The following is a 126201-nucleotide window of genomic DNA, read 5'->3' as shown; positions in this document are numbered from 1 at the left end:
GCTTCAAAGCCCTTTGAGTCAGTACAGGGTTGCGGTTTAAAAATCCAAATATCACCAAAATCACTCTTGAAATTGCAATCTACAGATCACAATTTTACCTTACCACTGAAAAAAGTGCCTTTAAGACAGCTATGTTGGGAGCTAGTCATTCATAGGCAAGCTGTCTGTCCTAAAGAAAAAAACAGTCTTGTGGGGGCCAAATTTTGAAGAACAAGAGAGTAAAGAGGACTGAGGACATTAATTATTCTAATGTTACATCAGAGTTACAGAAAATGAACTCATGAAAATATCAGTTTTTCCCCTCTTCCATGCAGAAAGACAGCCAATTCAAAGAAATGCAAAATGCCAAGGGAGGTAGAGACTCCTGCCACATACTTACACAGCTATAAGTATTTCAGTGGTTAGGCACTAAGCTCACTAAAATCTGTCTCAGACATTTTCATCTTCAAAGTCCTGGTGTTCACCAGCCTAGGAGTGCTGTGATGTTAGAAGTTTGTAGGTCATGGTGAGGCTGTATTTCATCTCCCAACAAAGCTCTTCAGGTTACAGCCACAGGAATTTGTCAGACCTTTGGGCCTCTACACTGGAACCATGTGCCTAAACGTGAAGTTTCCACATTCGTTTGTACATCCTGTTGTAGAGACAATGGAAGATTCACAGGAACAGGGCTGGAAATCACCCTGCAGCACATCTGTGAAGCCCAGCAATGCCAGCACAACAGAATAATCATGAGAGCCATTCAGTGAAAAGGAGATCAAAGCACACTGTCTTCCCAGCAGCTGTGAAAAAGTACTTGCTTACATGATCTTGGGCAGACCAAACAGCCACTGTGAAACAAGAAAAAAGTGTTCAGCAAACTCTCCATATATTATTCAGCTTTATAATAAAGCAAGATTCATTCCCCTCATCTTTTCTGAGAGAGAAAATCCTACACTGACAGCCCTGCCCACCCCTTGGTACTGAATTGTGTTAGCCAGGTTTTGAATAACTCAAAGCAACAAAGAAAGTTAGATCAGGCCCTGAATCCTTACCTGAAAGACCAGGAGAATATAATAGGAGCAAGTGAGGTCTGCTTATCCCCAAGAGCATACTGGGGAGGGTCTGGGACCTTCTAGCAAGGGGAAGAAGTACTGATGGATGAGAGAAATTCCCCTTGCTGGGAGTTGTCTTGGACATGCCAACAAAACAACGTCTCACTTGGAAAGATCATGTTTCTCAGATTGTGCAGCCACTACTTCAAAGTGGGATTTTTTGGTGAGTCCTGATGTTGGGGGTAAGGTAAGAATGCCTCCCTTGGTGTGAACTCCTGTTTCATTCTCTAAATGATTGTGGTGGGACAAGGCTTCCCACTTGGGCTTGCAATACTTCCCTACAAGCTATATCTTTTTCTTCACAGGTCAGGTTTGTTCTTTAGCTGCATTTAATGTTTCTTGAATAGTTCATCTTAGAAATGTGTTCCTACAAGTGTGAGATGAAAGGAATTTAGCTTAAATGCACCAAGATGAACTATTCAATTTTAAACTATTTAAAATCCTCACAGACTGCTTCTAGACTTAATTCCTCCCAGGTCTGTCCTCCTTGCCTAAATACTATTCTGTTGCTTATGCAATGTTGAGTTAGAGGGATTTATTGCTATTTTTTTTAGAAGTCCTTTTTAAACCATGGAAATTTATCCTCATAATCCTGTTTCCAGTTTGACAAAAAAGTTTAATTAACAACAGAAACTGCAGCACAAAGCCAAGCAAAACAAATCCTTGAGCTCAGAGACATCATTTTACCGTAAGGAATTCAGGAAAGAAAGCAGCTTATGACCATAATCAAGCAGTCAAAGCAGCAGTTTAACTCACACAGCCAAAAGGCTGAGACAGCCTAGTTCCTGTGCTGTGAAGGCTTCAGCTATCTTTATTAAAGTCTTATTGGTGTAGTAATATATAACAGGCTATGATTTTTAGTGGCCTCACTATATTAAGTCTGATTTTGTCAGCACAAGGTTTGTCCATGGTGGGGTCTTTCTGGAGAAGGGTACTACTTTGTACACTCTCAGATAGGTTTTATTTTTTCAGTATGTATAGAGATTGCAACCAGTTACGCCTTAGACAATTCAGAGAGCACTTAATTACATGCTGTAAAACAGTAAGCACAATGTGGATGCTTAAAAAACATTAAATTGTTTGTGGACCAGGTTCTTTGACTAAGCCAACCTGTTACCACACAAGATGTCACCAGTGCCTTCTACACAAGTCCAAACACTGCTAAGCTAGCCCAGTGGTTTGTGTCTGAATTTGGTAGTCCAGATTCAACCTTCAAACTATCTGGCCATTTCAGAAGTAACTCAAAATTATCTTTAAGTTTATTCTAATGTAAGAATATTCTTTTTAGGGGCAGCTCAGCTACTAGCTTCTAGTCATTTTAAGAGAATTTAGAAATCTGTGTTAATTCATGGTCATGAAAGACTCTTCTCTTATTTTGTTTTATCTCTTTAAACACTTTATTGCAAGCTTTGGATGTCTCCTCTGGAGCTCTACTATCATTTCCCCCCGCCAGCATTTTCAAAAGGAACTGAAATAAAAGATTAAACGTAAGCATGATTAAGAATCTCAAATGACACTTAGAGAGTGACTGAAGAAAAAAGTAAAAATATGTAAAGAGGAAGGGTCAAAAGTCCAGTGCACATATTGTTCAGCTGCAGCTGTTGCTTATGATATGAGATGAAACTCAGTAAAGTCCCATCTTGGGCATCCGGAGGTTTTGCACCTGCAGTTAAGATGTAGCACTGGCTTCTGCAAATGCTGATGGCATGTAAGAATGTCAGCCACATGAGCTGCAAAGCTATGCAAGTCCCGAGTGTACATCAAAATACCTGTTCGCTTGCTCCCAGGATGGCACTTTGTACAGCCTGAACAGAAGGATCCCAGCACTACTTTCAAGACCCCTTGTGCAACAGAGCCACAGCTGCATTCTGAAGCCCCGTCTGCAATTACACCAGTTCCTCCCCTCCAAAAGCTCCAACACATAGAAGAGAGAAGAACTAGAGGTCCCTGATGTAGGCCCAGGACCTTGGGACAGCACAGCAATAGCCACAGGCACATCACCATGGGGACACAGGCAACACTCTCAGCAGATTCTCATGACTCACCAAGGCTTTCTGTAGCCCTTTCTTTCCAGGAATTCCTTAAGGCCTGTGTGCTGTGAAGCTGTTTGATTTCCATGTCCTGAATTAATTTCCACAGCAGATTGAAGTAAAACAGTAAAATTGCATTTTTATGTATGGGTTCCACTTGCCTGAAGAAACCATGCAGTGTATATCTGTCCAGCTCTCACGAAAACTTATCAACCAATAAATATGTTAGTGCTAACAGCTCTAACTAGCTCAGATTCCATTTTTTCTTTTCAAAGAAATGAGGTTGCTTTGTGAATATGAACTCATTTTTAACAAATTATAACCTATGATCTGATGTCCTGTGCTACACAGAGTTATTTCCCCCAACAGCTTTGGTAAGGAAGACAGGACAAGTTTTTCTTCGTTATCTGAGTAAGCACACCTAATCTCAATCTGCACATTATTCCCAGAAGGAGCTGGACAAAATGAGGCAGATGATCATTCAACTGTAAACTTGGCCTTTACTTTTAGGCAACATTAACAAAACCATAACCTTTGTCTTTGTGTTCTTCTGAGCTCAGCTGTTGCCAGGCAAATCTGTTCTGCAAAACTTACTCCTCCTTGGTCTTACTGGCAACGTTTCTTCATTAAACAGGAGTGACTCTTGTCATTCAGCTCACCAGTCTGTTGCCTGTGGTATGATTTTAGTCATCTACAACTCCTCGGTTTTATATTTGGAAGGATTGCCTTCTAGAGCATGAACAACGTCTTCCAGTCTTACTGTGTAGTAAGCGTGAAGATGGAGGGTTTTTTTATAAAGAGGAAACTAAACCCACATCCAAGTAAACCCAGCAGTTGAAGGAGAACCTGCCTGCTCTTCGAATTCCTCCTAATAACACCTTGTACGAGAGCTGAATCCAGCACCTCTGTCAAGATAGTTACTCAGGAAAATAAAACCAGGATAAAAACACCCTAAAATGTTGAGGTGCCAATTGCATGTGATCGCATTTTATCCACATATGATACCAAAAGTATTAAAGGAACTACATTTACAACAGTTACTTCAACTAAATCTTGATTTGTGCTTATTTGCCAACTAGAGCTGTTGTGCCCATATAGGTGCCATGAAGTCACAGTCTAATCCAAGTGAATCAGCCTGTTTGAACCATCTCAGCTGGGAAAACATGACGTGTTCCACATCTATGTGGCTGTCAGGTACAATACAGTGCCCAGAGACATTCCCATCAGAAAATAACCTGTCATAGCTATGTCACAAAAGAATGACATCACTTTTTTTACATTCACTGTACCTTTTTAGACAGGTTCTTTGCATTCCTGAGGCTACTGATTGTTGCCTCTGTAGCTTTTAATGGTTCATCCACTTTCTGTTTTCTCCTGTTTTCTCCACATTTTGGGGTCAAGATACCATGCTCCACGTCTGATCTTCTCCCATTTTGGGGGGGAAGGAACCTAAAAAAACCACTGTAGCAGTGTTCTTTCATCATGTTGGCATTTGTCTCTCATGCCATAGGCAGTATAGACACTGCTGCAGAACCTGAACACCATCTCTGAAGGGTCTACCAGGGATGATCTTGTACCCTACAACTGTACAGTATAAAGGTGATGGCTGATGAGAATGACCAGCTAGCAATTTCCCCCCATTTTTCTCCACAAAGGCAAACAGTATTAAGAGTTACTTCTGGGAATTGGTACCCTCAAGTCACCTGACTTTTTTTTTAAACTGTTCTTTGTGAGAACCTGGAAAGGAAGTCTGAGCTTCATACTTTGGGTGTCAGAGGCTGAATAAATGTTTTTTCTATTTCAAAATTGAGTTTATGAACATGGAAAAAACCTAGCTACAGGGTTGGAGAAATGCAAACTTGCAGTTAAGCCAGAACTGGCCCAACTTCAACCTCTTACCTATAACTGTTCAGCAAATATTTTCCCTAAAACTCTCCTCCAGTTTTGACCTGAACTGTATATGGCCTTTGATTATGTATTCAATGATTAAAAGAAAATACAGCAAGAAAAGCAGATAATGGGAAAGTCACTGCCCTATGCTTCACCTTCTTCGAGTTCTTGACACCCCCCACCAGTCCCCCTGCTCTCCTACGTCAGTGCCACAGATACTCTCAGGACTGAGGACTTCTTGAAGCTCCAACTGTAACATCTCACAAACCACATGTTGAGATGGGTCAGAAATGTCCTTCACCTAATCCGAAGCTCACACAGTATTCAACCATATTTTGTTTATTTCACTGGTTTTGGGTATAGGCAAAACCACTGAAAATCTATACATTTTGACCAGCAAAAAGACTGTATGGTTGAGCCCTAAATAATACTTTTAGGTGTCATTCCCCTATATTACTGCTCTACTGCGTGTAAAAAGTAGCTATTATTAAACATTTCCTTTTTCAACTTCACCGTGGATCCTTAAGATACAATTATAGAGAACTATCAAGTGTTCTCTGGGAAAAACAGGCTCCTTTTTAATCTCCAGTGGGCATTCCCTTCCCAAACCATACAAAACCAATTAGACTTCTGCAAATGTAAACATAGGCTGTTTTACCTTAACCTGGCAGGGCAGGCTCCTTAGGTGATGAGAACTCCTGACAGCTAACTGGGGAGGTGAGATCTCCTGGGGATCTCCTGGCTCTTTGACAGCTCTGCTTCCACACTGTTGAATTTCACAGCATGGAAAGATGAAGGGACAGTGGCCTCCCTTTCACAGCTGGTGTTGAGCAAGCTCATGAGGGCATCTTCATCAATACTGCAGTTCCCTCCTCCCTGGAACAACCACCCCAGGACATTCTCAGAGTGGGGAAGAAAGCAACATCTCATTACTAGTATTTTCTTCCATTCACATTTCTCTGCACACACACACACACCCCACCCCCAATCTATAGGACTATTAAACTCAGCATCACAGTTTCATCTGATCTACAGGTATGCTTGTCTTAGCATCATCACAGTTATGAGACAAGAATGAAGTCAGTTTGGAACCAACACATGAATCAGTGTATTAATTTCAGATAAAAATGGACTGCTCCAAGGTGAGGCAGTTAAATAGTAATTTGGACATGAGTGGCTTCCCTGGAAAAAAAGCCCCAAGATTTTCTGAAGCAAACTTACCTAACAGTATTTTTGTTTAATGATACTTACTCCTTGCTTTACTTTTTAATGGGCTGAGCCCTATTAGTCACAACAGGATATCAGAGCTGAGTCAAACAAGTAATTTTGATTTTGACTTGGGCTCTCAGATTCAAACATCCAGAGCCACATTTTTACTTCTTATGTCCAAAGACATTTTGCCTCAATTAAGTAGGTTTCTAGAATCAAAGGGGGCAGGTGGTGGCAGTTCTGGTTTACTTACCAAAGACATAACCCAGTCACAAAAATGCTTGTTACTTGCTTTATGTGTTCATCCAGGGAAACAAAGGCAGTCAGTGTGCCTTCCTTTTCTCTTGCTGCTACCTTCTTGGAAAGCCGTGTACATATGGTTTTGCCTCGAGACTCCTTGCCACTGCAGATATTAATGCAAGACAATCTGAAACACCCTTTGATTGACTGCAGTGACAGCTGTCACCACACAGTCAGTATTAGACAACAGCCTAAAGCTGCATCCTATGTTTGCACATATGCCTTTGGATCACTGGTGGTGCAGTTCACCACCAGACACAGCATGATTTTTGCAAGGAATAGCTTTAGCAATTTGATCCAGTTGTGAAGACCACCTTCACAAACAAAAGAAAGGGCTGCAGCTGCTATATCAAACAGCACAGCCCCAAGGTTTGGATGCAAGGCTTGAAATAACCTGCCACCTTCAAAATAGAAAACCCTAAAAAATTGAAGTTCAGAGCCTTATGTGCCCATCACTATGCCCTTCTGTCATTATTAGAAGTGCAGAGGGAAGAATAAAGTGACACTGTTTATTTTGCCTTAGCTAATTCAGCCTGTAAAACTAACCACCAGTGCAGTGATCTCCTTATGTTTTTGTATCACTCAGAACTAATCCTGACTGGTCTCTGAACAGGTAGTAGGATATCTATTAATTTACCACTATCATCGAGGAAGGCAAAGGAACCTATCTTTTAATGGAAACTACTCCCATGACAAATTGAGGTAAATTTTAATTTTAATTCTTAAATTCCTTTTCCCACTAATCTCACAGAGAAGGGGGCATTCAGAGCTATTTGTGTTGCTGTCTCCATCTTGTCCTGTACTCACTGTAGTCGTGTCTTGGAAGCTGTTACTTTGCTTTGTGTGTCCTCCATATGATCCAGCACCTCCTGAAAGGGTTGGTTCTCCTGTTCATAGTCATTGTAGCCAGCCTTGCTCTTCAAAAGCATTTCAGGATTCAGGACACCTGAAACTTCTCTCAAGAGCTGCAAGCCAAGCAAAGACAGCCTGTGTTCAAAAATAATCCCACTGGAGGAAGCCTGCTTGGGAGCTGTGCAAAGCACTGCCCAACATGAAAATCTCCTCAGGTCTAATGGCAATTAAGGCAGCTCATGATGCAGAAGCCTCAATTTATAGACCTTTTTCAAAAATCTCTCAAGTATTCACTGCAGCTCAGGCTGCTTGCTAGATCTGTGAATCACGCTGAAATTCTAGTCCCTGCCATCTTCAATGGCAATCTGCTGTACCCCATGGGAAGTTTTCCTTCTGCTGCTATTAAGTTTCCTTCCTTTCAGTAAATCCCTTGTTTCATGATTCCATTGCGCCAGTAACAGCAGCCTGGAATCAGGGAGAGCCTGCTGTTGCCTGATCTCACAGACCAGAGACCCAATTCCTTCTTCTGAATTCTAAGGCTTCTCCCAGTGGACCCATCCATTATCATATTGCATCCAAGCCTTAGTTGAGTATATCCCCTCAGACAAGGCTAAACAATACTAAGGACCTTCACCCAGGGGTCTCCACCTTCCATGTCATGAAGCCTGTTCCCTTCCAAATGTCTCCCACTTCTCCCCTGTTCCTTTTGAGACATACTAGATTCAAAAAGCTTAATTTTGCCACTGTATTTGGTCACTGTCCTCCATCTGTAACATCCAAACAAGCATATTCCAGAAGATCCCCGCTGCACAAGAGACAAGAACCTGCTAGGTTTTGCTTGCATGAAGCAGAGAATATTAAAGAACTGCAGACTGTGAAAAGAGCGATGATTCTAGAAACAGACTGAGAAATAAAGTTAATGCTATCCTGGGCATATTCCTAAGTTATCAATTTTGATTAGATTTGCTTCCTGCTCTATGTCTATTTGTATCAAGGCCTGTCGATAGTTTAGCAGATAATAAGTTTTCTGTAATATGTTGATAGCAGGCACTAGATTCCTCGATTAGCCCATCTGTAATACTGTTTCACAATTAACTTGCTGACAATTTGGACCTACTGTCTAAATCTAAGTTATCTTTCATATCTCTTCTTGGTTTTACTTTGGAAAGAAACACAAGTTGCTGTAGGTTTTTTTCAGTTGACAATAGTAGCTGCATGCTAGGTTAGTTTGCTGCTCTCCAGAGAAAGTGTTTAACCAGGATTATAAAATCATTACTTTTGGGGAGATACTTTTTTCCAAGTGCGGGTAGAGCACAAAGGGATGCTGGTTCAGACAGCACTCTATCTGTGCAACGTAATCCCTCCTGGCTTGCTGCAGCCGGCTGAGCTTGGAAAGACAGACCTATGTTTTGAAACACTTCTTCCTTTTCTTCCATGGAACTGTGGGTGAAGATTTCAGCATGCTCTTTTGAAGGGTAATTGAGACAGGCCACTTTCTGCCATACACAATCATGTTATCAGATGAAGGAGGAAAGCCATCTCTGAAGTCATCTAGACCTTTTTTCAGGAATATCCAGCGCTGACCATTAAGTGAGTCCGAGAACCTCAGTCTATTTTCTCGAAAGTCCTTACAAGACATTTTCTCCCTTCTGTAAGTAAATTATATTAAGAAGAGCCTAAAGGCTGTATTCTAATGAAAGAAACTGAGGTACATTTAGAGAACAAGTGGATATTCAACTCCAAGTATGTTTACCCACACTGGCCAGCAGTTTGCTGCTACTCGGGTTTTGAGAAAAGTTTATAAAACACTGACTTAAACTGTATGAAGAACATGCAAAAACCAGCATTTCCAGTTCACAGAAAATCCTGGGATTTCAAAAATTTATATTTAAGTAAAAAATTGGTAATGTTATAGAGCTTCTGTTTCAAGACATTGATTTTATACGTATGTATATTGCTTCAATAACAAAAATATTTTAAAGCTGTATGTTCAAGATAGGCAGCATTCCTCACAAATCTCTCATTTCAGTTGACCACAACTTTTCCAGCTTTCAGCCACTCCACATTTCATTGGTGGCCTACCTAATTAGTTTAATGTTTCAAGCAAAATAGATTTGGCAGTTTCAGAGAATGATTTACAAGTTGGTGGCTGAACCAACCATTTTCCAGAGCTTGCAGAAACAGTGTCCAACCTGCTGTTTCCAAGGTGGTTCAGGTTGTTGCAGGGGACACTAGTAGGAGGGTGGCCATGGCAGCCTGGAGCAGGCAAACTGGAATAAGAGACCCTCTGACTGTTTTCTGGAAAGGTCAGAGGCTGAATTAACTCCTGGGTGGTAGAGATTTGTATCTCCAAACACTATCTGAGGAACTTTACAAGTACAGTGGCAGAGTGATTTAGTTACAAAACTCATTTAAATCCTCTTAAATCTCTTAAATCTGTAGAGATTAAATACAGGACAAGAAAGTAGTGATTTAATACTTACTGTCTTCACCAGAACAACACTGACTATGCTATGGGAAGGTAAAGACTCTGCTACAAAGCTCATGGCAAAACACAAGACAGGCATCACTAAACCCCTCCCATCCTGCATTTTGCACATACCAGGTATTGATGGAGAAATGCATGTGTTGACCCTACATTATTTTTAATATTTCATGTTCAATATACTCTCACCCTAGTTTGCTCTGTTTCAATTATTCTTTGGATGCTAGCAGGGCATTTCTTTTTTTCTGTCAAATCTTTCAGCAGCTGGGAAGTGTGCCTATTTTCAGCAAATACTGACGTGCTGCTACAAAGCCATGCACAAGCTAGTTTAGATTCCTCTCTAGCAATGCAAAGCCAGATCCAGAGATTTTTCAACTACACAGCACGGGTGGGTAGTTCACAGATGCTCCAGGTCCAAGTTCTAAGCAGACCCTCAAACTCCTGCTGCAGAAAATGCCACCAGTCACCTCTGCAGGAGCAGCAAGGCCTAGGAAGAACAGTGCTTGCACGGCTATTGCACCCTCTTTGCCTTTTCCTCTGTGCTTATTTACATCAAAGCAGCACCGCCCCAGACACTGTGGAGACATCTGGTCAAGGCTTTATCTCTTTACATACAAACATGAGCTAACACTCAGTCCTAATGACCACTACAGCCCTGACAATATCTTGGTCTTCGATGTATCTCCTGGGGCATATACAGGTTCTGCATACACAGCGCAAGTTCCTGGGTGCCCAGGTGAACTCTAGGGCTCCTTATCTGCAAGGCTTAAATCCCCAGTCTTCTAATTTTTTTAAATTATTTTACAGTCACAAATACCTTTTACTGAGCAGACTTCCACTTTGAATATCCCCTACAAAACTTCTAGCAGCTGTCTGACTTGAGACAGACACCAAACTCAGTTTTCTGTTGCTTCACCTCAGCCTGCTCACATTCTGATTACTCACTCTTGACTTGCTCCCACATCCACAGAACTCACTTCTTCCACCTAGATTTCATGATTGAAGTTGTACATGGTATTATCAGGTCAGACTGCTTACCATGTTCGTGGTTAGTTTCTTTTTTAGCTCTATTGGCTTAAAAGGCACTTTTAAGTGGCAACAGACTGCTATTTTAATTGCTAGTTTCAGTGCCTTAGCAATATAGTCCTTGCTTGCTGAAGCATAACAAAACTGAATAGCCTAAGAAGTTTGCTTTAGATATGATTAATGTACTTGTAATATCAAATACTGCAATATCAATACTGGCAATATTTCACATTTTATACAGAGTTACTCAGGAATTGCTTAATCCAGAAACAAAATATTTTCTAATAAGGTATTATTAAGAACTATAAGTATGTACCTGATACTTTACAGCTGATAGGGGAAAAATAACGTCTTATTCCGCATTAACTGATGTATAGAAAGTTACCTCCATGACACTGCAAAAAACCTTCCAGGGAATATGTAAAATCTGCAAGAAAACCTGCAGCAGTTAACACGTCAGCAAGTGTCACTCCAGACAGGGAAGGCGCTAGTTTTAATTCCCTACTGGCATAATAAACTAGGCATGTTTGCACTTGGTTGTTGTGGAAACCAGATTCACAACTCACTATCTGTCTAGAGCAAACGCTTTATCCACACATAGAAACATGCAGAGAACTCTTGGGGACTGCAGAGAAAAATATTGGAAATAAAGCAAAATTTTATTTTGCTACAACATATCTTTTCAATACCAGAACTTATTCATGACTGAAGAATCAAAGTCTTTGCTGCTGCTGGAAGATGTTGCAACACACTGTTCAACGTGCCTTTACTAAGTGTTCTTCAATATTACTCTCAAAGAAAAATAGAAGCAAATTCCCTTTTTCTGTTGGGGGCCCCAGAGCTGGACACAGGACTGCATGTGGGGTCTCATGAGAACGAAGCAGAGGGGGAGAACTCCCTCCCTTGACCTACTGGCCACATTTCTCTTGATGCAGTCCAGGACACAGTTGGCTTTCTGGGCTGTGAGCACACATTGCTGACTCATAGTCACTTTTCCATCCACCAATACCCCCAAGTCCTTCTCAGGGCTGCTCTCAATGCACTCATGGTCCAGCCTGTATTTGTGCTGGGATTGCCCTGACCCATGTGCAGCACCTTGCACTTGGCCCTGTTGAACTTCATGAGGTTTGCACAGGCCCACCTCTCCAGCCTGTCCAGGGCCCTCTGGATGGCATCCTTTCCTTCCAACATGTTGGCCACACCACACAGCTTGGTGTGCTTTTCTTCTTTTCCATTTGTTGCAGTCCAGAAGTGCTCTTTGCAAATCCATCAAAGGGCTCACAGGCTCTGCTCCTTGCAAAAGCAATTATAGAGCTTCAGAGCTTGTTTAAAGCAAAAGCACCAGAACAAACATTTATTGAATTGATAACCACTGATTAGGTAACCTGGTAATGTAAAGAGAATCTAGGTCTGGGCAAAACAGAACCAATAGCTGCTCATTTCCAAATTTCCAACCTATAATCTTATGAAATGTTACTCCATCTGTGAACACTGAAACCACATATGCTGCTTAATGCATTAGAGAACTTAGCAAGAAGTAATTTACAGAAAAACATCTTGGTGCCCTGACAGAGACCTAGGTGACATCTTTCCTTCTTTGCTTTTATTTTTAATAGGATCTAATTTTCTGATTTACAACAAAACCAGAGAACACTAAATCTGAAGTGTTTTATTTTGGCTTTTATAGATCCTTAACCTATATATGAACTATACACAAAAAAGAAAACTTAAAAAAATTAATGCAGGAAAAGTTTTTATAGTAAGTTCTTAAAATACTCTTTTCTATACTTAAAGTTCAAAAAAAAACCCCAAAACACAAGCTTGTTCTCTATAATCCCAACGACTACAGTCATGCTTAAGAGCTTTGTATAAAAATAAAGTCTTTTTTAAAGCAGCTCTTTACCTTGTATTAAGTATAAGTCACAAAACACTTTAGCTCATCCTCAAAGAGAAAAGCTAAATCTTAATAAATACATATATAGCTCAAAAAAACATACAAAATGGAGTAAAGAGTTTATCTTTTAACCTTCTAATACCGCTAAGTACTTCTTTTAACAGAAATCCATATCTACAATGTTAATTAAGTAATCATACTCACAATAAATATGTATGCTTCATACTATGCTCCACCAAAAACCAACTTGCATATTTTTACCTCTAAGAAACAATTAATTTCACTGTCCACCTACCCCCTCCTCCAACAAGAAGAAATAGGTTTTCTCCCCTGTGAATTTAAGCATTCCTAACTTGATTAGCTCATGGAAATCAGACCAATGAGTGTGCAGGAGGGAAAGGGCTTAGGATATAAATGCTCACACTGGGATTTTTGCTATGTGGGTGTAGGATTGGTTGGAGGTTTTTTTAAAAGTAATTAAGAAAATTTTTAGTTTTATTTCAAGATGAACAAATGTTGTAAATTTGTGGGTGTGTTTTGTTTACTGTAAATCAAGACAAGTATATGTCATTAAGGCTTTTTCTTATTGTAGATTAACTGAAAGGAAGCATTAAGTCTTATAATAATTAAACTTTTCTGTTTACAAAACCAAAAAGTGTTCTTCTAAAGGATGTAGAGGTTTTTCTTTTTTCATTAAACATTATAAAATGTGCTCTGTCTTACATTAACTGTTTAATAATAAATGTTCCTTAATATGAAAAGCAGTTGAGCTGTGAATACTAACTTTTCAAACAAGCTGCTTTACAGTTATGGTAAGGCTATGTATTTTCAGCTAAAATATTACTGACTTCTCTTTTTTTATTTTCTCTAGCTCCATACAGGAACTATTGCCTTTATAAAACTAAATGCTATAATGCTGTTTCTATAGAGGTATTAAAAAAATTTAATAGTTTTTTCTGACTGTTTTAAAATAATCTGAACAAAGACAGTTTCCTATGTAGTTACTTCCAAGATGATTGCTCCTCTACTAAAAGTGTTTTATTTTAGTAAATCAGTGACTTTATTGTGTGTTACAGTGGGTTAGTATTAAGTTAGTTTGTTTTTCTGCTTGTTAATTTAAAAATCAGCTCTGTAGTTCTAGTTTCTTTTCACAGAAACTTGATCCATGATGACAGCAATTCAGGATGCTGAGATGAGGTTTTATCACCAAAAGTGCAGGATCAAGTGAGTTAACTGGTCTGTTCACTTAAATGCTATACTGAAGTCTTTAATAGAGCAAAGGTGCCTGAAAGCAGAAGCTAGGTATGTTAAGATGCTATATAAGGAGTTAATTAATAAATGCTGAGTATATGAAACATTAAAGTATCTTCTTGGATACCAGAAAGTTTGCTTTTGTCCTAGTGAGTTAATAACAACCCACACAAGTTCTGCTGTTATCTTTGCAGTTGTTTCAGACTCAAATTGAGGCAAAACCAAATTTACTGGTAACTATGTAGGCATGTAAGGGATGATGTATTCTTTATGCTCTAATTGGCATAATTGCAGTACAGCATAACCTACTGACCTGGCTTAGACTATCCCTTTTCAAAACAGCTGTGTCAAAATATTTGTGAAGAAGAGCAGATGACAGAAACCAGATTTATTTCCCTTATCCTCTAGAGGATTAAGCTTGTTAATCCTCTCTGGATGTTGCTGGAGAGGGACCTCCACATGTGGCAGCAATAGGCAATCCTGTAAAGGAAGGTATGGAAAGTGTTCATAGAGAGCTTGCTGGCAACTTGATAGTTAAGCTCCTACTGACTGCTACCACTGGCAGCATCCAGCCCTTCAGGATTAGACTTTGCGCTAGCAAGTGTCTGTACTTGATGTAAGTGGAAAATGTGTGAATTCCCTTCTAAATGGACATTCAAAAGAAGGCATTAAACTTCTATTATGTGGTTTTTTGCACCAGAACTTTGAGTGAGTCACCAGAAGAGATATTAGACTACCATTTACAGGTGTATGGTGTCCCTGCTAGCACATTACCACACCAGCTCTGCACAGCTTCCTGACTAAACTCTGAGACTACTTTATTTCTAGTACTAAGACTCTCCTGGTACCTCCAGCATCAGTGGTGCCTAACAGCTGGAGTGTGCTTTGGCAGGCACTGCACATGGATGTGCTTCCCACACAGAATCCCAAGAGGTTTAACGGTTTCAGGAAAGCCGGAGCTAACCTGAACCAGTAGCTTCAGGTTGCCACTGGCAACCTCTTAGCAGATATGTGCTTAGGTGGTTATAGCTGGCTGTGATCTTTCTGTCATCATGATGAAAAGCATTTTAGTGAGGAAAATCTTGGCTCGTTTTAAATGGGAAGTAATATTAATTATTTTGGACCCCTAACAATGCCATATTTCATCCTTAATTTTAATTTGATAGTCCATATCTGTCTGTATATAATAATCATTGGATAGAAGTTATCAAATAATTAGTAATAAAATATATAAAATAATGTCTAATTTTGTTCTACAGTGTAAATAAGTAGTTACCTGAAGGAAATAAAATAAACTATGCAATTTAAGAGCTAAGCTTTCTATTGCCTTGTATTAAAGGTAGAGTAACAAAAAACACTGAATAGAAATCTTTTTTGACCTTGTTGAGGCTTCATATTCAATGCTGACCATATTTGAGATGTATTGTGAAATAATTTCCCTGAAAAGAGGAGGGGGAGGGCAGTATCTCTTCTAAGGAGCTTTAGATACTGTTCTCCCTTACCCTGCGTCATAAGGGCCTGAGGAAAATAACCTGAATCTGTCAATGAAATAGTGAACAGCTGAGGAGGGAGGAAGAGTTCTAAGTGTGAGCTATTGGCATTCAATGCCTGAGTCACTCTGCACAGCTCTGCTCTCTACCAGAACAGGCCATGTAAATCAGTCCCTAAGCAGTATGGGAAGTGAAACATAAGCCTGGTGGTTTGGCATTTTTAGAACTGTTTTGGTTTGCATGGGGTTTTTTTATGACAAGTGAGCAGCTTCATTGAAAAGGGAATCCATGAGATCACGTATCTACTAGGTCTGTGAAGACCCTACTCTGGCTGGCAGTACATTACCTCAGATGAGTAAGTATGGAATAGGGGGAAATGCTTGGAGTATAAATATGCTGGGAAATATCTCCAGAGATTCTTTTTTCTGGCTTTGGGAGGTGTTCAAGAATATAGGAAACTTTTTTGATCATCATAAATGAAATATTTGTTCTTGTGTTCTGCTCCATGCTTGTGATTTTTCACTGTAATTCAAGGTAAGAGAAGAGAATTTAGTGTAGTTGTAGCACTGATTAAGGCTGATTTGTATTTGCTTATGATGCTGTACAGAGCTGTTAAAGTTTGGTTGAAGAAAGACCCATAAATAAAGAATTAACACTTCACTACTGGGTCTAAAGCTGTGGTTTCATGTAACAATTCCTAGGGCAGGAAATCAGGTTAATGAGGTCCTTACTTCCTTACCCCCATTTCTGGGCTGTTACTAGTTGCTCACCCCATTTTTTCCCAGTGGGAATAAAGAATTGGTGGTTAGCAAAAATGTAAACTGACCTTTAGGTTAGAAGAACGATTGTGGATAAATGAGGCAACATTACGAAACACTGTGTTGCCAGTGTGAGGAGCAGCAGGTTGGAACACCACCTGCCAAGTGCCTGGTGAGCGTGTGAGCAGTGAATAGACAGAATCTGAGGTCAGTAGGATGTAGAAGTGGAAATAAAAACTATGTAAACACTTTGTAATAAATTGGGAGCTCGCATACAGTGTAGCAGCATTTGTTCTAGCAATGGTCCCCCTTCAACACACTTGAGTGAGTTTGTCATTATTCAGCATGTTGCCCCGGTCCCGGCTGGTCTGAGACCTGCAAGTGGTGCACCGTGTGAGCTGTACAGGACATTGAAGATGACAGCGGTGTGCATGTATGCCAAAGAGGAATGTGATGTCCAGCCTACAGTATTCATACATCTGGTAAGCACCAGACAACAGTGCCTGGCTGCGTGAAGCTGCTGGTATGTGGCTCTTCTTTTTCTCTTGAATCATCTGGTAAATACTAGACAGATTCACCTGGCTGTGGGAAGATGCCAGCATAAGGTGTCATTTTTTTTCTCTTAAATCATGGGCTCTGGGCTTTCCAAGGAACAAAAGCTATATATGCAAGCTTTAAAGCAGCTATTGAAGGCTGCCCAATGTTCAGTAACGGACGATCAACTGCATGAGTTATTGCACTGTATATTGAGGTATTGTATGTGGTTCCTGGCAGACAGAAGTTTTGATTTAGCATTATGGTGATAGGTCAGACAGGAGTTTAAAACTAAAAAAGAGCTGGAGTTTGTAGTTCCTACTTCTGTCTTGTTCACACAGTGATTGATCTACATGGCTTTACAACTGCTAGCGGGAGACATAGTAGAACCAGTCTGTACCCCGTCCCAACAGGAGAAAGAAGTAACTCCCAGTGCTCTCCAGGAGAAACAAGCAGTGGTGGAAAGGGTAAAGATAAAGAATTAGAATCTCAACCCTCACATTTTCCATCTCCCCCACCTGAGGCATTCCTGGTAGAGATTCAGGGGAAAGGGTCTAGTCTAGAAACATGTTTTAGGGAGGCATTAAATAGGGACCCTGTGGTGTTTCCAGTAATCTTAAGATTCAACCAGCAGCTGCAACATAACTCCCTGTCATGCCCAGTTTTTAAAGAACTACAGAAAAGCACCAGTAAGAATAGGCTTCAAAGCCCATTTACAACAGGTATATTGGAAGCAATCTCTCATGGGTATCAGTTGGTCCCATGGGAGTGGCTAGCACTTACAAAAATGGTATTAATGCCAGCACAGTATTCCATCTGGAAAACTGAGTATGCAGATCTCTGTACTCTGCAAACCATGGAAAATTTGACTGACAGTACACTGATAGGCTATGAAATGCTGGTTGGAGGAGGGCAGTGTATGGACCCCCACGTTTAAGCCCGGCAAGATGAGCGCTTGTGTACCCAGGCCTCCTGAGCTGCTCTAAGAGCATGGAAAAAGGTACCTGATGAAGAATACAGAATGGGTTCCTTTGCGACCATCTGACAAATGTCTCAGGAGTCATATGGTCAATTTGTAGATCGTTTACAGGCGGTGATTGTGTTTACAGTGGCGCTTGCACCACTCGGGGGAAAAACCCAGGAGCTTGGGGGTATATCCGAATATATATCTGAAAGCTTGTCATTATGTGGGTACCCAGAGCCACAAGGCACAGCTCCTGGCCACAGCCTTACCGGTAGTGCAAGGACGACATCAAGCGGCACCCGGGGAACTTGCTTCTGATATGGAAAGCCTGAGCGTTTTAAAAAAGATTGTGAACAAGGAAACGAACAAAACCCATACCTTCTAGACCTTGTCCCATGTGTCGGAAAGGATTTCACTGGGCTAAGCAATGTCGGTGAAAATTTGAGAAGAATAGCATGACTCTTTCGGGAAACGGGAGGAGGGGCGCCGAGGCCCGGTGCCCCAACAAATGCCTGGGCCTGGGGGAACAACCCCCAAGCAGTCCATAGCCAGGCCCAAGGGTTCACCAGCTCTGTGCAGCAACAGCTGGCAGCGCAGGGTTGGACCTCCTCATTACCACAGAATTGATCCTTAAAGAGCCAGACATAACCTATCTGGCTTCAGCTGGAGTCTATGGGCCAGTACGCTCAGGAATAGTAGGTTTAGTTTTGGGCTGATCCAGCATGTCCATGCAAGGACTGAGAGTAATTCCCAGGGTAATTGGTGCAGACTGTCAGGGTGAGATAAAAGTAATGTTGCAGACATCAGGGTTTCATGTACTTTCCCAGGAACAAAAATAGCTCAGCTTGTGATATTGCTGTATTGGGTGCCCCAGGCAGCTTTAGCTCAAAGGAGTAGTGCTGAATTGGGTAGTGCGGAAGTTAAAGACATTCTATGGGCCACTGCAGTTCAGACAAATAAACCCACTGTGGCAATAAAAATTCAGGGCAGAACTTTTGAAGGTCTTATAGACACAGGAGCAGATGTTTCTATTATCACACAATGTGACTGGCCATCGGATTGGGAACAGCAAAATGTCCTGCTATTGGTTACTGGCATAGGTGGCACATCTGCCCCACAACCAAGCAAGAGGGTCTTGCCTAGTGAGGGTCTGGATGGACAGAAAGGATGGAGAGAAGCTGTATATAATGGATTGTCCCTCGAATCTAGGAGGAGGGGAGATTTGTTAGAACAATGGAATGTAGCCATTCAGACCCAGCCTTTTGGCAAGGGGTCACGATCATGATCCCTGCCTACAACTGACTTGGAAAGTACAAAAGGTGATGTGGGTTGATCAGTGGTCCCTAAAAGGGGAGAAATTACAACATTCCCAATGCTTAGTTCAAGAACAGCTAGAAGCAGGACACATTGAACCCTCTAATAGCCCATGGAATACACCTATTTTTGTAATACTGAAAAAAGAGATGAAAGCGACAGTGTTTATAGAAGATGCTGACACTGTGATGCTGCATCCTTTGTCTGTCACCATAAGAAATAAACTGATTAAGGCTGCCCCACTGGCATATAAAAATGTAATCATGAGTCTTTTGATTAATGAGATGGGAAATCCCCTTTGTAATGTGATAGAAAAAAATACAGCAGCTGTGTGACCTTGGAGAGTGGGGCCCCTGAGGGAGTGCAGGGAATCAAGACTCAAGACATCCCTAAAGGCAGTGAGAACAGGATTTCTCACAAGGAAATGTTTACAGCTTTGTTAAAAGATGTCATGTCTTGTGAAAAAATTGATGCTGTTCCAACTGACAAGCTGTGGCAAATATATACACAGAGAGGCTGACTAAACCTAGCAAGACTGTGCAGAGTTCTAAAACTAAGGATCCAGAGGCAACTCAGCCTATGGTGCCCCTTCTTGAACCTTAACGGGACCCTCCATCTGCTCACGGAGGGCCCCCTGAGTGGATCGATGGTTCCAGGGGTGAAAGAGGATTGGTCCCCATTTTCTGACTTGTACCCTTTGCAGGAGGCAAGGGAGGTGAATCAATATTATGATCGGCACAAATAAATTAATAGCCACCTCCAGGGCTGTCAGTGTGGAAGGATCAATGACCCCCTGTGGAGCTTAAAATTATTTTTGGTTTTTGGAACAATTGGTCGCTGCAAACTGTAAATGCCTTAATTGACACTGGAGCAGAGGCCTCCTTAATATATGGGAATTCCAGGAAATTTAAAGGACAACCTATAATTATTACAGTTTTGGAAGGAAAACAAATTGAAGCTGTAATAAACACAAATAGAAATGAAAATAGGAAACCTCCAAAAATGATTGTATTCAGTCAGGATTGTCCCCATTCATGAATATATAATAGATATAGGCATTCTAAAAGGACTAACTTTAAAGCTTTCTGATGGTCAGTATCAATTTGGAGTTAAACCTTGTATTAGTGCCAGACCTGTAACAGCTTGTAGAGTAAAAATGCCTCCTGTGCAGATTCCAGCTGCAACTGAGTTAGTCACAATGAAGCAATATAGAATTCTGGGAGGACATGAAGAGGTATCACAGACAATTAAAGATTTATTAGATGTAGGAGTTTTAAAGCCAACCACCACAGCTTGGAACATTCCAAAACGGCCTGTCAATATAAGTGATGGATCCTGGAGAATGACGGTGGATTTTCGAGATGGAAGGTTGCAGACTTGTGCATGTTACCAAGAGGGTTCCATGCAGAGAACTGAATTACAAGCAGCCATCCTAGCCCTGCAAATGCTTCTGAAGAGGGAAATAAATATGGCCACCGTCTCAGCGTACGTAGTTAAGGTTGTACAGCGACAGAGATGGCGTTAGTAAAAGAAATTGATGATAGGAAACTGTTGTCTATATTTTTAGTCTTGCAAGCGTTGATTGACAAGCGTCAGCACCCTCTGTTTATCACCATTTTCGATCACACGTTGATTTGCCTGGATTGCTGACAGAAGGGAATGCCCAGGCAGATGCGGTTATAGCAGCCACTCTAGCCTTTCAAAAAGCTCAGGCTTCTCATGATTTTTTTCCAAAATGCACAAAGCCTACAGAAGACATTTGACCTGACTAAATCACAGGCTTTGGATATCATCCGAGCTTGCCTAGACTGCTGGCAAGCAGTACCCCCCTGTCAATGCAATGAATCCCAGAGACCGGGAAGCCAATGAAATTCAACAAACAGAGGGCAAACATCGCTTGGTCACTTATGGTGGGTTCACATAATGGTTGATACATTTTCTGGGATAATACATGCCACTGCAGCCTCTGGGGAAAAGGCCATACACATATGGAGTCATTGGTTGAGCTGTTTTGTGAACATGGGGGTGCCAAAAGAAATGAAACCCGATAATGATCCTGGCTACACAGCTCAAAATACAGCTATTTTTTCAGCAATGGGAGATTCGGCATAAGACGGGTATTCTATGTAACCCCATGGGACAGGTAATAGTCAAATGTGCACAGGCTACACTAAAAGCCCTGATTTTAAAACAAAGGATGGGGAATTCTCTGCATACACCATATAATCAGCAAGCAATGGCTTTAAATACTCTTAATTTTTTGAACATAAATCATTTTGCCCTGATGGCAGCAGAACATCATTTTAGCACGATGGACTCTATAGCTAAACCGCAGGTCTTGTATAAGGATCCCTAAGGAGACCCAACCTGGAGAGGGCCAGCAGATCTGCTGGTGTGGGGGTATGCTTGTGTTTTGTCACCCACAGATTCTCAGTGGATACTGGCAAGACAAGTCAAGCCATATCATGAACTGGAAGGATCAACCCTTCAACCAATACCCCAGATCTTTCAACTGATGGAGCAGGAATTGGTGCACAGGGTACGTTCCCCTAGGAACCCAATGACTGCAGCTATCGCTTGGGGAAGTCTAAAACAACAGAAAGCAGAAGACATGATGGCATGGGTAGGAGCAATGCCAACATCGGAAAATACCTTTCTTGCTTATTGGCCCTTATTTCAACCAACTCGGTGGTAAGTATAAGCTGGTGGGTTTGGTTTGTTTTGTTTTTCTGGGAGCAGCTGGTCACATATACTGGGCACATGTTATCAACCCACCATTTTTGCCCTGGTAAGTTGGTGGGATCCCGATGTACCAGTAGCCAGTACTGATACACAGTGGACTGGAGGGTCTTGACTTCCTCCTCGAGACGCAGAGAATCAGTCACATTGTTTGAATGTTGCCAATATAACATTGTATGCAGATGCCCCCTCTGTGTCTGTCAGGAGGAGGGGGTGCATGTGTACCACTGCAAGCCACAACAGCGCCTGTATTTTAGAAAAATGAAGGGTCATAGTGACATCACAATCATACAAATGGTGGGGACTGTAGGACATGGAAATATAACAGCTAACCCACTCCAGAATGTCCCCACCTGCCATAGCAGAGAGTTTAGTGAAGATGCGATTAGGCCCCAATAGGCTCCCTGCCATTTGAATATAGGACGTATTTTAAATGTTAGTATGCATGATGTTGCAATTGAGGATTGGGGGTCTCAAGGATTTTTTGGTAGCAATGGCAGTCATGGTGACATAAATGGGGTATCACACGCAGCATTTAGTGGATGGCTGGGGGACTGTCAGGACCCTTATTGCGAGCCTGGTGGAGTGACCACTATAGCCCTTGGCATGACACGCCGTGGAGGTTGGGATTACCCTTTATCAAGCAGTCTCACTGGCATGAGAACTATATGCTGAACCAAACAAGTTTTAGCCTTAGTAATAGCAGCCCAATTTATTGTGAGGTCACTGTCTGTACAACTTACCCTTATATTTTGTTGGCTGGAAAAGAGGCACAAATAAGCAATAGTAGTGGCTGATATCAGATCATTGGCTAATTTAGATGTCTATCTATGGCCAATGTATCTAGCTATAATCTTACAGTAATTTTTCCTTTGAAATGTAGATCTGAATTACGGCTCCCAGTCAATCTTACTCACCCTTGGGAGGGTGACTCTGTCTCAAGAGCTTAACTGAGACAATCCAACAAGTTATGGCAAAATGACAAAAGTGATTCATTTGATGGCTGATAGCCTTTATTATCTCGGCTATTATAATTGCAGCCACAGCAGTGGTAGCCTCTATGGCCCTTGTACATTCTGTTCAAATAGCCCATACAGCAGCACAGGTTACAAATAACATTACCAAAGGATTGATCATGTAGCCAGTATTGACAAGCAAATACTCAATCAGAGGCATTGGAGGCTGTTCTGACTTGGATCAGGGATAAGCAGAAGGCACTGTCTATGCGTTATGTTGTTGCATTGATTGGGAACACGGGAGCAATCTCTGTGTTACCCTACTAAAGTATGACACGGGTAATGGCACAACATGGGAGCTAGTTAAGATGCATTTACAAGGAGCCTTTTCTAGCCATCTGCAACAACATGTTACTGAACTACATCATTTGTTACAGCATGAATTGGTTGAGATTCAGAAGTTGACACATGATAACATCATGAGAGAGGCAAAAGTTTGTCCTGGCTCAGTCCTAGGCGTTGTTCTGCAGTTCTGAACCTACAAATGTGGGTTTTGGCAGGCCTAGGATGTTTAATTTGTTTTACAGGGTTTGCCATCCTGCGACATGTATGAGGCTCACAGTGCAGAAGGCTGAACTGCAACCAATTGCAAGGATTGCCACAGAAACGAAGCTACAAAACAAAGAAGGGGGAGATGTAGGAATAAAGAATTGGTGGTTAGCAAAAATGTAAAGTGACCTTTAGGTTTGAAGAATGACTGTGGATAAATGAGGCAACATTATGGAACACCATGTTGCAAATGTGAGAAGCAGTAGGTTGGAACACCACTTGCTGAGCGTGTGAGCAGTAAACGGACAAAATCTGAAGGTCAGTAGGATGTAGAAGTGGAAATAAAACTATGTAAACACTTTGTAATAAATTGAGAGCTTGCATACAGTGTGTCAGAATTTGCTTTAGGCAATTCTCCCCCTTCAACACACTTGAGTGAGTTTTTCATGATTCAGCGTGTTGCCCTGATCCCAACTGCTCTGAGACTGGCACTTTCCCCATATATAACTTGATCACTTTGCCAGTCTGTGAGTGTAAGTAGAAGCAATTTTTTCTGCGAGAAGACACAGGAATACAGAGCTGATGGTAGGATGAGATTTTTTAAAAAAAAATAGTTTATCTGACAAAGGAGGTATAATTTTAAACCATAACTTATGTTTAAATGAAGTACTGTATTTGTCATGTTATTTCCTGCATGCATCTAGGCACTTGGTGAAAAAGCAGGGCACCTGCCTCTTCAGTCATGAATATGGAAAAAGGTCCAACTTGTTACAGAATTGGAGCCCCAAGGCTCCATATCAAATCACTGATATGCTGAATATGACCTGCCAGTACTTAGCACAGGACTTTCTTTGTTCATTTTAGTGCAAAAATGAAGTGAAACAGCATAGAAAAGATGCATTTGAACACCAATTCTAGGCAAATAAAAGCCTTACTGAAGGCTTTCTTCATAAACAGGTAATGTTTTTCTAAGCTATTTTCTTACTAGTGAAGGGGTCAAACAAATTAATTTCTTACAACTATTAAGCCTCAACTGTGATGCATGAAACCTTTGCTTGTGTTTTGCTTTGTTTGTTTCAAAACTTTGCTTGAGTTTTGCGTCATTTGTTTCTCAAGGACTCCCGACTCCTTAACTATTTCCCTAGGCCTCTTTGTTTAGGCAAGATTAAAACGCTCATTAGGCTCCCTACATAAATCACTGATAGTAGACTCAAGGCCTTCAATGGACACTTGGGCAACTCCTGCAATGGGAAAACTAAGATAAAGGGGACTTAAAGGGATACAGAGACCCTATTATAGGGAGGATGATTTTGCTGATTGAGGAAGAAGGCACCTGGACTGTACTTCACAGCACATGCTCTGGAAAGAAGGTCAACTAGCGAACACCGTGAAGAAAATTATTTACTTCTTCCCTCAACCACCGAAGACCCTCACTCTATTTTTACTAGTCATGCTTGGACTATGTAAATGAATTCTGGGAACTCATTATCATAAGACACCCCTTTCCAGGAAATGTAATGAATATGTGTGATTTGTGTGTATGTAAACTGATGTCCTTTGCTAATTCTTGGGAGCCCTTATAGTGGAGAATCCCCAGAGCAACCCCAGCACTGCTAATAAAGAATACCTGCTTAACGGTAAAAACTTTACTGTTGAGTCAATTTCTTTGTTTCACTAGTCTTGCACTCACCTGAAAAGTTCACTTTGTCTTTATGTCCTGAAGATCTACCCTGGACTGCAAGAGGCTTGGGTACTCCAAGCTGGGAATCATAGTATGAGTGCAAACCTACCCAGGCCGTGGACATGTCCAGGGCCCTGGATGCAGCACTGGGAGTGGATGGACCATGCTTCATGGTCCTTGTGCACACTGCTCATGGTTCCCTAAGTCCAAAGACTTCAATGTTTTAAAGTGCTGGGGTGAGGAACCAGTGCTGATGGTGTTCTTTGCCTCGCATGCTCAGGTCTTGGCAGCTGGTCTATAATGTGTGTTTGTGGCCCCTGTCACAAGCAACATAAGTGGTAAGGGCCAGGTGCAATTTGTTGGCAGTGTTGCCACATTGCTGGCAGCACTTAACTGAATTACAATATATGATGCAGAGAGAGTGAGGGCAGGGTCACCGTGAAGGAGTGACATGATGCAAGTGAGGGGGGAAAATCAATCGGAAAGCCGCAGAGGAGGAAGCTATGTTCACTAAACTGTTGAACTTTGACAGAGTTGCCCAAAGCCTTTGGCAGTAAGGGTTGCTAAGGAGAAGCTGCTTTTCTGGCTCCTTTCCCTGCGTGATGAACGTCCTTGTCACAGAAGTTTGTCCCTTGGCGGCGCCGGGCGGGGCGGGGCGGGCCAAGATGGGGGCGCGGGGCGGGGCGGGCCGGGCCAAGATGGCGGCGCCCAGCTGGTAGCTCGCGTGTTCCAGGAGGAGGTGGCGGTCGGTCGCTTGCTGGCGTGAGTGCGGTCGTGCCGGGTTCGGCTCGGGGCCGTCATGTCGGGCCGCCAAGGAAACAAGCTGCCCAGTAACCTGCCCCAGCTGCAGAACCTCATCAAGCGGGATCCAACCTCCTACACCGAAGAGGTACGGAGCCGGGGGCCCGGAGCGGGAGGCAGCAGGGGGCCGTACCGGGGTGCGGGGGGGGAGCTGAGGAGTGCTTGGGGTAGCTGGGGGGGGGTCAGGCGTTGCCGGTCCCGCTCAGCAACCGCCCTGTGTGTGCTCAGTTCCTCCAGCAGTACCACCACTACCAGTCCCATGTGGAGATTTTCACCTTCCAACCGGACAAGCCCAGTAAGGAACTGGCTGAACTGGTGATGTTCCTGGCACAGGTAAGCCTCTGCCCTTCTGACGGGTGGCTTGGGCGCCGGCCTTGACCCCTTCGCCAGCCACAGAGTCTTTGCCCTGAGCACAGTGGCCACGGCAGATTGTGTTTCACCTCGTTTTGCTGTTAGAGCCTTGACGGAGTTGCTGACGAGTTGCTCATTGACTACGATTTCTGCAGCAGTTTTTTCTGTTTCCAGCAACACGAGGGGGTGGGGTTTTTTGACCATTAGTATAATTTTTTTAAAGGATTTTTTATTTGCACCGTACCTCTTAACATCCGGACATTGACTTTTGTATATATTATATTATTGCAAAACGTTTATAGTTTTATTGCTTTTTTACCATATCAACACACCTTCCTGGGGTGATGAGATAAGCCAAGGTTTCTGCTAGAGAGTTCAGCTGGGTCTGTCTCTGCCCAGGTTGCCCACTGCTACCCAGAACACATGGCCAGCTTTCCTCAGCAGCTGAAGGAGCTGCTCTCCTACCACCACACGGTCCTGGATGCTGACCTGCGCATGGTAAGACCTAAACCAAAAGGTGTTTTGGGCAGACCATGTCTTGTGGTTAAAATAGGCTCTTTACATGTGAGATTAGTTTACAGTTTGCTTTTTAGTATTTTAATAATGATGGAAACTGAAGAGTATTATTGGAATTTTGGTTCTGATTCCCTGTTTCTCTTACAGACGTTCTGCAAGGCTTTGATCTTGTTGAGAAACAAGAATCTAATAAATCCAACAAGTTTGCTGGAGCTCTTCTTTCAACTGCTGCGGTGTCATGATAAGCTCTTACGAAAAGTAAATCATGCTTACAAGAAACAGTCTTGATTTTCAGTGGGTTTTGACCAACTTGTCAGAAGTAATGAAGCGCTGGCAGGCAGCTGTTCTCCTTTCCTTGATAACAAAATAAGAAAGTTTAAAGTAGCTCTGCTTTTTCAGCGATTGACAGTGCCAGAGGCAAGATTTGCTCTGTATGTTTGATTAGTAATGAAGCATTCGACTGTAAAACATGCTGTAGTAGGCTGTAGGCCTGTCCTGTATGGCCTGAGCAGCTCAAATGTATCTGTGGGTGAAAACCATAAACATATCATTGTAGGAGAAGGCCTTACTGAATTCTTTGTGAAAACTTCTGAGTAAAACAACTAAAACCAAACCAGCTGCTAGTTAAAGCTGTATTTCAGGTTTTCTGCTGTAAAAGTGGAAATCTTTGTTTTCTGCCACCAGGATTACTAAATAGGCCATCAGGACATGCCTGAATGAAGCAGGAGTGGATTTTTTTAAAGCAGTACTTGATGCTGTTAATTTTTCTGCTGTACTGTAAATTAAGCATGCTTTTCAAATGCATGAAAATAAAGCGTATGTGAGACTTTACAGGATAACTTCTTGTTTTTCCAACTGTAACTTAAAAGAGAAAATAATATTCTTAGTGGTGATCAGTTTGGTCTCATTTTAGTATTTAGAGGCTTTGGGGGAATACTAATGTGTCTGCATTGTTCTCTGTATAACTTGCATAGCTTACTCCCTGTTATATCTCAATTTACAGACTTTGTATACTCACATCGTGTCGGACATCAAGAATGTCAATGCTAAACACAAAAACAATAAAGTGAACACAGTAAGTATTTTAGCTTTCAGATATACTTCGATTTAACCTCTTGATACTGTGAAAGACTTCTTTCTAATAAGACATGTTTACAAACTTTTTTCTTAGACCCTGCAGAACTTCATGTACACTATGTTGAGAGACAGCAATCCCACTGCTGCCAAGATATCACTGGATGTGATGATTGAACTTTACAGGAGGAATATTTGGTAGGTCTGGCAGGCTTGTATTTGATTTCCCATTAATTGTGGGGCAGCCATCCTGACATCACTTGTGGCCTGTAGTGCAAAATATAATGCAGAGGGCAGAGATTTAAATATATTTATCTTATTTGTGTTCCAGTGGGACTATGTTTTTGCGGAATGGAATTTAGCTGGGAAGAAATACTGTCTTGTGTGAAGTCTCAGAGTTATTTAGGTTGAATGTTTGATGTTTGAGTTGAAGGTGGTATGTAAGTAGTGTGTGTTGCATTCAAAACCAAAACTGTGTGCAGCTCGCTTTTTTCAGCCTTTACATAAAAGCTGCTAGTATTAGCATACAACTTGTGAGGTACAGTGGAAAGAGGAATTTTGTTTTTTTCTTCTTAAATCTGTAAGGTCATTCTAGATGACTGATCTAAGGGGTGCTTTGAGTGGGTTTTTTTGTGAAGCTATTGTATAGCTCCTGTTTTTAGCAGATAGCAGCTTGAAAAATTGTTGCCTAGATAAGCATTGAAAGGAGTAAAAGCACCCTGAGGACCTTCAGTTGCTGTCTTGTACCTAATACGTTGCTCAATCTTCATGCTGTGTTACAAAGTGCTAGAGCAGGTGTTACCCAGTGGTAAATTGCATGAGAAGATGGTAGTATCTTCACTACCTCTTGCTTTTTTAACTGTAAAATCAGGCAAAAGACTTGTAATCACTCCAGTTTATAACTCCTTTGCTCTTCTTGGTTCTTGAACAGAAATGAACTGTACAAATGCAGCCAAGTGATATTGTTGGTGGGCAGTGTGCCTGCTGCTTCTTAGGTTATCTGCAACATAGACTAGTGGCAGAGCACTAATGGGGCAGTTCTTGCTTTTCTTACTCAGGAGTTCATGGTGATGTCAGCATGAGTTAAGCTGGAGTGTGAATGGCAACATTACTCTTTCAATGTATTGCAGGGAAACCACAGCTGGCAGACAGGATGTGTATTTGGGTGTAAAGAGTTTTCATGTGTAGCATTCAAGGAATTATTGTCTATTCCATGGCAAAAATAAAAAGTCACAACAGCTTTGTTAAGAATATTTTGTGTGTGTAGTAGTGGGTTGAGAACTATTTCCCTAAAAACAGGGACTGCTGAAAAAAATTAGTGTTGCTAAAAGGAAAAGACTTTTGCAGTTTTAAAAAACACGTTTCTAAGTATGTGAGACTTGGTTATTTCTTACTACAAAAATTATTTTCTGTAGCTTTATTTCTTAGAAACTTATTTTTAGAGCATACTTTATCTCAGAACTCTCCAGCTGCTTTTCTAATACTCATTAGAATTGAGCGTGGATTTTTTTTTTTTTTTAGCAAGCAGAGGTTTGGTGGTTGTTTTTTACTGGCGGAAAAAAGTGGTAACGTGTCCTCCATTACTGGAGCTTATTCTTTGTATCCCTTTAGTCACAGTGTGACCTAGATGGAATGTAAGTGTGTCTGATGATTTAGATTAAGCTACTGCTATATTAGGAGAATAAAAGAAAATTACAGGAACTTCTTTGCAAATCTACTTGGAGCATTGAGAGATTTGATTCTAATGAAGTTTCCTGCTTGTTAGGAGTCACATTTCATGAGACTTAATTTTCTGAGAATAACTTGAAATTGCCGAACTTTAGAGAGTGATGTTTTGTTCTATTCCAGGAATGATGCCAAAACAGTAAATGTCATCACAACTGCCTGCTTTTCAAAAGTGACAAAGGTGAGAACAAAAATCACTTGATGAAACTGGATGTAACCTAGGCTTCCTCTTTCCTGTGGCTGCAGCTTATTATTTTGTAATTGTTAACAAGCCTCACTGATGACTTGGTTTTTGCATGTTTTATTTTCAAAATACCACTTGTGTTGTGGGAGGAGGCAGCATTTGATTCTTAAGTACAGAGCAGTGGAATTAGAAGCTTATGTTAAAGTGAAGGCTGATGTGGGGAGGGTAGGTGTACTTTCCACTGTTACTCAGAAGAGACTGTCAGAATATCATCTCCTTAGCAGCACTGTAAGGCTTTCATTTGTTAACTGTGAAGAGAGCAGCTATCCTGTCTGGGGCTTGAGTAAATCTTGGGCCTTCTGTCATGTATCAGTTCTGCAGCACTGGAGGTTGAAAAACTTGTGTTATGATTTGAGATTGGGCTTTCATAGTGTAAGAACTTAAAGCTGTTCCATTCAATAAAAAACAGCCAACCAAAACTAACAAAAAAACCTTACCAGTAAACCCCTGTAAATTACTAAAAGTTCGGAGTTCTGAGCACTGTCTGAGGTATCAGCTGTGCAGGAGCTCCTGATAATGTTGGCATGGAGCAATGAGTTTGAAATTGCTTTGCAGAATGATAGGAAGAGAATTTGAATTGTTAAGCTTGTTCCATGCATTGTGGAAGCCCAGGTGCTTTTTGACTCTGTGTGCTTCTGACTGTTGAGAATGTGCAGCAAAATTTGACTGTGTCTAAAACACTTCATGGCTTTCAGGCCATGACTTGTTCTGCTTTCTGTTCCTATCTATGCCTGTAAAAAATTGGGATAGTCTTTGCATACCTCCGATGTGGGTGTAGGACTGTTGGAAATACTGTTGTCAGTTTGTCCTGCCCAGCATAAACTTACTTTGTTTTTTAGGTACTAGTTGCTAGTTTGAAGTTCTTTCTTGGAAGAGATGAAGATGAGAAACAAGACAGTGACTCAGAATCTGAGGTGGGTGTTGTGATTAAATCTTCTGTGTTCTTCAAGGTCTAATACATCTATCATTCTGTTGAGCTTGGCTCTGCCAATCTGTCTGATTCTGTGTTACTTAGTTTTCCCTCTTCCTTCCTCCATATGTTTGTTTTTTCCCAAAAGTTCAGTGTTTTTGACAGCTGGCCCCAACTGAGACAGCAGGATGCATTTGCTGTCTGTCTAAAGACTGATGCCAAGAGTTCCTTTGCTTTCCTCCTCCTGTGAAGGAACCAACTCACTTCGAAAACCTAAGCAGGAGTTGGTCAGTCTGGTTTGTGAAGACATGAATTGCTAGATATGTAATGTGGAGTTGTGGGAAGAGGGTTTCACCTGGTGTATTGGAAGTTGGTTTAATTTTTTAGCTGTCTGGTTTGTCTTCAGTTTTCTCTTTTGTGCTCCACTTCCCATTTATGTACAAATGAGCATAGTTAAGCTACTTTGAGAAGGCTGATAACCTACCAGGATTTCAGTCTAGAACCTCCTAATACAGAGTATCATTATTTGTCTGTGACTACTCTCTAATTAACTGCCTGTAAAAACTACTGTGGTGATGTGCTGTAAAGTGTCAGTAGACTCTCTTATGTGTACGTATGTATCTAGTTTTGTGGAATTGGGATTTTAAATGCTAGTATCGCTCTACGGTGAAATTTAGGAGGAAAGAGAGTTTTCAAATAAAGTACATGATCCTGAAAAATATTGATGCTTTTTGTTTCTCTGATTCCCATTTGAAGTCTGATGTCACCTGAGTCTTGTTATCCTTGCATTTTTTCTCAAGGACGATGTTCCCACAGCCCGAGATCTGATGGTGCGTTATGCAACCAACAAGAAAACCACCAAGCGCAAGAAGAAACTGGAAAAAGCGATGAAGGTTCTCAAGGTGGGGAGGGTTGCATTTGACTTGCCAGGATTTTAGCTTAATCCTTCAAATGCAGAAATCTTGTTGCTCTGTTGGTTTAGCTACCTTTTGTCATGTCTTCTGTGTGAAGGTCCTGAAGTGTTGTAGCATCCACTGGCCAGGCATATGCTGTGTTTGCCTGGAAGAGAGCTGTTTTGAAACAGCCTAAGTTACACTTTGTGTGGTCCCCTACTTTAAAGCATGTGCTGTCTTTTTAATGCAGCTCCAGTTGCCTCTTAAGTCAGGTATCAGAAAATCCTGTGCAGTTGAAAAGAGTAATAGTTGTTAAAATTAAATCGCCTCTTTTTGAAGAGAAGAATGGTAAATAGCTGCTTTTAATAGCAGCCTGAAACTGAAGCACATGCAGCTTTTTTGTGGAAAGAAAAAAATGTCTCCCTCACTCATTTTGTGTCATACAGAAACAGAAGAAGAAGAACAAGCCAGAGGTGTTCAATTTTTCTGCTATTCACTTGATTCATGATCCCCAAGGTAAGCACACATCACATTTAGTCTTTTTTCAAGTTACGTGTTAATCTGGACACTGAAGCTTAGACACAACTCTGCAAGGAGAATGAGTGTCAAGTAGATACAAATGTGACAACATTTGTCACATCAACTTGTAGTGTACTTTATCCTGGAGTTTCATAGCACTTCAGAAAAGTGAGATCAGCCCTGTTGTGCTTGTCATAGTGGAACACTTGTAGGTAGTCAGACAAGGAAGGAGCAATATTATCTGCTTCAGGTTCCTACAGATCAGGATGTGGCTCTCCTTCTTGCACATGAGGGCCATGCTTTGGTGAACAGGGAGTAGTTTATCTAATATGGTTTCTTTGGCTTACCCCTTCAAAAATGGATTTCTAATACTAGTCTGATTATTTTTATTTCCTGTTTGTTCAATATAACTCGACTTGGTCTTAGTTTGATCTAGTGAACCTCTGGGGATTTTGTTTTTCAGATGAACCCAAAATATATGTAAAAAACCCTAGCTTTAATACTGACCCTGTGCTGCTTGTGTTGTGGAACTTTTACTGGTTTTCTTCTCTGCTGAACCTGTGCACAGCTTTAGACCTAGGCAGAATTAAAATAACCCACTGGGAGAAATGCTCTGGTCACCTTTAATTTCTTCTGTGCAAGGGCACTGGGGCTTATAAGAACCCAAACCAAATTAACTGCCTTTGTAATGCTATCTGAGTTCTGCATTGTGCGGTTGATGTATACCACAAATCTATTGCTGCTTCTTCTAGACTTTGCAGAAAAACTGCTGAAGCAGCTGGAAAACTGTAAGGAACGATTTGAAGTGAAGATGATGCTCATGGACCTAATATCTAGGCTAGTTGGAATACACGAGGTACATACTCTGATAATTTTATAACGGTCTAATGGTAGCCAGCCTGGTTTGGGTGATGACATGCCTTGTGTCTCTGGAAAAATTAGGTTTAATTTTTCTATATGTTGAAAATTGTGTATGTGTGGTGAAGTAGCTGCTGGTGTGCCTCATGGATGGTGTAGTAGTGTGGACTTGTGTGGAACTTAGTGAGCTCTGCTAGAGAAGGCTGTTGGTCTGGAATAGCTGAGCTGTCTCCTAGGAGAACATGTTTTTTTCAAGACCTGTGTGCTCCTGGGAGGTCCTTCAAAGGAGAAGGGCTTTTCGAAGGAGTCCAGCTATTGCTCATGAACAGTGCTCTCTGAGGTACAGCCAAAGTGTGATGAAAATTACTGGAATTTCTTTCTGTTTTGGGAGAGAAGATTGTGTCCCCAAGGCAAAGGTCAGTGGCACATTGTAGGATTGCACAGCAGAGTGCCCTAATTTGAATTCTGGATTTCACAAAGTTTGGGGTTGAGCTTTGTATTTCCTTTGTCCAAGTAATTTCCTGATCTCCACACTTATCAAACTCAAGACAGGACAATGTGTCAAGCAATACAAGCCAAGGCATTTGAGAGCACGCTGTAGAGAATAGATTGGTTTACAGCATATCAGCCTATGAATGTGATCTCAAGTTAGAAGACAGTAAGCTAATCTGTTACTTCTTTCCTGCAGCTTTTTCTTTTTAATTTCTACCCCTTTGTTCAGAGATTCCTACAGCCCCATCAGAGAGGTAAGTAGCTACTAGTAGATAACATTGCTGGTCTGTCATGTCACACCTACAGTCAGTTTTTAAAAGTGCTGCTATAAAAGAATAAGTAGCAGTAACTTTAGTAGGAAGTAGGATTAGTCCAGAGAGTGTGGATGAAGGGGGTGAAAGGCCATGACTGCCAGAAGTGCAAAGTGCTTTGGATGCTTTTGGAAGCTCTGTGTGCACTCGGTGCTCCTTACCTGAGCATTTGAGAAACGCCAGCGATGGAATAAAATTAATCTACAGAGTCCCTAGTTCATTGCAAATCCTGACTGGTTGAGTACAGCAGGACTGCCTTTCGTTGCATTGTTTTACTGGTGTTTCACTGTAGTTGTTGAGCATTTTTTATCATCTTAGCTGGTTATTAAGGGCCTGCACTGCTGCTGGGGTGGAGACCAGACAAGTTCCTGATGCCTGATGGGAGAGAAGAAAACAGTTGTCCCAAATACATTCAGACCAAAATGGCTTTGAGACTTAGACTGAGCAACTTGTTGGGTTAGCTGTTCCAGTGGATGTGTTTACTGGCCAGAGTAAACTGCAGCAATATACTTGGCATCTTCTTTCCACTTTTCTTATCTTCCAGAAGTGACAAAGATTCTTCTGTTTGCTGCACAGGCTTCACACCAGCTAGTACCACCTGAGGTCAGTACGCCACCTATATTCGGTGATCTTAAAAATGAATAGCAGGCCAGTGTGGAAATAAAACTGAGTGCATTTGTCAGGAGGGGGGAAAGAGAATCTGGTCACACCCTTTGTCTTTAAAAGCTTATGGTAATTTTGGCTACTTCTGCAAGTTCCAAGGGATTGTTTTTTGTAAAAGGGGGAAAAAACCAAACCAATGTCTGATGTCTTAATATCTGCAAGAGAATTTGTATCTAGAGAATATTTGCAGGCTATAGTGACAAGTCCTGAGCTCGGCCTTTCTATGAAAAGGGCTCTGTTAATAATGTGTAATAATTTTCACAATTTTATTAAATATGCGTTAAATTGAACCTTTTTTTCTTATTTTCAGATTATCCAGTCAGTGTTAATGACCATTGCCAACAACTTTGTCACTGACAAGAATTCTGGGGAGGTCATGACTGTAGGGTGGGTACAGAATCTTACAAAATCTGTAAAACTCTCTCTGAATGTGAAAAAATACTTTTCTTTTTAAACCACCTGCAACTGTTATTCATAGTACGCATTCAAGAACCTGCTTGAATAAAAACAAGTTAGGACAGTACCTCAGCATAAACTTTCCTTATTTTTGTTGGCAGTGCTTTAAATTCCCTAGAATGATGGGTTTCTGTGCTTAGTGCTGTGACTTAACTTTTCTAGATTTCATGATGATGTGTGGGGTTTTTTGCTGTCTTGTTTGGTCTTGTATTTTTCTTCCTTCCTGGATATTGTTATTTCTACTTTGAGGGCAGACCTCTTGTCTGTGAATTAATATATTTGTATATACTCAGTGAATGGCTACCATCATAGTTCAGGACTCTTTAATTTTGATGTTTTGTGGATGAAATTTCACTACTGGCAACAAATTTAAATGTTGCTCTTAGTGAAATTGTAATGTACTTTCTTTGACTAGTCATGAGAGGTATTTGTGAAAGTTCTGGTGTAAATGGAGTAGAGCATGATCAGTAAATGTAGGAGAGGAGTGTCTAGATTTTTTTTTTTTTTTTTTCCCTTGGCTTGATGACTGTTTGACTGCTTTTCCAGTATGCCTGAACCCAGACTTCAGTTGCAGAATCCTGAGGCCTAGGATCAGACAAAATAATAGCTGGAGAGCAGAGTATGGGCTAAAGATGGAGGGCTTTAGAGAACCCTTGTGCAAGGAGAGGTCCTTGTGATGTTCTCCTCTCTTGCTATACTAAATGTTGTATGAATTCTGTATGAGGTTCTTCAAGTTCCAGGTAATTAACTTTATTATTGGGCCAGTGGGAGTCTCTCCCAGCTGCGGTGTTCAGAAAATAATTCACTTCCAATTTTTTTAGAATCAATGCAATAAAAGAAATCACTGCAAGATGTCCGTTAGCGATGACTGAAGATCTGCTTCAAGACCTAGTTCAGTACAAGACTCATAAAAATAAAAGTAAGTATATTACATGGATATGACTTCTAAATCTTTTTTTTTGTCCTCTATTGTTATAGCCTTCATAATAATGACGCCTTAATTGCTTTTGTGTAGGCTGAGAGGTATAATTTTCAATATCTGTTGCATTTATCTGTATTTTGAGTGCATATATGTAGGAGACAAAACAGTCAAGGGTTGTTATGGCAGGGGAAATTGTAGACAAAACTAAAGAAGACAAAGTGCTTGCTAATAAAGATTTAGCCCTAAGGAAGAGCTGGGTCCTGCATCAGAGCAATAACTTCAGAAGAACCATGAGCAGGCTGTAAATACTGATTATCTGAGTGGGCTTTCAGTTTGCTCAGCATTCTGCTTTTCTGGACTTTTTCTTTTTTTTTTTTTGGTAGATGTGATGATGTCTGCAAGAACTCTGATACACCTTTTCCGCTCTCTGAATCCAGAGATGCTGCAGAAGAAATTCAGGGTAGGTGTTGGTTTATGTGCATTGCATTCACAGTAAACGTATGCTCACGTGCTCAAAAATGGTAACTGGTCTTATAGCCTCTTGAGAATGAGGTGCAATCATGCTTGCATTCTTCCCCTGCCTGCTCCCTTGCTGCCTTTTGATGTGGTGTGCTCTTATTTAAAGATTTCTTTAGTTCCAGTTTACCAAACATTGACAGGAGGATTGTGCTAGAGGACCTTGACTATCTTGATCTTTTCTTATTTCATCAGGCAGCATTTATCTTTTCCACCCACAAATCTTTATTTTTTCCTCTCACCCAGATTTCTTCATGGACTTGTGGGCATTGAAATAGAAGACTGCTTAACATGTTTTTTCTTAACTTATAGGGTAAGCCTACTGAGGCCTCATTGGAAGCCAGGATTCATGAATATGGAGAACTGGATGCCAAAGATTATATTCCAGGAGCAGAAGTACTGGATGTTGAGAGTCAAAAGGAAAAGGAAGGAACCCAAGAGGAAGGTTGGCCTTTTTTTTTTTTTTTTTTACCACTTCTATTTTGAGCATCACTGTCACTAAGATTTTTATTTGCATATAAAACTTTCTGTCTGTGTGTTTCATTTGCTGCTGTCACATGCTGCATGGCTCGCACATGTCTGTATTTGTCCATTACGAAGCACTGATGTTATTCTCAAGTAAGTGCAATTTATCCCGTGACGTTTGTTACCGTGTGTTGCTTGGTATGATAGACACCGAGGGATGGAAAAGCAGAGGGACAGACATTGTATAGCTATGAAACTTCCTGTGTACAGCTAATCCTAAAGACAAGGTTTTGTTGCATATTATAAAACGCTAAAATAGTACTTTGAAATAGCATTTGGCTTTTTAAATTCACTTCCTGTGTGTTCCACGCAACTTGGAACCTCTGCCTGAATCAGGAAAAAAAAGTTTGAAAGTCAAGCCAGAACAGTTTGGCAAATCAAGCCTGAGGCCATTGGAGATACTGCGTGGAGGTGTACAGGAGGAATAAACACCTAATTTGTCATGTGTCTTAAGCATGTGAATGCAGTGATTAGTATTAACAATCTTCTTTGGTTTCTGAAGCTGGTAACTTTAGCATTTCAGTTTGACCAACAGTGAAGAAGAGCAGTGCACATACTGCAGAAAGTAACAGCTGTAATTGCATTGCTTTCTTCCTTGGTTTAGATGGCAGAGAGCGGGGAACACCATTACTACACAGTGTTACAAGGACTAGCATCTGTAAACTACTGTGTTTCTTCCGAGACTGTCCCAAATTGTTTTGAGGATCTTTAACTTCAGATGAGAGTTAAGCTTTGCAAAGCGTAGCATTATGGTACAGCTTGCTGTCATGCTGGCTTGTTGCAAGCTGCTTTGTGTATTTCCTATGGTTGGCCTGGTTTTGAGTGAATGAGGTGAACATAAATGCATCTCCTGTAGAGGCTCTGATCACCATTTTTCCAGGTTTGTTGAAAGCTCATAATAAATAAATGTGTTAAGGTGACTGCAGCTCACAGTAATGACAAAACACACCAGCTGTTTTAAGCAGCCTTTCGAAGGGGAGGTCTGTGTGCATTTTGAAAAATCTCACACTGCCATATGCAGTTATCACTATAAAAATCGGTGTCATAACTGAATGTGCATGTGATGTGGGTGTCCTGAGAAAGCAAAGCTGACGTTTTTTGCACAGCTCTGAATCAGTTGCAAGCCAGATAGAATTTGGTAGCTCAACTTGCCAGTGGGAAAGCATCAGAGCTGCTGGTCTGTTCAACTGTGGAAGTCTTCTAAAAATCATTAGCAAATAGCGATCAGATATATGAAGTATCTCATGCCTTTGTAATGTCTGTGTAGTTCTAAGGCTGGGATGCTGAGACCCTTTAGCTTGCCTGTTTGGTAAGCATGTCCATGGGCATAAATGGTAATACAAGGCAGTGAGAGCTTGCAATCCAGTCTTAAGTAATTTCAAACTCAAGTTAGCTGACTGTATTAACAGCTCTGTGCACTTCTTCCCCAAGCAGATGGATGGGAAAGCGCTAGTCTGAGTGGGGAAGATGATAATGAAGATGGAGAATGGATTGATGTGCATCACTCCTCAGATGAGGAGCAACAAGAAATAGTGAGTTCTAAGTGTCTTCTCCCCAAATATAAATGAGTCTTTTTAATAGCAGACCGGATTCTCTTGCTCTGTACCTTGTCGTGACTGCTCATAAATAACTATACAGGGCTGCAAAGTTCCTTGACCGAGATCAGCGATGTTGGAGGACTATTTAGCACCTGTGCTGAAGTATGCTCGTTGTTAGGGTGAGGGGGAGAGATGGGGAATTCTGTCCCAGTGCTAAATTCTTTAAAGCTGTGATATTTACACGAGTGCTTTTATTCACTCTGAAATAAGGAGTGGATGTACTTTGTTATTCTAATGCTATGTGCTGGATAAGACTATGAAGAATCCTAACAACTGGCTGCTGGATTTCACAAAAGTATTGCCCCTACATAGGTATTTGAGAGGCAAGCTGAATCATGATTCTTTTGTACTTCTTTTCAAAAGGCAGAAAAGGTGAAAAGTATGCCCATAGAGGAACGAAAAGCCAAAGCTGCAGCAGTCAGTACAAGCAGGCTGCTAACTCAAGAAGAATTCCACAAAATACGTCTTGCCCAGCTTTCCAAAGAACTTAATTCTGCACCTGGCAAATCTGCAAAGAGGAAAAATATTGAAATAGATGATGAAGAGGAGGAGAGCAGGTAGGATATGGACTACTGATGAGTGCTTTCTTTTCCCTATAATGTGATGATACAGTTTTTAACTGCAGCAGGGCACAGAGCTCTGCTGTTGGTCAGTACCCCCTGGTGACAGGTGGCAAACAGCCTGGAATGGATCCTGGCCTGGGGGATTTGTTTATATCTGGGAGAAAAGACAAGAGGGGCTGATGGGAACTATGAGACTGTTTTGCTTGTTCAGACCAATAGGGATCTGGGGGTGTTTTGCAGCAGTAGTTGCATGGTTATTATCTCCAAAGTTTCTTAAACTTTGTGGATGAAGCAGGACTTGAAAAGCAGTAATGAGAGACTTGTAAGGGTTGTTCCAAGCATGAGGATTAGCCTGAGAGAACAAGAAGTGCCTGTGTGAAAGCTTATAGAAAGGCAGTGGCGTAAGAAATGGGTGAGAGACAAAGGGTCAAGAGGGCATCTTGGTTTTTTTGCCAGATGATGTTTTGTGTATGATGACCTTTTGTTGGATTTTGGTGTGTATAGGGGAGAGTTGCTTTCACTCAGAGATATTGAACATCTGCATAAGAAGCCTAAATCAGACAAGGAGACCAGACTGGCAACTGCAATGGTGAGGATCTGGGCTATTTAATATCCTCTTTCTTTCTAGATTTGGGTTTATGTTTTTGTCTCCTACAGAAGGAGGAGGTGGTGGGGTTGCATCTGTAAGATGAGTACCCAGCTGTCATCTGAGTTTCGAGAAATGTATTTTTGCTGTTGCATCTTGACTGTAACAGCCTCTTGCTGGTTACAGGTGACAGTGAAAATGAGGACACACCCAGTTTTCACTGTGACTTAAGAAACAGAGCCAGCATGGTAGAATGCATGCAACATACATAGAAAGTCACAGTGAAACTGCAGTTATTGTCACTGCCATAGAACCTGTCACCTTAGCAGCCAATGTTAACTGTAGGGAAAGGAAAATGACACCCTCTTATTATATTATGTTATCTATTATAGGCTGGAAAAACAGACAGAAAAGAATTTGTGAAAAAGAAAACAAGAATTAACCCATTTGCCAGCTCTTCCAACAAAGAAAAGAAAAAGCACAAGAACTTCATGATGATGAGATATAGCCATAGTGTCCGGACGAAAAATAAGCGGTCTTTCAGGGAGAAACAGGTAATGTTTAATGATGAAAATAGATGGGACAGTCTGAGCAGTAAACTTACAATGTGGGTGAAGTGCTGTGTATCCTGTGCCTTAAGTCATCGTTGTTTCCTTTGATGGTTTAATTGCTGGAAAAGACTGTGGGCTAGGTGGCTTCCCTTGAATCCTGCCCCAGAGAAGATATATTGGAGGCTGTGGTGAAGAAGAATGCTTTTGTCAGCCTTTCCTCTTTAACATGCATTGAGGACCAAGCTGTGTTGCAAAGTCATGTGTAGGTTAAAAGGCAATGATAATGTGGTTTGTTTTCCTTTATATAAATGAAAGCAGATTGTATTAGAACCCTGACTATAATCCTGTGATAGAAGAAATGTTTCCCTGATGTGGAGGACTTGTTTTTCAGGACAAGCTTTTAGTGTGTTTCTTCACTCTAAATTCCTTTGTTGACCTTTCTCCTGTTACTGTCATATTATGGACTTGTCTGTCCTGGCCTTGAGGTCATTAATAGTTTGTCACAAATGTACTCAAAGAACAGACATAAATGCTGTTTATTACCTATTTGAAACTACTTAGAAAAAATATCACTTCAGTTTAGCCTGCCACTGTAATTTCACAATACGCTGTTCTTAGCCGTGAAGCCCCTGCCCACTTCTGCTTCCTCAGCTATAAGCTTGGCCACAGCCCTTGTGAAACGGTATACGAGCCACAAACATGTATTTGGCAGTCCTCTTACTGTGTGTTCCCGCAGGCGTCCATGCCAAGGGTAGCTGAAGGGATATCTAGAAGGCAAGGCAGAAACTTAAGGGGATGACCTTCCTGCTGAAGGTCTTGGGCAGGGAGCCTGCGTAGCTCCCCCAGATGACTGAGGTTAGGTGAGCTGGCAAGAGTGGGGTGTGGAGAGGGAGCTCCCCTGCTCCTGTGATGCACCTCAGCTGGGGAGAGCCTGAACTGTGTGTGGTAGCTGTTGCCAGAACATTGGTGGAGGTGTATTGCTTTGCTCTGCTGTGTTTCACCTTGGCGCAGGGTAAGTCTGTGCTAACAACAAGAATCTGCCTTAAAATCCTTTTATCTAACCTGGCAGATGGCCAGTTGAGGGTTTTACAGGGTGTTATAAAATTGAACTCGTTTGAACACGTTCCAAGAAAACTTCTAGAATAATCCAGTTATGCAGTGGTCTTGTTTCTGTGTGGTGTTAGCTTCTGTGTTTTCTTGCTAGGTTCTGTCTTGTGCTAGTGTGCATTCAGATGCTTCTTTTACAAACTCTCCTTTGTGAGTTGTTTCCAGGATCGTATCGTTAGAATAATGTGTAGTCGTCTCCAATATGTTGCCTTAAAAGCAGCAAGACCAAAACTGTTTATAGTCTCAAGTGTTTCTGTTAAACAGGAAGACTTGGACTAATATATTCTGTAGTCTTTTTAATTGCCATCATTCTGCCTCACCTCAAATAAGGCTGATTACATTAACCCAGCTCTCAAAACACACAAAAAATGTTACAAATCAACAATTCAGGCACTTTTAGGAAACTGCTGTTTACAGTGAGTCTTACACTTGGCTCACTTTCTAAAAAGCCATCTTGAATGGTTTCAGTCCTTACTCCTGAATAATGTTTTGAGTTTAAGTGTAACAGCTAAATAGTGAAAGAGGAATTTTTTTCATACTTTTTTTTCATGGAAGTTAGGACACAGCATCACTTCTGTGGACAGTAATTTGAAAATAATTGTTAAAAGAAGGTTGGAGTACTGTAGTTGTAGGCTACTGCATTCTGCTGCCCTCACTGGTAGATTAAAATGGACTGTTGTCTATAGTCCAGAGCTAGATCCCCTTACCAATTAAAACATGCCTGAAATACACACCAAAATCTCTTTAGAGTGATATGGCACTTGTAAAAATTCTAGCATCCCTCCTTCCCCCCTTTGAAAAGAAGCTTTTTAATACTCTCTCAAAAAACGCCATTTAATCCTATTTACCTCTCAGCTGGACTGAGGTTTTTTTGGTTTCTTCTAATTGAATATGAGTCAGTGGAAGAACAGATCACGTCACTCTTAATCTTTTTCATTGTATAGGATTTGCTAATGGTGTACTGAAACATTTTGATTTTTTTTTTTGAAGCCCAGCTCTTTAATTGTACTATCGAGTTTAGCTAAATAACCACAGGGTTTCTGCCACTGTAGTTGTTAGTGTTGGCCAGTTTTAGCTGATAAGCTATTAGTGTTTTTCTCTGAGGCTGAAGAAATTGAAGAGGGTTGTTGATGTAGTAGTGATGTTGTCTCCTTACTTAATGTTCTCCTTACCTGAATATTCCACTCCTTTTTTCATATTTAGCTGGCTCTTCGAGATGCACTTCTGAAAAAGAGAAAACGACTGCTGAAATAACGAAACATGAATGGAGAGGAGTACTTAATCACCCTCGAAGACATAGCCCTAGAAATGCTTATTTCCACACACACCCCCTGCTACCCCAAAGGAAAGAAGAGACTGAAATGCCTTACGGATTTATCTCTGTTCGGTTCAGGATTACAAATTGGATGTGTCCAAGCTGTAGGATATAGTTATCTATAGGACAGATGGAAGAGGCCTTAATCCTTGCACAATTTTGATTTTTTTAAAGCATTCTGAGGAAGCAATTATCTTTTCTTGAATATAGTTTGCTTACAGCTGGTTTTGTATGTGTAAGTATTAAAACACACAATGTTATTGTAAAAATATTTTACTTGAAGTCATTCATGACTAGGTAGTTGAAAAGAAAAAGAATATTCTGGCTCAGTCTATAAAGTATGTGTATACCGTGTATGTCCCTGTATTACAGATGTGATTTTACAGACTAAGCCATTTTCCAAGCAGTTGTTTTTTACCTGTTTAATAATAATAAAACCAAATCCTTGTAATACAGGTAAGTTCAAGTGAACAGTTAAGGGGAACAACAGTTTCATTATGTTTTATGAGGAGAATAATAAAATTAGTATATGGGAGATGGTTTTCATGTTGCCATTTAAATAGAAACGTAGCATCACATGCAGGAGAACTAACAAATCTTATTTTTCCATATTGGTGTATCTTGTGGTAGGACTTGCTGGTGTCTGATTTTTGAAGTATACATGAGAATAACATAGATCTTTTATGTCAAAGGTTAAACTCTTGCTTCAGCCTTGACTGTGCTGGGACCTAAATTAATGGGTTCTTTGTGTCTTCCCCAGTCATCTCTTCTAATGGAATCTTGAGGGAGTTACTTATACTACCTTTTGTCAAATTCTGTTTGAAGTGGATTTTTGTGTGGGGCAGAAGCAGGTGCCACATGCACAACATAATGAAGAAGGGTTTGGTGGGATGGCCTTTTTTCTTCTTATGAAATAACGTTAATGTTTACATCCCACATTGGGATTCATTCAACTTAGATATGTTGAATACACAATTTTATTCACTTATTATGTCTTGTTTATGTATTGTTTGTTTTATTGTTAAATGTTGCTTCATGAAGAAAAAAAAAAGTTTATAGAGACTTGAGGGTGATAGAGAAGAAAAAAGCAGAAACTTTCCATAACTTTTATTATATTCAAATTCAATGCTCCTGCTGAGGGAAACACGGGGATTGCTGCTTGGGCATGATGCGCTGACCTGGCACCGTGGAGGGTGCGGAGCTGGGAGGGTGCGTGGATGCAGAGGAGCTGTGGTGGCATGGAGGCGCGGTGGGGGTCTGAGGCTGAAGAGAGCACACTAAGCTGGGGGAGGACATGGGCTGTACAGTACATGCTGTGTTAAACCCTTTTTTCCCTCTTTCCTTTTTTTCCTTTTACAACTGAGCCCAGTTGTTCTTCATGTGCATGTGTCCAGAAACTCATGACTTCTGAGGCTGAAAGGGAGAGGCAAATGTTTTTTTGTTGTCTTAGACAAGTGTTTCATCTTCTCTCTTCCTTTGGCCCTCTTGTCCCCTTGTGGTCCAGCCCTGCCGCGTTGCTGCCACGTGTGTGGGCTGTCTCCTCTCCTCTACTATTAGAAATGTGAGAGTAGTGAACGGCCTTGTCTAAATGGTTTGAGGAACGGAAGCACAGAGGAAATGAAACGCGGATGTTAACCCCTTTTCTGTTTCCACCCCTCTGTCCCTCACCTCCTCCCCTTGCCGGGCCGGGCCTGTGGGTGCGCTCAGCGGCTGTCACCGGGGGAGGGGGGCGGGAAGGGGACGGACGCGGCTCTCCCTGAGGGGCCGCGACGCGGTTCCCGGGGGGCAGGGTGGCAGGCGGCCGTTACGCCCCGGGGCGGGCAGTCCCCGCCCGAAGCGCGCTGGGCCGCCGCCGTGGGCCGGCCCTGGCCGGCGGGGGCGGCTGCGGCGAGGGCTGGGGCCGGTCTGACCAGCGGCATGGCGCGGGGGTCCCGGCTGGGGGGGCTGCTGGTGCTGCTGTGCGGGGCGGTAGCGGCGGTAGCGGCGGCCCCGGCTCCCCGCGCGGCGGCCCCACTGCTGTGTAACGTGAGCCTGGACAGCCCCCCCGAGGACCGGTGGCTGCCGGTGCTGCGGCACTTCGATCCCGCCTTCCTGCGCGCCGCCGTCGCACGGGTCATCGAGTGAGTGTGGGGCGGCGGTGGGACCGGCAGCGCCCTCCGGGGGGTTGCACGGGCCGGGGGTGCAGGGAGCGCCGCCGGCCCCTCAGGCTCCCCGGGGGAGCGGCGCGAGGGGCAGCCCCGGGCCCGCCGCTCCTGCCGCGGCCGTGCCGGCAGCGGGACGGCGCCAGGGCCCCCGGGCCCGCTTCTCCCTCCCCCGCCCCAGCGCCGTGGAGCCCTTGTCGTCCCTTCGCCAGACCCGCTGCTGCGGGCCTGATCGGAGAGGGCAAAGTGTGGCGCGGCTGCTGAAGTTGCCAGAACTCAAAAATCAAGGGGGTTTTTTTGAGCGTTAACCCCGGTCCTGCTGCGTCTTGTGTACGCATAGGAACCTGCTAGAGGACGGACCGGGGAGATCCTTGGTGGGAATAAACAAATCTCCCCAGCAGGGAGCCTGCGCTGGCTCTTTTGCTCGGGTTGTGCAGGCTCCTCTGGGGACGTGGAGAAGCCGACGGGGCTGGGTGCGGGACGGGATGCGGGGATGTCAGATACAGTAAGGGCGGGCAGCATCAGCCGGGACGGGCTGATCAGGGAACTGGCAGGCTCCTTGGGTGTCTCGTTGCTAAGTGTAAATTGCAAACCTTTTCGTCCCTTTTTCAGCTAATGCCTTCAGTATATTTTGCAGTGAAAGCGTACCAAAATGGGTCCACGAAGTTATTCGGCCAATAGCAGCAGAATTGGAGTTATTTATGCCGCAGCCCTTCGCGGGGGAAATTTTGGGACTGTGTAGAGCACTGGGAGTAAGCCTTGGAGATGGAGTCCTGCTTAACTTTGCCTACGAATCTACCGCGTAAGTGTCTGGTACTTACAGAATCCAGTTCGGCGTGGGGGAACACACAAAAAGGCGGGTGAAGACATGCGGCAGATGATTTGCACTGTTCGTTCTTGTACTGTTGCGTACATTTAGCTGGAAGGTTTCATTCTTATTAGGCTGTTTGTGTTCTGAATTGAATGAGAAACACAGAGCAGTATTTTTATATGTTAATGAAGGTAATGTGTAACTGTAATGTTTTTGTGTATGTATATCTCTATGAAAGTATGAAAATCATTTCTGCTAATAAGGAAGGGCCATCCATTCAAAGTATTTGCATTCATTTATCTTCAAAGATCATGTAATGTACTCTTATTTAAACTGTTGTATTTCCCTAAAAGGAAACTAGAAAAATTAGTTGCAATCTAATTATTTTAACGATTCATCTGAGATGAAGTTGCTTCCAAACCATTTCCTGGATGAACATTCATAATGGTTGTATAATGTAATTTTTTTGATTTGCACAACGGAAAATGGATGTAGCACCTTTATGACAGTAAACAGAACCTCAGTGGAAAAAATACGTAGTTTCATTGCCTTTTTTTTTGCCCTAGAAGCATGTACAGGAGAATAATAAACTCTTGATGTTGTCAGTGAGGATCTTAAAAATATTTCTCCATATAGGCTGTACTAAAAACCAGGTGCATACAGCCACTTGTATGCATTTTGATTATTATTTTTCTTAATGTGGGGTATTCAGTTAAAGGGATCTTTTAAAATAAGGATTAATACTGAATAAGATAATAATTAAACGTTAGCCTTCGTAGTATTTCACAGAGGACACTTATCATTCTGAGACCTGGTAAGGGCCATGAAATTTTAAGTTTCTCAACTTGTGATGATACTCAAGAAAAAAACAGGAACAAACTACTTGTCTGCAAAATTTTTTACCTTTACAGTTTTGAGAGACAGTGCTGTGCATCACTGGAAACTCGTAACTCCAGAGAAAATAAATTCTTAATTCCCTGCTAATTCAATATACTTCATTAAAAAAGCCTGTTTCCACGGAACTGAAACTGCTATTAAAAAAGGCATTTCAGCCCACTTCCCTAGTTCCAGAGAAAAGATCAGACTATTACTGAAATGACTGACACCTGAACAATAACTGATGGGTTTTTTTCAGTTTGAAAGGACTTCTGAACTTTTTATCTAGTTGTGATTAAAAATATTTTACTCTGGACCCCATTTATAATCTGTGATTGTCTAAATGAAATCCATAAAGTTTAATACTGATACTCTGGGGACATTTTAAATGTCAGCTATTCATCTCCATTTAGAGAAGAAGTAAAATGAAGTAATGAAATTTTTCTCAAGTGGAAATGCTCCTTCCTACATGTTCTGTAATATCTGACCTGAATTGGACAGTAGTGTGGCTTTTGACTTTCTGAGCCAGGTGGGACTTGATAAGTGTTGTAGAGTTTTGTGTGTTAGACTCTGTGGGAAAGAATTTCCCCTTATTGCTATCGTGCGTAAGTTATGACATTGTAGTGTTGTGTGGTTATGTAGAGCTTCAGCCAAACCATTCTGTCCCTGTTTTTTTACAGTGTGAAATTAAAACCTGTAAGAAGTTTCATCACAAAGTATAGGATGAGACTACTCCCTCGGGTTGGGAAGCATTAAGTGTTAATGATGTAAACTCCTGTTTGTATGCTTACATGTGCTTACAATACTTTGCAGAAGATAAACTCAGTAACTCCTTCTGAAATGCTGAGCTAGTTCAACTGTAATATTGGAAGTGTTGTCAGCTTTTTCTTAAATCGTTTTTTCTCCTTTTTGTTTTGGAAGGTTCTGTACTAGTATCGTTGCTCAGGATGAGAAAGGAAACATTTACCATGGTCGGAACCTGGATTACGATTTTGTCGATATATTAAGCAAGATTACAATTGATGTGCGGTTTATAAAGGGTGGGCAGGTATGATCTGTGCTTGACATGGCTGGGTGGTATTCCGTGAAGGAACAGGGTACGGTTGTACAGGTGCATAGGCAGTGGGATTTCATGTAGGACTATGATTCCCATCCCAGGTTTACTGGATTATTTGAGCACCACAGTCACTCTCTCTAGGAGTGTGGGATGAATGCTGGTTTTGCTTTCTGGACATCCAGATTGTGGTGATAAACTGGAACAAAGAGAACAGCATAATCCACTATCTCAAGGTCATGGTTTGGAAGGAGATGTTGAAAGAAAGAAGTGTCAAGATACTAAAAAAGAAAATAGAGAATATAGAAAAGAGATCCATTTTAACAGGGACTGATTCTACAGCTTTTTTTCTAAGGCCTGTTAATTTTTGTGACCATAGTGTGTGTTTGAGATTAAAAATTCCAAAAATGAGCTGGTTGCTAGTGCAGTCTTCATTAGTGTAATTTTTTTTTTTTTTCCCCCATATTCATTAGTCCATTTTGCAAATGGTGAACTTTCTGTTTGTTTCTTGCTTGGCTACTCACTAACTTGAACAAAACTTTCGTAGCAGTCATGTAACAAATGCAGTGTATTTTTATATTAATTTTTATAAATTTTTAGAAATATAAACAAATAGAATATTTAGGTATATAAATATAAGAATATTTAGAAATATAAATTTTGTAGATTTTTTTATAAAAGTAAATTTTTATAATTTACTTTGCAAATTGTACTTCAAGGTAAAGTGTTTTATAGCAGCTTCTGTATGAAAGTCACAGAAGAAAGTACAGGATGCTGCTTCAGAATGTTGCCTATATTTTAAGTAGTGTTCTGTCCCAGAATGCTAAAATACTGTATGTTTCCTGGTTTCAGATAGCATATCAAGGTACCACGTTTCTTGGTTACGTAGGCTTATGGACTGGACAAAGTCCACACAAGTTCACAATCTCTGGTGACGAACGAGGTAAAATAATAAATCTGTCTTCCACACTTGATGTTATGTATGCTATTTTAGTTGATTGCTGCCTCCTCTGACCCTTCTCTCCTGGTCCCCTAGAGGGAAAAAAAGGATTAAAGTTGCCAGGGAGGAGCTGAAATTGAATGACTTCTCTGGCCCTCAGGGAGTGAAAGCACACATGCTGCCAGTTTTTGGCTGTGCATAGGAGAGAGGTATTTGTCAGCACAGTGTCATCTGAGCTTGAAAAGCATCAGAGGAGACAGAGAATGTTGGGGAACGCCATAAAAGACGAATGTGGTCTGTTCAAGAGACACTTGGAGATGTCAGAGTAGGGGCTGAGAGGAAAAGATGCAATCCTGTATAGCAAATAAATGGCTGCTTTCCTAGCTCCCTGTCCCTTCCTCTGTATTCCATATTTCTCTGTCCCTGTAAGGCAGCTTTAAAGAGAGGATGGGAGGAGAACTGTAAGACTGAGAGATCTAGGGGAAAGGTAGCAGGGCTTGAGAGAATGCATGAAAGTACTGGAAAGGCAGCTGAGCAGAGATCCAGTAGTGAAGTTGAGAGATGTTACTACTGAGAACTAAAACTGGCCAACAGAAGGGCTTGTCACAGTCAGGAAGGCAGAGGAAAGGTCACTGCCTTTGCCATCAGCACTTCAGTTTCACAGATGTTGATGTCCAACTCAGGGCTTGGGTTGGCCTCGTCCATCCCTTCTGCCCCCCCCTTCCCTTCTCTCTTCTTCTCTTCCACCCCTTCTCTCTTCTTCTCTTCCACCCCTTCTCTCTTCTTCTCTTCCACCCCTTCTCTCTTCTTCTCTTCCACCCCTTCTCTCTTCTTCTCTTCCACCCCTTCTCTCTTCTTCTCTTCCACCCCTTCTCTCTTCTTCTCTTCCACCCCTTCTCTCTTCTTCTCTTCCACCCCTTCTCTCTTCTTCTCTTCCACCCCTTCTCTCTTCTTCTCTTCCACCCCTTCTCTCTTTTCTAGCAGCAGACTTTTTTTGCTGTTACTAGCTCTTTGTTAGAACTTAAACCAATGTAGTCTGAGTTAGAACCAACATCTAAAATAAATATTTATTTTTCACTTAGGCTTGTGGTAAGCATTTTTTCTTTTTAATCTTTTAATTAGACAGTCTTCTATTGTCAGAATTTTTTTAGATGTTATTCAGACACTATTCACTGTATACATTATATACATACTCATTATCTCTGAGCAGGGATTCGGCTATGGAGCACATCCACCTTTTGATTCCTGTTTCCTTTGTTAATACTGCCTTGTTGCATTTGCTTGATTCTTTTCATAGTTTACACTCTATTTTTTTAAGAGCCTGCTTCTGATGCTAGTGTAGTTATTTAATCCTTTCAAAACTGGAGCATCCTGGGCTGATACTGAGAGATGCAAACAGCTTTGGGTTCATGTTAACATCAGCTTGGAAATAGTCTTAAGTGTATAGAGTATGCAAAAGGCTTGATTTAGAAAGTCTTGCAGACCAAAGTCCTGTGTCTGCGGAAAGGCACAATTTGGGGACAAAATACAGTGCCGTCCTGTTCTCCCTGCTGTTTCTCAGCAGTGTGCTTCAACCTTTGGTGTAAGGATCATCTGAGACTACAGTGAGGTGGTTTAGCTGGTGCACAAACCCATTCTGTTCTGATTCTGATAGAGGAATCAAGTGCTGAAAACTTCTGTGTGTGATGGGCCTCTCTTGTCCATCAGGAGTTGATGTGCTGTCATCCACCCATGTGCCTCAACTTCACTTTTTAACTCCAGACAACAGTAACTCCCTCAGCACATGCTGCACTCCTGGAAGTCAGCTGTTGCTGGCTGCTTGCTGCTTTATCTGTCACTCTGCAACTGAACTAAAAATGTAGGGAAAGGAGCATGGGAACTATAGCTGGAAAGGGGAATGACTTCAAAATTAGGGTGAAGGTCTATCAGTTGACAAGCATATTGTTTCTGCTGGCTTTTTCTGGTTTTGGCATATGAATAATTTTAAACTTGACCTTTTGGTTTTTTTAGTTCTCATATTTTCTCCAGTAATACAGAAACACTATCCCTACCTCTTTTTTTCAGCTGCTTCATGATATCTGTGTAATTCTTCCTGTTGTTAGAATATTTCAGTAAGATGAATAATGAGGTGATTAATGCTAATATTTGAGCTGACAGTTGTAGACTGGTATATTGTATGAATATACCTGCAGTCCTTTTGGAAATATGTGTTACAAAGTGCTAGTCCCTGTTACAGTCACCTTTGACTCTTCGTTGCTTAATATTCATCTGTGAATAAAACACTTTAAAAACTGACTATCTTGCAAGTTATCAACACTGAAAGGAATGTGATAGATTTTGACTGAAATTATTAGCATTGGCAAGTTCTGAGAGACACTGTAGATTCTTTGTACAGTGCTGAACACTGTCTTTATTGTCCACTGTACCTCAGATTCCCTGCCTTTTTTATGGCATCCTTTTATGGCATTGTTCACAGGAATATTGTACCTTTCAGAAGACACCAAAAAGCTAAGATAATGATCACTCCTGTCATTACAGGTCTGAGATCCTTTCTGGAAAGCAGCGGTGCTAACCCAGCTGCTGTGGTTGAATTTCAGTTGTGATTACGTTGTTTGTTTATATTTCACCTGTACTTTCACCTGGATGTTAGGTTCTTTTATTAGCCCTTCCCCTGGAATGTTGACATCTTATGCTGATAGGTAGCTGCCCTGTTTCACTGGGGGTTTAGGTTTCTGTGGTACTTGAATATCCAACTGCAATGGTACAGAGAGCTGAGCATTTGAAAGACAGATACTGTAAAATGAGGGTTTGCCAGGCTGTGTTAGCCTGGGCAGCACATCCTGCATATTTTACATATAGAGATCAGTAAAGTAATACAGCAGAAAAGGAGCACTATCAGCATTCACTGTTCTAAACAGTGTTGATAAGCTCAAGATGGTACAGAGGCTCCATCTGCTTTCAGGTGCTGTGTGCTTTGTCAGTTTGGTATAAGCTGCCTAAATTTGATGTTTTTATGGTAGTGGTATAGTTAGAGAATGAAAGAATTTATTGTACCACTCCTGTAATGTAGTAAAGGGAAAGATTGCAGAGCTAGAGATGGGAGATGGAGAAGAAAGGAAGGCAGGAAGATAGATTTCACAGAGTGTACATAATGTGCATATGTAATTTATTTTTTAATTTTTTTTTTCTCCAGCAGGTGGTAGATGGTGGGAAAATGCAATAGCTGCTTTTTTGACTCGGAATTACCCTGTCAGCTGGCTTGTCCGAGATGTAAGTGCACTGAATTATTTTCTCATATCTCACAGTCATGTCATGTGTACTTACAAATTCCTAGTAAATTGGATGTTCCAACTTTTAGTTTCACAGAAAATTCAATAAATTAATAAGTAAATGCATTTCGTAAGAGGAGATAGGTATTGTCTCTCTCATACACATCACTGATTATTTGGAGACAATTGCTATCCTTCAGGGGCGCAATCTCTAATCAGTGCCAAAAGTCTTTGAGAAGCTGTGCAAAGGCTTCCTTCCTAGGGACTATTTCAGCTAGCTGTGATTTGTAGTTTAACAGATTGAGGCAGCTGCACTCTTAGACGGTTAGTATCTGACCCAGTGGTTATTTTACACTACGTTTGATATGTTACCATATTAAAAATGGAGAGCTCACTGCTGAGTGGAAGGAGTTAGACTGGTATTTTGTATAGCACATTGTAGGAATACTGTGTTAGGGTCCTACTAAGATAAAACAGGTCTGCTGCTTCTCAGGTTCTTGAAATACAGTAAGCATGAATTATATGGTTTGTAGGTAAGCTCCCTGCAGAACTGGAATGTCTGCTGGACTTTGTTGTTCATGTTTTTTGAGTTTGAGATGTGACTTGAGGCTGTGACTCGAAACTGCTAGCTGCAGTGTTGCTGTCAGAAATAATTAATTATTTTCCAGGATCTTCCCCATCTTTCTGAACAATTCTGTGTGATGCATGTTCTCCATATTTGTTTTTAGTTCCCACACAGCATTTATTTTTAAAGATGTACTTCAGTAGGTTGTGGCCCTACACCTGAAAATAGTAGCTTCACTGGCTGCGGTGACTTGCCAGTTTATGCTAAATTAGTCACCTGGTTATGGCAGGAGAAGCAATGCCTCTGCCTTATCATTGTTATCTAAATCTTCTTAAATCATTGGCAAAACCAAGACTTGGAGTAGGTATTTTCCCCCCTTTCATCCACTTTCACATATCCCATTGTTCACTCCCATTGGATAGACTTTGCTGAGGATTGAATTTCTACAGTATGGACATGCCTCTGTCTTTTGAAGGGCAGGTTTTTCAGCTTTTTTTGCTTTTCACCGTATACATATGTGTGTGTATATGTACTGTTTTCTTTGAATATTTGCAAAGCTGGCTTTAATGAGTTCTTTTACTAGTCATATGCATTTCATGTTCATATGCTGGTCAGTTTGGAAAACTATTTTCAGAGAAATATTTTCAAGTGGCGCTTTAGAGTCAATTGCCATTTTCAAAAAAGCTGGAACTTTTTCTTCTTTCTGAGATGTTCCAGTGTTTGTTTTTGTGCTTGGACGTGCTCTGTGATCTTTGTTTCACTGTGATCTCCTTTTTGCATTAGACCCTGAGCAGAGCAGAGGACTTTCAGTCAGCTGTTCTCAGACTAGCTGGCATTCCCATCATTGCTGAAGTTTACTATATTGTAGGAGGTGTATCGCCCAAAGAAGGCATGGTCATAACAAGGAATAGAAGAGGGCCAGCAGATCTCTGGCCTCTCGATCCTTTAGAGGGAGCGTAAGTAGAAAAAATGGTTTATTTTGTTTTTTCATATTCTCTCCTGAGTGATAGGTAGGGTTGCTCACGCAACTTTCAGAGAGATCCAGGGCATCTCTTACGAATGCTTACAGCTGGACAGGGAAAGCTTGAAAGCCTCTGAAATGAACCCCAGTTTCTTCTCTTTGAGAAGGAATCACACTGTTTTGTCAGGTTGAGGCAGTCCAGAGGGTTGGGGGTGGAAAAAGCATCTGTATGTGTTGATTTATTTCTTTTTTTTAGACAGATTCCAAAGGAGCCAAGACTTGAGGGCTTTTCTTGTCTGTCTGCCAAGTCTTGCACCAGTAGATTCAGTAATTCTCAACTTAATTTTTGCCCAGTATGGAGAAGGGTTGAAGGCTCAAAAATAACTGTTCCTATTAATTTTGTGAGATCAGCAGGTTAATATATGAAGGAGATCCTAAATAGTTGTCCTTCAGTGAAAAACGGCACTTAATGGGTACAGTCAGCCAGTAAATATTGGCTTGGCCTGTTGGCTCTGTGTACTCCAAACTGAATGCAGCAGGCTGCATTGTACGCATACCCATAATCTTTGCTGTAATCATCTCATTGAAGGTCTGATCCTGCATTTATTGTAGTCAGTAGTAGTTTTGTCACTGAACCAACAGGAGTTCAGAGATCACTCCGTTTTCATTTGTGTTCAGTAGTTTATGGTAAAGGCTGCTATGGATATCAACATGGGTCCCTTGGACTTGCAAGAGACACAGGAAAGAGGCTTTTGAGGGAGGTTTTTTGTCGTTTTGGCGATACAGAGATACTGATTCTTGGCCTGTATTAATTACCTACTGATTTGCATTTTGTTTGCTTTTATTTCTGTGTTGTGCCATAGGTGGTTTCGTGTGGAAACAAACTATGACCACTGGACCACCCCTCCTCCTTTTGACGATCGAAGGTAAATTTAAGCTAAAAAAAATAAATCGAAGGTAAATTTTGGAGCTTTGTGGTGAGGTAACAATTCTATTTTGAAAAATCTTAGAGACTTGTGTGTTTTATTCTCTGAGCAGGTGTTAGCTCATTGACTGGGCAGTTGGTTCAGTTTCTGTAATGCCACTCAAAAGGGAACAGATAAAATAAGAAGCGATATTCATATATGCCGGAGGATAGTCTGTGTGGCATTGGATGGCATAAAAGATGAGAAATTGCAAGGATAACATGTACCAAGAATTTCTTTATAAAGCAAAGTTTAGTAACAGTTAAAGGATTTGGATTCACAGTGAAAAAGTGTTTGATGGCACTAGGAAGGTGCTCACAGACATCATACGATCTTTAGGCTTTGTAGTTTGCAGAAAGCTGTTGTCAGATTCCCTGCTGGTCTGTACTCAGTGGTGCAATAATAGAATAGCTTCAGCATTGTGAGACTAGGTTCAGTCATGCAGAACTCTGGATTATTTTAGGCCAAAGCAAGCATTTCCATGTAAAGACATCCAGTGAGAAACTTTTCACATTGGTGCTTTATAGCCTTCAGAACACTAAAGTGTGTTTAATGATGCTGCATTGTTTTCCTGCAGAACTCCAGCCATCAAAGCTCTCAATGCTACTGGACAGCAGAACATCAATTTTGATACTCTCTTTAAGGTATTTAAATTCTGCATTTTGACTTGGACTTAAAGTTCTTTTTCAAAGCAGAAGTGCAGTCGCATTTTTGTCAGGGATTTAAAAGCTGTGCAAGGAAGACATGGTGAAAAAGGTGACCTGCACAACCATCTCTGGAGAGTTTAAGACTAAGTTTGTTTGTTGAAATGTTTCTGAACTCCCTTGCATAGGCATTTTGCCAGACCAAGTGGAAAGTGCAAGAGGTGAATCCCATCATCATCATTTTTGTGCAGTTACTTATTTCAAGCACAATTATAAATATTACAGCAGGTAGATAAAGTGTTAGACATGAGTGATATTTACCAGTTAGTTCTGAGAACTTAAGTGTTGTGTATTTCCAAGGGCTTTTTAAAAACACTTTTGTAAAATGTTCTGATGGTTTTTAAAAAAAAAAAAAAACAACAAAACAGCAAGAGAAATCCTTGATTTTGCATTATTCCTTTTCATAACTTCATCCTACTGCTGTTTCTAAATAGGCTTTTAACTCCCTCTTCATTTACCAAAATGACAACTCTTCAAACTTTCTGTACAGGTGTTGTCAGTGAAGCCAGTCTTAAACAAGTAAGTATTAGATTCAGAGGTGTTAATGAGTGCCTCCTGCTATGCCTCGGGCCACTTAAAAGTTAATCAAAAACTTCCTTAGGATCTTCCTATGCCTCTGTCTTGAGTATCTTGTGGTTTCCCAGTTTAGATTTCTGCTTGTGCACATGGCACTCTGTTTTCACTTCCACAGCACTCTTCCTCTTTGTCTGCCACTCTAGCCAAGAAACTACACTTTGTTAGGCTCAGTCTGATAATGGGAAGTTCCGTTGTAGTAGTGAAACAAATGACTGCTTAGAGGAGCAGCTGGACTTTCTGCCAAGTCATTTGTGCCTTTTACTTCTGGAACCTTCGGGTTTGTGTTAACACTGAAAATGGCTTTCTCTGGAGTTTCTGATGTAGTTCTGCTTGATGTGTAAAAAGGAAAAAAAAAAAAAAGTAAATGGGGACATAGCCTTTAGGTACAATTTACTAGATTTTTTTAAGAGAGATTTATTTCAGTATACCATTGTTGTTCTGCATTGTTCCACAAATTGCACCTGTGTTTTGTTTTATTTTTAAATGGAGCTCAGTATATTCTCTGGATCAGTCATTTGTATTAGAAGGTTAATACCAGGACTTTCTCTCCTCTGTCTTAAAAATGTGAGAAAATTTGGGAAGAAGAAGATGATATCTGTCACGGCTAAGATCAGCAATACTAATTGTTTAATACAGTGATCAAATGAATGTTGAAGTACAGTTCCTTTGCTATACTAAGTTGCGGAAAAAAATACTAAGAATTTGTGTCAGCAGCCTTTATTTTTATCATTCTCTTTCCCACTTTTTCTTACCCTTCAGTACCTAAGCAGAATGTTTGTTTCCACTAAAATTTGATCTGCTGCTTTGCTAGTTCTATAAATTACTCTTGCTTTTGGAATGTCACTCACTCACTCTTTTCCTCTTTCCCTGCCAGTAACACAGTGTATACCACAGTGATGAGTGCTGCACTTCCAGATAAGTACCAGACATGGATCAGAACTGTGAAGTGAAGAGGTGTAAGTAGCATGCTGGTACTCCTAGATACTTGTACTTAAATAAAAATTTCAGCTGAAGAGTCATTGAGGGACAAAGCACTGCTGTGGCAGTCGAGTGACCTAGTCTGAATTCCTGATTCTCCCCTTGGTTTGCTTATCAACCTTGGGTAAACACCTTCCCTTGTTGTTTTAGAGATAAAGTATTGACTTTCTTTGCAAAACTCTTGGAGGTTATTTTAGGAGAAGTGCTTTATCAGAGAGGAAGGGGTGGATGGTGTTGTGACCTAAAGGTAGAAGTTCCTTCTGTGAGCATTTTAGCTATTACTTCTATTATTCCCCACTACACTTGCATATCTCCAGGTGTTGACTATGAGAGGAAACCTGGCCAGAGTGAACTGAATCCCAGCGGGAGGGGTTGCTGCACTTGGCACCAAGAAAGATCAAGCTTAATTTGGAACAGCCACTCACAGGCAACCGAACATTAGCATCCTTTGAAGGTTTTGTCCTGTGAACTTGCAGAAAAAGTCAAAATGCTTGAACTCACAAGGTGCCTCACATGGTAGCTTTAATGTGTTCAGGGAAAGATGTTTATTTCTATTCCAGGAAAGGTTGTGTGGTCTTGTAAAGAGCACAAGAAGCTATATTCCAGTTTGAATAGGTTTTTCAACTCTTACGATACTATATTTGTAGCAGTTACATCGGACATTTGATTTTAGCAAGAGTAGTTCCTTTTGTTTAGAGATTCTGAAGAGTTTGTTTCTTAGTTCTATACAAACCTGTGCTTTCTTATTTATCTGTCTTTTTATTTCAACAGACAAAATGAGTGGAAGGCTGCTTTCCAAGACTGGCGTGTGCTTTTAAAATCACTCTCGCAAGCCCTACGGTTGTTTTGGCTTATTAACTATGTGAACCATTCAGGAAATAATGACTTGTTGATTCTTCGAAGTGTTGCAGATGACACTGTTAAATTAACTGTAATGGAAGTTTGATTGATTTTATTGTAATCACATTGATGTTCTAGCAGATGTTGATGGCTAAAAATTGCTTTTACTGTTTTTGGTAAGAATTGTGCAACTTGAATGTACTCATGTGCTGACTAATAAAATCATATATTTTGCATGGCCTGTAGGTCTGAATACAATTAAATAAAAATATGCAGCTGATCACTTGATTTATGAAGACCTGTGCCGTTATTCCTAGTGTCATCATGCTTTTCCCTGATCTGTGAGGGGCTCGTGATCATAAGCCTAACAGGGTCAGATGTTGTGCCCAGAGAGAAGTGGTCTGGGGCAGCAGGCAGGCCAGAGCTCTGCAGAACCCTGTTGTAATGGCAGAACAGGGTCACTCCAGGTCCTGGTACTGTTTAAGCCTTTGTTGAACTGACATCCTGTCCTGAGATGCTCTGTGGGACCTTCTGCAACACAGAAATTACTGGGTCAGTGCAGAGGCATGTGAATTTCCATAGTGTGAATTCCACTGCAGGCAGTCTCCCCTTCAGCTGTGGTTCTCTGGTGCAGAGACTCTTCAGCTGTTTTTAGTAGGCTTGTGACAGGTGATTGAGAGTATAGAATAAATAGTTCACTTGGAAAGTACCTACAATGCTCTCCTAATCCAACTGCCTAACCACTTCAGGACTGATCAAAAGTTGCCCCGTGTTGCTAAGGGCATTGTGCAAACGCCTCTTAAACACTGCCCGGGCTCGGGGCATCAACCACCTCTCCTGGAAGCCTATTCCAGGGTTTGACCACTGCATGCATAGGTGTAGGCTATGGTGCTTTATTCATCAGAAATCGGGCTGGTTTAGGAGGTGTGACAATACAGGCTTTTTTCCCCCCAATAAATAAGAGAAACTTGTGATGGAACAGCAGTGAGGTTAGAAAAGGGATGGTTTTATATATTTGAAAGTTGCCTTCAATAGAAAGTTTACAACTAAGTTCTATAGTGCAGAGGATTTTGTTTATTTGTTTGTCGGGTTGTGCTGTGACTGCATATTGAATTCAGGCCCTTCTTGGGAGCACTCCAAATACAGAAAGGATACAGAAATACAGAAGGATTGAAAGAGTCAAGACCAGTGGATACCTTCATATAAAGCTTCGAGGTCCCATTATTCACTGGACAAAATTCCTGCTACTGCCAGTGAGAATTTTATGTGAGAGAAGAAGGTGTGATCAGAGCGTTAGGCCAGAGCACCACTTCTAGCTACGTGCAGTGTTGCCTGCAGTATCTGTGCACTGGTTATGCAAACTGTTCCTGAGAGAGCCTTCTGGAGATGTTGGCCGTTTATCTCCTTGTGCTGAGTCTGACGGAGTGTCATAACCTGCTTATTTGCATCCTCTGCCTGGATAAATGTGCTGCAAGCTTTGCTTTGACCCGGTTTGGACAATAATGTTAGCAGTTGTATGCCAGAACAATAAATTTGAAAAATTGAGAGTTCCTGGAGGTAGATGTAAATAACAGTGGTCACGATATCTTTGAGATTTCAGAATGATATTGCTTTAATTCACAGAGCAGATGCTGACTCCTGATCTCAGCAGGTTTTCTTCATGTAACAGCTGCCCACAAGTAAAGACAAAAGCATCTTTACAGGTGTAACTTTGCATAGCTTTCTTGATCTCAGCAGTGTTAGGCTGATTATATTTTGGCAGGGATGTGCCCAGATTCTCAGAGGTACCTAAATTTAATCAAATGTGTTTGTTTCAATATGTACAAACAGATCTGAAGCGTATAAATATTTAGTAGCTATGAATATTCAGGAAAAAATTGTCTGCTCTTGTTCTGTTTGTGTCTCATCGTTTGTTCAGAATTTGCTCAGGTGCAGCCCCAGAGCAGATTATGGAAATGTGGGGGGGTTTGGGGATTTGAAGAAGTCTAATTTATTTTGGTTTTTTCTTTTACATTATTTTCTTAACCGTTTATAAAAGAACAGACATCCTGATTGCTGACAAAGCCTTTATGCCAACTTGAATACTTTTTTGCTAACCAAAAGGATGCATAACTTTCTGGTCTTAGTTTACTGACTATCTAAAAATATAAACACTAAGAAAGTGGTAAATGATGCATCTTACAAACTAGATGATTTAACCTGTGAAATGCATTGAGCTGCTTTTGTGTAAGAATTGAAATTTGATAAAAATGCAGAGGGACGAGGATTGTTAATACTTAAAAAATAAAACCATCATAACAATGTTGGAAACATTAAAATGGAGCACTGGTTAGTTTTGAACAGCTTGGGTGTTTTGTGTGATCTTGTTTGTTTTTTTAAAACAGGATTATATGTAGTTACTTGAATTGCTTGCTGAAGCATCCTTCTGTTGGAGATTTCACCTGCTTTGTGTGTTCACTTTTTAGAGACTGAGAAGTAAAACAGCTTTTCTGCTTTCTCAAGCTTGGTCAGATTCATGACTTAGAATTGTTAAGTAATTAGATAGAACTAAGACATTATCCCTGCTTCTTCCATCCTTTTGTTTCTGTAGTAGTGATTCCTAGCTACAAAACAGAGAAGATTTTTCAGCCCAACATAGGGAATGGGTGAAACCTTTAATTCTTTTTCCTCCAGAAATTTGAAGTTAGCAAAAGGCAACGTGAAACTGTGTAAGAGCTGACTCATAAAAGAGTCCCAACATACTGTATTTCTTGTTCATAATCCTCTTCAGTAATCCTAATCCATTTCAGATCTGTAGCCTTTCTTAAGCATCACGTGGTAGAGGATTCTTAAGGCTGCTCAAAAGAACTGTGCAGTAAATAAATTGAAGGGTCTGCACTTGTTGCAGAACAGGACACACACTCTATACTGCAGGTGCTGAAAGACATGGCCCTTTCTGCTGTGTGCCCAAGGGAACAGCTTACTTGATTCTTTAGATTCGGAGGAGGAGTTTCTGAATCTGTAATCAAATCACTTCAGAGATTATTGATCACTTTGCTACTGAATAGAAACAAAAATTTTAAAAGTGGAGATCTTTTATTGTGTTTATCTTAATAAATCCCTAAGTTAGAAATTGGTGGCAAGGTAAGTTACATTTTTCTTTTTATTTCTCTGTAATAATAATTTGTGTTCAGAAGTAGTTACTCAGCACCCATAGTTTGAGGTGAAACATCCTTTTTATATGTCAAGATGAACAAAACTGCAGTTGGGAGTTTTTTATCTGAAATTCTCCTTTTTGGAACTGCAGTAACTGGTGCAGAGGTTGATGCATGTGTAAAATAGAAACCACCACCTCGTTTCCAGCTATGAGACTTGCCAAGTCTGATGTACACGTGGGATGTACACATAGGTATTTAGGAGGGCACGGCAGGATCATCACTTTCCCTAGTGCTAGCTAGCATTTTTATCCTTTGGTAAAGTACTATATTTTTTTCTAATTAATCTGTAGCTCTTAAACTGTTGCTGTTTTTCCTTCTAGCAGAATGTAAAATTTCAGTTTTCCTCTGACATGTGTTTTTTTCCTAGTAAACTTTCAGTAAGCCTGGTGTATCCTCTGATTGCCTTCCATATTCTGCTCATTTCTTCTTTCTGTTGTTCAAATGTCTACAAAATTGTCAAGTTAGTGAGAATTCAGTTGTACATGTGATAGGTGAAGTGTGTAATCTTTCCTAGGAGCCCTGTTGCTTTGGAGTTGGTTTCGTGTTAGCTTTGGTGTTTCTTGCAGGAATCCTTTGATTCAAGTGGGTGGAGCACCAAATTTGTACAGATCTATAATGTGGACAAACTCAGTGATGTGATTGAGTGTGTAGGATTTGATTCAAAATGCTGTCACTTGCTTTTTTATGATAAGCCAGGAATGTTACCTAGGCTTTTGTTGTTTTGGGGTGATTGACACAAATGGATTTGTGCGAGTTTTCCTTTAATAAGTTTTATGTGATATTGCAGGGTAGTATTAAATGAATCATCAGCTTGTATTTTAAGCATTGCAGAAACAAGTATACCATCCTTTGGCTTGGGAGGTTTATGTGGAGTGTGGCTGTTTCTCCTGCCTTTAGAATACTAACTTGGGTGAACAGGGAACATTCATCTTTCTACATGTCTGTGGTCTTCTGCTGAGGCACTGAACTTTGTTGTTCCATTAGTTGTCTATGCCCATGTGTGGCTCTTAAGTCCATGCTTTTTCTTGGTGGTGGTTTAGTTTGGCCCTGCTGTAGGTCCATGCAGCGGGTTCTATCACCTTGCTTTACTTAGCATGCATGTTTGCTAGCAGATGCTCCTTGCAGTGGCACGTACCAGGGGAGAGCCTCAGGTGAATGTACTGCAGCTTCTCAGAAGGCATGAGGAAAGCCTGTTTCAGAGGTCTTCTAGCTGTACCAGAGAAAATGTAAACATCTCTGCAGGAGGGGCATGGAGGGTAGAGCAAGATGAGAAAGGATTGTCAGTAGCTGGCTGTTTCTAGCAGCATCATTTTGTCTCACCTGGTTGTTTAATACAGCTTCAATATTTAAGGTGATACCACGGTTCATTGTCCATCAAGTCTTCCAGGCTGTGTCTTTATGAGACTCTGTTCCTTTTCTTTTTCTCAGGTACAGGATTTTAGGAAGGGGAGGGGTGCATATCACTGTTGGGTGGATGAGGAAGGATCAGGGGCGCTGAGAAGTTGAACTGGCTCTATTTCTTCCTCGCTCCACCCACCCTTGAAATAGGTTTGATTCCATTGGGGTCTCTGGCTTACTGCTGTGCACTCCTTTCCTCAGGCTGTGGACTTCAGAAAAATCTCAGTAACAAAGTGAAAAAGTTCGCAGCTCCGGGAACTGCTTGGGAAAGACTTGTTGACAAGACTGTTCACGATAAGATAAACAGGTAGGTGCCATCGCCTGTACTTGCTTTCTGCACGTGCTCCTAGGGCACACTAATACTGGACCATCCCTTGGAATGCATGACCAAAATTTACATTTGAAGTAGGGCTGTTCAAATAACAAATGCTTGTTTGTTTTGCAGGGAAGGAGGGAAATAAGGAAAAGTTTTATTCTGTGTCTCCAAAGGTGTTCTCAAATCCAAGGTCACATTTTATCAGAACAGATAGGCAGTACCCCTGAATGCAGCCTAAGCAAGCAAAGTACCCAACTCTGTACTTATGCACTTGCTTCAAATTTGTCCTCCGTTTCTTAAAAGTGACCTGGAAGTGTTGTAGTTCCTGAAAAAGGATTTTTTTTTCTTCACGTTTGCATTTTTAAGGGTATCCTTAAAGTCACTCACCTCTTCCAAAAACCCGAAGCATCCATTTTCCTTTCAAGTTGGTACTGTCAGGTTCCTGAGCAGCACTGAAGGTACAGCTAGGCATGCAGGGTGTGCTGACCACCAGGGTGGAGGAACAGCTGTCTACACTAACCACGTTTCAGGGTAGCTGGTGTCATTTCATCATGACACCATTTCATCTGAATGGAACCTGCCTCGCACTGTTTTGGACTGCCCTGCCAGGTTATACCAGAATGCAGTCAGTGAGGATGATTATTTCTAAAGCAAGCTCCTGATACAGAGCAAATAATTTGCATCACTGCTTCTCTGGATAGCTGACACTTGCTGAAATCTTCAGATCTATGTCTTTGAAGAGACGTTTTTGTTTGGGTAGCCAGATGGGAGTTATAAGTCTATACTCAGAAATTCTGAGCTTGAAAATTTGTTTTTCCTGAAATGGGATTTGCCTTGTACAGGAGGTTACAAATAAGAGCCTTAAATGCTGGGGATTCTGATTTTTGTGTGCAGTTGTCCATTTGAGTAGTAAATAATCAGAAAAGGTGTCAGAGAACCTTCATTATTTATGCACAAAGGCCATAAAGCACTGTATGTAGTTGGGCATAATTCAGCCATGATTTCAGGTCATTTTTGACACTGATATGAAATAATGTTAGAATAAAACTACAGTAACTGGTATTTTGTTGAGAGCATTGCTATGTGTCCTCCTGTTGCATCACCCAGTTATTGTGAAGATGCCATTGTGCAATTTGGCATCCTGGGCAAGGTAGAGCATTTCAACATTTCATCTGCCTTAGAAACTTTCCATGCTCAAATGTTGCTTAGCACAGCTCATCTTCCTGAGCAAACACTGCACATATGCATCTTATACAACATTGGAAGTGTTCCTTGAATTAGTGTTTGTGCAGATCTGTAGCTATTTTGAGAGGAAAGATGTGGGTTAGGTGGAAAGAAACTGAAAGAAGCAAAAGGATTGCGGGAAGTGGAAAAAGGAGAAAGGCTTTTCCCTCTGCTGGGGACAAATGACTCTGTAGTCACACTGTCCTGACCCTTCAAAATCCTTTGAGCTGTGGTTTCCTGCTAGCACCAGGCTTAACATTTTACAGGTGTTCATTTCCTTCCCTCCCTTTCTCAGCTTTCTCCTCCCCCATTTCCAGGTTAGAATAAAAATCTGTGCAATTTTTATGCAATACAGCCTGGGACTGCTTTGGCAGTAGTACACGATTGGGTTTTTCTTCCAGAGAAAATATGTCTGACCGTGAATGATGTTCTGGTTGTCCTCAAAGTGGGAGATTTCAGTATTTGACCTAACCTTGAAACAGGATCCATTTGCTCTGACCAAAGCTTTCCCTAGCAGTGAAGTTAGAATTCTAAGTCTGTCTGTCTTGTCCTTTTATACTGGCCAGGATCTGAGCAAGTGATGGCATAATATGCTCCCACACTCAAGCAGATCCACGAGGTGAACGAAAGTAGTGTTTAACAAAGCTGATTATTTTCTTATGATAGCTAATTGTTATTTTAGACTTATCTCCCTTCTAGCTGTGGTACTGCAAATAGATTTAAATACCATTTGTGTGTTCATCCCTCATAATAAGAGTTATCCTTCACAGATGGCTATATGCATATACTGGTTGTTAATGAAGCACTTTAATGACTTTTATGGTTCCTGAACTTTTTTTTTTTTCTATACAGTGTACGAATGCCTCCCACATGGAGTCATGTGTAGTATTTTAGCACTTCTATCCATGTGCTTCAGCTGTGCATGAGGAAAGGGGTGAGGTAGCTCTCAGAGCTCAATCAAGATTATTTTATTGTAGCATCTGAAATGAAGGTTCAGGTCAAAGACTGCTGTATTGCCAAGAGTTTAGGAGCCTAAAATTAGGCATATGAAGCATTGTGAGAGTACATGAATTCCTGATTTATACATCTACTGAACAATTGCAACAGCTAGATAGGCAATCTGTTATTTTAATACAATTAGGAAAGGTGCTGAAATTTTTCCTAATTATATAGCTGACTTCAAATTTGAAGCAGCAAGACAGAAACCCTTACCTCAGATTGTCTAGAAGACAACAAAATAGCTTGAAAAACCTGGTAGTGGAAGGTGTACTTGGGCAGAAGACAGGCCATTTGCTCATTTATCTTAGTAAGTGTTAATATATTTGATTGTAGGTTCTTGGCACTGTGGGACATGTTGCAGCTGTTTTGCTTCTGACCAAATGGTCTTTCCTGCATCTCCTTCATGGTTTTGGTGATACTGGGCCAGTCTGCAACGTTCTAGAAGCACTGGTTGGAGAACATGGGATCTAGTAGTTCTGTAAATCCCACCAACTACAAGTACTCCCTGCAGAAGTCTGAAAATGGTGAGTGATTCTTTGAAAAGTAATCTTTTCCTGCCTGCTCCTGCACATGCTGTTGGAAGGTTGCAGAGGATGTGTTTCTTTTCTGAGATACCTGGTTTTCGTGATAGTATTGAGGCGAGGTTGTATCTCCCAGTATCCTGTGACGTGTCTCAGCTGTCAGGCAGAAGACCAACAGGCTTGAGAAAACAACAGCTATTTAGACCAGGATTAGATTAAAATCAATCAAAACCTGACCACAAATGAAGCAGCAAAAAGCAATTTTGTTAGAATCCAATGGATTCATCAATTGCTGGTTTATGTGTGTGTTATCATGTGCTGACAGTGAGATAGATGGTATCACCCTGCTGCTTCTAGTGGGCTCTGTTTTTAAAGACTATATTTGTGGCAAAGGACTGATAAAGCAGAAACATTAGCATAGCCAAAATAAATCTGGTTCTAAAGAAGGTAAGATGGTGTGGCTAAGAAAAGCTGAAAAGCATAAAGTATGCTTTTTTCTAATTACATCAGAGCAATGCTCTTAAATCTCTGCTAATAATCTAGACTTGTTTATGGCTCTTGAAGCTGTAATGATTTATTGTTATGAAACCCTCTGTATGACAATCTTCTGGGCCTATGCTTAGGCCTGCTGTTGGACCTAAGGGAGTTTATGAGTGAGACTTTACCATAAGGAAGTGTAAAAAAAGTAAACAGATTACTTGCTTTGCTGTTTGAATCATGCAGTCATCATCATTGGCAGAACAGGTGTATGGTGCAAACTGTTTGCAAGTGCTTTGAAAAGAAAAACAGTGATTGCATTTAGAAATTAAGAAAGCGGGGATACAGTTGTGACTCGGTCTTTTTTGTCTGTAATTTTTCTTTGTTGAAAAACTCCACCTTTTACTTAAGTAAGTTAGACTTGTCTATTGGCTATGGCACCAGAGAACCATGGACCTTCCCAACAAGTTCAGGGCTATGTTATGATAATGGTCTATAGCAAAGTATAACATAAAACTAGTTACTTGAAACTCTGCACTAGATCTGATACCTCATCAACAGTTTCCCATGGCAGTAAAATCTCTCTGAATTTCTTGCATCTGGTTCTTAAAATCCTTCAGATCTGGTCATTTGCAATATGTGGAGCTGCTTAGGATTTTCCACCCAAGTATAAGGTACCAGGTGTTGTCCTGTCCCACTTGTACAAGACCCAGAGGCTGTTCCCGATGGAAAGCATAGCCAGCAGAGCTCTGTGAAGCTGGGCCTGCACTTGAGGGAAGAAGGGGAAAGGGAACCCGGGAGAGGGTGCAGACTCCCTCCTGTAGAATGATGTGTGAACTGTACTGCTAACATGAACAGGCATAGTTCAGTTTGAGTGCTGCCACTTTGGCAAGATTTCAGTAGCTTATACTATAAAATATGATTCAGTTTGCTGCTTGGATTCTCATAAAATGTTGGTAAATCTCTTTCTCTTCCTTTTTTATTATTTTTTTCTAAACTAGTACAAACACTGCCAGATGAAACTCACCCAGGTAAGCTGGTAAATTAGAATACCTGGCTTTTTCAGGTGCAGAGTCAGTCTCTGTAAAACCAGCATAAAAAAACAATGGCTTGCCCATCTGGACCTTAAAACGCTGTGGGTGGTGGTATATCTGCTCACCATGCGCTTGATAATGAGTCTTTCATAGATTTTATTTTTCATGTTTTAAAGGATCTAGTTTTCATCAGTGTATGTGGAATGACAACTATGAATTTCTGCTCGGGATTCAGTTGAAATACACCTGACTCTTACCGCAGTAATTGGACATTTAGCCACTGTTAGGGAAATGCTTTAGAAATTGTTTATATTAGAGAGTGAATGCGACTGTGATTCTGATTACATGGCAGCCAAATTACTGTACAGGGAGTAAGGCAGCTAGTGTTGCGTCTGTTATAAACGAGGCTTGAAGAAGTAGCATCAGGAGCACCAAACTGCAGGAATAAAAGTCAGCCTTTTTTATTTTTTCATAGCCCAGTACATCAGTAAGTATTTTCTCAGCAAGATGTAAGGCTCAAGCAAAGAATACCTAAGTTATTCTTGAATTAAGGCTAGCAAAGTCTTACCTTCTTGCCCACGACTTCACTGTGACTCAGTTCTCCAGCTGCACAACAGCAATAGCTCTTCCGTTTTTGTGCTCTGCACAGGCTGTAACAGTAACATAATTTAGAAGGATTATTATTTTCAATACATAAGCCATCAGGATATCTTATTTAGGTAAAGGTCAGTGTTTACTGCTGAAGTACATGCAGGGTGGTTTATGTTCTATAATTAATGCAAGCTAATTGAATTAATGTGATCTCTTTGTCTCTTGCCAGCACTTAGCAGCCTTTGGGTAGGGATTGGGGGATTGCCTTCTTTTCAGTAAAGTTCTTCCACCCCTCACCCCCATTGCTCTCCCTGCTTTGGTGAACACACCGTGCCCTCTCACAAAGAGATGCCAAGGGAATACAAGCGTTTGCAGCAGGGCTAGCTGTGCAACTCTGTCATCTCCATTTGATTTTGGGACCAACCTGTAGATAGAGCAGTTATCCCTCTCTCAGCTAAAGATGACACAGAGAAGCATTGTTAGAAAATGTTTTAAATGCTGGGCTCTAGGGAATGAACAGTGTTGCAGGAATGAACAGGAAGGGACACAGAGCGTAATCGAAAGAGAAATGCCAAGTAGCAGAGCTGTTTGGCAAGGTGCTGTAAAGTAACCAGGAGGTCCAGATGTGGTCAAGACCCGCTAAGGAGGATGGAAGAGTTTCTAAAGGTACATAAAGTTCTGTGGCACAACTTGAAAAAGGAAATGGGAAACTGTACCAGTGTACTTCACTTTAAATATGCACACCGTCTGAACTATTTGTTTAATGAAAAACACTGAAATCAGGGAAATGCAGAGGAATGGTTATGTTTTAAAGACTAGGGCAAATAGCCATCATTTGGAGGGGAGAGCCTGGTGCCTGTGTTGGCTGAGGATTGAACCATGACCCTGGAAATTCCCGGCATTTCATTCCTTCTGTGTCATTAAGTGGCGAAAGATGTGTCTCCCTCTTTTCACTGTGAATGCTAATTTTGTCTTTATTTTATTCCAAGGTAATGCTATGTTAACATTTATGCTAGAATAGATCCCTTCTGAAGTTTGTCCAGAACTGCAAAAGCTGACATATTTGTCTTAAAGGAAGGCAGACAGACCCCATATTTTTAAGTATCTGGAAAGGGACTTGGTGTCTTGTTTTCTCCTCAACGCTTTCTGTGGCCTCAGTCCAACCTTTGGTTTCCTGAAGCCCCAGTACCTAGACTGTAAGATGGACATGAAAATGATCAAGGTAGATAGGAAGGGAGGATGTTGTCTTTTAACACTGAAGAATGTGTTTGGATCTTTAAGCGCTAATAAACTGTTGTTAATGCTGGTGCTGAGGAACCAGCAATGATGGTAAGAATTACATTAGAGGTGTCTGGTCAGGCAGGGCCAGATCAACCTCTTGCAATATGGTGAAAAGAAGCAGGTGTTTTGTTATGCTTAATATTTAGGCATCAGAACACTTTTCCTGAAAACAGTCCTGAAAAACAAAGGTCCCTCTTCAATTTCCAGTGTCAGGAAAGGAGTGGTAGCAGGGTACCTCAGCTGCAGCCACTGCAGCTCAGCAGGTTGGCTCTGTTTTTGTCTCTAGCTTTCAAGGCAGCTGTCTTAATCCAACAGTGGTATCGGCGCTACGTTGCTCGGCTGGAAATGCGCCGACGTTGCACCTGGAGAATCTTTCAATCCATTGAATATGCTTGTGAGCAGGATCAGATCAAGGTAAGGTGCCAAGAGTATGTAGGAAAATACATAGGAGGGTGGTTTCTGTGCCACAGACTCCCATGTTTCTGGCTACTCGCTGGTTTCCTGCCACTTTTTAGCCTATTATTTCCTGCCTGCTTATGTCTGATGAAAACCCAAGTAATAAGTCTTGAAAGAAAGTCCTAAGGACCATTTAACATTGCTTATCCTGAGTCTGAACACAATAGGCAAGCCTAGTTGATTTGTTATAATTTAACTTTGATTAATATTCTGTCATATGGTTGCCTTGATATCGGGCAGGGAGAGGGAGGGACTATAGGTCTACTTCTGTCTGTACAGCTGAAGGTAATGCTACTTTTTTGACTTCATCACAAAGTATTCAAAACTAGAATTGGTATAGTATGATTTGTTGCACATACCAGAGTATAGGAGAAGGGCATGGATAATGCTTCCAGAAAGAAGATCATGTTAAGTTGCCACTCTCCAGAATTTCATTCCAGGGTGAATGATGATGGCTTGCTCTCTTGTTGCAGCTTCACAACTTCTTCAGTTACCTCATGGACCACTTCACGCCAAGCAGCAGTAAAGAGAGTAAGTTTCTATGCGTTGTTTGTAGGTGTGGCACCAGCAGCTCAGAAGGTTGCATCCTGTATTGAATTGCTGCCCAGTGCTGGCCCTTCAGGAGGGCAAAAGGCGGCCAAAAGACTCTAAAGAACGATGGCATCAGGAATTTGGATAGGGATTGAACTGTCTGGAGACTGTCAGAGCTGTACAAGGGATGTGGGGCAATTCCTGCTCCTTAGGAGCTGGAAAGGGAAATAAAATCTCAGTATTTTTTCTAATAGCAGTATTAGAAAGCTGCCTTTTTTCAGTGATCCCTTTGCAGAGTCCATTTCTGAAGCAAGAGAATCTACCTTGAGGGTATCTATTTTATTTATAGTCTCTCAATTATAGAATTATAGCGGGGGGGGGGAAGTGCTGTGGGACCCAATAGAGTATCTTCCTGAATCTGCAGAGAGCATTATATGTTATTTCTTAGTGCTGGGAACTTGCTAATGAGCTTAGCTCTGAAACCTGATAGTAGTAAGTGAAAATTAACTATTTGCATTGCTGACCATAACCTGGTAAAGTCCTTGCTCCTTCCTTTCAAACTGCCATCCTTTTTCTCAAAACCAGCCCATGTAATTTACAGCAAAGCTCTGTTGAGGAAGACTTTTTTTCAGTGTCTGTATAAAACAGGACAATAATGTCCTGTTCCTTGAGTTAGGCTCTGAGATGTTACAGCAATAAAAAAAATGTGTATTTCTACAATTTTTGTGCCACACTGAGAGTGTAGGTGCAAGCTTGGAAAAAACGGTGGGATGTAGGAGATGGTTCCTTATTATACAGTTTGCTTTTGCATGTCATTGAAAATAAGATTTCAATTAGCCATGGCAACCACTGTCCAGCTGGCTCTACCAGAGTTTTACAGAAACTACCGTAGCTGCCAACACTGACTGACACACAGCCTGACACACTGCCAACACTGCCTGACACACAGAACACAGGCAGCCTTTTCCCCACTGCAAATTCTGTAGCGGTGTCAAACTAGGAGCTAGGCTCTGCCACTGTCATTGCTCATGAGCTCTAGCTGAACCAAACAGCTTCCCTTTAGCAAATTACTAGAACGGTATATTGTGCCAACTTAACTTTTTCTTGTCTTTCTCTTTTTAAAACAAACCAAACAAACGGACCAACCTGCCATCCAGGAGATTTTATCAGTCGCATGTTCTTAAGTGGGGAAAGCTTCAAAGAGGCAGAGCTGGAAAAATACTGTGACTATGAATCCATGGAGGTGCCAGACTCCTACACTGGACCCCGTCTCTCTTTCCCACTCCTTCCTGACCATGCAACTGCCTTGCTGGAAGCTTTTAAACAGAAACAAGTAAGGATCCCAAAAGGAACCACGCTTTCCCCTTCTCTACACAGGGGTGTAGGACAGATAAAACTGAAAACTTTTCATGTGTGCCAATATTAATCTGAATTTCATTTTAAAAGGAAAAAAATCCACACCACTTCATGTTGCAACAAAAAATGACAGTGTTTCAGTTCCTCAATTTCTAAAAACATCTAGGATGGCCCAGATGGAAACAGCTGATTAAGGTCATGGTTTGTATCACACAACTTTGACTCATATTTAAAATGTAAAATGTGAAATTTGTGATGAGAGAGTCCAGTTCCAGTTCAGCAGCATTAACAAGACAAGTCCTTGTACAATTGCAGTGTTCTGCTGCCATCCCTCAGTCAAGGTGCTGAACTGCAAAACAGGCCCAAACATCCCTTCTCCAAACAAAATGACTTCTAAAACAAAGGTCTCTAGTGTCTTGACTATTAAATGCCTACATCCTGGCTTTGAGAGAACCTATTTCTGTAGGACACATTGCAGCTCAGGGGTCTGGCTTAATGTGGAGAAGGCTAAGAAAGATCTCGAGGAGCAGCTTTTTACCTGCGATACTGGGCTGGAATTTCTGCTGCTCTGTGAGGTGGTGTTGCCTCGCAGATACAGCCTTGGCCACGGGGTGCTAGGGCTTTGGGGTTCTCTTGCCAGCCCTGTCAGTGCTGAGGCTGGGCTGCTTTGAGTGAGTCTCTTCTGTCCTGGTGTTTCCCAGTATTTGTAAGCCTGTAGGTCAGCACCGAGTGCCATCCCAGTTTCTGCCACTCAGAATATCGTCGTAGGTCCTTGGGGCCTTTGCAGACAGAGCTGCCTTGCTGCTCAGAAGTCACGGATTTCCTGCTCTAATCCCTTCGCTTTCTCCTAGTAGCAGCTCCACGCTCGCTATGTCTTAAACCTTCTGCACGAGACCAGGAAGCACCTCAAGCAGTTGCCAAACATCAGTCATGTCTCCACCTGCTACAGCGAGGAGGTCACTGTGTGCGGTACGTCTGGATGGGAGGACACTGCACAGTCTCTGGGGCAGAATGCTCATGTGGAAGGGGTGGGTGGGAAAGACATAAAATGGTACCCTAAGTATAATGCTCTCCACTGTAGTGAATGTGGAACACAAACACAGTCTGTAAGCAAAATGCATGTTGCATTGAGAGGCAACTGGAGCTGTCTAAAATATCTGGGTTTATTCTATGATGCTGTATGTGAGCTGCTGTGAAGACTAATGTGGAGACTGGAGGGAGCATATCTGTATCGTGGCCTTATTTCTGCTTCCTCTGCAACGGGATGGGGGTGTTGAGGGAAGGCCTTTGCATCCTGTCAACTAAATTTAAAAGAGGTGAAGCTTTTCACCATTATTTTCCTACTGTAGCTCCAATGTTTAAACTTTGAGATATTTCTGAAAAATATGTACTTAGTACAGAATTCTGAGTGCAGTCAGCTTCTGAAAAACAAACCTCTCTCTCCAATATCATGTTAAATGAGAAATTAATTTGATTATTGTTTTGTATGCAAATCTTTCTCCCATGTAATGATCAAAGTCAAACGGTTTCTTGTGCCATGTTGTGTCATCATAAGAGATAAATGAACACAGCTTCTGAATCAGAGTCTTCACAGAAGTTGGGGTAGGCTTTTTGCTGTCCTTCTCAGGTTTCAGCTCAAGCCTTTATATCATGGCCTTTTCCTTCAGGCACATTTGCCTCAGTGTAAGTAAACTCCTACCTTGAACTTGGCAAAATATTTCACTGGTCATTAATTTATAGAAGAGATACTTCATAGGAAGTTATTTATTGGTGTCTTTTAATGCTAAAGGTAAACATACTGTGCCTTGTCTTTCTGTGCCTGTTAGGAGACTTGCACGGCCAGCTGGATGACTTGTTCCTCATATTTTATAAGGTAGGCACTGTATTTGGAGATGGAGGCTGGGCAGGCCTTGGGGTGGAATCCAACAGGAGAATGAAACCAGAAATTTTCAACTCAAAACAAAGGTGCCAGCTATTCTGGCTTGCTGATTTTTAGTATATAAGGCTGGGCCCATTTGCAGTGACTTTGGCAGCCTCACCTATGGGTGGACGCACCACGTAGGATTTCCCACTTGCCGGGACAGGCTCTCCAAACCCTCGCTGTAACCAGGGCTGCCCAGCCACTGCGGGTCTGGATGATGGTAAAGTATGCAAATGGTGATGTTTCTTTCTTAATCACTATTCTCTCTCTCAGGTAGTAGTGATCTGATGCATTACCCTGTATTTTCCTGTTTGTTGCTTTAGGTGCACTATTCTGCCTTTTCTTACTGCATGTCTTCTGTATTACACTGTAACATTATTTGGTTATCACCAGTAAATTATGCCTACTCTTTTCACTCTGGTGTCTGAGTTTAATTGGTATCGTTAATCAGCAAAACAACCAGGCATTGTGATAGGTATCGCGTGGGTCATGCTGAGAAGTGTTTGCAAAACTGGGCACTTCATGTGCACTTCTCCAGGTCAATTGGATCAATTTTAAATGGCTTCACAAAGCAGCAGCTTACTCCCTTGCTGACTCTGAAATCTGATATACATGTACATTTGGGAAGTGCCAGTGGACGTTTTTGTAAGTGATGATACCAATGGCAACCCTTCCTGACTGCCAGCTTTCACTTTTCAGTGCATTTGCCATTGGGAGCCTACAGGATAAAAATAGTCATGATCCATTGTATAGGGTGATCTGGGACAGGAGTGAGAGAATGTGCATCTGGTATGGGGGGAGGTATATGGAGGTCATGGGGAGGCCTCTCTTGTAATATCTGCTGGTTCCTTGCTTTTGCAGAATGGCCTTCCTTCCCCTTCCAAGTCCTATGTGTTCAACGGGGACTTCGTAGACAGAGGCAAACAGTCCCTTGAGATCCTCATTGTCCTCTTTACCTTCCTCTTGATCTATCCAAAGGAGGTTCATCTCAATCGTGGGAACCATGAGGACCACATGGTCAACTTACGGTACGGGCTCTGTGTGGGGATGATTGCAATGTCAGGGGCGTGGCTGCGAAATCCCACTGAACTTCCTTTCTCCTGTTCCTTTAGCTATGGTTTTGCCAAGGAAGTAATGCAGAAATACAAGGTAGGCATACATTTGTGTCTCCTTTACCATTAAGACGTGGACTTTGAAGGCTGATGCTTCATCTTTTCCTCTCTGACCTGCCCTCCTAGGTGCATGGGAAGAAAATCCTGAAGATGATTCAGAATGTGTTCTGCTGGCTGCCCCTGGCCACCCTGATTGATCAGAAAGTCCTCATTATACATGGGGGCATCTCTGACACCACTGACCTGGACATGCTTCAGAAAATTCAAAGGAACAAAGTAGGTTTTGTTTCCTAGATACTACAAGACAAGTGTTGCTGATTTGTGGTGAGAAGCTTATTCATATCAACTTGGCTGTTGACAGGACAAATATATAGGATGGTCTAGACAAACTGTGTTTGGAGTGGGTCCTTTGGTTTAATTGTGTGTGTGCAGGAGGTGTGAAGAGATGTTGGCTTCTGGAACATATAAGGATTGTAGCCAGGGAAGTGGTGGGTAAAGGCATGGCTAGATGGGCTGGTGCTGACTGTAAAAGCAGTGATGATGAGACTTTGTCCCAGAGTTCCTTAGCCTGCTTTTTCCCCCTAGATTTTCAGAAGGATTTTTGAGGTCATTTAACCTGTCTCTGCCTCACTTTCTAATTGAGAAATACTACTTCCCTTCTCCAATTGTAATGGCAAGCACTTGCATCAGTCATGAGCCCTTCCCTCATTCTGCCACCTACTTCCCATTGCAGATTAAATCCATGTAAACTACCTTTTGTGAAATGTCCGAGCAGCATAAAGTCAGTGGAGAAGAGATAGATCTATAGTCAGGATGGATGTGGGGTCCCAGCTGTAAACCAAGAATGGCACATCTGAGAAGATGGCACTAGTAATCTCCCCAGTTAATCAGCATTTGATGGCAGCAAAGAGAATTGAGGCTCAGAGGCTTGGGTCACTTGAGTCTAGCAGTGGAAGATGTTAGAGCTGGAGATGTAGGTTTCCAAGTCGTGTGACCAGTTCTCTTTTCTCTCTTATCATTTATTACTCTCTTTCAGTTTATTTCTGTATTAAGAGAGAAGAAAAGAAAGGAGTCGAATAAAGATGTGGAAATACAGGAAATAAACGGGGAGAGCAAAGTAGAGACTGAGTCATCAGAGAGTGAGTCAGACCTCAGTTTATCCTCGCAATCCCGGCCGGCTCCCAGCATAACCAACAGGCTGGAGTTTTCCAAGTGGCTCCGGCAGACGGTGCAGGAGCAAATCGAGTGGTGCCGCCAGCTGGTGGACAGCGAGTCGGAGACAGAGGAGCCCACCTATTCCAGCATGGTCTCCTTGACCGAACTGGATACCCAGTGCTGGACTCACCAGGAAGAGTGGAAGCAGGTGAGTAGTCAAAGTGGGGCCCTGAGCTCGGTGGGCTGTGGGTGTCTCCTGCAGGTTTGTTCTGTTACAAGGAATCTCAGTACAAAATATGTATGTCAGCGCACAGACCTCTGCAGAGATTTTTGCTGTTTCATATAATGCAGTTAAGGAGCAACTCAGTGTTGAAGTGGCAGCAGGCAAGCTATGGGGTTTGTGCAATTTTGTACCTACTGCTCTGTACCCTGAAACAGCCTGGCGTTGATCATTCAGCAGTAAGTGGGGAGGAAGGGCTGTACTGAGCGCATGTGATCTCTGCTGCTTGGGGACGTTTCGTTAGGTACCTGTGCTACCTCCAGCCCATCCTGTGGCATGGTCCCCTAGCAACTGAAGAGCTGTGCACGAGTCACGTAGAACGTAAGCTGTGTGCAAGACTGGCACTAACTGCTGTTCTGCTGGAGCCTTTCTCCTGTCCTTACAAGGCAGCATCTTCACTGGGCTTTTGGCTTTCTGTGCTCAAGGCTCTGTCCCAGTATTCATCCATTATTGTATAAATAGAACTGCTGCTCAGGCATAGAGTGGGGCAACAGGTTTTCTTGATTCACTGCAGGGGAGAGAAATAATAGACAAGAGTGATTGTAGAGTCCAGCGGTCATATCACTTACTGTGTATGTGGGGTATCTGAAGCCAGCTTTGTAGGTAATGAATGAGCATGTCATTCGCTGATGAGTGAGTCGTGATCTTGGCTACTAAGAGCAGACTGAATTGGTGGTTTTAGCTGGGCTGTACTGCGAGTAGATTGCTAGGTGGGTCAGAGCCTGGGAACCTGGGTTTCTGTTTATGTTAGACCAGTCTGTCTGTAAGCCCCTTCTGTGTGCTCTAGAACCACCGTTACTTACTTCACATTATATATGACATCCCAGCATTGCACACCTTATCAGCATAAAGCTATATATTGAGGTCAGGGTTAAAGAGATTAAACTTTAATCCAAATAGTGGTTACTGAGTCAGCACTTACTTACATTTCTGAAAGCTGTGGAATGTCCTGGCTAGAGAGCAAAGAAGTTTAATACTAAGCTGGCTCATGGCCTCAGGATCTGCTGGATGTTCTTGCCCTGGGACCAGTGTTGCAGGATGGAGGACAGGCAAGGCTCTTTGAAATCTCAGAGGCAGCAAAGGGAAATCTTGTATCAGGCCTGATTTATGGACACCCTCTTCCCCCAGGCACTTTGGGTGTACCTGTAGCTCCAGGCGAATACTACTGTCACCTCTCGGGTGGACCAGGTCTGTGACAGTCCTGTGGAGCAGTATGGTGGTTCAGCTAAGATGCAGGAAACTTCTCTGTTCCCCTGTGCTATGGTAATAGCAGCAGCCCAGGGAGGGATTCAGAGAGCTCTGTTTGCTTAGTAAACTTTGATGGGTGGTATCTGCTGGGTACACTTTATTCAGTGAACTTTTTCAATCTTTTCAGGTTTTAGACATTCTCTGGAGTGACCCCATGCCTCAGGAAGGCTGCAGAGTAAATACAGTGAGAGGTGGTGGCTGCTACTTCGGGCCTGATGTGACAGACAAGATCCTTGAAAAGTACAACTTGCAGTTCCTCATCCGCTCCCATGAGTGCAAGCAAGAGGGCTACGAGTTCTGTCACAACCGCAAGGTCAGTGAGGGGTACAGCATGAAGGCTACTTGAGTCTCCATCCACCTAGGGCAGGGTTTCTGTGGTGGCTTGTCTCAGCTCCCCATTTCTTCCAGTGGGGCTTTGTTACTTATATCCAAAATTGTTGAACAGCCTTACTGCAAGTTACTGAAGTGTGTTCCCAGCTGAGGTCTTAGGTCAGGACAGTCTGGAGCCACCTACTCTGTTGGGGTCATCTGTTGTGCAGGCAAAGCACATCCTTGTATGTGGTAGCTGAGAAAAGCCCTGAATCCATTTGTGCCTTCACCCCTGCTTAATGCAGCTGTTTCTGAAGATGATCTGCAAAAGGATGTTGCTAACCTGCTGCAGAAGCGTTTTGCTCTCAGAAGGGTTCAGGGTCACTTCAGTGACTTCAACAGGGCACTTTTGACTCCGCTCACTGGAGTGGAGAGTGGAAGTTTGTCAGGAGAGTACAGTGAAATCACAGAAACCCTGCATGTGGCCAGATCGACATGAGATCAAGGAACTCACACTTTAAGGCTTCCAGGCCAGCTGCCACCTCGCTCTTCCTTTTCCACATCAAACAGGGTGCTTTCTCAGTCTGTTGACTCCATATGGGATCGGTTGTGTTGTTTTCACTGATCCATGTATATATAACACAGGCTGTATGTACTGACTGTAAATGCCTCTCTCTTTTTGGGGTTAGGTGCTGACCATATTTTCAGCCTCAAACTACTATGAGATTGGCAGCAACAGAGGAGCCTACGTGAAACTGGGACCAGACCTCGTCCCCCATTTTGTGCAGTACCAAGCAAGCAAGACAGCCCACACTCTCACTATGACCCAAAGGCAAGGCTTTCCAATTGCTCTGTATTCACCAGGTCAAAATTCCAAATAGGAAAAATTTGGAAGCTTTGAGAAAGTTTGACTCTGGAGCTGAACTTTCACAGCTTGATTTACTAAATAATAGCACTAGAGGAGGATTCAAGCTTTGTGCAGAAATCACTGAGGGAGGGTCAGGGGTTGAGGAGGAAGCGTTACAAGATCAGAAGGGGACTCTTTTTTTACAGACTGCTGATTTTCCAGCTTCTCCTTTCAATGTCAAGTTTTAACTGTGGACCCTTTCTGCTTTGCTACTTCACAAACTGATGCAGGGATTCACTGCATCAACTGTGGAGACCTGTGCTCCAGGCATGCAGTGCCTTGTCATGTGCACCGAGATGCAGCTGCAGCTGTGCAGAGCAGTTATGTGAGGGTCTGGACAATCCATGGACAGGCCAGAGTACTGGGCTTGTGCTTCGTGGCAAGTCCTTAACGTGCTTCTCTCTTTTCTGCATCCTCCAGAATCAGCAGAGTAGAGGAGTCAGCCTTTCGAGCCTTGCGGGAAAAGCTCTTTGCTCACACTTCAGCCCTCATCAGTGCGTTCAAGGCCTACGATAAGGACAACACGGGTAAATCTGAGCCTAGGGACACTCAGGTTAATTCCCTGGTAGGACAGGACCGAAGCAGCCGAATGTGTGGCTGGTTGGGAGACTCCTCACTGGTAGTTGCCAGCAACTGTCCCAGGGAGAGGCTGTGTCAGACCTTTCTAGAGCACTGGTCCTGTCTGCTGTTTCTCTGTGGCTCTGTTGGGAACCTGTTAATGCCTCAGAGTGGCAGTAGAATGGGGGGCTGTCAGGGAAGCAAGAGGTGATTAGCCTAATGTGTAGCCATTTAGGCTTGGTACTAGGAGAACCCTTTGGAAGAGGAGTATCAGTGAAGCGCTGGAAAAGACAACCTGGACCATGTTTGTCATCTCGCTTGGGAAGGGCTGGGTGGTCTCCAGAGCCCTGTCATCCCTGGAGTCTAAAATCACTGGGAAGAGGAAAGCGAAGGATGTCCTCCACAGCAGCTGCTGCTGTCAGAGCCTTAAGGAAGGAGCCAAAAGTTGATAACTCTCTGGCTGACAGGAGTGCTCTGCTGGTGCAGCGACCAAGACCTGTTGCTGAGATCTGTCCGTGTGTGGTCTGGGGAAGAAAAGGGACACAGCGGTTGGCAGGACTGCTGTCTTGTGGGTAGAACTGCTTTCTTGCTTTCTTCCCTGGTAGCAAAATTATTCACCAAAGTCCAGTTCAGCTGTTACAGCAGCTGCTACAGCAGCTGTTAAAACTAGAGGCTTTTCTATGTTCCTGGGTTGCTGAGGAAGTACTAATGCAGTTGCATAGGCCACAATCTGCAGGGTGACCCTGGCTGCAGCCCACAGATTTATAATGAAATATCCAAAGTTACTGTCTTCCCATTGTTCAGATGTTTGCAGACCTATGGCCCCGATTTGCTACAATGATCAAAAGCTGGCTGGGGAGAGCAGCAAGTGCGCTTGTGCCTGCAGTGGCTGATGTCTGTACAGCCACGTAGGGCTTTTCCCTCTACCAAAGCCCTCAAGTGTGCCATGGAGAAGTAATGCCATGCTGTCAGCACCATGGTAGGCTGGGCATGCACATACCCTGGGCTTTTTACTTTGCCTTCATGTGCTTTCAGCTGCCCATCTCTCAGAGGTCTCCATGGCTCTCCCTTTTCCTTACAGGAAAGATTTCACTGAACAACTGGGCAATGGCAGTGGAGTCAGTCTTGCACCTGGGATTGCCCTGGCGAATGCTGAGACCACAGCTGGTGCGCAGCACAGCCGATGGCATGCTGGAATACAAGTCCTGGCTCGACGACTTGGCCATGGAGCAGCGAAGCCAAGAGGTAAGGACTCAACCCCTTCCATCAAAGCATGATGCAAAGCAGCTCACCAGATCCCCCACATGTGGAACCGAGTATGGTATCAGAGTGGATGGTTCCTGTGCAATCCAAAATCATGCTGAAGTCAATGGAAAAGCTTGCATGAATTCACATAGCCCAGAGGCATTAATTCCACTGTAGAAATAGATGATGTACATGAAATCAAAACCTAGAGGTAGTTTTGGATGCAGGCTGTTGAATACACAAACTATATTCCATTCTCAGAGTTCCTTAATTACACCCAGAAAAAACAACTCTGCAAGGGTTAAAAAGCATAGCTTAAGTCACTGTCTTCTCTGTTAGCCCAGAAAAGCTCTGTTTGGAAGCAACAGGTTGCTGATGTGCTATAAGGCAGAGCTGCACAGAGGGTCCAGTCACCACAAACCTGTTTCACAGGGCACACAGGATGCAAAGTGCATTGCTGGCAAACTCTGGAGAGCAGCAAACATTTTCATTTATGGGAAGGTCTGCAGTAACTGCTTAGAGAAAGCAGAGAGCTGTCAGAAGGGTAGAAGGAGTGTGATCATGTTGTCTTTCAGCACATCCAGTCGAGCTTGCTGGAAGTCATTTATCGAAACAGATCCAACTTGGAGACCATATTCAGGATCATAGACAGAGATCATTCAGGTAAGGCGGCTGCTGGTCACAGCATTGTATTCCATTCTACTTCTGGGCTCCCTTTAGTGTGTACAAAGGCATTTTTATTTAATGGGTCACAGCTTGCATTCTTCTCCCTCAAAAGCTTCTGAAATGTCATTAAACAGTTCCACAAACATGGTGTATTTTGAAGGTCTGTGTGCAGTCCAGGTAGAGAAATAGTAATTGTTCTAGAGTTCAGCAGAACAAAAACTGTGAAGAGAGCAATGACAGTAATGATGCAGTGTACTTGGGATCTTGAGTGTTACCTGCTTTCAAGCAGTTATCTCTGTCAAATTACTTTGGGAAAGAGAAAATAAAATAGTCTTTGCCTTCTTTTTGTTCTCCCAGATTGTATTGTGTCTCTTTGCTGCTTTAAGTTGTATTTTAGCCAGCATTTTCCCTGCTAGGAGATTTAGTTGCAGCATATGAATTGTAGATTATGAGCAATTTCCCTCCTTCCTTTAGGGTATGCAGGCAGCAAGGGTGGGATGAGAGATCAGACCTGAGCAGGGGTCCCTCCTTGCATGCTGAGCGGGGACTGACTGACAGCAGTGCCTGTGGTGACCTTGCGCTGAGGTGGCTGTGCCTTCCCTCTCCACAGGTCTCATCTCATTTGAGGAATTCCGCCAAACCTGGAAGCTGTTCAGCACCCACATGAACATTGAACTCACAGATGATGGCATCAACGACTTAGTTCGCAGCATTGATTTCAATAAGGATGGAAACATCGACTTCAACGAGTTCCTAGAAGCCTTCCGCCTTGTCAAACAGTCTCAGTAGTGAGAACCTGGTGAGGGTTGCCATGTCCAATGCCTTGACTGTCTGCGAAGCCAGGGGGACCGCTGCCTCCCTTACCGCAGAGCGTGCCTGCAGATGTGAAGCAGGAAAAGGGAAGGCAGGTACCTGTAGCACTTATTGGTTGAAAACAGTGACCGCTGTAGCCAACAACTCCGATCCATTTAGGAAAGGTAACAGGTAAAATAGGTAAGCTGCATTTCAATTCTGGCCCTTTTTTAAAAGGAGCTGTTTTAAGTAGACATTCCTGCTCAAAAAGAAGATTCAATTTAGTTTATCTTGTCAATGCATGTGATGAAATGTTGCAGGTCTATTCAAGTGTAGTAAAATGGAAGTAAAGGTATTTCTTGTAGGCAGTGTTTTAACTCAGAAGCAACTGCTAGAGCAGAGCCTTCCTTTTAATAAAGTTTTTTCTAGATTACTGGTTCTGGGCTGTTCATGCCTTCTCTAGTTTGTCTACTTGGTTAGCAGCAGTGCTTTCAGAGCTAATACCTATTTCCCCTCTGTTGTTCCTTTGCTGTGGTAAGTTTGATGCTACTAGATATGTGCAGTGGAGCAACACTTCAAAAAATCCAATCTCAAACATGTGAAACTGTCCTAGCGGGGGGCTTTAAGAGATCTATTGAGACTGGTTCTTTTTCAAAGGCCCAGGTAGTAGATCAAGTAGTCCCCTGCTAGAGTGCCTGTGCTGCATGTGCAAGATATTTTCAAAGCATGGTACAACTGCAGCTTAAAAAAAAAATCTCAAACACACAGCACAGGCACTTGAGCAGGGACAGAGTGGTAGAAGACTTCACTTAGACTGCTACCATGGCCCTTGAAAAAGAGAATTCTAGCCTTATTCCAATTCTTAGAGTCTCTGCTGGAGCCTGTATTGCACATTTGAGATATATTATTAGTGGAACCATGCTCCCAAAAAGAAACTAATCCTTTTCCCGCTTCATTAGCGCTCTACATATACTTTTTTCAACTGTAATAGAACTGTCCTTGCAAAACTACTCTCTCAACTACACAATACAGTCTCAAGCATACTGAGGCATTATTTCTATTTTTTTATATTTCAAATTTAATGAATGGATTTTTTTTTTCAGCTAATTAACAAAATGATTCTGTCTCTCCTGTGTTTGAGTTTTCTGCTGTATAAACTCCTACTGCAGAGAATAATGTATTTTTCATTCAGTTATTTTCAGTGTCTTTTGTAATGAGAAAAAAAAAAAAAGGCAACTTAGGGAAAAAAACCAAAAGCTGCCTCTCCCCTGCATGTAGTAGCCACCTGCTCTGCAGGAACTGGTACCAGGTAGGATCTAAGGGAGGTGACCTTGTATTTTAGTTTGGGGGCTGAAGCTGTCAAGCAGCTCTGTGGCATCAGGTTGGACAGCCTGTTACCTGCAGTGCCTGGAGGAGAGCAAAGTGCAGGAGCCCGGAGTTGGTAGTAGTTTCACTGCTTTGCTGATGTAGCCGAGAAAGAGCCAACACCATGCACAAGTTATTACAAAGTCAGACTGAATTTATTACTCTCCGGCAATTAAAAAAAAAAAAAAAAGGCAGAAGACAACGTCTAGACATTCTGGACATTCTGTTGCTATTTAAGGGGCAGCAAAGTTTTGTATAATTCACATATGTAAAGTGACGAAAAACATAACCTTCAGATCCTCACAGTCCAACAGAAGGACAGAAACTGGAAACACCGATTTCCTGGAGCTTGCCCCAGTAAACTACAGGTATTGCAGAGACTGACATAGTTACAGCAACATACATATCTGTAATAGTTTAAATTACCTGTTTACATAATGTTACTTGATTGTTTTGACAATATCATGGAAGCAGGCTAAGCTTTCCACAAACCAAATCACAAGTGGAACAATTCCCTCAGCATTGCATTTCTAGAACAATGCCATTGTAAAAAAAGAAAAAAAAAGAAAACAATGTACAATAGTACATATAGTTTTATAGTAAACCAGTATCTGAACAGATTCAGTTTTCCTTCTTTTATTAAAGCATATACAGCTTTATAAAATATAAACCTTCCAAAGGTCAAGTTCAAAAGCTTAGAAGAGGCTTTAATAATTGTAAAGATAACAGCCAAAATACCATTGCTCCAAGATACAGGTTTTATTTTACCTCAACAGTTTTAGCCTTGGAAGGTGAATCATGAATTCGAGTAATGTGTTCTGTGTAAGCTCAGCAGCATCCACCATGTCAACTGAAGACTCCTCCTCTGATGGGAATGCTCTCATTCAGCCCATGTTCTATAAGTTTGATGTCCTCCAAGTCATCCTTTATAATGCTAATTAGGTGACTCAGGCCTTCCTGCTGCTGCTTCAGATGCTGCAGATGATAGTTTAAAAACCAGCATGAGCATAGTTCAACTTCACAGATTTTAAGTAACAGTTCTCAAAGGTGCCATGGCTGGCAGCCTTGGCACACTGAAAAGCCTGGTATAAATTCTCTGGAAGAAGGAAAACCAGCATTTTCTGCACTAATAGCCTAACTGCATAGAGTGGTTTTGTACAGTACCCTGATGCACTATGACTTCCTGAAACTATTGCAAAACCATGACATTCTAGATACATCTCCCAAGGTAGTGCGTAGCTGGCCTAAATTACGAAGTTCAAAGAGTTTCTCAGGATTCTACCCCATAATACTTACTTGCTTGATTTCCCTTAAGAGATCTGCATCTATGTAGTAGCGCTCTTCAGCTCGCACTGCTCCAAAGTGGTTTTGCATCCTGATTTGGGACATGAGCTCATTCAGTCTGCCCTGGGGAGAGAAGCAGGCTTAAATCAAAACACAACTCCTTCACATATGTCAGAGCTCCAGCATGTATCACTCCTTGAGTCATGGGCAGGAAACATTGCCACTCATTCCAGTTTAAAATTTTTTTTTGGAAGACACTGCAAAGGGCAAGCAACTCCAATCCTTCCAAGAACTCAACAACACTTAAGTACCTATCAGACACACAACAAAGAGCATGATGCTACAACCTAGTAACACTGCTGGACTTCTCTTCTGAAAGCTTTCCACAATAAATATATATGCACAGTTTGGAAAACTTACATTCCTTTGTGAGGAAAAAAAAGAGTTGTTAGCAAAGTTCTATTAACTACTCACCTTGAACTGAGTAGGTGCGTTAAGTTCACACTGAATTGTATCTAGTTGTACACGAAGCTGCTCTTCGTCTGCTTGAATGGCGTAACCACTTTTCCTTTGGATCTCCTGCTTTATTAACACCTACAAAAGAAGCCTTTGAGGTTCATTAGAGAACACTTTGCCCATCTCTTTCCCTACCAGCCCATCCAAATCTCTTTTTGCCCTTCCTCCAGCATGTCTCACATCAGATTTGTTCTGTCATTTAGTCTGTTGCTCCAAGACCTCAGGACAGTCCCACAGCTTCTGAGTAAGTCAGAGAGCAGGTTCCCAAAGTAGTAAGACATGCAGCACACCTGAAGCTTCCCCTGACAGCTCTGCCTGTTACTTAAATCAGTATCATTTAGATGAAGTCAGAATTTTATTTTCAACATTGACCATGCAGAAGATTGCACAGGTCATCCTGCCCCCTCTCCGTTTGCCTTCTGGCACTAGACTCTGTGTCAGAACAAGTTAGTTACTTAAGACTATCCATGTTACCTGTAACGTTCTGTGAGAAAGCGCCATCAGTTTCCTTTTGTACTGTGCAATTTTTGCCATAGTTGTTGTTTGGTTTTTCTGCAGCTCACTGATATCTTCTGATATTATCTGCAGAGGAGATGGAGTCAGTTGGAATTCTTAAGTTTCTGGCAACAGAACACATTAGTCCTGATTTGAAACCTGGAGGTTCAGAACAATACTCAGTCCAGCAACTTAAGAGTCCTTGCCAGAAATGCCTTCAGAAAGCTTTTTGCTAGACCTCTACTCTTCTGGTTTCTATTTATTTTCATATGCAACTGGGAAGGCATCAGAAAACTGGGTGCCCAAATTAGAGCCCATGCCAGTGCAACTTAATTCAGCTGGTTTGAATTAGCCTATAACAACACAGCAAGCCTGAACCTTGAAAAAAACAAAGCCAAAATGCACTGCTCGGTTTTTGGCCAAAAGATATAATTAAGGAATATATTAAGAAACAGTGATAAAGAGTCACAGCCCCATGCACATGGTTCCAGTTTCAGTTTTCAACACACAGGAGACACAGGGGGAAGCTTATTTAATAGCACATCTATTGTCAACAGCAAGCAGTCATGATAATGGTGAGAAACCTTACATCTAATCGAGTTTGATGCTGTTTGGTCATCTGGTCTTGGACCTTTAACCTTCTCAACAGTTCCTTGAAACCCACCATTGGCACAGGAATAAGCCTACAAGAACAGAATTAATTCTTACAACACATTTTTATATTAGACATAGGGTATGGATTAATAATTACAAATATAATCTAATATAAAGTTACATATAATCTTGGCCTATCCTAAATTAAGGTAATACATAAATATATCTTGTTTTGCTAAATCCTGGAGTTCTCACTATTCCTGACCACCTGTTCCTTTTTCATAAAGAAATCAGCCTAAATTATGTGTAACCACTGGAGTGTACAAGGGTACATCGCTTTCAGCTGCAGGAATAATGAGAAGAAAAAAAAAAGGAATGGTCGCAAACAAATAAGTCACAAAAACTAGTCCATAAAATGGAGGACAATACAACTCAAACTAATGCAGTAAGGCTCACTCTTTATCCTCATAACCCTTAAGTGCTTAAATGGGTAAAGGAATTAAACAGGCATTTCTAGTAATCCTCACTGCTTCAAATGAGATCAACACTTGACAAAGTTATTCTGTACTAAGTTTCTTACAAGTTACCTGAAGGGTACAACACAATATTGTATATTTCTCCCCTTTCCAAGTTTTTTTGTAATACTTGGACAGACTATGAGACTTACTTGTCAGGATCAGGATTATCAACTTTGGCTTGTTCCCATATAATAGGATCAACACCTTAAAAAAACCAACCAAACAAGTTTTAGTAGGGATAGATATCACATTACAGATGTTCAGCAGGAAAAATGTAAGGAAATACACAAACACTATAAACTATGCTAACCTGAATGACTGTTATACAAATTCTGGTTAATTAAACAAGGGTATTTCTTAAAAAGTCTTGATCCTGGACTGTGGCCATAAATTCGACCCAAAAGGCTGTCAAGCACTTCTACTGGTTGGAAAGCATGGGAAAGGAACAACACATCGGTGATCAAACTGGACAATCCATACTTCAAGGGGAAAAATTCCTACAGTTTCCACTGTGTGCTACACTTGGGTCATCAATCCTCATCAAGTTGCTTCTTGTATTAAAAACAAATATTAAAAAATCAGTAATTAAGTGATCAAAGTACCAAACCAGTTAGCAAAATAATCCCAGTAGGAATTACCATGGTTCCTAACAGGATTTGCCTAAGGATATTATCTGTTGACAGAACAGTTGCTTGTTCTGTCATGAACTGCTTCACCAGGTAATTACATAAAATAAAAGCAGTCTAATTGTAGGTGTATATCATCACGATGCAAGCTACTGCATTCTCCAAACCTCATTGCAAATCAGATCAGTGTATTAAATGCACATACTGAGGCATGCAAGGGAAAAAAAAAAAAAACAAACCACACTACAACACTGACAGGGAAGCAGTTGATTTTCTGGCCATAGAAAGACATGCCAAAAAACCCCCAACATGCTGGTAATTTAACAATTTCAGGCCAGCTTAAAGAGGAGGCAAGAACAGTCAGCTACCATAACATTCTTCACTGCACATCACTCCAGGTCATTCCTCATAAAACCTATTGTCTTCATATCAAAACTCATCTCTCAGGGTGTGACCACTTCTCTGGAGCTCAGCAGTAGGGTCTCTTGCACATCACATCTTGCTGCTTGATTAGCCTACAAACTTAGCTTCCTTCTCAAGAACTAACAAGCTGTGCCCACCCATCGTTACAGAGGCCCTATGACACACCTCCAGTATTAAAGAAAGCCAATCTGCTTGCGCACAGAGCAATTACTTCTCCCCAGCGCTGTAGCAGTTAGAAAACACTGCTGTTTGCCTCTGATTCTTTTGCAATACAGGTACCATAACCTTTGCTGTGTTTTTAAACACTGGTCTTACTGAACATGCTGCGTGCTATCTGCTGGGAACTACAGGCCGCTTTCCCTGGACCCACTGCAGAGAGTACATTGCGAGTACTACATGGGATACTGTACAGACATAGAGAATAAGCTACAATTAGCCACTGAAATGGCATGAACAGCACTTAAACTCTAAAGCTCTAAAACAAAGCTGTATACATACTGTCTGTGGCCAAATATACAGGCTAAGCGACCCCTCTGAAAACTAGGAAGTAAATATAGGACATGATTATTCTGATATGTAACTTCTTTTTAATTGGACAAGTTGAAGTGATTTATGATGGCTAAATCCTTTAACATGGTGTTGTGTGGTGTATTACTGATAATTAAGAACAGTCTTGGTAGACTATATGGCACTTCAGTGGGAAAACCAGCTGCAATTAAAACCACCACTTCAGTATGTCAGGGCACCTTAGAAACTCCTGTAGTTTGAAAAGGTGTTTTCCAGCAGGCTGACACCTGTATTTTTCCCAGAGACCCAAAAAAGCCCCAGCAGAGGCCCAACCGTGCCCCAGCAGAGCCCCAGACCCCATACCAGCAGGAGGGTTCTGCAGGAGCTGTTTGACTTGTGCCGGGGAAAGCTCTGTTCTGGCCATGGAGAGGCTGACCCCCAGCTGCTGCAGGGATGATTTTATGTTGGCTTGTTCAAAGTGGGCATAGAGGGTCGTTGCAGGAACTCTCCTCGAAGTGCCGTTGGGCGAGCGCTCAACAACATAAATGATCACTTCTGTCCTGAGCAAGGCAAAATGCGTACTGTCAGAACAAGGTCAGCAGCGTATAGAAACTAACACAGTAAAGAACAACCCTAAATCTAAGTTACGGCTTCTCCCAGCTGACTGCAAACTTCCTTTAGCTAACTGAGATAGAAAGAACCAGTAAATGCAGGGTTTAATGCAGCAAGGCAGAAAGAGAAAAGCTGTAAGTACCCTACAAAATTACATTCTTCTCCCCTAAGCACCAACCCTTTATAACATGCAATACCGGATAAAAAGGCAAAACTACATAAAGTTCACATACTGGTCATCTGGCATCGTTTTAACACCTTCTACGTTGACAGTGAGGGTCTGGTTTCCTCCTAGAATTTTATGTAGTGATTCTACAAGCTGCTGCTGCTGGCTTCGAATATCTATTTCTTTTCTATTAAAGACCAAGACCACAAGGCCATCTTCATCTTTGTTGTTGGGCATTAAACTGTAACCCACAGCCTGCAAATGAACAAACAAAAACTGCAGATACATCACTTAGCAAAAGCATACCTACATGGCATGAAGGGGAGGGGTTAAACCCCTCAATTTTTAGAGCAACGGGTTCAAAATTTAAGTTACAACATATTCAGAGATGCAGAAACATAAAATAAATCCCCCTTTAAAATGTTCTCTCACAAGGCCACCAGTAGAGTAGCTTTTGAAACAGTTCAAATTTTTACAAAAAGTTCCTAAGTATCCATTCCCCATCTTAAAAACCTATGGCTTGGGAGATGCCAACTCAGCAGGGTATCTATGCTACTTCAGAGCTGATCTCCATCAGAAACATTTTACAAATTTACACTTTTTCTAAGCTGCAAAAGGTACCAGAAGACCAGACTTCAATACAGAAAAATTACTACTGAAAACCAGTTACTGACATAACTTCACTGAAAGAGAAGCCAATCATCAATCTCCATGGATTTCTTAGCATTTTCCTACTGTAGATCCAGACAGTTTGCCTGGCAGTACAAGTCAAAACACGGACATGGAATATTTCTACTAGACAAGACATACATCCAGTAAGGTTCTCACAAAAGAATCTGGGACAACCTGTTTTCCTTGTGTTAGCAAGTGTCATGGGTTTTTTTTGTAAAACTGCTTACAAAGTTTAATGTTATCTTTATCCTTGCTGTGATAAAACTGTAGTAGGGTTAGATGTTTAGTTCAATGTTGTAATCTAATATAAGAACACTTGCTGCCATCTGCGCTAAGTAACAGTGTGCTTTCCCCATTTCAATAAAACCCCCTTTCAGCTCCAGTGTAAACTCCACATGACTTGTAAGAAAGACCTAAACTGTTAACTCGTTAAAAGCAAAAGCAGAGCGGGTAGTTTTCATGTCATTTTGCCTATGAACTGTTGCACCCATTTATCACTGGTGACATGTTGGACAGTGGGTGCTTTTTAAGGCCCTGACACTGAATGAATGTGGTTGGGTGACTTGCGCCTTTCCCCTTCTTCAAGTTCAGCTGAATTGTGAAATGAGTTGGGGATGTGCCCAAGAGCCTGGTCTTTGTCAGCAGAGGGAAATCCCCTGCGACGGTGAGTCTCGCAGAATCATCCCTCTTCAGCTGGGCTGTCCTGTCATGAAGCACAACAGTGACAGCTAAGGAAGAATTGGGTTTTAAGAACATGCCTTTGACAGTTGTGAAAGAAGCTCACACTGTGGGGAAAGGCTTGCCAGTACATGGAAGACTAAATCTCATTACGTGCAAAGTACTACTAAGACCACAAATAGACGTCTCCTCTGTTATTTCTGTTTTAAATAAATCAATCAATAAATCTTTCACAATTTCTTTATGTAATTAACTATTTTCAAACTGTAACAGATTTTTTACCTTGTTTTGGTCCTTCAAATGTATCACATACCTTAGAAGCACACTTTTCTTGGTTAAGAGCTGCATGCTTCTCATTTGTTCTAGAGCTGGAACTGTGTACAAGTGGATTCCTTGAACACTTTTGAAACTCTTCAGGTAATGCGTTATTCTTACCAGATGCCGATGCTTACAGAGGCAATAAACCAAACTAGTTTATGACGCTTTACTGTGATACCTGTGTTATTAACTTCACTATTTTTCTTAGGTATCCACCATTGCCAGCATGCATCCAGCTTTTCAGTATTTTGCTGAAGGTACGTGAATTCATAATGGCGTTGGTAATACTCCAGTCACAGGGACAAAAGAAAACCTAGCATGTGGCACTGTAACTTGAAAGGAAACTCTAATATAACTGATTTTGCATCACATATCTTACACTCTGCAATTTTTCAAAGCCCAGAAAACTCTAAAGCTGTTTCAGGCAACAATTTACAAGAAAGCCTTCAGATGCATTATCAACAAATAGGTACCACCTCAGAATGTAATGCAATAGATGCCAAATATTTGTTATGCGGGCACTGAGTTGCTGCAAAGATTTTATAAAAGTGTCACAATGTGCATAATCAAAACTAGTCTTAATTAGCTATTAACCTACATTTAGGTTAGAAAGTTTGCACTTCAAAGAATCAGCCTGGGAAAGGAGGGTATGACCATGCCTGACCCAAATCCACTTTCAAGTCCAAAGCTTAGCAATAAAGTCAGCAAGTGCGAGATTTGCGGATGATGAATACATATCCTTTGTTGACATGAGAAGCAAGATCTGGAACTGCTGATGGTATAATACAAGGAATGGAGTCAGCTTTAGCACTGGCTAGGATAAAAGAAGAAGAAAGCTGAAGGCTGTTGTACTTAAAATGGTACATATGGGCCAGGTTCACAGAGGGTTTTTCTAACGTTGGCAAAGCAAGGAAGAGAGACCCTGAAGTTCTTATTCCAGACGTTACAGTTTCTTTCAGATGCAAAGGTTATTTAAAACAGTTTCTCTAATATTGTACCCTAAGCAAATACACATTAAAATTAATTTTCAGAGATCTGCTCCAACCACACACACACTAATCTGAATGCTTTCATATGAAAATATTGTTTCATGACCCACATCTGCACTCACTATCTAGTACCTCAACAACACCCAGATTTCCAGCATCTATATAGATTTTTAAACCTTTTAATTAGCATGCATCAGAACTGTGTAATTTACCTGGAAAAATACTGTTTCAGAATACTCTTAACAGTAACAAAAAACTAATTTAACACTCATGAGACACTCAAGACACTCAGCAAGGAGAATAACTGCTTCAGAGCTGTTTGTGGGCAGCTGAACAATTCCATACCTTAAACCTGCAAAAGGGGTTTTCCTGTGTGAACTCCACTGGGGCGATGTTATTGTTGAAATAACCTTTGCCTGTTCCCCAGAAGGCCTGAAGCTGGTTCCATTTTGCCAAAATAGCATCTCTCTCATCTCCTAAGAGTGTCGGAGCTGAGAGGGCACTGGCTGTATTGATGAGCTGGTTCGACTGGGCAGGTGTCTGAGCAGGCTGGCTGAACAAGCCGCTTCCTAATGCTGTGTTGGATGAAGAAAAACAAATTAACTCCTTTACCAACCAAGACAGACTTGCTTGCTAACACAGACCATCTGTCTATCATTGGTACCATGTCTTTTCACATTCTGAGAAGTAAAATAAATGCGCAGAATAAATAAATCAGTATTGGGTAATTTTTTTTTAAAGTGTCTTTTTACACTCAATCCTCATCAGCAACAGAAGTTCCTGAATGTGAATTAGAAGAAAAGATTTTTTTTCTTTAAATGAGATGTCTATATTCATCCGTGACATCATCTGGCACTTTCAATGCCTAAATCTGAAGGGCAGATTTGTTGTTACAAATTCAATGGACTCAAGGGCCTGCAGCTGGTCATTATCCAACTCACATTTAAACTAAATTCAAACCCAATTCAAGGGTTTTCCTCCCCTTTCTAGTGATGCCCTGACTGGCAACATCAACTCTGTAACTACTCTTTCTACCACTGCCAAACCAAAGGGAACTCAGGGATGAAGTTCAGAACCTTGCTTGAGCTCCACTTCAAGAACATGGCAAGGGCTGCAAATGTAGGCATTTCAAAAGCTAAATTTTTTAGAAGTCTCCATCCATGAGGAGATAAGTGTAACAGCCTCCTTTTATGATATCCTTCTGACCCAATACTCGTGCACCTGTTGCAGTCCTATGCTTTCATTGCTAAGGAAGGGGTAAACCAAGAGAAGGCCGTACTTACTGCTCTGTTGCTGCTGGGTACCGAAGCCTCCAAAGCCTAGCCCAGTTCCCAACCCACTACCCAAGCCAGTTCCTGTTCCTGTGCCAAAACTAGTACCAAATCCAAAGCCTTTGTTCTGGGTAGCACCAAAGAGTCCTGGGGAAATAAGAAAATAATTATTGAGAAAAAGAGGAGAACAGTACCTGTGCAATCCAAAACATTATTGTGAAGGGCTGATGTGCTATGGTTCGTTCTAAAGCAAATACTTTCAGACTCGTACTGTCTTACCGCTGGTGCCTGTATTGGTGGGAGCAGAAAAACTAAACGCTGGTCCCGCAGTGGTGGTAGTTGTCCCAAATCCTCCAAACGCACCTAACAAACAAAGTTCACAAGTAAGGCAGACAGCACGTTGTGAGCAGCAGCTGTGCATGACAAGAAACTGCACGCTTCAAGGGGTGTTACGAGAACAGATGCTGACAGATGGATGTATTATGTTACAAGCATGTAGTTCACATTGATCATGGGCATCGAATTCACTGTCTGAGGAAATGGGGGAGAAAACATGAACCAAAAAGCCAACACATCTATGGTGTGTCAAGAATGCAAATAAAAAGCAGCAGTTAACTAACATCTTGTTCCTCTACCAGCAGAATCTGCTTTCCTTAGTGACAGGCACAACTAATAATACTATTTCTTAGCTTCACTCTCAGGAAAACTTCCAGTCAAGTTATTTGTTACTAAGTGTTTAATAAATGATCTGTGAGGTTTTTAAACATTCCTAACCTCTATAGGGCAAAACCAGAAACAAATCAAGTAAAGCCTGAGGCTAGGGTGCACACAATTGCAGTACAATTTCTTTCTACACACAGGTAGTTCTACAAAGTTTGGAGTCTGGGGGGGTGTGGGGGGGTGTTTTAAACCTAGTTTCCCTATCATCCTCCCTACTAAATCTCATCTTGAGGTTCAACAATTATCAGAGGAAGATGGATGGAAAAGCAATCAGCCTTCCGTGGATTTTCAGGAAAACCTGTCACTGGCTAGCAGGGCAGGGGGGAAGACTTGAGTAAGGGCCTGAACTCCACTGTGCCGAGGAAGGCCCAAGAAACCCACCTCCCCCCCTTTGCCCTCTTAGAAGAGACGCCCTGACACATGGCAGCTGTGCTGAGGCAGGCGCTACCAGCCCTGACAGCCTCCCAGCACATGAGCGCTGGATGCTGCCACACCATCTCTTTGCTACCACTGGCCCAAGGTGCAGGCTGTGAACTTCTGACTAGCTCTGAAAAACACAGTTCTCTCCATTTCAAGCTATTTTTACATGCATTCAAATGAAGAAAGACAGTCTGCTACGAAGGATTTGTCAAAAGATGCTGCCACTGCTAACTCATGCGTCAACAGAAAAAAAGAAGTCTGTTTAGACCTACTACACTTACCGTCCTCTTGTATACACACAAAATAAAAGCTTAAAGTTGACATGCAATCGCATTTTATTTTGATTCAGCAAACTTTTTAATGCGAGTGGATAAAAGAAGCTGTTCCCTGTAACATTCGAGTTTCAGTCCTACCCGTGAGTGAGAAGCCCTTGTGGGAGTACCATCAGATGATACAATTTTTATGTAGTTTTGTACTCACAGCAATTTAGTTATCCTTTCTTGAAAAAGGATCTAAGAGTGCAAACTGCTAAACAAAATTAAGTATCCAAATTCTCTTTTGGAGTAGTTCAAATTCAGCTAAAGAAATACAGTCCAATAGCATTCATACCAAATAAAAACAAAACCAGATCCCTTGAGTGCACAACACAGGTAAGAGTACACTAACACAGGGAGCAACGACACTGTGGAATGAACATAATTCCTATACGAGCAGCGGCAACGAGACCCCACAGGCTAATTCTACACGACTAAAAGCATTAGAAATCCACACAGTTTAGCATTTTTATATGAAATGGAAAAGATTTAACTTGAAATCAGATCAGCTGATAGCTCAGAGCTGATGGATCTACATGGGGCCATGAACAGTTTTCTTAATCAATACCCAGTGCACTCATCATGCAGAAGCATCTCTTAAGGGGAGCCCAGGATGCGTGCTATTTCAGGGTGCAGAATGGCATTTAGGAAAAAGAAGTCACAGCAAGGGCTGTTCATTTTGTGCTGATCGTATAAAATTTGTTTCTCTGCAGAAACCATTGAGGTGTAGTGCATTCATGACAGCCAATGGCAGGCCAATGAGGAAACACAGGGGAAGATGGAAAACATGACTGCAGTAGTCCAAGAATCTCATGTCAAGAAACGTGGCACTGGGGACCAGCTCTGCAATTGTTCATGATTGCCTGGATCTGAATGCAGAATCAACATTACCATTTTGCTAGGTAATTGAGGCTCAATTTTAGACTGGGTCGGACTCGTAGGTTACCACAATTCATTTCCATTTCAGAGACTTGAGTATTTGGTAATTGGTTATTTTTCTTCAACAGCTGTTTCTTTAGAATTTAATAGGCAAAAAACCCTGCAAGCCTACGGCTCTCAAACCCATTCTACTTTCAGAGCTTTTATTGCCAGTCTTCACCGGATATGAAGATTAGTAGTAAACACAAATTCTCTGTTAGGGATGTAATTCTTGGACCCCTGCTATTAACATTTATTACAGGACAAGTATTTATGCATTAACTACCTGCACTTGCCAGACTGTTACCAAAATTGAATGGTGGAGTTGAGGTAGTAGAAACACCGAAATTCCCAATATTAAAATTCACTGCAGGATTAGCAGTTAATCCGAAACCCCCAAAATTAAACCCACTGGCAGTGGAGTTTGTAGTTTCAAGCCCACCAAATCCTGACAAGTGGGAAGCAGAAAAAGAGCAAGGTAACATTAGTTCTAAGTAAAAGGTAGGTTCAGGAAAGAAAAGCTGAAATATTTTTCCATCACCACAGACAAGACAGGCATAGATAAAAACAAGAGTAAGATATTAACTGGCATTAAACATTATTTATTAAACACAAGGAGGGCAGTTGAAAACTTTCTCTTTAACCTACTCTCCCTGCATCACTGCTGTAAACATGTTATTCTTCAACAATACTGCATATTAAGCAGCTAACATTCTTCCCATCTTATTTCAAAGCTATACATGAAAATATCCATGTGATTCAACATTCCTGTTAAGAGTAATTTTTAAACCACCTAAGATTGCTCGATATAGCTGCATCTGTGCTACTGTAACTCATAGTAGCATAATTATTTCATGAGCTATCCGGAAGGCAAGAATAAACTAACTTTGTGCTAATACCATACCCACATATGAGCAGCGATAGAATAATCGCAAAATACAACACTAGCAGCTGAGGCACCACGTGGGCCTCAAATACACCAGAGCAGACTTATTCAACTTATAGTCACAAGATCTGTCCACTCCAGCGCTTTCTGGCGACTTACCTCATGCATCCAGGTTTTCAGCACTAAGAAAAATGCTAACGCGGGAGCTCCCCAATTCCCTCCACAGGAGTAGCTGAAAACAGGTTCATACTAGACAGACAGTGGGAGGTCCTGGGCTGCGATCCCAGAATTCCCTCTAATATCAGTCTGCAAGCACAATGAGCCTTATAACGGTTGTACAAGCAGTACAAGATTATGTTTTACTTTTAAGATAGGGCCAGAAAGTCTGTATCTAAATCAGCCAGAGCTAAAGCTCATACAGTATAGCCGAGGCTAATTGCAGTGAAGATGAACCCTGTCCAAAGGACTTATTCAGTGTCTGCTCTAAGAACCAACAAAGATTTATTTTACTAAGTGAGAGTGAGGAAAGTTCTGGCTTACATTTCACCAAGACTGTCAGTCAACTGACAGTTGCCAAACAGTAAGAGGGGAAAAGTCTTTATTCCATTACAAGTTAAGCACTGTCTTTTACACTGCTCAAAAAATCACTTCCAAGAGTGTTTCGTCCAAACAGGAACACTACTGCAATCAAAAGTGATGACCCTAGTGACCTGGCAGCTTTAGCCAGGCACCACCAGATCACAAGCACCCTAAGAGCAACGCACACTTCTTTTAGCAGGAGTAAGCCTTGGACGCCTCCCAATACGGACCCGCCACCACTGCACAGGAGGAAGTTAAAAAACGAACAAAACCCTGTCGGTACGGTGGGGACTGCGTTTGACCGAAGGCGGGCGGGATAAAACACCGGAGTCGTCTCGCATCTCACCGGTTCCGCCGAGAAGAGGCGAGAGAAGACGGCCACACCCGGCCCTGCCAAAGCCCGGCCGAGGACAGCTCCGCACGGCCGTCCCCGCCGCGCTCCGGCCTCAACAGGGACTAGCGCGGAGCGGGCGGCTCGCCGCCGCGGAGGGGCCGCGCTTCTCATTGGTGGGGGGGCACGCGCACCCCGCCGCCGCGGAGGGGCCGCGCTTCTCATTGGCGGGGGGAACGCGCGCCTCGACACCGTTGGGGCTCGACTACCCGCCGGGCGCGTGGCGGGGAGAGAAAAAAGCTCCTTTCCCTCCCTCCCTCCCTCCCTCCCTCCGCCCGGCTCCGTGACCCTCCGCGCTCACCGGTCGGGTTGGCGGCACCGGCTCCCGCCGTCGCCCCGAAATTGAAGGCCATGAGCTGCTCGTTGGCAGGGCCGCGGGAGGAGCGTGCGGACCCAGCGGGTCCGACCAGAAACTAACCGACGCCGCTTCCGGCCGCTGCTACTAAAGGCTTCCGGGTGGCGCGGCCTCCCGCCGCCGGGAGAGCGTCACGTCGTGACGCAACCGACGACCGCCCCGGGCTGTACCACCACGCGCGGGGGGGGAGTACGGGACACAACTACGGAGGGACACCCAGCCGCGAGTTTCCACCCAGTGGGGACAGTTAAATTAAGAGACTTTCTTCTCCTCCCTGTATCAGAAGAAAATGTCCTGTTTATGGTTTAATAGGGATTTAAGAAAATATCGTGGGGAAAAATATCCTCAGGAACAGGTCGGAGAACGGAGGTATTGCAGCGATTTAGTAGGGCAATAAACGCGCAGCGTGCAGTGTTGTGTGGTGTTGGAGAAACATAAACAGCAGCGTTGCTTCAGAAAGCTTCAGGGAAAGCACGGGGCTGCAGGGCGGAGCCCGAGGGAGGGGTAAGGGGGCACAGCCAGAACCCGAGCAGGGAGCAGCTCCTGGAACCCGAGGCACGATGGAGACTCGTCAACCCCCGGCAGAACTCGGGGTACGTAGACTCGGGAGAGAAATCTGCACGGCTGGGCCGTGGTGATTACAGCACCCCTGCAGAGTCCCTGGCTGCCACGGACCCCTTTCTTACTGGGGATCTGCCTTGCAGTGGAATCGGTTCCCCCTCTCCCCTTCTGACACCATTACCTTGGGGTCAGGTTTGCCCTACTGTGGGACGTGGCGGGCAGCTAGGAAAGAAAATCCACGAGCCTTTCCCTAGATGACAGGTTCTTCCCAGCACTAGGCCAGGGAAGGTCATGAATGGCTCTGAGATGGCTGTAACTCCAGTAATGTCTCTGGCATCCAGAACATGGCAAGAAGAGCAGCATTTGGGTTAAAGCAGAGCCAAGAGACTTCCCAAAGTGTTTTCACGGAGTGTTTTTTTCAGCTTGGCTGTGCAGAAAGCAACTTTTTGGGGGGGTGCAGAGAAGAGGTGACAGTTTTAGCCCACAATGTCAAATGGAGTGGTTGCTCCAGTACAGCTCCTTTGTAGAAGGTTGCGATGAGTGTGTTGTTCCTGTATGCTTGCACTCCTCAAGGCAACAGGCAGATGAATGTCCTACCGGCATCCTGCTCCTCGGCTGAGGTTTAGGGTGCCAGCTCTGTCCGCCTGCTGTGGCGAACATGGAAGAGGCAAAGCTGCAACTGCGAGGACCCTGGGCTGTGCCAGGTGCTTTTAGCTAATACAGGTAATAAATAACTGCACAGTCACCATGAAAATCCTGGTTGGAACAAGCTCCAGATGAACCAAACAGTTGACCAAGTCACCAGCTAAGAAAAAAAAAAAAAAACAAACCAAAACAATGCAAAAACCAATGCCTCTATTTAGAAGACAATAATACATTTTTAAAATATGTTTACCTATCCAGACCTAATGGAAATACTTCTCAATGAGAATACTCTTTTAATTAGGGAAAAATACTTTTGTGATTTTTAAAACAAGTTTCCACTTGACAAGTAAAAAAAGTGTTATGACTTTTCAAGGCCTGATGCATACCTTAATATGGAGGTGTGCTTTTATCCTAAACAGCAAATGTAACTGCCAAGTCTGCATTCACATTAAACCACACAGCTGGTAACTGTGACACACATACCAGAGAAAAAAACACCATTTTTGTACCCTCCACCATCAAGAACAATGTTGTGTTGTGTTTTGGTTTTTAAGTTGAAGGAAAAAAAAACAAAACCTTAAGGATAAATGCATCGCTAATGTGCAATGAGATTCTGTGCCGAGTTAGAACAGTTAAGAGGTCTGTATGGAAAAACATTTCAAATCATCAGCTTCTTTTTACCTGGTAACTACAGATGCTCCATCAAGTTTCACTCCATGTTTTGGATTAGTTGTACAAATCAGTTTTGTGAAAGGACCAATGACATTAATAATAAACAGTCAGTGCATACTGGTAATAAGTAGCGCGCAACACTTTACAGAAAAGACAATACTAGGCCTTCAGCAAAATTGTCCGTTGTTCCTGGGTGATACAGGAGCCTGCTCTGGTTCTAGAAGGGTACTTCGTAGCCCACTCTCCTAAGGCCATTTGCAAATTCTACCCGTGTCGTTTCTGTAATGAACCAGGCCATTTTATTTTCACTGATATAGTGGTTATGATCGTCTATAGCTGTCAGTGCAGGTACAAAGAGAGTGCAGGGTTGAAAAAAGCAGGATCTCAAGCAGTTTTAAAATGTAGTTTTACGGTTGTAACTTAGCTGGTAAGAAAAGTCTCCTCCCTTGATGACATTGCAGATTTTTTCCATCTCTATACCATAAAAAGTTGTATTTGACATGATCTTTTCTCCACAGTGGACAACGCTGGGTAGTGGTAGTTGGCATTAGGTCAGCTCTAATAGTTTATTCTCCAGGGTCACATGTTAAAGAAAATCTACTAAGATGTCCGGATGAGTGGGGATCTTTCATCTTCAGTACTCTGAAAGAAAAAAAACACAACACAGCACAGTTAAACGTGGCACATTAGAGAGCTTCCACGGTAGGGAAGCTGGACTGCCAAGACTCCAAAAAGGAAAGGAAAAAGCTCTTGGTTCCTACTTCTAAGTACAATTTCCTGTAAAAGAACGAGCACTGTACGAAAAAAGCCCCAGAGGGTGGATGACAGCTTGGGCAGGGACCTCTGGCTCACTGTGGCACCATACAGATGGTGGCAGGCCATAACCAACCCTCTCACAAGGAGATCTGTAACTAGCTGAATTACCTCTGATTGCAGGAAAAGCAACACAAACAATGTAGAGAAAACACAGAATTTAGGTGTCCCTTTGTCTAATCCTTGCGCAGGGTTCAGGAATATCCAAGAGAGCTGGTATGAAGCTATACATGTAGGGTGGGGCAGGAACACCTGGGACAGGGGCCTCAGGCAATGGAAGAGTTTTGACTCTAGCTGAGCCTGCCGTAACACAGACAGACTCAAAATCTCAAAGGACCTTTTTTTTTTCTGAGCCTACTAAAATTTATGTACCAGGCTCTCTTGCAAAGGAACCTGAAGTACAGTCCTGAGAGCATCTGCTTGTGAAACGTTTCCTGGGTACCCAGAGAGAAAATCAAGGATGAAACCAAGAGAGCCAAAGATCAGCTGCTCAAAGCCACTGCTTGAGGAAAGGAGGCTGCACACCTCACCGCCAAACTGCTGCCATGTCCATCACAGCCCTTGTCCCACTGGAGATGTGATAGGAGTGGGACCCCCTGACCCAGATGGGTCTCACTGACTAAGACAAAGCATATGCACGGTGTGGCTGGGTGCTCTGCAGGTAGGAGGGATGGTGCTTTTTCACACTGTTGTAAGATAGTATTTAGGAAGCACCATACAAGCAAAACCACACTAAGACCACAGCAACTAGAAGGAGAAAACAGCCTACTAGAGTACCCACTCTATTTCACTAACCAAAGGATTGTCTCACCTGAACCCAACTGCCTTGCCTATTAGGGTGAAATTTTGGCATTATCTTTCAATGTGACTAGCAACCTTAAAGCCAGCATGTCGTTTTGTGACAGAACTTTTCATAAATCGACATACAAACTAGTACTGTCTGGATAAAACCTTCTGCAAGTTGTTGTCTGTAAAATTAATCTGTTCTTTGGTCATAAATTTGCATCAGGATTCTGAAAAATAACCAACTGGCACAGCACAATTGTTTCTACTGAGAACACTTTCAGATTGTTGCTGACTAAATCTGCCCATTAAATATGGTGGACTTTTCCATCTTGTCCTTCAGGGTCCTCTAGACAGGCTGATTTTTATTTTTTTTTTAAAACTATTGTTGGCAAGGGAATTAGGCACAGGTGATACGATCTGCCTTACCATGTTTCTTATATTAGCTCCATTCCTTTGCTTTGGTGCATTTATTCTGAGTCTATTAAAACTTCCCTTCCCTAGAAAGGTCATTTTAAACAAAAACAACATATAAAAATGTTTGTATGCAGAAAGACACTGAACAGGTTAAATCAACCAAAAGAAAATCAAATACAGGCAGATGTACAGTAAGCAAGGCCAAATTCAAATGCTACTTACCTCTTCACTTATTCCTCTGGACCTGCACACGAGCACAATAAACACAATCCCAAAAACAATTCCTAGAGCCATGATTACAAAGGGGATTCCAGTTACAACACTGGCTTCCAGCAGGACATGCTTGAGTTTGTTAGCAGATACTTCATCAATCAGAACACTCTGGAGCATAGAGAGATGAAGAGGGAAAAAAAGTTTATTTTTGTTCTTCCTTTATATTTCACCACTTTACTTTTGTGAAGGGTAGGGAAACAACACTCCCACAGCTCTCCACCTCTGCTTCATTGCTTCTTGATATAATTTCCCACTAAGAATTCTTATCTCTCCTCACATGGCCAGAGGGATCATCTAGTCTGCATTTCAAAAGAAAGTAGTGATTTTTAACTCTCAGTTTAGGAATGACATAAAATAGTCCTGCAATAATGGTGTACGTAATTTGAAACTAGTCCCCTCGAGTCCTCCATGAATCCAGTTAATTTAGTGATCCAACTACAGCACAGGAATATTCACAAAAAGTGACTCAAAACCAGATGTGATCTTGTGAACTCCCACCTCCTCATCTGAGCAACCCTTTTCCTCATGGCCGATACCTTTCAAATTAAAAGAACTCTCTGACTGAGAGTGTTTTGCAGGGCTGATGGTCAACAAGCAGCAGAAGGCTGTTAGTTAAACAGCAACAGCTTCCTACCTATTACTGTACAAAACAACAAGAAAAACAGCATTTTCTTTTCGGGTTAACTCAAAAGACAGTATTTTCGCAAGCATAAACATACCTCAACGCTGCAAAGGAATAACAAAAATAATTACCTCGTTGATATACATCACTGGGAAAATTAGCGTTCGGATGTTGCCTGTTTCACTGGAAAAAAAACAAAAACAAAAAATTATAGTTTTGCAACTTTTCAACTTGAGGATTCTGAAGACAGATTATAATAGAACAATGAATGAGGAAACCATCCCTAAAAAACATCTGGGCTCTTCCTTTTCATTGTCAATTTTCACCTCCCTACGGGAGTAGAACAACCTCAATCTCCAAGATGGATAATAAATTCTGTTTTGGGAGCAATGACATATTTTGGGAGTTGGTGAGGAGAGAAAGAGCGGGAACTATAAGAGGCTCATTAATAACCCACTGAATGACAGATTTGTGCCAGTCAGCAGGAATGCTAAGCTAAGTTGATGTTGAAGGTTACTCATATTTGTAAAACACAGAAACTATTGTTCGAGCAACATGAGCACAGCAGCAAAAACCCCCCAACATTTGGCACACATGAAATAACAGCATACGCCTAAATTGTGTTAATGTAACAGCTCCTGGGCGCTAGAAAGCAAGATGATGCTATTGTGAAGAAACATCACTGACACTCACTCCCAAGAGGATCAGGCAAATAAAATACTGCTTTTTTAGTTATATAACAAAGCTGTGCCAATAAACATCAGCTGAGAAGCTAAGTAGGAAGAATAGCTACCACACAGCATAAGTTACAAGTAAATCAACACTTCAGAAAGACACAAGATGAAGGGAATGGTATTTCTGCACAACTGAGCTGCAGTTTGGGGACATGCCCCTGAAACTGGAATACCCAGAAAACCAGGTAGAGTCCGTCCGCAACAAAGAAGAAATGGGGCATTTTACTCACGTTACCCAGGATTGTACACTGTTCCCAGTTGCAGGGTTGTACTGACTGCCAAAGTTGCTGTACAAAGATTTTGTCATAACAATGCAGTCACAGGCAAGGTACTTCCCTCTAGATGACCAAATGAGCCCTCCTTCCTGAGTTTTAGCTAGGGCTTGCCTGCTATCTGAGACATACCACTTGGTCTGCTTTTTGTGCTTGTCGGGGAAAGTCATGGGCAGCCTTGTCTGGGGTCATCCCTTCTCTGGTTTTCATGTGACCACTGCTGAGAAATGATGGTAACTGCAGTATTTTTCTCTCCTAAAAGCTGTGAAGAGTAGGATGGCATGTCCTCACTGCAGTGAGCAGCCACTCTCTGAGTGCTAGCTGCACTCCACTGGGGCGGACCCTCTCTCTGAGCCAACAAACCAGTGTGATATGACTGATGCCACCACAAGCATCACATGGAAACTGTCCACAACATCTCACTTCTCTTGAATACTGCCTTTATGCTGCAGATGGAACTGCAAAATCTACTTGATCTGCAAGAAGAGAAGATACTGCCGCTTGTAACAGATTTGACTGGATTTCTCTCTCTCTTTTAATTGAACTCTCCAACAAATATTCCATCTGAACACTGCAGACCAACTCATTTTGAATATCACATCAGATCTGAGATATCAACCTGGCAGCAGAGAACACTTACAAAAATTCAGGTAATTTTCTGACGTGAACATTGATCTGCATCCGCTTGGCTGCTTTCAAGACAAGTCCTGTCAGCTGGGGAATAAAAGAAATCAGTGTAAAAAACAAAAAACAAAAACACAACACCACAAAAAACAGTAGACATGAAATAATAGGAATTGGGAGGATACAACCTAATATCTACCCTGGTGTGGACTTGAAAGGCAAGACAAGACCCACTTAGGGTTATTATTTCCCTTCACCAAGATACACTTGTAATTCATATACCTACATTCCAGTCTGCCTCTTAAATTAAGGAGATGTGAAGAGGCTGCAACAGAGATAAGGGTGCCATCATGCTGTGCTGTGCTGTGCAAAATTACACTTCAGCTACAGAGGATCCCCTTTCCTTCCAGATCCAGCTGTGGTTTTGGAAAAGGCTACTACTTACAGCTCCTTGCAGAGTCTCTGCAACAGTACTCAGAAACCAGAAAAATCTCAGCCACAGACAAACCTTTCTTTCTAAAGGGTGAAAAACAGCTACTGACCAGTCAATGGGAGTGTGCAGCCACAGAGATGAGTGTGAAACACTTCTCACAGTAATGCCACCACTACAGTATGAGTTGCAGTTGGCTTTCAAGCAGCAAAATTTAGTCTGAAGAGTGGGTGGGAGGGGGGAGGTGCAGAGCTCATTTTATGCTAGTACAAAAAAACTGGGTAAGTAGGAGCAGGGTAAGAGGAAGAACCTGGCACCAAATCAGATACCAAGCAGCATCTGCACTAAACCTTAAGAGAGGAACTATTCAATTCCCTCTGCTTTAGCTACAGATAACAGCTTGATGAGTCAGAGTACTCAATTTCTGTAAAGCAGGTCATGATTTTGCTCTTTCCATCAACCTATATTCCTATGTGTAGATGTAGACATCAGTGTTGTACTGGTTTTAGCTGGGATAGAATTAATTTTCTTCACAGTAGCTGGTATTGGGCTGTGTTTTGGAACTGTGATAAAAACAGTGTTGGTAACACACGGATGTTTTAGTTATTGCTGAAGAGTGCTTACACAGCCTTAAGGCCTTTTCTGTTTCTCCCATTGCCCTGCCAGTGAGTAGGCTGGAGGTGGGCAGGAAGCTGGGAGGGGACACAGACAGGATAGCTGACCCAAACTGGCCAAAGGGATGTCCCATACCATATGACATCATGCTCAGTGATGAAGAGCTGGAGGAAAGTTTGCCAGAGTTGCTGTTGCTCAAGGACTGGCTGGTGGTGGCCAGCTGGGATTATTTTGCATCAATTGTTCTTGGTTTTGTTTCTCTCCCCTCCCCACCCCTTACTAAAGCATCTTTATCTCAACTCGAGTTTTTTTGCTTTTACCCTTCTGATTATCTCCCCCATCCTGCTTGGGGGGAAGCAAGTGAATGGCTGTGTGGTGCTTAGCTGCCTACCAGGGTTAAACCACAAGTGTAAAACTACAGACCATCATCTGCAAGCTCCCTTTATTTGACATTTCACAGTGGGAATACCAGTAACTCTATAAACTTCCATGAAAGACAGCATCACCACACTTCTGCATCTCTCCTCTCATGACTCCATGTTATCTAGATTGAGTCCAACATCCACTGAATCTTGACTGATTTGCTCTTTTGGTCCACATACCTAGCTTAACTTGGGGAAAACATAGTCAAGATAATATTCAAATTATTAGGATGGCAGGGTGAACAGGAAAAGTAGCCTCATCTGCTCCTAAGAAATGTTTTAACTCCTTCATCTCATCATTACTGGTCTGATAGCAGGTCTAATTACACAGGAAATGTGTGATTAGACAATGGGAAAAGTATTTTAATTCTTGCTGTCCAGCAAAGTTTGCTCTATACAAGCAAATACAAACAGATCAGTTCCACATAAACTAGTACAGCTTCCCTGAGGTCAACAGGACTATGTTGATACACACCATCCAAGAAGGTGACCTCAGTCCATGTGCTTGGATTCACCTACATAACCCTTTAAAAAGACTGCACTTACAGGATTGATGTCCAGAAACGTCTCATGATATTCCTTTTTTGGATGCATGCCCTCTATGTCCTCTATAAACTTTTGATCTGCTTGGTAAAAATGTGGGGCTGATAGAAATATTGGAGCACCTGAAATGTGAAAACAAAAGTCACCACCTAAAAAAGGCAGAGCAAGATTCGAGGAAGTCTTTGAGGACCTCAAAACTCTTCCCACCGTGCCATTTACAGTAAAAGGAGAAGTCCATTCTGGAGCTACAGAAGCAACACTCTGACTCCCTGTCGTCAGAAAAAGCCAAACTTTCCCTTGTGCAGCATTAGCATGGCTTCACATCTCAAGCTTGCACACTGGACTTTTGCACTGTTTTCATTCAACTACTCAGTTGTGACAGCTACCTGGATAAGAGCAGAGGATAAATGCCCAAGCTGTTCAGTATGGATCCTGGTACTTCCTTCTGATTTCTTGATTTAAATCATTGCTGAAGCACACAGTATCCAGCATTGGTAGTGATGTAGAGGAACATCCCTCTACATCACTACTGCAATTTTACCACCAACCGATCACTTGTCGGTGACTGATTTCACTGAGTGCAGTCACATCCACAGGCCTCACCAAGCTGTCCTCATATATTTCAGATAGAAAGGAGAAATATGTTCCCCACTGATGTCCCTCTGGTCTGCTTCCACCACCTGGTAACATACCTTGCTTGCAGATGCTGACATTGAGGACACCAGTGCCCGGGCAGTTTCCCGGTGGCACACAGAATCCAGCATTGTCTGGGTTAACCGTCGTGTTGGCAAAGACCATAGCAGAGGGCACAAAGCGGTAGGTTGGGATGCCTGCAACGGCTCCTGAGGTGTCGTACACCAGGTATAAAGATCTGCAAGGAAGAAAAGCCAGACTCAGATTTCTTAGTCTTGAGAACACACTGAAACCTGCTGTAGAGGTCAGCATTCTTTGCTGATACCTGTGTATCTACTTAAGTTTGCAGTAAGCTACAGGCTTGGTTTAAGCCCATTCCAACGATCTTCTGTATTGAAATTAATAGGCTTTTGATCAGCAAATACACATCTTGTCATTCTGCTGCTACACACAATAGAGGATGCTGCACCAGCTATGCTGCTCCAGGGATACTGATGCTTGCCTTCAGCAGTTCAGGGCCTCACTCTGGTCCCCCTGTTGCTACTGCATGTGAGAGAGTGCTGGTACATGCTACTGAGAGGGACAAGGAAAGGAACACAGTCGTGGAAGGCAGAGCAATTAGGCAATTCCCAAATTTAGTGTAACACACATCTGTATTGACTTAAATAGAGAATTTCAGATTCAGTTTTGTTCTTCACAGGGAAATGGGCAAGGGAGGAGACAAGGTGGAACATAAGGAAACATCAAGACTGTCTTCATCTTGTTGCATTTCAGACAGCATTATGTCAATTCATGAACCTCTGAAGAGGGAAATCCAGGTTCTCTCAAAAAGCAGGGCACAGAGGAAGATTTTGGACGAAAGAAGCTTCAGGCAAGGTTCATATAAATCCTTCCATTCCCTGCATTACTAGCCTTGCAAGGCAATCCATTCTGTCTTACCAGGCATCTTCCAAATTCTCACTTCATTTTGAAATACCATACCCTTAACTTGATGCAGATTGGGGTGTTTTTTTGGTGTAACTCTCTCATCCTTCATACCATGAACAAATGCAGAACACTCATACTGTTAAATAAAATCACAGAAGGAAAAACACCAGCCTAACATGAAACCTCAAGAGGAATGGACTTAAGTGCTCTGCTTTAAAGTCTGTGTGACATTTTCTTCTCCTTACCTACAGAAATCAGAAGAAAAGATATAAATGTTCTCCTCTTTGCTAATCAGCGGGTGAAAGGATGTCCCATCTGTTCCATTGATCATGTTACATGTCTCTGTTGTCCACCAGCTCAGTGACCTGAAGAAAACAAAGCAAAGAGAGTAAGGGTTAAAAGATCTCTGAGTAGTGGTCAGGTGATGCCAGCTCACTGTCTAAGCAAACGAGAATTAGACCTGTACAGTTCTAAGTCCTCTTGCCTCAGCTCTTCTAAGAAAAATAGGGATTAAAATGGGTTTTAATTGCATCTATAGTCTATTTAAAGAAACCAGCATCAGACAAGCAAGAATATGTCTGCTGGAGTTCCCCCCATAGATGTAATTGCTGGCAGATGTTTTGTTTAATGGGAGAGAGGTGCTTTAAGTAGTCCATCTTTTGCTGCTTTGTAACATGCACTGAAGAAGTGTTAGATACCCAGGTGCAAGATGTTCCTCCCAGTCTTGGCTCTGGGTATAGAGCAGCAAAGAAGGGTGGTGTCTGGGAACACTGGTGGTGTGGATGCAGGAACACTGTCCCCACAGGTGGCTGGGATGGGTGTCCTAGAGGAGGGAGTGGAGAGAGGGTCACCTCTGCCATTGGACAGCCAGGTGTTCAGAGGGGAGTATTCAAAGCACTCTGCTCTCTAAGGACTGGGGCTGTCTTCCTTTCATAGTTATATGACACAAACCAAAATACTGGAGGGCTGCTCTGAAGCTACAGCTGCTAAGAGCTACCACCATCCTCAGAATAAAAGTACCTTTTTTTTTGTAAATAATGCTTATGTTCATCCAAAATGTGAGAACAGGAAGATTTTGACAGAGGCTACACCACACTGAAAAACTTACTCTTTTCCTTTCCATTCCACAATCCTTGAGAAGTTAAGGTAGTTCGTTTCCCCACTTAGGAAAACATATTCTCCATCATCAGTTCCATTCATCTGCAAACAGATACATGAGTTTTTCATCACTCCACTCATTCTGTAACACCTGGCTGGTAACCACAACAGGGTGGCAGGAGTTTAAGCTGTCATCACTTCAAATCCACCCTACAAGTGACAGACTCCTGCTGAGGTTAAGTGCAATTCATTAAAGTTCACCTTGAATATAAATGAGGTGGAAGCGACTGGGCTAGATTCCTACACCTTCCAAGTGAAGGAAATGTAACATCAGATTAGCCTTTTTTTCCTTTGAAATTTGCCACTGAAAAAACAGCCCTTAGCAAAAGAAATAAACCCACAGAAAATAACCTGAGCACTGCAGATTATCTCCGAGAAACAAGGAGTCCCTGCAGTCCAAAATGACGTGCAATCAGAAACACCGTGGAAGTCACTAATGGCTGCAGCGCAGAAAAAACATGCCATTTCAATCAATTACTAAGGAAGTTGGTCAGGAAATTTTTCTACTGATTTGCACAACTGGCCCCACAAAGCCCAGGTTATTCAAGCAAGCACAGGCAATAGTGGAGTGGTTGACACCCATCTTTGAAGAGCTTACCTATACCTGATAAAGGGAAGTCAGGTAAAACACTCACAGCTATGCTACCGGCCAGTGCCTAGGTACAGCTAAACTCAAGAGGGAGCATTCTTCTGCTGCCCCTGCAGCCTACCTCCTGGCCTCAGTCCAAGCACATCCTCCTCAACTGGGTGGCAATGACAGTCCAAACTCTGTAGCAATGACATCACTCCCCCTCAAAAGCATCAGAAAGTCTTGTGTATCAGTTACCTTATTAAACAAACCAAATACTGGATCGATCTCAGGATGCAAAAGATGAATGGTTGACAGGAGCCTGTCTTTGTAGCCCCACAGTAATTCATGAACGGTATGAACTGTAAACAGGGATTCTTGGTACAGAAGCAGCAGCACCTCTGTGGCAAACTGAAGAGGGGTTGACCTGGTCCACTCCATTGCAGTCTGCCAGGGGATTGGAAAGGGAAAAATGTTCAAATTTATTGTAAAATAAATAATACCAGCTGCATACAAACAGACACATTTTAGCACTGCACATGTTTCAACTGTATTTTCAGTCACATTATTTCCACTCGTGGCAAGTAATGTGCTGGCTAACAGGTTCTTCAGCTTTTCTCCCACAGGGATGTGCTCTTGCAGATACTCGTTCAGCATGGCACTGGCACACAGCCAGCTCAGTTCCATGCCACTGACTGAGAATGGATTTTGAATGAAATGTCCAAAACTGCTTTCTAAACAGCCTGAATTTCACGAGTATATTACAGTTGGAGATGTGCTTTAAACTTCACCCTTAGGAAGTTATGGTTTACATTTTTAAAAGATAGCCATTTCTCCAAAATGCACACAATACCAAAATTTATTTCCTTTCTAGCTGACAAGTGATTTTACAACATGTCTGTAAAAGAGCAAAAACAAAAGAAGGGAATATTCCTTGGGCAAACCAATCTGTAGTTCTTCTAGTACTGCCTGTTACAGTACATCACAGTCAAAACTCTGAACAAGATGTAATATTTACCACCACTCACACAATGCCTGGAAGGAATTGTAAATACAGTGACTGTATTGTTTGCAACTTTTAGTAAGCTGAGTCCTATCTACTACCATATACAGTGCATTTATGTATTCATTCATAAAATCAGACAAGACATTTTTGGAAACGCTGCGGAAAACCAGAAATGAACGCACCCTGTAACCGAAGTCAATTAAACTATACAGAGAGTAAAGGCTTAGTTACACAATCAACAAGTATTTTAGAACAGTCTCATTTCCTCTGGAAGGTATGACAGCTTTAGAGCTGCTTGTTCTCCTATCATTCCTGTATGAGACCAAAAACTTTTACCTAACACAGTTTGGGGATGCATGTTTTAACTTTAATTTTATTCTGAGAGCACCTTTTCATTCAGCCATATCTGAAACTCCTCTGCTGTAATTTTTTTTTTCAACTTGAGATGCAGACTTGGAGGCAGTTTTTGCAATTTTGACAAAAACATCCCCAGGCATTCCAAACTTTCTCATTCAAAAGTCATAGTTCCTCCAATGCATTCACGTCTCTAATGCCCTAGCTTTACCTACTCATGGAAAACCAACAAGCGTGATTCCTGCTCATCTCTGAAGTGCATGTCAGCTCTCGGCGTAAGAGTGAGGCATTAACACTAAAGAAGCCTATGGCAAGGGAGGAACATCATAAAAAAACCCACAACAGTCCAAACCAAAACTGAACGTAGTATCTGCCCCAGACATAAGCTGCCTCTCTCATTCTTCAATCACGTTTATCTACCACAAAGGGAGAGACAGTATGAAGCAACAAGCTGCTAGTTATAAAGTGTGTTGCGGTAATTTCCAAGCAGAAATGAGAGAGAACTCACCACTGCAGGAATATTAATTGTTCTAATCAGGTCCACTTCAGGGTCTCCTACTGACTTCTGAGGTTCAAACACATATGTCTTTGGATTCAAAGCAGATACTTTGGTACCATTGTCCAAAAACTGAACATGCACTCTTGGCCTGTATTCTCTGAAAAACAAGAGAGTTTGTTCTCTAATCAAGTTAAACAAGTTTAAAAATAAAGTTTAAAAAAAGGGGGGAGGGGGGTCTCCCCCCCGGGGCATATATATATATACACACACATAACATTAATTGCAATTAACCTATGGCTATTCTACTGTTTTAAGTACATAAAGGGTGGGATTTTCAGTTCATTAGGGGTAGATTCACTTTTGCTACTGCTGCTGTCAGCAACAAAACTTGCCTTTAAGTCAGCGTAAACTGAATCACACCTCAGAGGGTGCTTCCAAAAATGCCACCCCCCATGTTAATTGCACTCTGTATTTTTGCCTCATTTAAAAAAACCTCCAAGGAAAGAGAACAATTTCAAGCAGTACAGACAGATTTAGAGGCACTATATATGGGACTGCACTTGAAGTACAATTTGAAAATGAAACTTTTGCCTCTTTGCTGCAGGCAAAATTCGCTCCCAGACAGACCAAGATGTAGGCTTCACGTAAATCTCATTAATCTGACCTAAGAACATACCAGAATCTTTCTGCTGCCTTCGAAGTACTTTGCACTAGGACTGCTGAGCTTACACGTGACATGACTACAAAACAAGCCTCATTTTAGCTCCTCTCCTTCAATTCTCTGGTAGGAATTCTGGACATGACAGAAATTTAGCTGAATTTTTGCCATTAACTACTTGTGGGGTGGCAGGGTGCTTCTGATGCTGCCTAAGCACTCTGACAAGCAGCATACAACTCAGGATTGCTGACAAACAGGTGCAATTGGCAAGCAACACCAGATGCTACCTGATGGCCTTGAGGAAGTCAGATCTTAACTACCCTGAAATGTATGTCATAAATATAATTCAGTCCATTGGCACTACCATTTTACAAACAAGAAGCATAAAATTCTGCAGAACTAGCTGGCTCAGGCTTAAAATGAGCTATACATGTGTCTGAAGCAAACTTGAAAATGGAAACGGCAGGTTGTCTGCTCATGGCACGATCCTTTCAGCGTTCATGTGAAGCAAAATGCACTGTATTTCTTAAGACTACATTTACTCAAGAATTTGTTGACTTTGACATTGCTTTGCTTCCTGTTTAAATTTTAAATCCCAAGATGTGAAGGGGAATTATTCTGCAAGACCATGTGCTATCCTAGATCCTATCCTGGCTGCACTGGATACATCAACGCAGCTTCATGACAGGCTGTATTACTCTGATAGGCTTTCAAATTTAAAGCAAACTGGAAAGGCCTGTGGAAACTGTTCTTGTTAGAAACCAACCATTTCCCATCATCCTTACACAAACAGAGTATCTACCACTCTTCAGCATCCCTACCACCTAGGAACATTCTGGTCTAGCAACACTTTCAGCTTGATTTGGCAAGAGCCTCTTGTACAGGGATCTACTTTATACCCTAGGGCTTGAACTGAGGGGATAGAAACAGTTGTGAAGCGCCTTCCCTAAAATAGGCCAGAGTTAAACCTGAGAAGCCTCTCCAACTCTAAAAGGGCCAGAGAGAAAAGTAATACTTCCTAATTAGGGATATGAGTAGGAGGATCTCAGATGTTAAAGACAAAAAGCTTCAAATGTGTGCAAGACCAGACAATATTCAAGTGTTCTTTGGGACTCAGAAGGCTTATGCAAGTAAGCAGTTTGCACTTTATCATTAATTTTTATATGCTGCAAATTCAACTTTCATGATTTATAAACAATAGCACTACTACATTTGTGTTACAGAATCTACCTCTGTACTAACTTGATTTACAATGTGTGTTGGTCAAAACTATGAATTGCAGGAAGAATATGCAAGAAGAGACTATTTAGCTGTCCCACCTCCTCTGTTACTCATTAGATCTTTTGCCTCTGCTTGTCTGGGCCAGTTCACCTCCAGCCTTTTCCCCCCCAGTACCCTGTTATATAAAAACACTGAACGATGCGCTTCATGTTAGGGCATTTTAGGTGTTCTGCCACTTACTAACCTAAATGAGTCTTTCATGTTTTGCTACACGGGGCCTGTAAGACAAACTTGGTATTTATTCTCTGGCGCGAGCATGCAGTATGTCTGCAACATCATCCATCCTCCCTCTCCTCCCACACGCCTCCTCTCTTCCTCCACCCACTGCTGACAGTCTGGTACAGTCGGCACTGACAGCTAGGCAAGGATTAAAAAAATCTCCTGGAAAAGAGCACTCCACTTTTTAACTTCCCTATTTCTTCTATTAGACAGAGCACAGCACAACTGAATCCTGTCCAGACATGTCAAAAAATCAGGGTAACCAAACAAGCCAGAAACACGGCAGGGCCGGAACACGCAGCCTCCCTCCCTCGCACTGCAATAAACAATTCAGGGAGAGCCTGCATGGCCTGACCCAGCGTGCGTTGCATTGCAGGGGAAAGCTCTCCCAGCAAGCCACAAACCAGCAGCTCAGGCTGGGCCTCCCCTCAGGCACAGACCAACCCAGCCAGCTACACATCACCAGGCCTGTCCATCCCACTGAACTCTTTCATGGATAAGGCGCAGCTCCACAAACTGGGCTGTGCGTGACAGCCAGAAGACACTCAGAGCTAAGAAAAGAAGTTAGCAAAGGAGACTGAGCATCAGAGTGCGGAAAAGCATGGGCCTATGTGGTTTCATGTAGCTGCATTACACCTAGAGCTGGCCCTATTTATCTTCCCAACAGAGAGAATGCACTGCTGACTAATTATCAGCATTATACTACAGAGACCTGAAGAAAAGCTTGGGAACTTGAAAGCTTATGTAACTTTTCTCCAGCTCTACTGCTTTATCTAACACAAGGTATTTTGCCAAAGTACCGCATATAGTTTGCCAAGGCTAAACAGACACAGTACTGAAATAGAGGAGACAAGAGAAAAGATTGATGGCAGAGGGTGAAGCAAAGCTGAGGTGTGGGAGGAAAGAAACAGAAAGGCAAGACATACTGCAGCGACCAAGGCTACCACAAAGGCTCTCCCTTTTATTCTATAGTATTTTTTTAAAACACTAACAACCAGATTCTGATCATTTTGCAGCTTGGGTAAAGACAACTCCCTCTGGCACTAAGCCAGTGCCCAGTCTGAATGAGTGTGTGTGACCAGAAGTAAGACTGACAATGAGAAATTAACCTTTTTGCTGAAGTTCTCATACCTCTGTGACTTCAAAGACCATAATGCTTCCTGCCACAGGACTGCTCTTAGTTTACACTGCTGCATGCAGCAGAGCAGAATAAAGCTCTAAAGGAAAACTACCACACAGAATGAGAGTTCAACAGGCTGGATAAGCTCCAACGCTGCATGCAGCCTTAGTAAGTCTGGCTGTCTGTAAAAATAGTAGGTATGCCTGAATCTAAGTAGATTTTATAGTGAGGGGGGACTGAGGAAGATCCCTGCAGTTAACACTCTCTAACTGGTTTTCTGGCCACAATTCTACTGATGCGAATTGGGTAACTTCAGCTAGGAACTGATTTTTGAGTGAACACATGAATCACACTTTTATGCAACACTCCCCTTTCCAGATTCTCAAACATCACCCAACTGTTTTTTCTCTCATAAAACAGTAAGCCAGGATGCAAACAACTTCCTCTGTGTTCAGGAACAGCAGCACACAAGCAAAATCTTGCCCAAAATCTGACAGAAGTCACTGGCTTAATCTGAAACTGACTGCAGGTTCTCCAAATGTCAGTCCAGTTGTACGGCCTGGGTGGTGTATAACCATGCTCCCTTGAATAAACTTTTACTCACACAGTAACAGCTAGGTTTTATCCTAGAATGGGATCCCAAGTGTTCTGGAACCCCCTTTTTGGCTTCTTCACACACAACAGGTTTAGTGAAATGTGAAAATAGTGAAATGATCCTACCGGTAGGTGTATGGCCCTATTTCCTCTACAAGAGGAGTATCGCCTTGAAGCACTTCTAAAGGATTTGTCACATTAAAAAAGTAGAACTGCATGTAGACTGGTGGAGGAGGATCTTCCCAGGCTTCAAAGGTTTCCGTGCCATTTTTCAATACTGTTCCCTGAAACGATAGAAAGATAGATTCATTGTTAACAATAGACACTGTATGATATTTATAGGAAAAGAGAAATTTTATGCCCTTGGAACAAGCACAGGCAATAGGATTCAAGACCCCAAGTCTACCAATGCTTATAGATATGTTTTACTTTGAAGCATCTCACTAAATATCAACAAGATCAGATACATGCTACAAAGGCTCACTGGCTAGGGGCATACTTTTGTTGAGTTTACTGTTCCATGTCTTCCCACAAACACTTCTACCTGACATTTTTCAGAATGAAGACTCACCAGCTATTACACAGTGATGCCATTGCATTTCCTGTATCAGCAAAAACCTAACCTGATGTAAGATACCATGAAACATGCCAGCATTACAGATAAAAGTAGAACTTGTCAATGGGAGGCCAAGAAGTCCTAAGAGACCTCTTAGGAGCAACAAGGCTAGAAAAGAAGCTTAGATTACTTGTGTTTAAGATTTCTTTCCCTAAGAATGTCAGATTCCACTACAGCTGTGAGATTCTGTCTCCAAAGCAATTAGACTTTGTTTTTCAGTGGCTTGTGAGGAAAACCTGAAAGGGACAGAAATTGCTGTCATGTAGGCATATCAGGATTCATGCCTTTCTGAGATCTTTGAATAGGGCAAAGATTCTTTGCCCTCTGTCTTTAATTACATTTCTACACCTATAAGAGTGCATGTGTCTCCAGACCCAGGGACTGTCTATTCTATAGCCAATAAAATGTGAACCTACAAAAGAAAAGCTATAAATCATTATTTTATGGCAGAAGCACTTAACTAATGAATCAGTAATTACCTACCAACATATGCATGTTATAAGGCAAGTCACAACTGTACCTGTGTGTAGCTCCATTGGAAACATGTAATAAAGCTCTTAACTCTTCATTTTATTACCATTCCATTTTAGATAAAATTCACCCCAACTATAAAAGCACCAACACCACCAAAATCAAGGCTTTTTGTATAGCTATAACACTGGTATTGCTACTGTGGTAGTAAAGAGAAATTTGGTTTGCAGAGTGGAATTTTCAGGAATAAGCACAAAGAAAACTCTATCTTTGAAAACCGTATCACCTGTTGGGCGGAAGAAGGACAGGGGGGAATAATTTGCAATTAAATGGGTCTCATCAACACTTGCTCTTTTTATTCTTCTGAGAAAACAAGTCAAATATTGTGAGTGCAAGCTCAAAAGCAGGGCAGTCTGGACTGCTGCCATTTCTTGGTTACTGTTCATGGGGTCTTAACTTTACCAGCCACAGTTGCCTCAGGAGTCATTCTTGGCCTTCCCACTTAAGGAACTGTTTTGTCGTCGTGTAGATTTTAATTTTGAATGATAAGATAAAGAGAAGAGTGTTTCAAAGAAAAAATTATTGGCAGGAGCTTGGAATGGCAGCAGTATTGCTGAATAGCAATGAAAGCCAACCCAGCTGGTAGCACTTCGCAGTTGCAGACGGCTTTCCTCTGAGAATTTCAAACGACATATTCTGTGCATACCACAAAAAAAAGAATGTATTTTAGACATGCTTCAGGAGGTCTGAGCATTTCTTTGGAACCACCAACAGCTCATATGTACCGTTTCCTACATAGCCCAATGCTTCTGATCCTGTTTTCTTGTGAACTATGCCAAGGAGGCTCATCCCCGTATTCAGAGAGAGCCCTCCTGAAGCTGGTTTGTAGGATCAGGAACAGAAAATCTCCCAAAGTCAGGCATACAGTTTTCATGATGCCACCATAAAGGGCTGGAAGCAAGACAGCAATGTATTTAAGATACTACAGATGACCATGATAGCTTACCTCCACAGGCAAATAACGACATTACAAAGTCAATTATTTCAGAGGTGCTGGTGTAGTGAACTACTGATGTCTGCTCCTTTCCTAAATTGTATAAAGCTCACATATCTCATGTGCATGAAACACAGTGAGTTTAAGCCTGACACTGATAAACAGAGTAACTACTGTCTGTCTTGACCTTAACCATCCATATTTAGGAATTTGAACTGTTCCCTAACAACTACTAAGCATATTCAGGACACCTATCTGTTGCTCAAATGCCTCTCATATGAGGCAACTAAAATGAGAGATTAGTAATCATTCTAAATGTGCAACGTTTAAAAAAACTAAGTGCACTCTGGTCATATTCAGCTCAGTTTAAGGCTTCAGTCTATCCTTTATAACAGAGGGATCACATTTACAATGTGCAGGGAGGCCATGTCCCCTGTCCCTTTTCTGAGCTAGACTGAAAACAAGTAGCTCCCCAGCTCAAGGTAGCATCGCTAAATGTAACACAGGTTTCTACCACGCTCTATATACACATATGCATCAGATTACATGTACAGAGCATTAATAAGAAGGAAATGAAGGAGGATTTCTCTGGCAGGTTGATTTAAATACAGGCTCTTGAGATTTTGAAATCTTAAGTGATCCATCCCCTAGCAGACGGGCTACAGAGCAAAAGGGTAGTGAAACAAAGTAATCTGGTGATTTATTTCCTGGATCCCCATGACACTGGATCTCCCACAGAAATGACGTGCCTATTTATAGCTCTGTACAGTGACAGCTCCAGATGTATTCCCAGACAGACTCACAAACTTCTGAGCTGGATTCTGACAGACTCCCACGAAACTCTCAAATAATAAAATATGGCAAGCTCTCTTCTCCTATTTTTTATTAAATGTTAAGAGGAATATTTGGGTCTATCACATGATATTACACATCCTAGACCCGAGAGAAAAACATGAGCACATATTTTTGAGCAAAACATACATCCATGACCCTCAGCTACGGCACTCAAGTTTAGCTGTGCTGACTTTCCTCCACACTACAGCAGTATCTGATGTTACACAACTGGGAATGCTTATTTATTTGTCATAGCTGTGTTCACTACTAGGTTGGGCAGGCTGCAAGATATTACATCCCAGGACTGCTCTTTAATCTAAAGTATGTAGTTATATATGTAGTTACTGCTGCTGTACTGTGTAAGGCCCGAGCATCAGACCTTTTGCCTTGCTACATTTGTATGCAAGAAGAATAGATACGAAGTATTCCAAAACCTTAAGCCAGACACTAGTCCTGCAGCAGTAGCCTAGAGAAGCCTCAGACCCAGAGGCCCTGTCTCAGAGATACAAGGGTGTACCTACTGCAAGATCACAACCTAAAACCAGTGGACAACATGATCTCCCGTCTGCTCGCAGAAGCACAGTAGGGGTTCTTCTGTCCAAGTGGAGTCCACACTCATTCTAAATGTACCAAAGCATCCTTCCTACTGATTTAATTTATCATGCCAGTGAGTGATTTGCAGCTACCTCATGCGCTGGTGTTTCCTTGTCTTGACCATGCTTCACACAGAGGAAATCAAAAGCAAGCTTCCCCTCCCAAATATAACTGTTACTGGTAGTGATGGTGGGGGTGGGAAATGGTACTGAACATTTCTGGAATCTACACAGAAAATTAAATTCTTTTTTTTTTTTATCTTGGAACTGCAAAATGTTCTACTTCCAAGACATATTTTTATGCGTTCATCTATGACAGAATTTAACTGCAACTTTTTAAGACAAGTGGTAGGGTGAGCTTTTAGACCAACATGAACAGACTTCTCTAAGCCCGCACCTTGGGAATGATCTGCTCAAAGGAGCATCTCAACTGATTCTTCCTTGAAACCTTCACATTAAACTGTGCTGAGAGCTCTAGTGTTTCACATTAAACAACAACAGCAAAAAAAGATCAATACATAAAATCCATCAAGGGACAATATATCTTTCCTGTCCTTTTGGGTCCTAAACACTCCAGACAATCCAGCTCTAGAGATGGCTGGCAACAAAAGTCCAGTAAAATTTTGAGGGGTTATAAGACTACGCATTTTCTAAAATTATCAGTGTAAGGTATGGGGCATAAAGAAAACACTTGAGGTAAAGGACCGATTGCCCAAGTTTGGAATTAGGTGGATAGATCAAAGGTTGTTATATTAATAAACTGCACACTTATGGCAATAAAATACATAACTATATAACCAACATACAGCATAAGGCAATCACTGCTAGCAGCTATGAAAGCCCTTCTCCTTTGGGCAGCTAATTTATTCTTGTTCATTACAAGTTTTTTGCCTTTATTCGATGGAGTTTCATGTGCTAACTCTTGACAACAAACAGATATTGGACAAGGAAGATATCTGATCTGGCATGGCACTCTAATTCACAAAAAGCCAGTAAAACTGGCAAATAAGTTGACAAGATTTTAATGCCTTCTGGGAAAGGTGTTCCCACTGTCCTTGTCACTACACATCTGTCTGCTGATTTTCAAGGGGATGTGAAGTTTGACACCAGGCTGGATTCCCCACTATTCCCACCCCACCACTGTACCCAAGAATAGACTTCTCTTTCCCTGCCTCTGGCTGGAAAGGATGCAGCACACAACCCCCCTGCTGAAATCCCACCCTTCCTCAGTGGTTCACAGGTCCTGGGTTTGGACACGCAGGTGCTTCAGTGGCTCCAAAGTGCAGTCTTCTGTTTCAGCTGTAGTTGAGTCTGCAAAGACAGCTCCTCACTGCAAGTCAGCTCTGTTTCAGGACCAATGGAAAGCCCTCAAAGGAACATGAACTACCTGTTGTAAGGGCAACCTCTTGTCCCTTCTGCAACTCCAACAACAGAGAGGTTGAGGAGGCTAAGAAGGGCCAGAGTGCTGAGATGACATTTCATGTCCAATGCCCTGGACCGCAGAGTAATCAGAGAGCTGGAAAAGCTCAAGTCTGGCCATATTTCAAAGGCAAATCGAGATATGTCTATTTGCTCAAGATTTTCTAAGCTTGCATATGTGGTTACACAAGAGACAGCAACTTTCTAGACTACACACAAATGAGAAAAAACTCACGTGGGATAAAGCACGTGTGGAAAGCAGCCAAATCACCAGAATGACTGGGAGCACATGGCTTTGAGGCTGAAAGCTGTACTTCTGCAGTTTGTGTGTGTTGCTCCTGCAGAAGGCCAGGGGGGAGTCAGTGGTTAGCGCAGGGAGCAGGACACTTGATTCTGTGCAATCTAGATATGAGCTAGCACAAGCAGTAAGCAGGAAAAGACTGAGCTCTGGAAACTATATCCTGCATTACTGAAAGCCCCGCTGAGCGAGTAACAACTTATTCTTACATAATCAACCATTAAGGGTAAGGAGCATGTAGCTAAGAGATAATACGCATAAGGAGGATCACACCTAATTCCTGACAGTTCTATACTCTCCCGCCAAACCATCTTATTTACCCCACTGCTCTTTTGATAAGAAACTAGAACTTCTGCTGTGATGCAGATGACAGACTTCTTTCCAAAGAGACCTAAGATCTGGGAGATGGAACTAGTTGCACATGCCTATGCAAAGCTGTACTGCTTTGCCTTGGTTTGCATACAACTTTGCATACATTAACAGTCACATCACACCTGGCTTTCAGACTGCTTAGAAAAGGTATGGGCCGGCAATAAAATGACTTCAGGATAAACTATCCATCACCCATGCTACGCTCCAGCACGGCAGAGACACGTACCTGAGAACAAACACTGCAGGAATAGCTGTACAAGCAGTTTCTGTAGAGCAGCTGACACACTGGCAGGCTGCATGACAGCTTACCCTATGGCAGCCTTGGTAGCCTTTTTTTTTTTTTTGACTATCCCCTGAAGTTTACAGGCACACTTCAAAGTGCCACAACTTGCTTTAAGCTGACTGCCAACCTAAAATTGCAGTCGCTAAACCGAACTGATTTAAGACACTACAGCTTCTATGTTAGGAAATGCTCCTTGTCAATACCCCAAAAAAAAGAATAGTACTTTGGTTAGGACATCACAGGGGATCAGCAGACTTCAGTCACCAGTTAGACAATAACACTAGTCTGTTCATTTGTTAGCACTCTTGGTTTCTGTCAGAACTGCTGAGAGGATGATATTCCTCAGACTAGGTAGACAAGTAATTGTTCATTTACATGCTTCACAGGTATGTCAGGGGAGTTACTAACACTAACACAGTTGACCCGTCTCATTGGAACACCAGATAATGCAAAGAGCCAGTATGAGGAACAAAAGCTTAGGCAGACCATGAATACTGAAGGGCTCTGCATTCATAACAATACCGGGATGGGTGTCCCCGAGGTGTGCTACAAGCAGCCTTTAATAACCGGGTGAAATACCTCGCTGTCATCACCCAGCCTGGGAAACTACCACGTGTTTCAGCCCACAGCACCTCCGGCTGCGCTCCCGAGGCAGCAGTACATGGAGCAGCAGAACAAGCTACTGATGAAAGCTGCAAGACAGCGATGATAGGGATGGCAAAACAAAAGGGGTGCTTTAGGTGTCCCCTGCTCGCCTCATGTGCTGCTGCTCTGGAGAGGGCTCCTCACTACAGCTGCTGCCCCCCAGACAGTAAAGCTGCCTCAAGAGAACTGATTTTTACTCAGTTTGAACCCAGCCCAGGCCCAGCGCAGCCAGAGCTCCATCCCGAGCCCCAGCCTAGCCGGGTGGTGCAGGGCAGGGGGGGTTCACTGCCCAGGGATGCTCCTGCCCCCACCCAACCACAGCTGGTGCAAGGAGGGAGCCAGACAACGCCCCCCGCCAGCCCCCTCCCTCCGTCCCAGGGTTATTTGGCGAGCGAATAAAGCGGTCAGGAGGGACCGGGCCGTGCTCTTACCTGCTTCACCTGCAGGTCCACCACTGTCTGGAAGACGTGTGCTACCAGCAAGGAGATGCTGGCGATGAGCAGCGTCATGGCCAAGACCCCCACGGTGACGAGGCACAGCGACTTCATGGCTGCTGCCGAGGAGAGACCCGGGCGCCGCCACAGCCGCCGCCAGCCTACGGGCCGGGCGCAGGGGGCGGGCGGCCGCCTCGCTCCGCCTGCCACGGGCCGGGAGGAGCCGCCGCCGCCGCCCGGGCGGGTCCCGGAGCTGGGGAGCAGCGGCCGGGGCGAGGGGAGGGACTACGCTTCTTCCAGTGGGGAGGAGGGTCTGTGAGCCAGGCCCTTGCTCAGTCCGCAGGGCTGGTGGCCCTATCCCGCTTTACCAGGAAGAGGGAAAACGTAGCCGAAAATAATTCGGTTTTGTTCCTGCTTGCGAGGCGAGCTCCCACTGGCACGGCCGAAGTCTTCCTGTCTGGTGGGGCGGGCTCTCGATGATGCAGCAGGCATCTTTAAAAGGTTTTCCTGGAAAACAAGCAGAAAAACAGCTATTCCTCAGCAAGATGATTAGGGAGAATCTTGTAGAGAACACGAACGGCCTCTAAACTGAATTAAGTTTCCCAGGAATCTGATTCTACCATAATTCAGTACAGGTCAGCTTCCACTAACACAGTTAAGCCGCTCCTAAGAAATAAATTGATGTACCCATTTCTCCTTTAAAAGACCGTGCATTGCTCCTGCTCCCACCCATTACAGCCTCCTGGTGCTCTGCTAGCAGGAAGGAAAAAGTTCGGCTTTCCTCGCAATGAGTGATGTGCCAATTGCTTTCCATCACGGCCTTCATATTGCACAAAAGGAAGGAAAGCTCCCGTCCCATAAATGTAATCAAGCTGCCAGCAGCACTAGCATTTGGAAAGCCATGAGTCAGTTCCCTCTCGCCCTCCCAAAGAGTGAGGCTGGCAGCTTGCCACCATCGGCCTCATCCAAATCATGCCTTCCCCAGAAGAGAGCAAGTAACCCATCAGGTGGATTTCCTGCTAAGATGGACACAAGTATTTTCCTTTATAAATACTACTTCCTGTAATTGTAATTGCAGTAACATTGTTATGTTACTATATGCATTTAAATTTTTATGCATTTAAATTTTTCTTATGAAATGTTAGGAGGTCACATCTCGCAGTTGTTTGGAAAACTAGAATTTTTGTGGTTCCACCCATGCAGAAAAAAAAAAAAAATGTTTTAGCAGCTTGTTTTCATTTAGATTCCCACTCTGAAGTGGTGTTCTTAGCTCAGTTTCATCATAATCTCTCCAAAAAGCAACAGAGTAAATAATTAGAATCCGGTTTTGAAGGCTAATTTAAGTACAGCAATAGAATTCTGCACCTAGAAAAAACTTTCCATGGGAGTTTCTCTGAAACCATAAACCTTCCCTTACACAATAAAATACTGACCTTTGGTGGGGACCTGCTATAGTGACAGTTTTTACAAGCAGATGCCTCCTCTTGCAGCACATTAAGCATATTTTCCATGGCTGCTGAAGCAGTGGAATGGAGACCTCTTTCTCATCTCACCTAAAGTAGTTTAATTGTTCTGTTCTGTGACTTCTGTTTTTTAGTGGAGACATCCTGATGCATTACCTCCAATGTAAGTAAGAAGCCAACCAGGTCTGTTGTCTCTAAATCAAAGATAAATACAGAAGAACAAGAATAGATGACAATTCTCTAGTTATGCAGTATCTAAATATCTAGAATCATAACTACTCTCCACAGCCATTAAGCATTTTTTATTAATGATGTTAAAGAACATGCTGTTTTATCTGAGCACTGAAAGCCTGGCAAATCAAAAGAAAGGCAGGAATATTTAAGGGATTACAGCAATCTAAGATATCTTAAATGGGAGATACAATTATTTTTTTCCCAAAAGCTAAATTTGGTTTGCTACCACAATGGATAAAGGATTCTTGCAGCCCACAGGACCATTGAAATTCCTTTAGCTGAACCCTGGCATGAATATTTATAGATCAAGCAATGATTTCTGCAGAATTTTGGTTTTGCTTCATTCAGTGTTTTGGTTTGTTTTCTCGTAAAAATCTACCCATGTGATGCACAGAAACACATCATTTCTCCATACAGATTTTCTTGATTCTCAGTGTGAGTTATTTTCTTTGTTGGCAAATTATTTTACCTTTGGAAATCAAGAAACTGCATACTAGCAATGATATATTTAAAACATTCCTGTGAAGAGTGACTCCACCTCTGAAGTGCAGCATGGGAATGCAGTGGGTGCACTGCTGGCTCAAGGCACAATACTGTGCCAATATTATTTATCCCTGAAACAAGCAGAGGCATATCTTCCCATTGCAAAATCACTCTGATACTACAAGGGGAAAAGGTAGATAAGGCCCACATTTAGGGAAGCATGGAAATGTCCTTACCCAAAGAAGTCTTCATGTCCTCATTCTTTTTCCTTTCTTGCCCCTTGCATTAATCTTCCCTCTCCCTACTCCTTTCACTTTTTTACTATTTAATTTGCCATTCCCAAGTATCTCTGCAACTTAAAATGACAGTATTTACAGAAGTTCGTAACAGTTGCTCTGCTCATGTGCTACACCACTGCCTTATCTCCGTTGTAAACTCTTGGGGCATTTTTTTTTCTTTTTCTGTTATTTTACAGAACACATCACAACTGGGATCCCAGACGTGGTGGGTGCCTTGCACTAACACCATAAATACAGTGAAAATAATAGGCAAATCCTACTCTGTAAAACATACTAGGTGCCAGCTCCCATGCTGGGGCCTCACTGACAGTTACACTGACAGTAATTGATACCTGGGAAAGATTGTCCCTTCCCTGTCGAGTGTGATTCTTTGTGCTTGATGGCAGACACAACAGGCCTGCATACACAATGTCTGTAGGGGAGAGGCTCATCAAAATGGATGCATGTTGCCAGCAGGACTCCTTTGGAAATGTAAAGTTGCAAGGGGTGTGGAGGGCAGGTAAATCAGAGAACACTGAGTTGTTAGGGTCTGGAGAACACACCAAGCAAGCAGTCATGGAGTCTGCCACAGAAAGCTGCTGTCTCTTGTTCTGCCCCCATCACCCACATATACTGCTGGGCTACCCTAGATTTTGCAGTGTCTCATGATAAAATGGGCAAGCTTCATGCTCCCAGGGGAATAGTTCAGGGCCTCTCCTATTGATTTCCATGTGGTAAAATGATTTGAGAATCTTTTTTTAAAAACTAAACCATGGAGGACATAGTTCTGGACTGGGAAAATCTTTAAGAAATATACAAAGTCATTACTTACTGAAGTTGACAAGATGGCTTCGTTAGTTTATGTAATGCCAGTTACACCTTGGGGTATATGTAAGGAAGGAAAAGACTTGTCAAGGAAGGAAGTAGGAAATCATATAGCACAGTATCAGCCAAATCAGAACAGATCCTAGAAATCCTTAAGCCTGCTCCTGTAATTTATCAACTATTAGACCTTTCTTTAGTGAACGTTTTATGTTGGCCACAATAGAGGGGTGGAAACAGCAGATAGCAGGGGTAGCATATTTTTTGTTGTCTCTCTGTGTGCATCCATGTCACTTCAGGGATCTCTTGTCTTTGCCACCCAAGATAGGAATCTTGCTTGTCCTTGCTTCAGACTTTAGTGCTACAAGCATCTGTCAGTGTTGATAGACCTGTTCATACCAGGTCTAACTGGATCAAAATCTTGTGTTTCTTCCTTTAGGAGCTGTGACTTGAAGGCACACAGAGACATGAAACAGCCTTTCCAGAACAAAGTGTAGTTTCATCCCAACTGAGAATGCAATTGTAACTAGGAAAGTATTTTACTTAATAAATACCTGTTTCTGTATTAGCTAAAATTTTAGTAGACTTGTCCATTCATCTCCTGCTGCCACAATGTTTTGCAGCTTTCATCTATGTATCTGTGGTGCTCTGTTTACTTCCATCTCCATCACCATGTTTCTGAATCCTACCTGTATTTTCCTCTGGAATATACAGCAGAAGAAATTCAGAGGTAAATATTCCAGGGACTGACATCTTCTAGTAATCAAGAATTATCCTTTATGAAGGCGGCGCATCTCTCTCTTTTACATCCTGTCAGGAATTTAACCCCTGGCTGCCATTTAACTCAGCCCAGCTCAACAACAGAACATAAAACATATTACAGGGAGCTTGCAGGACCTTAACATTTCAAGTTTCCTGGTAGCTCACCACAAAGTGCCTTTGATGGCTGGATGTTTTACAGCATGGGCCAAGGAGGATGGCAGAAAAAGCTCTACATGCAGTATGCTTCCTGTCTTAGAGGGACAGTTCTTGGGGAACACCCAAGTGTATCAGTAATAGACAAGGAAAAGGTTTTTGGAGACTGCGCTTCTGCCTTTCATGCGCAGCTAATACACATACTTGTCATCAATGAATTCACACATACTATGTATGTTTCTAGTACTGTATGCATAATTAATAAAATAATAATGTAATTACAAGATACTGATTTTAGCTGAGAGTTGAGAAATTTCTGAAAGGTTTGTAAGTGGGTAGTGATCAAATTTCACTGTACTCAGGCTTTAATTTATTCTTCCCACACAGTACAAATGAACTGCTGGCAAGAAAGGAGTTCACTATAGGGCAGAGCTACCCTGCAATTACTAGGTTCAACAGCGACCTGGGAAAGGTCTGTGAACAAAGTTGCTGGTTGTGTAACAGCAGCCTTTGCTCCTGGTTTAGCTGCATAGGGAGATGCACACAAAGTGCGTGCATCGGTCAGGCCAGGCTGGGATTTGCATTTAGAACACTGGCATCTAGATTTGGGATAATTACTTTTTAGGAGACAAGAGATATGTCTACAGCACTTGGTTTTGCTTCTGAAGAAAGCTTTTAAGTGATACGAGAACAGCAGCAAATAAGTTCTTCCTTTGGAAATTTGGTCCTGCTTGACTCTCATGTTTTTAACACACTCCAGCTAAATAATCACAGTCTTCATGAATTGTAAGTCACACATACACACACATACCTCTACATGCATGTCATAACTGTGATATAGATCATGTAGTACATTTTAAAATTACACATACACATCCATATTCCTCATAATCTGAGCTATACCAAAATTAGCAAGTGCAGTAACTCACACCCATCAGCTGCTTCTGGTTTGGTTTGCTGCTTCCCTGACTCATCAGCTGCTTCTGCATATAGACCCTCATGACTCAGAGGTGGCAAACTGTGCCACCTATGTAGGAGGACAGAGCATTGCTTCAGGCCACCTTTTCCTTACTGTTCTTTTCACCCAGATTTCTCTCCTCAGCCAGATTTCTCTCCTCACTCAGCTCCACTCCCTTTCCAAATTTCACCATGAACCTAATCAGCCCCTATCCTCTTCTCCCCAGCACATCAACCACTGACCCACACCATGTCCTCTTTACTCAT

The 126201-nt window shown here is 42.2% G+C and overlaps 5 protein-coding genes across 18 annotated transcripts; 3 read left to right on the top strand and 2 right to left on the bottom strand.

Moving 5' to 3' along the window:
- Positions 1–25719: 25719 nt before the first annotated feature.
- Positions 25720–43491, top strand: SDAD1 (SDA1 domain containing 1). 6 transcript variants are annotated; one of them, XM_074903932.1, is made up of 23 exons: positions 25720–25902; positions 26043–26147; positions 26565–26663; positions 26829–26939; positions 27685–27756; positions 27853–27953; positions 29604–29661; positions 30564–30638; positions 31435–31536; positions 31974–32043; positions 32799–32902; positions 33593–33650; positions 34252–34310; positions 34681–34757; positions 35648–35745; positions 36132–36208; positions 36577–36709; positions 36865–36882; positions 38224–38321; positions 38751–38944; positions 39455–39539; positions 39929–40090; positions 42398–43491. In XM_074903932.1, the coding sequence occupies exons 1-23, from the start codon at positions 25813–25815 to the stop codon at positions 42446–42448; spliced, it is 2097 nt and encodes a 698-aa protein (XP_074760033.1). In that variant the 5' UTR covers positions 25720–25812; the 3' UTR covers positions 42449–43491. The 6 variants fall into 6 exon arrangements, with proteins under 6 accessions (XP_074760033.1, XP_074760032.1, XP_074760035.1 ...); XM_074903931.1 differs by having other exon boundaries at positions 38221–38321; XM_074903934.1 differs by lacking the exon at positions 36865–36882.
- Positions 43492–44322: 831 nt separating this feature from the next.
- NAAA (N-acylethanolamine acid amidase) lies at positions 44323–57465 on the top strand. Of its 3 annotated transcripts, none has more exons than XM_074905306.1 (11): positions 44323–44629; positions 45288–45452; positions 47259–47385; positions 48244–48334; positions 51528–51601; positions 52949–53121; positions 53990–54052; positions 54669–54735; positions 55286–55314; positions 56246–56327; positions 57121–57465. In XM_074905306.1, exons 1-10 carry the CDS (start codon positions 44427–44429, stop codon positions 56319–56321), a joined length of 1068 nt encoding a protein of 355 aa, XP_074761407.1. In that variant the 5' UTR covers positions 44323–44426; the 3' UTR covers positions 56322–56327; positions 57121–57465. The 3 variants fall into 3 exon arrangements, with proteins under 3 accessions (XP_074761407.1, XP_074761406.1, XP_074761408.1); XM_074905305.1 differs by having other exon boundaries at positions 44324–44629; positions 51525–51601; XM_074905307.1 differs by lacking the exons at positions 55286–55314; positions 57121–57465 and having other exon boundaries at positions 44324–44629; positions 51525–51601; positions 56246–56304.
- Positions 57466–60053: 2588 nt separating this feature from the next.
- Positions 60054–81196, top strand: PPEF2 (protein phosphatase with EF-hand domain 2). Of its 4 annotated transcripts, none has more exons than XM_074905301.1 (19): positions 60054–60312; positions 61986–62091; positions 64657–64847; positions 66323–66352; positions 68514–68641; positions 69157–69214; positions 70372–70547; positions 71425–71539; positions 72397–72443; positions 73353–73519; positions 73604–73640; positions 73730–73879; positions 74640–74966; positions 76414–76599; positions 77285–77427; positions 77923–78029; positions 79142–79305; positions 79881–79968; positions 80582–81196. In XM_074905301.1, the coding sequence occupies exons 3-19, from the start codon at positions 64784–64786 to the stop codon at positions 80758–80760; spliced, it is 2166 nt and encodes a 721-aa protein (XP_074761402.1). In that variant the 5' UTR covers positions 60054–60312; positions 61986–62091; positions 64657–64783; the 3' UTR covers positions 80761–81196. The 4 variants fall into 4 exon arrangements, with proteins under 4 accessions (XP_074761402.1, XP_074761401.1, XP_074761403.1 ...); XM_074905300.1 differs by having other exon boundaries at positions 70342–70547; XM_074905302.1 differs by lacking the exon at positions 66323–66352.
- A 124-nt stretch (positions 81197–81320) lies between these two features.
- Positions 81321–96463, bottom strand: NUP54 (nucleoporin 54). 2 transcript variants are annotated; one of them, XM_074905303.1, is made up of 13 exons: positions 96327–96463; positions 94456–94617; positions 92077–92160; positions 91810–91944; positions 90872–91101; positions 87937–88124; positions 87455–87651; positions 85685–85739; positions 85013–85106; positions 84403–84510; positions 83887–84006; positions 83425–83535; positions 81321–83103 (listed from the first exon to the last, which is right to left on the bottom strand). In XM_074905303.1, exons 1-13 carry the CDS (start codon positions 96376–96378, stop codon positions 82975–82977), a joined length of 1665 nt encoding a protein of 554 aa, XP_074761404.1. In that variant the 5' UTR covers positions 96379–96463; the 3' UTR covers positions 81321–82974. The 2 variants fall into 2 exon arrangements, with proteins under 2 accessions (XP_074761404.1, XP_074761405.1); XM_074905304.1 differs by lacking the exon at positions 94456–94617.
- Positions 96464–97779: 1316 nt separating this feature from the next.
- SCARB2 (scavenger receptor class B member 2) lies at positions 97780–121093 on the bottom strand. Of its 3 annotated transcripts, XM_074905296.1 has the most exons (13): positions 120780–121093; positions 113950–114107; positions 109961–110108; positions 108351–108539; positions 107475–107566; positions 106612–106731; positions 105499–105677; positions 104810–104928; positions 102813–102886; positions 101298–101349; positions 100494–100652; positions 100284–100354; positions 97780–98900 (listed from the first exon to the last, which is right to left on the bottom strand). In XM_074905296.1, exons 1-12 carry the CDS (start codon positions 120894–120896, stop codon positions 100325–100327), a joined length of 1437 nt encoding a protein of 478 aa, XP_074761397.1. In that variant the 5' UTR covers positions 120897–121093; the 3' UTR covers positions 97780–98900; positions 100284–100324. The 3 variants fall into 3 exon arrangements, with proteins under 3 accessions (XP_074761397.1, XP_074761396.1, XP_074761399.1); XM_074905295.1 differs by lacking the exon at positions 100284–100354 and having other exon boundaries at positions 120780–121079; XM_074905298.1 differs by lacking the exons at positions 100284–100354; positions 107475–107566; positions 108351–108539; positions 109961–110108 and having other exon boundaries at positions 120780–121077.
- Positions 121094–126201: the final 5108 nt, after the last annotated feature.

This window comes from Athene noctua, chromosome 4 (genome assembly GCF_965140245.1).
Source record: "Athene noctua chromosome 4, bAthNoc1.hap1.1, whole genome shotgun sequence".
Lineage (NCBI taxonomy): Eukaryota > Metazoa > Chordata > Aves > Strigiformes > Strigidae > Athene > Athene noctua.
The sequence above is the reverse complement of the archived record's forward strand: the minus strand, read 5'-3'. Positions and strand labels throughout refer to the sequence as shown.

Excerpts from the sequence above, each read along its gene's own strand:
- SDAD1 (XM_074903931.1), top strand. The coding sequence starts at position 25,813 with ATGTCGGGCCGCCAAGGAAACAAGCTGCCCAGTAACCTGCCCCAGCTG. Across the intron at positions 27,757-27,852 it reads AAAACAATAAAGTGAACACA|ACCCTGCAGAACTTCATGTA; the intron begins GTAAGTATTTTA and ends CTTTTTTCTTAG. Across the intron at positions 32,903-33,592 it reads GGCTAGTTGGAATACACGAG|CTTTTTCTTTTTAATTTCTA; the intron begins GTACATACTCTG and ends TCTTTCCTGCAG.
- NAAA (XM_074905305.1), top strand. The coding sequence starts at position 44,427 with ATGGCGCGGGGGTCCCGGCTGGGGGGGCTGCTGGTGCTGCTGTGCGGG. Across the intron at positions 44,630-45,287 it reads GCCGTCGCACGGGTCATCGA|TGAAAGCGTACCAAAATGGG; the intron begins GTGAGTGTGGGG and ends TATATTTTGCAG. Across the intron at positions 48,335-51,524 it reads AATCTCTGGTGACGAACGAG|CAGGTGGTAGATGGTGGGAA; the intron begins GTAAAATAATAA and ends TTTTTTCTCCAG.
- PPEF2 (XM_074905299.1), top strand. The coding sequence starts at position 64,784 with ATGGGATCTAGTAGTTCTGTAAATCCCACCAACTACAAGTACTCCCTG. Across the intron at positions 72,444-73,352 it reads TGTTCCTCATATTTTATAAG|AATGGCCTTCCTTCCCCTTC; the intron begins GTAGGCACTGTA and ends TTGCTTTTGCAG. Across the intron at positions 74,967-76,413 it reads ACCAGGAAGAGTGGAAGCAG|GTTTTAGACATTCTCTGGAG; the intron begins GTGAGTAGTCAA and ends CAATCTTTTCAG.
- NUP54 (XM_074905303.1), bottom strand. The coding sequence starts at position 96,378 with ATGGCCTTCAATTTCGGGGCGACGGCGGGAGCCGGTGCCGCCAACCCG. Across the intron at positions 91,102-91,809 it reads TACCCAGCAGCAACAGAGCA|CATTAGGAAGCGGCTTGTTC; the intron begins GTAAGTACGGCC and ends CATCCAACACAG. Across the intron at positions 88,125-90,871 it reads ACCCCTTTTGCAGGTTTAAG|GCTGTGGGTTACAGTTTAAT; the intron begins GTATGGAATTGT and ends GTTCATTTGCAG.
- SCARB2 (XM_074905295.1), bottom strand. The coding sequence starts at position 120,896 with ATGAAGTCGCTGTGCCTCGTCACCGTGGGGGTCTTGGCCATGACGCTG. Across the intron at positions 110,109-113,949 it reads ATAGGGCCATACACCTACCG|AGAATACAGGCCAAGAGTGC; the intron begins GTAGGATCATTT and ends CTTGTTTTTCAG. Across the intron at positions 102,887-104,809 it reads CGTTTCTGGACATCAATCCT|CTGACAGGACTTGTCTTGAA; the intron begins GTAAGTGCAGTC and ends TTTATTCCCCAG.